This window comes from Heteronotia binoei, chromosome 6 (genome assembly GCF_032191835.1).
Source record: "Heteronotia binoei isolate CCM8104 ecotype False Entrance Well chromosome 6, APGP_CSIRO_Hbin_v1, whole genome shotgun sequence".
NCBI classification, from domain to species: Eukaryota; Metazoa; Chordata; class Lepidosauria; order Squamata; family Gekkonidae; genus Heteronotia; species Heteronotia binoei.
In genome coordinates this window covers 137837065-137978493 of record NC_083228.1, presented here as the reverse complement: position 1 = coordinate 137978493, position 141429 = coordinate 137837065, and the positions used below count along the sequence as shown (strand labels likewise).

The 141429-nt window shown below is 50.2% G+C and overlaps 4 protein-coding genes and 3 non-coding genes across 7 annotated transcripts in view; all 7 read left to right on the top strand.

Annotated features, from left to right (window-relative positions):
- DVL3 (dishevelled segment polarity protein 3) overlaps positions 1 to 6972 on the top strand; it is a 149008-nt gene extending 142036 nt beyond the window's left edge. The window contains 3 exon segments of the mRNA XM_060242820.1: positions 1 to 99; positions 6070 to 6459; positions 6926 to 6972. The exon segment at positions 1 to 99 is cut by the window's left edge and continues 126 nt beyond it. Coding sequence (XP_060098803.1) covers positions 1 to 99; positions 6070 to 6459; positions 6926 to 6957 — 521 coding nt within the window. The 3' untranslated portion in view covers positions 6958 to 6972.
- The window catches only part of LOC132574464 (cytochrome P450 2J2-like), a 585507-nt gene extending 547804 nt beyond the window's left edge, over positions 1 to 37703 (top strand). The window contains exon 9 of the mRNA XM_060242819.1: positions 37689 to 37703. Coding sequence (XP_060098802.1) covers positions 37689 to 37691 — 3 coding nt within the window. The 3' untranslated portion in view covers positions 37692 to 37703. The remainder of the gene's footprint in view (positions 1 to 37688) is intronic.
- Positions 19128 to 19199, top strand: TRNAP-GGG (transfer RNA proline (anticodon GGG)). The gene has a single exon. It is a non-coding gene; the product is annotated as a tRNA-Pro (tRNA).
- Positions 37704 to 53734: 16031 nt separating the features above from the next.
- On the top strand, positions 53735 to 53801 carry TRNAT-CGU (transfer RNA threonine (anticodon CGU)). Its single transcript has one exon. It is a non-coding gene; the product is annotated as a tRNA-Thr (tRNA).
- A 3198-nt stretch (positions 53802 to 56999) lies between these two features.
- Positions 57000 to 102803, top strand: AP2M1 (adaptor related protein complex 2 subunit mu 1). Its single transcript, XM_060242816.1, has 10 exons — positions 57000 to 57141; positions 72937 to 73202; positions 75533 to 75615; positions 85034 to 85169; positions 85277 to 85418; positions 93210 to 93329; positions 95880 to 96015; positions 97886 to 97983; positions 98483 to 98594; positions 101651 to 102803. The coding sequence occupies exons 1-10, from the start codon at positions 57068 to 57070 to the stop codon at positions 101783 to 101785; spliced, it is 1302 nt and encodes a 433-aa protein (XP_060098799.1). The 5' UTR covers positions 57000 to 57067; the 3' UTR covers positions 101786 to 102803.
- A 10635-nt stretch (positions 102804 to 113438) lies between these two features.
- On the top strand, positions 113439 to 113513 carry TRNAH-GUG (transfer RNA histidin (anticodon GUG)). Its single transcript has one exon. It is a non-coding gene; the product is annotated as a tRNA-His (tRNA).
- A 2796-nt stretch (positions 113514 to 116309) lies between these two features.
- On the top strand, positions 116310 to 139017 carry LOC132574372 (matrix metalloproteinase-23-like). The gene is made up of 8 exons (XM_060242734.1): positions 116310 to 116405; positions 119512 to 119642; positions 122698 to 122834; positions 124202 to 124369; positions 129201 to 129365; positions 130271 to 130381; positions 133018 to 133150; positions 138789 to 139017. The coding sequence occupies exons 1-8, from the start codon at positions 116310 to 116312 to the stop codon at positions 139015 to 139017; spliced, it is 1170 nt and encodes a 389-aa protein (XP_060098717.1).
- Positions 139018 to 141429: the final 2412 nt, after the last annotated feature.

Genomic DNA, 141429 nt, shown 5'->3' with positions numbered 1-141429 from the left:
CACCTCATCCGTACAACCCCCACCCAGGATTTCCGGATCCCGGCTACAGCTACGGAGGGGGAAGCGCAGGCAGCCAACACAGTGAAGGGTAAATGTTCAGTGGGGTGGAACAGAAATGTAACTTGGTCTGACCTTTTAAGAATTTGAAGGAAGATGCAGAAGAGGGGTTTTATACCAGGGGTGTCAAACATGCGGCCTAGGGGTTGAATCAGGCCACCAGAGGCTCTTTTCAGGCCCCCGAGCAACCGGCTGTCATCTTCTTCCTTCTCCCTCCCTCTTGCTTCCTTCTGCGTCACAGCTCGCTTTTGCAGGGCTTGCTCAATCACACAGGAGCTACAGAGCAAAGCCTCTCTTTTCTCCATTGGCTGAGGCTCCTCCCTTGGGGAGGAAGGGAGAGGGAAGAGCTCGCTTTGCCAGGCTCTCTCAATTGCACAGCAGAGCTGCAGAGCACAGGAGCTTGGCTGAGGTTCCTCCCTTGAGGAGATAGAGGGGGAGGGAGAGCTTGCTTTGCCAGGCTCTCTCAATCATACAGCAGAGCTACTGAGGCAAGCCTCTCTTTATTGTATTGGCTGAGGTTCCTCCTGGGGAAGGAAGGAAAGAGCCAGAGCTTCCTTGGCCCGATTCCCTGGATCTCCTGGGAGAAATACAAAGAAAGTACCTTTAAGACCAATGAGTGCTATTATTTTAAGCAAGTTTTATTTTGAGCCTTTAAAATAAAATTGTGTTTGTGCCCTATAAAGTTTATATCTGGGCTACCTGGCATTACGTTTTATGATGCCCATGGCCCGGCCCAACAAGATCACCTATGTCAGATCTGGCCCTCGTCACAAATAAGTTTGACACCCCCGTTTTATACCTTTCTCCTGATCCCTGCCCCTTGACCCAGGACCGTTTACACTTTTCCCTGTCGGTCGGGCAAAGGCCAGTCCTGAGTCCTGAATTTCCCCAGGGAGGGCTGGGCAGGAAGAAAAGGAATTGTCCTTCCTCCTCCCCCCAGTAGGGAAGAATTCTCCATTAGACACATGGCCCCCATTCCAAAGCTGTGATGCAAAAGAAGGCACATCAGCGACCTGGGATATTTCAGAGGGCAGCTGGTCTGAGGAGGAGAAGGTGATGATGATGATATTGGATTTACATCCCACCCTCCGCTCTGAATCTCAGAGTCTCAGAGCGGCTCACAATCTCCTTTATCTTCCTCTCCCGCAACAGACACCCTGTGAGGTGGGTGGCGCTGAGAGAGCTCTGACAGAAACTGCCCTTTCAAGGACAGCTCTTACGAAAGCTAGGGCTGACCTAAGGCCATTCCAGCAGGTGCAAGTGGAGGAGAGGGGAATCAAAGCTGGTTCTCCCAGAGAAGAGCCCGCACACTGAACCACTACACCAAACTGGCTCTTTAGAGACCCTCCGGGTTTTCAGGGTATGAGCATTTGAGAATGAAAAGTTCCCTTCTTCGGATACAGGTGGGAGAGGCAATCCCTCAGTCCTTCTATCCCAGTCAGAAGGCAGGAGAGGTCAGGATGCCAAGCCACAATGCAAACATCCCCTCCCACCTGCCGGCCGGAAGATAAGAAATAAGGGCTCAGGGATCTCCATTCTGACTTGCGTCTGACGAAGGGAGCTTTGATTCTCGAAAATTCGCACATCTTGTTAATCTCTGTTCTCCGTGGTTAAGTGTGTGGACTCTTATCTGGGAGAACTGGGTTTGATTCCCCACTCCTTCACTTGCCGCTGCTGGCATGGCCTTGGGTCAGCCTGGAGAGGAAGCGGCTGAGAGGTGATAGGATCACCACCTTCAAGTACTTGAAGGGCTGTCATCTAGAGGACGGGGTGGAATTGTTTTCTGTGGCCCCGGAAGGTAGGAGCAGAACCAGTGGGTTGAAATTAAATCAGAAGCGTTTCCGGCTCAACATTAGGAGGAACTTCCTCTGTATCGTTCCAATTTTAGTATATGTGCTGCCAAAGTGAGCACAACATTAGGAGGAACTTCCTGACCATTAGAGGGATTCCTCAGTGGAACAGGCTTCCTCCTTGGGAGGTAGTGGGCTCTCCTTCCTTGGAGGTTTTTGAAACAGAGGCTAGATGGCCATCTGACAGCAATGAAGATCCTGTGAGTTTAGGGGGAGGGGTTTGTGAGTTTCCTGCAATGTGCAGGGGGTTGGACTAGATGACCCTAGAGGTCCCTTCCAGCTCTATGATTCTGTGATTCTATAGCTCTGGCAGAGGTTGTCCTTGAAAGGGGAGCTGCTGTGAGAGCCCTCTCAGCCCCATCCACCTCACAGGGTGTCTGTAGTGCGGGGAGAAGATCTAGGAGATTGCACGCCGCTCTCAGTCTCTGATTCAGAGAGAAGGGGGGGTATAAAGCTGCAGTCTTCTTCTTCTTCGGCATTAATGGCCTCGAATCTGGCTTTTCAGGGGCCAAGGAAGGATGACACAAGACGAAACATTCCAAGGCACCCCTGGCTTAATTCGCGACAGCTTCATTGCGATCTTCCTGCTCACAGAGCAAGCCGTTAAAAGGGGTCGTTGAGCTTTTCGCCTGCATTGTCGAGGCTATTAAGAACTGCATGGTAGAGACCATTAAGGGGATATTTACAAAAGCAGCCAACGAATATCCCACTTTCCAGCTAGTACAGTTGAGAACACTTCAGGGCTGGTTCTAGGCTGGGCTTCGAGCGGTGGATGCCTCGTCCAGCCTTGCTGTCGGGCTGCCTTTGGGTCTTCCCTATCTTGGGGCAGAGCGACACGCTGAATGAAGCACACAGGAATTTGCTTTTTCTGTACCTGACCAAAGTCTGGTGTTCAGAGCACAACAGTAACTGACCAGACGCCTGCGAGGAGGCAGGAGTCCCCCCCTGTGGTTACCAGCAGGCCTCGGATTCAGCAGGAGCTCACAGAAGCACAGATCCTCAACCTGAGGGTTCCCCCTCTTCCTCCCCACCCACCTTGTCCACTGAATAGGAGGTGCAGCTGCATAACAATCCCTGGATTAGGAGAGCGGGCAGCCAGCCAGCCTCCAGGGGCTTTGCCACACCCCCAGCAGCCCTCATTAACCCCTGGAGAAGCCCATGCCACCCTTTCTCCACTTCTTATGTGATTTTGGGTGGCAGGTAAGAACATAAGAGAAGCCATGTTGGATCAGGCCAATGGCCCATCCAGTCCAACACTCTGTGTCACATAAGAACATAAGAGAAGCCATGTTGGATCAGGCCAGTGGCCCCTCCAGTCCAACACTCTGTGTCACACAGTGGCAAAAAATTTTATATATACACACACACTGTGGCTAATAGCCACTGATGGACCTCTGCTCCATATTTTTATCTAAACCCCTCTTGAAGGTGGCTATGCTTGTGGCCGCCACCACCTCCTGTGGCAGTGAATTCCACATGTTAATCACCCTTTGGGTGAAGAAGTACTTCCTTTTATCCGTTTTAACCTGTCTGCTCAGCAATTTCATCGAATGCCCACGAGTTCTTGTATTGTGAGAAAGGGAGAAAAGTACTTCTTTCTCTACTTTCTCAATACCATGCATTATCTTGTAAACCTCTATCATGTCACCCCGCAGTCGACGTTTCTCCAAGCTAAAGAGTCCCAAGCGTTTCAAGAGTCCCAAGCGTGGCTTATGTGATTTTGAGTGGCTGGTCTTTTGATGGGGAGGGGTAAGGAGAGTCCCAGGACAGCGAGGCCTGCTTGGGCTGGCTGGATCTCTAGCCAGCCCAAGCAGGCCTCGCTTGCCCGGGGCTCACTTTTCTTGCATCGGGTTGCTTTTGGCTGGTGTGGGGGGGTGACATATGCTAATGAGTTATGCTAATGAGCTCCATCACCTTTTTTTCTACAAAACGACCCCTGCTTCCGGCATTGTCGCTGAACAGGCCGAGGGAGGGTCAAAGCTGTGAGGCGTTGCCTGGAGTCTATGGGGAGCTGCCACGGCCGAGTCTGGTCGGGGAGGGGGACTCTGGCTGGAGATTCAAACTGAGGAAAAGGCACACTTTCCTGGAGCAGCAAGCCTATTGACCAGCGTTAGATGCCTTTGAGAAATTGAACCTCCCGTGTCCCAAGGGACAGAGGGGCTGTTGATGATATGCTCTGCTTGTGAGATTCTGGAGGCTTCACTCTGCTTTAGGAAACTTAAATGCTGACCTAGAAGGACCTTTAAGAGCCCCGTGATGCAGAGTGGTAAAGGTGCAGTACTGCAGTCGGAGCCCTCTGCTCGCGACCTGAGTTCGATCCCCGGCGGAAGCTGGTTCAAGTTGACTCAGCCTTCCCTCCTTCCGAGGTCGGTCAAATGAGGACCCAGCTTGCTGGGGGGAAGCGTAGAGGACTGGGGAAGGCAATGGCAAACCACCCTGTAAAAAGCTGGGTTCAGGTAACTGGCTCCAGGTTGACTCAGCCTTCCTTCCTTCTCAGGTCAGTACGCAGCTTGCTGGGTGGGAAGCGTAGAAGACTGGGGAAGGCAATGGCAAACCACCCCATCAAAAGTCTGCCGTGAAAACGTTGCAAAAGCAACGTCACCCCAGAGACGGAAACGACTGGTGCTTGCACAGGGAACTGCCTTGACCTCTTTATCAACTGAAGTGTGCCAGCACACGAAAGCTTATACCCAGAATCAGGGGTCGTTTTGTAGAAAAATAGGTGGTGGGGCTCATCCAGGGATTGTTCTGCAGCCTGCACATACTATTCAATGGACAAGGAGGTGGAACTCTCTGGAGGAGGAGGTGGAACTCTCAGAAAGGTTCAGGAGCTGTGCTTCTGTGAGCTCCCACTGAATTTGAGGCCTTTACCTTTTTAGAGGGACCATTGGCCTGATCCAACAGAGTTATTCTTGCATCTTATGTGATTCTCCATCGCTGCCTTAGTTGGCTTTACCCCTTTCCATGCCCCTCTTTATTTAATCTCAGACTGGGAAGGGACCACCAGGGTCATCTCAGCTATAAAAGCCCTATATGGCCTGGGACCTGCCTACCTGAGGGACCGTCTCTCCCCACACGTTCCCCAGAGAGTACTGAGGTCTGGGACTCAAAATCTTCTCAACATCCCCGGGCCCAAGGAAGTGCGTCTCAAGACAACTAGAGACAGGGCCTTTTCTACAATGGCCCCTATATGGTGGAACCAGCTACCGGTAGAGGTGAGGGCCCTGCGGGATCTTACTCAGTTCCGCAGGGCCTGTAAGACGACCCTCTTCCGGTTAGCCTACGCCTGACTGGATAAATGTAGCTTTCTAGATTTCTGTGATTACTGTATAGTTTTAATGCTAAATAATTTTAAGGTTTTTAGGTTTTTAAATGCTTGATTTTAAATGTAATTACTTTGTTCCGATTTTATTGTTTGTTGTAAGCCGCCCTGAGCCACTCGTGGGAAGCGCGGGATATAAATAAAATAAATAAATAAATAAATAAATAAAATAATATCCTCCCTCCCCTCTAAAAAAACCTAGTTATACAATTGATACTTTAAAGCTTCCAGCGATGAAGAATTTTTTTCAGGATGCAGCCTGGAACGTTCTCTAACTCAAAGGTGTCAAACTCATTTGTTATGAGGGCCAGATCTAACATAAATGAGACCATGTTGGGCCAGGTCACTTGTCATAAAATGTAATGCCAGATAGTGGAGATAAAAACTTTAGAAAGGAAACAGACAAACATTTTGCATCTCTCCCGTGTGATTAAGGGAACTGGGCAAAGGAAGCTTTGGCTCTTTCCCTCCCTCCCCAGGAAATGAGGACGGGGCAGAGCCACAGACAAGAGAAGGAAGGGAGGCTTGGCTCAGTAGCTGTGCGATTGAGAGAGCCTGGCAAAGCAAGCTCTCCCTTTTCCCCTTTCTCCCCAAGGGAGGGGCTTCAGCCAATGGAGAAAGTAGAGGCTTTGCTCTGTAGCTCCTGTGCGGTTGGGCAAGCCTGGCAAAGCGAGCTGTGGTATAGAAGGAAGCAAGAGAGAAGTAGAAGGAGGCAGACTCGCTTGTGGGCCTGATAGGAACCCTCCAGGGGCCTGATTTGGCCCCTGGGCTGCACGTTTGACACCCCTGCTGTGACTCTCCTTTCTTCACTCTCTCCCTACCCCTCCCCCCCAACCATAGGAAGCCGGAGCAGCGGCTCGAACCGCAGCGGGAGCGAGAGAAGGAAGGAGCGAGATCCCAAAGGCGAGTCCAAGTCCGGGGGCAGCGGGAGCGAGTCCGACCACACGAGCCGCAGCAGCATGCGCCGGGAGCGGGCCGCCAGCGAGCGTTCGGTGCCGGCCAGCCAGCGCAGCCACCACTCCCTGGCCCACAGCGTCCGCAGCCACCACAGCCAGCAGTCCTACGGCCCTCCCGGCCTCCCGCCTCTCTACAGCCCTCCCATGCTCTTGATGCCTCCGCCGCCGTCTGCTCTGGGCCCCCCCGGGGCTCCCCCCGGCCGAGACCTGGCCTCAGTGCCCCCTGAACTGACAGCCAGTAGACAGTCATTCCGAATGGCCATGGGCAACCCCAGTGAGTTCTTTGTGGATGTAATGTGAAATACCAGTCCCACCCCCTCCCCCCTGCCCCCGTTTGTCCGCCGTCCCGTCGGTTCGTCTCCTAGGAACAGTCCGGTCGCATTCTTCCTCTGGGGACTTTTCTTAAAAAAAAAAAAAATCATGATAGTTCTGAAAAAGGGAGGAAAAAAAAAATAAACTGGACTAAACTTTTTGATTCTAATCCCTGCCTGCGATTGGACCCAGCCGCCTCTCCCGACTCCCCTCCCCCTAGCCTGGATACGAATGCAGAGGCAAGTCCCCCGTGCTTGCGCCACATCCCTCCCCCAGCCTTCTAACTCTTTCTCTAACCTATTAATCTGCACTTGCCTGCGTCCTCTGCTCGCCCGTGATTTCCTTACCTGCTCACTTCTCCCAGCCCTAAACACGTGCCCTCTTTCTTCTCGCCCCCCTTTTTTGTGTTCTTTTTTTCTGCCGAGCAGCCAAGAATTACGGGGTGTTTGACTTCCTTTGAGCCGGCCGCCCACGGCGGGGAGAGCCACGGCGTGCTCTGGTGGTGGTATGGCTCCCCCACCCCACTCCCACTGCTGATAGAGGAAGACGTGGAACCCCACGGGTGGGCACTGTGGCCCCACACGGGGGCTGAAGATGACTTCTTTCCCTACAGGCGGAGGACGGCCCTGCTTTTACCCATAACCCCCGGAGGGGTGCGCAGTGAAAATCTAGCCGTGTCTGTCTTCAGTTTGATAAATGTAGCGACTTGGTGGCTGCTGTGGGGAGGCCAGGAGAAATGTGAGGACAAGCCCCTTCCCTGGTATGGGGGGGAAACATGACTACCCCTTTGCGTTCTCAACGGTGCCCTCTCTAGGGAGGAGCAGGAAATTGCTAGGGGAGGCATCGGCTCTTCCTCCCTTCTTTGCTTCCCCCCGTCTCGATTGAAGCCAAAAGTGAGCGAGTGCTGACTCCTGTGTCAGTAGCCCGGGTGTGGCCGGTACAGTTCTGGCTATAGCTGCCACACTCCTGAGCGTATCAAAGAAACAGATGCTATCCTCCTGTCTGGAAGAGGCTTCCTGTTAGGCTACGCTGCCGCTAAGGAAACACAACGCAATCCCTTTGCTCCAAACCAGGTTCTCTCCCCGGCCCACAGCACTCGCAGTTAACCGTCGTCCTGCTGTGTTTCAGGGTAGAGGGGCCTAGCAGAGCCTTTTTCACAGCCCCCCCCTCCCCCCCAGAATTGGGCATATAAATGCCCATCTCTTAGTTTGCCTTGTGTCACCTGTGCTGTGGTTTGTTGTTGAAGGCTTTCACAGCTGGGAGTTCATTAGTGGTTGTAGATTTTTCCTGTCTGTACGGCCGTGATCTTGGCACGGTAGTACCCGACGTTTCGCCAGCAGCTGTGACCGGCGTCCTCAGAGATATAACCTCTGAGGATGCCAGTCGTAGCTGCTGACGAAACGTCGGGTACTGCTGTGCCAAGATCACAGCCGTACAGATCGGAAAATCTACAACAACTCGTGTGTTGTGATTTGTTTGAACAGAGTGGTCCATGAGCACCTGTGCTCTTTCTCGTCCTCCCGCTTTTTAAAACGACGTTCCTTCGTTTTCCTCCTTTCTGTTCTCTGAAGTATTCTAAAAACACCTGAGCGGAGAACTTGCTAACAAAAATAGCTAGGAAATATTTGGAGCGAGGGGAATATCGTGGGTACGAGCTTTCTTCTTAGGGGAGGCCATTTTCCAGTTCAGAGCTGCGTAACATGATAAGTGCGCCCCTCCCCTCCCCGCTGTCAATTCTAAAGAAGTTTCTAGGCCTTCAGAGATGTGAGGGCGTGCCGGCGGTGCCTTGTCAAGACACAGGATCCTGGCAAGTCGTTTCCGTGCCAGAGTTGCTGGAAAGAGATCCATGATTAAATAATAGAAGGAAAGTTTGACCAGTTGGCTTGATTTGGCTAAGGCATCCCTTTTACAGCGGGCCCCTTTGGAATTCCGAGAGAGGCATGGTGGGTGCACCTAACAAAATGGCTGCCAATAAAAATAGCTCCCCCCCCCCACCCCGGAAGCAGAGCCGGCCACAAAACGGCTTCCGCTTACCTTCTGACGCACAGGGAAGATCTTTGTGCTATGGTGGCGGCAGTTGCTACCAAAGCAGCGCTTTTAAAAAAAATCTGCACAGCTAATAGAATCTCCGGCGGCCAGTCGGAAAGCCTGCTGGGCAAAGCTCCCCCGGCCCCGCCCACTTTTGACAAAGACACGGGCACCACATCGGAGACCCCCGAAAAGGCAACACCGATCTTTTCTCCTTGCATAATTTGGGGGCGGCCCGTGTTCCTTACGCTGGATGCTTTCAAAACAGTAGGCTACGCTAACCCAGCTCTGCCTTTTCTCGTCCGAAGAATGTACTTTCTTCATCCTGGTGCTAAGCCATTTCTCTGCATCTCTGTTGTTAACCCCGAAGACTGGGGAGGAGAGCCGGCTATTTCGATGTTTCTTTTTCGCTCTGCTCTTTGCAAACGTGCCCAATGCGATCCCCACATTCTTCCCTTTTCGGTTTTGTGCCCGCAAAGCCAAAGAAGGCCACCGCTGTTGGTGTTGGTGAGGCTCAAGAGCTCAAGAAACCCGGTCCGATCGCATTCATCCTGCAAGTTTTAGAGCTGGACCGAAACCAGCCCTTGGCTCAAACCAGTAGGTCCTAGATCAGTCAGTGCTCCTGCATCTACCTCAAGGTTATGCCAAAAAGACCCTCGACCATGAATCCTGGCTGCCTTTGGGATGTGGTAGAGGAGAGAGAGAAAGGCTATGGTTAGGGGAGGGACGGTGGCTCAGTGGTAGAGCATCTGCTTGGGAAGCAGAAGGTCCCAGGTTCAATCCTTGGCATCTCCAAAAAAGGGTCCAGGCAAATAGGCGTGAAAAACCTTAGCTTGAGACCCTGGAGAGCCGCTGCCAATCACGGGAGGGATGGTGGCTCAGTGGTAGAGCATCTGCTTGGTAAGCAGAAGGTCCCAGGTTCCATCCCCAGTACCTCCAACTAAAAAGGGTCCAGGCAAAATAAATGTGAAAAACCTCAGCTCGAGACCCTGGAGAGCTACTGCCAATCACAGGAGGGATAGTGGCTCAGTGGCAGAGCATCTGCTTGGTAAGCAGAAGGTCCCAGGTTCAATCCCCGACACCTCCAACTAAAAAGGGTCCAGGCAAATAGGCGTGAAAAACCTCAACCTGAGACCCTGGAGAGCCGCTGCCAGTCTGAGTAGACAAGACTGACTTTGATGGACCGAGGGTCTGATTCAGTATAAGGCAGCTTCATATGTTCGTGCATAGAACATTAGATTGCTAAGCAGGAGACTTCCAATTCCGTCCTTAACATCTCTAGATAAGAATGTAAGGTCGTAAGCGATGTTGCAAGACCCTCCCCCTGGAGACCGGCTGCCTATCAGAGCAGACAAGACTGACCTCGGTAAACCAGGAGAACAGAACTCGAGAGTCCAGTGGCGCCTCTAAGTCCAACAAGTTTAATTCGGGGTATCAACTGAAGCCCCGTGGCACAGAGTGGTAAAGCAGCAGTCCTGAGCTCTGCTCACAACCTGAGTTCAATCCCGGCGGAAGCTGGGTTCAGGTAGCTAGCTTGAGGTTGACTCAGCCTTCCATCCTTCCGAGGTCGGTCCAACAAGTCCCCGGCTTGCTGGGGGGAAAGCGTAGATGGCTGGGGAAGGCAATGGCAAACCACCCTGTAAAAAAGTCTGCTGTGAAAACGTTGTGAAAGCAACGTCGCCCCAGCGTCGGAAACGACCGGTGCTTGCACCTTTACCTCTTTACCTTTATCAACTGAAGTGTGCCAGCACACGAAAGCTTATACCCAGAATCAGGGGGTTGTTTTGTAGAAAAATAGGTGGTGGAGCTCATCCAGGGATTGTTCTGCAGCTGCACGTAACTATTCAACGGACAAGGAAGCGGAACTCTCAGGAGGAGGAGGAGGAACCCTCAGACAGGTTCAGGAGCTGTGCTCCTGTGAGCTCCCACTGATTCTGAGGCCTGCCCAGAATTAAAATGTGTTGGTCTTAAAGGAGCTCCCGGAGCCAAACTTTGTTCCGTTGCCTCAAACCAACACGGTTCCCCGCTTGAATCTGTCTTGATAGACCAACAACGTTAGGGAGATTCTTGCCTTCAGGGAACGCATAAGTTAAGACATACACTCTTTACACTCTGAGCTTTCGTGTGTTCCCCCAGAGTCTTCTCAGGGGCGGGGTGGGGGGGGGGTGGGTCGTACTTAGAAGGTGAACAGGGCACGTGCTGAAAAAAGCGAGGCTCTCTCCTCCCTGGATTTCCTCAGCCGCTCAAAGGGTAGGAAACATGACTGAGCGGTAGAGCATCTGCTTGCAGAAGGTCCCCGGTTCAATCCCAGGCATCTCCAGCTGAAAGGACCAGGCAGTGGGTGATGAAAGAAACCTCCACCCGAGCCCAGTTTGAGAAGACAGTACCAACCCTGACGGACCACAGGTGAATGATAGCTTCCCCTGGCCCTCGACTGCTGTGGCCTGGGGCTTTGGTGGCTAAACTGGTTTCTGTTGGGACACGGTTGGCTTCGCCTAGGCTTAGGATGTAGGCAGAGGCTCTGGAAATCGGCACGGCCGCAGTCCTGCTCCAGAGCGGTCCCTGTGGCATCCGATGCGCAGTGTGGCCATTGGGCTAGACAGACTCCAAACTGGGGGTTGGACTAGATGACCCCGGAGGTCCCTTCCAGCTCTGATTCCATGATCCCGTGGCACAATTCTCTGCACATCTATCGAGAGCTGAGTCTCACTGTATTCAGTGTGGCCAGCTGGCTCAGGCACGTGCACCTAGAATTGCAGCCTTTGGGTTTTTTTTTTTTCCTGGCTCACTCAGTTGCAGAGTTGGCCGTGCTTTCCGAATCTCAGCGAACTGAAACAACTGGGGGACAGGCCGCCCACGGGCCTGAGCCGTGAGTACGTGCTCTAGCTTCTCGCCTTCGTTGGGGCTCCACCATCTCTCTCAACTTCTTTATAGACTTTTCTTCCCCCCCCCACCAAACCCTCATTTTCCAGTTGCTCATGTATTTCTGTGCACGCAAGTTTCTTAAACCTGGGGCGGGGAACCTGAAACGCATGCTCGAATCCAGCGTGCATCATCGGTCACGTGTAGACTCGTAACCACCAACGCTCCCTCTAAGCCAGGGGTCCTCAACCTTTTTAAATAGGGGGCCAGTTCACTGTCCCTCAGACTGTTGGAGGGCCGGACTGCCGTTACTGTACAAGGCCGCGGGCCGTCAGTTCTCCGTCTTCTGCATCTCTCTCCCTTCCCCACACCACACACCCTGGCCTGGGAACTCACCTCACCTCGATATCACCTCACACTCTGTCTCCGCCGCCTCAGCCCAGTGCTGGAAGTGTGCGTTGCTAACGCAAGTTTAGGTCGAACGTCACTTCCGGTGTGATTTTGCCATAACCCGGCGGGCCGCATAAACGTCCTCAGCGGGCCGCATCTGGCCCGCGGGCCGTAGGTTGAGGACCCCTGCTCTAAGCCGTGGAGCCTCGTGAGGAAAAATTCTACCTCATGAGCTACTGGCATGAGAGTTGTGAGGGAACGATTTGGCTGCAGCGTAAGTTAAGTCTGCTCTGGGGCCACCCTTCCTGAGCTAAGACAAAAATGCGTGAGCCGGAGGCTAAAAAACTGAGCTAGCTCGCACTAGCTCAGCTTGGGGGGAACGTTGCTCGTTACACGTGTCTTGTATACCGCAGGGTACAAACCGAACCCATACAGGAGCGATGACAAGCAAAAAAATCTTTAATGTGTGAAGCGGCCCTTAGCGGGGCCTTTTAAAGCCAAGACTTCCCAGAGGCGTGGGCTGTAGCTCCCGGGGAGCGGCCCCTTCACCAGCAACGACAAGACCGTGGAAGCCCTAAGCAGTCCACATATTTTGCCTCCTCCTCCTCTCCCCCCCACAGCGAGTGCCTCCTCCTCGTCCTGCCAGCTTTTCGTAGCAACTATTAGACGGTACGCTCGACTCAACCGGACTTTGCCCCTTCCGCCAAGGGACACGCTGCCTCAGCCGTGCTACAGCTGTACACGTGTGGCTGTTCCGCCCGTTGACTCAACCGCTTTGGGTTCTCTTTTGTGGGGTTTGTTCTGTTTTGGTTTCTCCCCCACGCCCACCAAGAACGAAGTGTACCTTCCCTCCCTGGCCCAGTCTAGCACCAGCTTGTTCCTTCCTACTTTTGATTTACCAGTGTGCTTCCGTCACACGGCCCGCTCTGGGCGGTCTGAACTTCCAGACCTTGAAGCTGCTGGTCTGCCCCTTTCCTCCTCCCCACCCCCCAGCCTTTCAAAAGCAGTGCCCTCGTTGCCTCCCTTTCCCCGTCCTTCTGGTGCTCTTCTGTCCCTCGTTGGCCAGTCCCTGCCCTCCGGTCCTGTTAGCTTCTCTTCCCTATCCTACTCTGGTGCTATCTTCTCTTGTCACACGTCCTTCTCCCCCCCCCCCCCCCCACTTCCCTCCACTGAGTTTTATATAAATTGAAATTATCCAACTTGTTTTTATTTATAAAATAGTTTTATCGGCCTCCACGTCGTCTGCGTCTGGCTTCATTTCTTCATTGTCTCAAGGAGCTGCCCTCCCTTTAATGGATTGCCGGGGCTAAAAGGGGGTTGGTTTCTGAGAAGGGGCTGTTCAGATTTTTATATTGAGTCCTGCCGCTTTCGGTAAGCTCTTCACGTAAGCGCACGGATCGCTTCACGAAAGCACATGAACTGTGGCAGCTACAAGGAAAAACAGCTTCAAGAGGGGATTGGATAAGAACATAAGAGAAGCCATGTTGGATCAGGCCAATGGCCCATCCAGTCTAACACTCTGTGTCACATAAGAACAGAAGAGAAGCCCTGTTGGATCAGGCCAATGGCCCCTCCAGTCCAACACTCTGTGTCACATAAGAACATAAGAGAAGCCATGTTGGATCAGGCCAATGGCCCCTCCAGTCCAACACTCTGTGTCACATAAGAACATAAGAGAAGCCATGTTGGATCAGGCCAATGGCCCCTCCAGTCCAACACTCTGTGTCACATAAGAACATAAGAGAAGCCATGTTGGATCAGGCCAATGGCCCCTCCAGTCCAACACTCTGTGTCACATAAGAACATAAGAGAAGCCATGTTGGATCAGGCCAATGGCCCCTCCAGTCCAACACTCTGTGTCACATAAGAACATAAGAGAAGCCATGTTGGATCAGGCCAATGGCCCCTCCAGTCCAACACTCTGTGTCACATAAGAACAGAAGAGAAGCCATGTTGGATCAGGCCAATGGCCCCTCCAGTCCAACACTCTGAGTCACATAAGAACATAAGAGGAACCATGTTGGATCAGGCCAATGGCCCATCCAGTCCAACACTCTGTGTCACATAAGAACAGAAGAGAAGCCATGTTGGATCACGCCAATGGCCCATCCAGTCCAATACTCTGTGTCACACAGTGGCCAAAAAAACCAAGGTGCCATCAGGAGGCCCATCAGTGGGGCCAGGACACTAGAGATTCTCCCACTGTTGTCCCTCCCAAGCACCAAGAATACAGAGCATTGCTGAACCAGACATGAGAACATAAAAGAAGCCATCTTGGATCAGGCCAATGGCCCATCCAGTCCAACACTGTGTAACACAGTGGCCAAAAAAAAAACCCAGGTGCCATCAGGAGGTCCATCAATGAAGCCAGGACACTAGAAGCCCTCCCACTGTGGCCCCTCCCAAGCACCAAGAATACAGAGCATTGCTGAACCAGACATAAGAACATAAGAGAAGCCATCTTGGATCAGGCCAATGACCCCTCCAGTCCAACATACAGTGGCCAAAAAACCCCAGGTGCCATCAGGAGGTCCATTAGTGGGGACAGGACACTAGAGGGTCTCCCACTGTTGCCCCTCCCAAGCACCAAGAATACAGAGCATTGCTGAACCAGACATAGGAACATAAGAGACGCCATCTTGGATCAGGCCAATGGTCCCTCCAGTCCAACACTGTGTGTCACACAGTGGCCAAAAAAACCCAGGTGCCATCAGGAGGTCCATCAGTGGGGCCAGGACACTGGAGGTTCTCCCACTATTGCCCCTCCCAAGCACCAAGAATACAAAGCATTGCTGAACCAGACATAAGAACATAAGAGAAGCCATCTTGGATCAGGCCAATGGACCATCCAGTCCCATAGTCCGTGTCACACAGCGGCCCAAAAACCAAGTGCCAGCATGGGTAAGCATGGAGCAGAGGTCTGTCAGTGGCTGTTAGTCACAAAGTAGAGATGAAACACTGAGTCAGTGATGCTCCGTCTTCTTGGTGATTGGAAGGGGGGGGGGCAAGAGTGGGAGGGCTTCTGGAGTTCTGGCCCTGCTGGTGGACCTCTGATGGCACCTGGATTTTGGCCACTGTGTGACACAAAGGGTTGGACTGGATGGGCCACTGGCCTGGTCCAACATGGTTTCTCTTATGGCTGGAGCAGTGATGCTCTGTGTTCATGGTGCCTGGGGGGGGGCACAGTGGGAGGGCTTCTGGAGTTCTGACTCTGCTGGTGGACTTCCTGATGGCCCCTGGGTTCTGGCCACCGTGTGACACAGAGCGTTGGACTGTATGGGTCACTGGCCTGATCCAACATGGCCTCTCATGTCTGGGGCAGTGATTCTCTGTATCCTTTGTGCTTGGGGGGGCAAGAGTGGGAGGGCTTCTGGAGTTTTGGCCCTGCTGGTGGACCTCTTGATGGCCCCTGGGTTTTGGCCACTTTCTGACACACAGTGTTGGACTGGCTGGCCCATTGGCCTGATCCAACATGGCTTCTCTTGTGTTCTTAGACATGGTTCAGGATGGCCTGGCGAGCTGGGGCAAGAAGGAAGGAGAGACAGGGATGGAAGGGCATTCTCAGCAACTGCCCTGTCTGTCTTTTCCAGAAGAAAAAGGTGGGTACAGAAGCAACCAGCTCTCCATCCCAGCTCCTCTCTGGACCTCCCAGAGATGATACCCTCGAGAACCCAGCTTCTTTGGCCAGAATCGCCCTCTTCTTGTCTGGATTCAGTTTTAGGTGGGGACCAAAGTACATGTTATTTAACTAAAGTCTGAAGAGGACTGCAGAGGTGTGATTAAGCTTAGGACCACGATATGTGAGAGGAGAGGATCCAGCCTTCCGCCCCATGCTTTCCCCCCTAACTGAAATGGCCTAGAGCAGGGGTGGCCAAACTGCGGCTGGGGAGCCACATATGGCTCTTTCACACATATCGTGTGGCTCTTGAAGCCCCCACTGCACCATCAACTGGCAGAGAAGGCATTTGTCTCTTTAAATCACTTCGAGTTAAGCCGGCTTGGGGAATGTATTTAAAGTTGCGTCCTTTCTATCTTTCCTTCTCCCCCCATCTATATTAATAGGGCAGGGGTGGCCAATGGTAGCTCACCAGAAGTTTTGTGCCTACAACTCCCATCAGCCCCAGCCATTGGCCATGCTGGCTGGGGCTGATGGGAGTTGTAGGCAAAAAAACATCTGGAGAGCTACCGTTGGCTACCCCTGTAATAGGGAATTTAGAAAAGAATTTTAACAGGGATGAATGTAAAGTTCTGCATTTAGGTAGGAAAAATCCAATGCATGGTTATAGGATGGGGGAGACTTGTCTTAGCAGTAGTCTGTGCGAAAAGGATCTAGGGGTCTTAGTGGATCATACGCTGAACATGAGTCAACAGTGTGATGCGGTGGCTAAAAAGGCAAATGCATTTTTGGGCTGTGTCAACAGAAGTCTAGTGTCCAGATCACATGAACTGATGGTATCGCTTTACTCTGCTCCGGTATTCTGCTGTCTGGAGCTGCCATTTCCTCCTGGGGGATTAATCCCTGGCAGTCTGGAGATCTGGGGGGGATGCCAGGCCCCGGCTGGAAGTTGTCACCTGGAGCATGTGCACACAAACGCTGGAGGAAATGAAATATATCCAAGTGGGAAGGCAAGGGGTTGAAAAAGGAATGTTGTGGGGGGAGGAAGATAGTAGTGATGGCCAGCATCCAGCATAGGGTTGCCAGGTCCAATTCAAGAAAGATCTGGAGACTTTGGGGGTGGAGCCAGGAGATTTTGGGGGTGGAGCAAGGTTGTGACAAGCATCATTGAACTTCAAAGGGATCAGGCCAGTGGCCCCTCCAGTCCAACACTCTGGGTCACATAAGAACATAAGAGAAGCCATGTTGGATCAGGCCAATGGCCCCTCCAGTCCAACACTCTGTGTCACATAAGAACATAAGAGAAGCCACGTTGGATCAGGCCAGTGGCCCCTCCAGTCCAACACTCTGTGTCACATAAGAACATAAGAGAAGCCACGTTGGATCAGGCCAATGGCCCATCCAGTCCAACACTCTGTGTCACATAAGAACATAAGAGAAGCCACGTTGGATCAGGCCAATGGCCCCTCCAGTCCAACACTCTGTGTCACATAAGAACATAAGAGAAGCCACGTTGGATCAGGCCAATGGCCCCTCCAGTCCAACATTCTGTGTCACATAAGAACATAAGAGGAGCCATGTTGGATCAGGCCAGTGGCCCCTCCAGTCCAACACTCTGTGTCACATAAGAGAAGCCATGTTGGATCAGGCCAGTGACCCATACAGTCCAACGCTGTGTCACACGGTAGCCAGAACCCAGGGGCCATCAGGAAGTCCACCAGCAGAGCCAGAACTCCAGAAGCCCTCCCACTGTGCCCCCCCAGGCACCATGAACACAGAGCATCACTGCTCCAGCCATAAGAGAAACCAATGGCCCATCCAGTCCAACACAGTGGCCAAAAACCCCAAGTGCCATTAAGAGGTCCACCCGTGGGGCTAGAAGCCCTTCTAATGTGCCCCTGCCCAAGCACAAGAATACAGAGCATCACTGCCCCAGGCAGAGAGTTCCAACAATAAGCTGTAGCTAAGAGCCACCGATGGACCTCTGCTCCAGATGTTTATCCAATCCCTTGCTAAAGCTGTCTATGCTTGCAGCCGCCACCACCTCCTGTGGCAGGGAATTCCTTCTTTGGGGGCTGATAGAATTGGACCCCCTGGTCCAATCTTTTTGAAACTTGGAGGGTATTTTGGGGAGATGCTATGCTGGATGCTATGCTGACAATTTAGTACCTCCACCTCAAAAAATAGCCCCCCCCGATCAATTCTCCATTATACCCTATGGGAATCAGTCTCCATAGGGAATAATGGAGTGCCCAGCAGACATTTTCTCTCCCCCCACACACTTTCTGATGACCCTGAAGTGGGGGGAGGGCCTCCAAAGTGGGGGGTCCCCTGCCCCCACCTGGGGATTGGCAACCCTAAGCCTGCAACACCCAGGCGGCAGTGCGAACCTGTTTTTCTGCAGAAGCCTTGCAGCAATACTGGCAGAACGACTTCCAAAGCGTTGGCCGTGCTGTAGAGCCTGGAATTTTACACCCCTGAGTGGGAGATGGGACAGGAATGAAGCAAAGAATGCAAAGGACAATGACCTTGAGCAAGCTGTAAGCCACATCATTAGCATTTGGATTTTTATAATACAGTGAAGCAAAGAGTTGGTGATTCTTTTTTCCAGGCTGGTAAAAGCAGTCACTGCCCGCCCCAGTCTGTTCCTGGTTTGGGATCATGCGGATGTTCTTTATGCGATTCAGAAGAGCTGTGGCTAAGTGGTAGAGCAGGGGTAGCCAAACATTGCTGAACCCGAGCCACGTAGAATAAACACCAGATGTTTGAGAGCTGCAAGACATTAACATCAGAGGAAGGAAGGAAGGAAGGAAGGAAGGAAGGAAGGAAGGAAGGAAGGAAGGAAGGAAGGAAGGAAGGAAGGAAGGAAGGAAGGAAGGAAGGAAAATAGAAGGGGGAAGGGAGGGAGAGGTGGAAAGAAAACAACTTTAAATGCATTCTCCAAGCTACCAGCTGGCTTGGCTTGGCGAAGTGCTTTAAATAGCCTGAAGAAGGGAGCCCTTGATTCTCGAAAGCATATGCCTTGAAACTCTCCCTGGTCTTCAAGGTGCTCCTGGATTCGAGTCTAGATCTTCAGGAACATATGAAGCTGCCTTCTACTGAATCAGCCCCTCGGTCCATCAAAGTCAGTATTGTCTACTCAGACTGGCAGCAGCTCTCCAGGGTCTCAAGCTGAGGCTTTCCACGCCTATTTGCCTGGACCCTTTTTTGGAGATGCCAGGGATTGAACCTGGGACCTTCTGCTTCCCAAGCAGATGCTCTACCACTGAGCCACCGTCCCTCCCTTTGACTTGTTCTGCAGCCAAGCTACCCAAGCAGCTGTTCAGTGCTGTCCACGGGTGGCATGGGAGTTGACCGACGTTGCTCCCCGAGTCTGCAATTGGGGCTATGCTGCACCAGCAGTGCAGGTTAAAGTAGTTATGGTCGTAGGTCAAGATGGGTTGCCGTCTGTAGCAGTACAAGAAAGCAAAGAGTCCGGTAGCACCTTAAACGCTAGGAAAATTTGTGGCAGGAGTAGGAGCTTTTGAGAGACACTGCCGACTTCTTCAGCGACCCACGAAAGCCGCAAATTTTGTTCGTCTTTACGGTGCTAGTGGACTCATGCTCTTTTCTCTAGTTACGGTCACACCTTGCATGGTCTGGCAAAATGGCCTGGTTGCGTCCAAGCAGGGCTTTTTCTTTTTCTTTTTTGAGCAGGAATGCACAGGAATGCAGTTTTGGCTGGCTTGGCACCAGGGGGTGTGGCTCAGTGGTAGAGCATCTGCTTGGGAAGCAGAAGGTCCCAGGTTCAATCCCCGGCATCTCCAACTAAAAGGGTCCAGGCAAATAGGCGTGAAAAACCTCAGCTTGAGACCCTGGAGAGCCGCTGCCAGTCTGAGTAGACAAGACTGACTTTGATGGACCTTTGAGGGTCTGATTCAGTAGAAGGCAGCTTCATCTGTTCATATGTTCAATGAAGGAAAGAAGGGAGGGAGGGACGGTGGCTCAGTGGTAGAGCATCTGCTTGGGAAGCAGAAGGTCCCAGGTTCAATCCCCGGCATCTCCAACTAAATAGGCGTGAAAAGCCTCAGCTTGAGACCCTGGAGAGCTGCTGCCAGTCTGAGTAGACAAGACTGACTTTGATGGACCTTTGAGGGTCTGATTCAGTAGAAGGCAGCTTCATATGTTCATATGTTCAAGGAAGGAAAGAAGGAAGGGAGGGAGGGACGGTGGCTCAGTGGTAGAGCATCTGCTTGGGAAGCAGAAGGTCCCAGGTTCAGTCCCTGGCATCTCCAAAAAAGGGTCCAGGCAAATAGGTGTGAAAAACCTCCGCTTGAGACCCTGGAGAGCCGCTGCCAGTCTGAGAAGACAATACTGACTTCGATGGACCCAGGGTCTGATTCAGTAGAAGGCAGCTTCATATGTTCAATATGCCAAGGAGCGCCGGCTGGGTCTTCTCTACAAAAAAGCCCTGTGTGGGACAATGGTGAGGTCAGAGGGTGTGGCCCAATATGCAAATTTGTTCCTGCTGGGCTTTTTCGACAACAAAAAGCCCTGTGTCCGTGCATCTCAAAGCAACCCAGTTGGTTTTGTGCTTTCCCTCTGCGATAATTGCAGAGATGTTCCAAACACGGGAGTGAACACCCGCGCTGCTGACTAGACAGAGGAGATCCCAGAGTCTTCGGAGAGACTCCAGCAAAACTTAGACAGCGTCAGCTGCTGTGCACATTGATGAGGACCCAATTCCAGTATCCTCCACTTCAGTGATTTCAGAGATGGCTCAGCAAGACATGGATGCCCCATTGGTCACCCTGACAAATTTGAGACCCCTATGGAAAGAAGAAGACAGCATTGGATTTATATCCTGCCCTCCACTCCGAGTCTCAGAGCAGTTCCCAATCTCTATCTTCCCTCCCCCACAACAGACACCCTAAGAGGTGGGTGAGGCTGAGTGAGCTCTGACAGAAGCTGCCCTGTCAAGGACAACCCTTAGGAGAGTTATGGCTGACCCAAGGCCATTCCAGCAGCTGCGAGTGGAGGAGTGGGGAATCAGACCTCGTTCTCCCAGATAAGAGTCCGTGCACTTAACCACTACACCAAACCGGCTTAAAGCATCACACCCACATGCATGAGTCTTGCAGATTTCTCTCATCCGCCCTCCACCGCAGCCCCTGGCATTGCATCTGATGTTCCGTTTTTGCCTCCACTCTCAAGGACAAGAGATGGCCTAAAAAATCCCTGGTATGCACGAAGGAAGGCATCCCAGCTGTCGTGTCTGGAGCAAAGTCCCTTCTGCAAAATAGGAAGTGGGGGAGGGGGAGTGTGGGAACCGAACGCCTTTATATACGCCTCTGTCTCGGGTCAAACCATTTTGTGGGGGCATTTTTGTCTGCCGATGACAGGTCAGACCCCGTTCTCTCAGATAAGAGTCCGTGCACTTAACCACTACACCAAACTGGCTCTCAAAGCACTGAGATCTTCTTCGTGGTCTCTGTGCTTCACACTCATGGGATAGAGCGCCTGCGCCAATCCCCGAATCGGTACCTAAAAAGCCCGGGATTTTTCCGCGCTCGGCGCCAACGGGCATGCACAGGCGTCCCAATGGGCATGCCCACCAGCGCCAGAGCGAGGATCTCGCCGGTTCCTTTCTGACCGCTGCGCTGAGAGGATCTCCTTTCTTGTCCCCAGTCAGTAAAGTAATTTTGGATTGCTTTTGCCTATTGCATATAGCCCGTTTGTTGTTTTCTTAGTGTAGTTAGTTAGTTAGTAGTTAAGATAGTGTTGTTGTAAAAAGTTTGTTGGACTTGCCCTTCGGGGCTTAGTTTTTTCCCCTCAGAGACTATCCTGGGTGGGTTTTTTCCTGGGCGGCTATGGAAAGACGCTGGGTTTTTTTTTAAGAGGTGCCGCTCCTGTGGGAAGAAGACTGCCCCCCCCCCCCCCGGACGGCCATTCCCTCTGTCTTCTCTGTCTGGGTGAGGGACACCGTGTGGAATCTTGCACCCACTGTCTGAGTTTCTCTAAACAAACTCAGAAGAATCCAGCGGCGAGGTTTTCAGCAGCACTAGTCGAGTCAGCACTTCATCCTCAGAAGATGGCATCGGGCCCGTCGGTACCGATGGGAGAGGCCTGAATGCTCTGGCAGTGGAGTGGCACATGGAAAGCTTGAGAGCCCTCCTGAATCAGACAGTGGTCCATCTTGTACAGCGTCTCGTCTCAGTGGCCAACCAGTTCCTGTAAAGAACATAAGAGAAGCCATGTTTAATCAAGCCAATAGTTCATCCAGTCCAACACTCTGTGTCACGTAAGAACATAAGAGAAGCCCTGTTGGATCAGGCCAGTAGCCCATCCAGTCCAACACTCTGTGTCACATAAGAACATAAGAGAAGCCATGTTGGATCAGGCCAGTGGCCCCTCCAGTCCAACACTCTGTGTCACATAAGAGGAACCATGTTTGATCAGGCCAGTGGCCCCTCCAGTCCAACACTCTGTGTCACATAAGAGAAGCCCTGTTGGATCAGACCAGTAGCCCATCCAGGCCAACACTCTGTGTCACATAAGAACATAAGAAGAGCCATGTTGGATCAGGCCAGTAGCCCATCCAGTCCAACACTCTGTGTCACATAAGAACATAAGAGAAGCCATGTTGGATCAGGCCAGTGGCCCCTCCAGTCCAACACTCTGTGCCACATAAGAACATAAGAGGAGCCATGTTGGATCAGGCCAGTGCCCCATCCACTCCAACACTCTGTGTCGCATAAGAGGAGCCATGTTGGATCAGGCCAATGGCCCATCCAGTCCAACACTCTGTCACATAAGAACATAAGAGGAGCCATGTTGGATCAGGCCAATGGCCCTTCCAGTCCAACACTCTTTCACATAAGAACATGAGAGAAGCCATGTTGGATCAGGCCAATGGCCCATCCAGTCCAACACTCTGTGTCTCATAAGAACATAAGAGAAGCCATGTTGGATCAGGCCAGTAGCCCTTCCAGTCCAACACTCTGTATGACATAAGAACATAAGAGAAGCCATGTTGGATCAGGCCAGTGGCCCCTGCAGTCCAACACTCTGTGTCACATAAGAACATAAGAGAAGCCAAGTTGGGTCAGGCCAATGGCCCATCCAGTCCAGCACTCTGTGTCACACAGTGGCCAAAGTAACCAGGTGACATCAGGAGGTTCATCAGTAGGGCCAGGACACTAGAAGCCCTCCCGCTGTGCCCCCGAAGCACCAAGAATACAGTGCATCACTTGTCCCAGACAGAGACTACCATCTATGCTTTGTGACTAATAGCCGCTGATGAACCTCTGCTCCATATTTTCATCTAACCCCCTCTTGAAGCTGTCTATGCTTGTAGCCGCCACCACCTCCTGTGGCAGCCAATTCCACGTGTCAATCACCCTTTGGGTGAAGAAGGACTTCCTTTTATCCGTTCTAACCTGACTACTCAGCAATTTTATTGAGTGCCCACTTGCACCTGCTAGCATGGCCTTGGGTCAGCCATAGCTCTGGCAGAGGTTGTCCTTGAAAGGGCAGCTGCTGTGAGAGCCCTCTGAGCCCCACCCACCTCACAGGGTGTCTGTTGTGGGGAAGGAAGGTAATATGAGCTGCTCTGAAACTCTTCAGAGTGGATATCTTCTTCATCTTCTCGTATTGTGAGAAAGGGAGAAAAAGGACTTCTTTCTCTACCTTCTGTATCCCATGAATATCTTGCAAACCTCTTATCATGTCACCCCTCAGTCGACGTTTCTCCAAGCTAAAGAGCCCCAAGCTTTTTAACCTTTCTTCGTAGGGAAAATGTTCTCAATGGAAAAATTTCCCTTCGTAGGGAGAGTAGCCTTGAAGAAATTCCGTCCTTAGGAGCTTGGCGGATAGGACATCTTAGCAGTGGCCTGTAGACCAGGCGTGCCATTCCATCCCTTGTGACTCGCCATACGGAGAGTTGGGTCTTCCCTCGCCTCACATCACTGCAGCTGGTTATCGAGAAGGCACGTCCCATCGTTCTTCAGCACTCTTGTTTAGAGTTGCCAAAATCCAAGCGGCACTTGGAGATCTCCTGCTTTCTCCAGGGGAGCTGATCTCTGCCAGCTGGAGATCAGTTGTAAAAAGCAGGAAACCTCCAGGCCCCAACTGGAGGCTGGCAACCCTAATTTATTAAAGTGCCACAGACTCCACCCTCCAAAGCATTCATTTTCTGCAGGGGAACTGGTCTTTCTAATCTGGAGATGAGCTATAATTTTGAGTCCCCTGGTTCCACCTGGAGTCTGGCATCTTTGCATTACTACACACCCCACATTACTACTACAGGTGGGCAGCCGTGTTGGTCTGAAGCAGTAGAACAGGGGTGGCCAAACCGGCTTAACGTAAGAGCCACATAAAATAAAGGTCAGATGTCTGAGAGCCACAAGACATGAACATTAGATGTCTGAGAGCCACAAGACCTGACCATCAGATGTTTGAGAGCGGCAAGACAGGGAGGGAGGTGGAAAGAAAGCGACTTTAACTTTAAATGCATTCTCCAAGCTGCCAGCTAGCTCGGCGAAGCAATTTAAAGAGACAAATGCCTCCTCTAATCCAGCCAACAGGGCAGAGGTGGCTTCAAGAGCCGCAAAATATGTGTGAAAGAGCCACCTGTGGCTCCTGAGTCAAGTAGCAACTTTAAGACGGACACGGTTTTATTCAGAATGTAAACCTTCGTGTGCTCAAAGCACACTTTGCTGAGCAGACAGGTTAAAACGGATAAAAGGAAGTACTTCTTCACCCAAAGGGTGATTAACATGTGGAATTCACTGCCACAGGAGGTGGTGGCGGCCACAAGCATGGCCACCTTCAAGAGGGGGTTAGATAAAAATATGGAGCAGAGGTCCATCAGTGGCTATTAGCCACAGTGTGTATGTGTGTGTGTGTGTGTGTGTATACTTGTGGGATTTAGAATGCAAAGTGCTATTGGATTTTAGCTTTGTGCCACTTTGCAGCTATATGTGGCTCTGCTCACTGTACCTCATTCCTCGTCTGAAGAAGTGTGCTTTTAGCACACGAAAGTTTACGTTCTGAATAAAACTGCGTTGGTCTTAAGGGTACTCCTTGACTCCTGCTTTGCTCTACTATACTGATGGCTCAGTGTGTGGTCTCAGTGTGCATAGAATCATAAGCCAAGCGCGGTTTTTCTCCACCTCCCTCTTGCTCATGCCAAGAATAACAGGTAATAACGGCAATTATTTAGCCTCGCACGTCTCCCCCCCCCCCCGCATGTGACTCACTCCATCCTAACGAATTACCTAGGAGGGGGGGCCAATCCCGGGAAAAACTACACGACCCAGCATGCACCGCGGGGCCGGCCTCCTTCCACCCAAGAGACCGTTTCTCCCTTAGAACAGGGGTGGGCAACGGTAGCTCTTCAGATTTTTTTTTTTTGCCTACAACTCCCATCAGCCTCAGCCAGCACGGCCAATGGCTGGGGCTGATGGGAGTTGTAGGCAAAAAACAAACAAACTCCGGCGAGCGACCGTTGGCCACCCCTGCCTCAGAAGAACCCCCTGCGCCTCGCGCGCCAGACTTTCCCTCGAATCCAGCTCCGCCTCCGCGCTGCATTCTGGGACGGGCGGTCCCCTCTCCTCTCTCGCCCGCCGACTCCTCGGCACAGAGAGCCTCTCCCTCGCCCCCCGCCCGCGAGACGCGCATGCGTAGGAGAGAGCCGGGCGGCGACCGCGCAGGCGCGATGGCGGCGCTGCGGCAGTGATAGGGGAGGGGCGGCGGGGGGGAGGGGGAGCGGCCGCCATCTTGGGAGGCGGTTTCGGGGGCAGCCGGCGGCGGCTGGAGGCAGTGCCCGGGACAGGTGAGGGCCGAGGCGGGGAGGGCTGCTCGAGCGGCTGCCTTTGTTATCTTTGAATCTGGGGGGTGTCCATTTTTCATCTCCCCCCCCTCCAATTTTAAAATTTCTGAAGGAAAAGAGGGGGGCGGGTTGAGGAGGGGGCGCGGAAGCAGCAGGCCGGGGAGAGACTCGAGCTGGGGCCCGCGAGGGCGGAGTTCGAATCCCGGCGTTGCCGCGGACCAGGGTTGCCAACCTCCCGGCGGGTTAGAAAAAGAACAGCCGCGGGGGAACAAAAGACTCGAATGCCGAACGGCGCTGTGAAGCGAGGCTGGCCGAAGCTTGCTTAACGCAAGGGCCGCGTAGAATAAGATGTTGGAGAGCCGCGAGGCATGGGCGTCGCGTGCTTGAGAGCTTGCGAGGCAGGTTGGAAATCGAATAGAAGGGGGAGAGGGAGAGGAGGAAGGAAAGCAACTTTAACTTTCGAATGTATTCTCCCAAGTTGTCTGGAAGAAGTGATATAAAGAGACGGATGGATGCCCTTCACCGAGCTAACCAGCAGGGCAGTGGGGGCTTCGGGAGTCACACAACCTCCTTCCTTGGAAGTTTTATCAACAGAGCCTAGATGGCCATCTGACAGCAATGAAGGTCCTGTGAATTTAGGGGGAGGTGTTGTAAGTTTCCTGCATTGTGCAGGGGGTTGGTCTAGATGACCCTGGAAGTCCCTTCCAGCTCTATGATTCCAGACCCTTAGAGCGATTCCTCAGTGGAACAGGCTTCCTCGGGAGGTGGTGGGCTCTCCCACCTTGGAGGTTTATCAACAGAGGCTAGATGGCCATCTGACAGCAATGAAGGTCCTGTGAATTTAGGGGGAGGTGTTGTGAGTTTCCTGCATTGTGCAGGGGGTTGGACTAGATGACCCTGGAGGTCCCTTCCAACTCTATGATTCCAGACCCTTAGAGCAATTCCTCAGTGGAACAGGCTTCCTCGGGAGGTGGTGGGCTCTCCCACCTTGGAGGTTTATCTACAGAGGCTAGATGGCCATCTGACAGCAATGAAGGTCCTGTGAATTTAGGGGGAGGTGTTGTAAGTTTCCTGCATTGTGCAGGGGGTTGGTCTAGATGACCCTGGAAGTCCCTTCCAGCTCTATGATTCCAGACCCTTAGAGCGATTCCTCAGTGGAACAGGCTTCCTCGGGAGGTGGTGGGCTCTCCCACCTTGGAGGTTTATCAACAGAGGCTAGATGGCCATCTGACAGCAATGAAGGTCCTGTGAATTTAGGGGGAGGTGTTGTGAGTTTCCTGCATTGTGCAGGGGGTTGGACTAGATGACCCTGGAGGTCCCTTCCAACTCTATGATTCCAGACCCTTAGAGCAATTCCTCAGTGGAACAGGCTTCCTCGGGAGGTGGTGGGCTCTCCCACCTTGGAGGTTTATCTACAGAGGCTAGAGGGCCATCTGACAGCAATGAAGGTCCTGTGAATTTAGGGGGAGGTGTTGTGAGTTTCCTGCATTGTGCAGGGGGTTGGTCTAGATGACCCTGGAGGTCCCTTCCAACTCTATGATTCCAGACCCTTAGAGCAATTCCTCAGTGGAACAGGCTTCCTCGGGAGGTGGTGGGCTCTCCCACCTTGGAGGTTTATCTACAGAGGCTAGATGGCCATCTGACAGCAATGAAGGTCCTGTGAATTTAGGGGGAGGTGTTGTAAGTTTCCTGCATTGTGCAGGGGGTTGGACTAGATGACCCTGGAAGTCCCTTCCAGCTCTATGATTCCAGACCCTTAGAGCAATTCCTCAGTGGAACAGGCTTCCTCGGGAGGTGGTGGGCTCTCCCACCTTGGAGGTTTATCTACAGAGGCTAGAGGGCCATCTGACAGCAATGAAGGTCCTGTGAATTTAGGGGGAGGTGTTTGTGAGTTTCCTGCATTGTGCAGGGGGTTGGTCTAGATTACCCTGGAAGTCCCTTCCAGCTCTATGATTCCAGTGATTCCTCAGTGGAACAGGCTTCCTCGGGAGGTGGTAGGCTCTCCTACCTTGGAGGTTTATCAACAGAGGCTAGATGGCCATCTGATAGCAATGAAGGTCCTGTGAATTTAGGGGGAGGTGTTGTGAGTTTCCTGCATTGTGCAGGGGGTTGGTCTAGATTACCCTGGAAGTCCCTTCCAGCTCTATGATTCCAGACCTTAAGAGCGATTCCTCAGTGGAACAGGCTTCCTCGGGAGGTGGTAGGCTCTCCTACCTTGGAGGTTTATCAACAGAGGCTAGATGGCCATCTGACAACAATGAAGGTCCTGTGAATTTAGGGGGAGGGGTTTGTGAGTTTCCTGCATTGTGCAGGGGGTTGGACTAGATGACCTTGGAGGTCCCTTCCAACTCTATGATTCTATGTGTGTGAAAGAGCCACATGTGGCTTCCGAGCCACAGTTTGGCTACCCTTGCTGTAAAGTATTTGACATCTGTAATTAAGAGCAATAGGTAAAGTAACAAAGCCCATCCTAACAAGCAAAATTCTAACAAGTAATACAATAAGCGCTGTGACACAGTGCAGTAATCGGTACAAATGCAGGGTGCTCTTAACAAATAAATATCAAGCCGGTCCAAAAGTGTGGCTCAACCAACAGTATTCTTCTCTGGCCACTTCAGACGCTGCTATAGGTTTTTGTAAGGCTTAATGTGCTCTAGCGTGTGCAGGTGATTAAGGCCAGGATTGGAAAATACATGGATGATTTTGGAATGCACATGTTTTTCTTTGCCTGTTTTTCAAGCTATGGAAAAAGTTTAAGCACTTTCCACAATAGATAAATGGCAAATGTGTCCATATAAACACAATGTTTTACATTGTTAGGTGGTGATTTCTAGCTTCATTTATGGTCTGCTTTTTTCACTGGGACTCAAGATGAATTGCAACTATAAGAACCGTTTTGCCAGTTAGCAAGCGAATCATGAAGTATGGTGTTAAAAATTAGAAATGAATAGCTAAGATTTCCGGTGAAACAGAATAATAGAGTATGGCTGGGACTGAAGAATTGCAAAAATAGCGCAAGCAAAAAAGGTAACGAAAGAATATGCTCAGTGCAAGTAACAAAGCTAGCCATCTGGAGTCTGTAGATTGGTTGTGTCTGCACTGTGGATTCTCATCTCTCTAACAAAGGTAGCTGAAATCTTAAAGGTAATGCCTATGTTGCCTTTTCTCTGGCTTCTGCTGCTCTTCAAGATGAAGCCAGCTACTAGTACTATTCCATTATGTCATAAATCTCAATGGTGCCTCAAAGAGAGACCGGCATGTAGTTTTGTAGATAAGAACTCACTTCAAATGCTGTGTGCTGGCAACCGCTACGTCACAAAAAAATTATTCTGAAATAAAACGTCAGCCTTTTGAGGCGTCGCTGAGTCTTCCTCCTTATTGTTGCTGTCAAAGAGAATCTCTGGCCTTGGATACTGTGTTGCTGCTCCAGAAATGCCAGTAGAGAATATGTGTTGTTTGCGATAACATAAACACACGAAATTGCCTTATGCTGAATCAGATCCTTGGTTTGTCGAACTCAAACGGGCGGTGGTTCTCCAGGGTCTTAGGCAGAGACCTTTCACACCACCTGCTGCCAGATCTTTTAACAGGACGTGCTGGGGATTGAACCGGAGACCTTCTGCGTGCCAAGTAGATACTGTGGTACCACTGAGCCATAACCTCCTGCTCCTGTCTGACCGGCTTGAGGCTTTGAAGAAGAAGAATTGCAGATTTATACCCTGTCCTTCTCTCTGAATCAGAGACTCAGAGTGGCTTACAATCTCCTCTATCTTCTCCCCCCTCAACAGACACCCTGTGAGGTGGGGGCAGATTTATACCCCACCCTTCTCCCTGAATCAGAGACTCAGAGCGGCTCACAATCTCCTCTATCTTCTCCCCCCTCAACAGACACCCTGTGAGGTGGGGGCAGATTTATACCCCGCCCTTCTCCCTGAATCAGAGACTCAGAGCGGCTCACAATCTCCTCTATCTTCTACCCCCACCACAGACACCCTGTGAGGTGGAGGCAGATTTATACCCCGCCCTTCTCCCTGAATCAGAGACTCAGAGCGGCTCACCATCTCCTCTATCTTCTCCCCCCATAACAGACAACCTGTGAGGTGCGGGCAGATTTATACCCCGCCCTTCTCCCTGAATCAGAGACGCAGAGCGGCTCACAATCTCCTATGTCTTCTCCCCCCACAACAGACACCCTGTGAGGTGGGGGCAGATTTATACCCCACCCTTCTCCCTGAATCAGAGACTCAGAGCGGCTCACAATCTCCTCTATCTTCTCCCCCCACATCAGACACCCTGTGAGGTGGGGGCAGATTTATACCCCGCCCTTCTCCCTGAATCAGAGACTCAGAGCGGCTGACAATCTCCTCTATCTTCTCCCCCCACAACAGACACCCTGTGAGGGGGGGGGCAGATTTATACCCCGCCCTTCTCCCTGAATCAGAGACTCAGAGCGGCTCACAATCTCCTCTATCTTCTCCCCCCACAACAGACACCCTGTGAGGTGGGGGCAGATTTATACCCCGCCCTTCTCCCTGAATCAGAGACTCAGAGCGGCTCACAATCTCCTCTATCTTCTCCCCCCTCAACAGACACCCTGTGAGGTGGAGGCAGATTTATACCCTGCCCTTCTCCCTGAATCAGAGACTCGGAGCGGCTCACAATCTCCTCTATCTTCTCCCCCCACAACAGACACCCTGTGAGGTGGGGGCAGATTTATACCCTGCCCTTCTCCCTGAATCAGAGACTCAGAGCGGCTCACAATCTCCTATGTCTTCTCCCCCCACAACAGACACCCTGTGAGGTGGGGGCAGATTTATACCCCGCCCTTCTCCCTGAATCAGAGACTCAGAGCGGCTCACAATCTCCTCTATCTTCTCCCCCCACAACAGACACCCTGTGAGGTAGGGGCAGATTTATACCTTGCCCTTCTCCCTGAATCAGAGACTCAGAGCGGCTCACAATCTTCTATATCTTCCTCCCCCCACAACAGACACCCTGTGAGGTAGGGGCAGATTTCTACCTTGCCCTTCTCCCTGAATCAGAGACTCAGAGCGGCTCACAATCTCCTATGTCTTCTCCCCCCACAACAGACACCCTGTGAGGTGGGGGCAGATTTATACCCCACCCTTCTCCCTGAATCAGAGACTCAGAGCGGCTCACAATCTCCTATATCTTCTCCCCCCACAACAGACACCCTGTGAGGTAGGGGCAGATTTCTACCTTGCCCTTCTCCCTGAATCAGAGACTCAGAGCGGCTCACAATCTCCTATGTCTTCTCCCCCCACAACAGACACCCTGTGAGGTGGGGGCAGATTTATACCCCGCCCTTCTCCCTGAATCAGAGACTCAGAGCGGCTCACAATCTCCTCTATCTTCTCCCCCCACAACAGACACCCTGTGAGGTGGAGGCAGATTTATACCCTGCCCTTCTCCCTGAATCAGAGACTCAGAGCGGCTCACAATCTCCTCTATCTTCTCCCCCCACAACAGACACCCTGTGAGGTGGGGGCAGATTTATACCCCACCCTTCTCCCTGAATCAGAGACTCAGAGCAGCTCATAATCTCCTATATCTTCTCCCCCCACAACAGACACCCTGTGAAGTGGGTGGGGCTCAGAGGGCTCTTACAGCAGCTGCCCTTTCAAGGACAACATCCTCCAGAGCTATGGCTAACCCAAGGCCATTCCAGCAGGTACAAGTGGAGGAGTGGGGAATCAAACCCGGTTCTTCCAGATAAGAGTCCACACACTTAACCACTACACCAAACTGGCTCTCACATATTGGATTTAAAAGCATGATATTTGCATTTAATTCCCAGCCTAGTCAGGGGAGCTCGAATATTTGCAGTTTTTCTGTCAGCTGATCAGGCTGAGACTGAGACCTTGCGGTGTTGTATAAGTCCAGAAATTGTTGTTTGCTTTGAAGCTGTTTGATACATTCTTGTAACTAGGTGATTTTGATCTCTGTAGCCTGGTTGCATTCTCCCCCTCCCTTGTGTTCCCATGTCTGACACATCTGATTTGTGACAGTTTTGAAGGTGGGATTGTGTTGTTTGGACTGGGTGCAGCAGCAAAAAAGAAAAGAAAAGAGTTTCGTTTAAAGGTATTAGCAAGGTGCCAGAGATAACGGGTTTCAGCCAGAGTTCACATGCTGTTTCCCTTAAAGCAATTTGGCTTGGAGTGGGTGGAAATACGGCTTACTGCCTTGTCATGTGTCTGTAACAGGCCTTGAGTAGCTTAGTGCCAAAGGAAACTGTAGTCATTCCTCAGCAGGCCCTGTGTGTTTGGGATTGCAGCCATGGTTGTTTTGTGTTTGCACTGTAACTGAGGTGGCGTGTAGTCAAATTTGGCCTCTGAATGGCTTGGGCAGGCTGCTGGTCACGTATTTAGGAAAGCAGTCCTTTTCTGCTGCCGTGCAGGGTAGCTGGGCTCAGTTGCAGGTTTTATAACCTTTTATAGGAGATTAGAACATAAGAGAAGCCATGTTGGATCAGGCCAATGGCCTCTCCAGTCCAACATTCTGTGTCACACAGTGGCCAAAAGGTTATATATACACACACATATATACTCACTGTGGCTAATAGCCACTGATGGACCTCTGCTCCATATTTTGATCTAACCCCCTCTTGAAGCTGCCTATGCTTGTAGCCGCCACCACCTCCTGTGGCAGTGAATTCCACATGTTAATCACCCTTTGGGTGAAGAAGGACTTCCTTCTATCCGTTTTAACCCGACTGCTCAGCAATTTCATTGAATGCCCACGAGTTGTTGTATTGTGAGAAAGGGAGAAAAGGACTTCTTTCTCTACTTTCTCCATTCCATGCATAAGCTTGTAAATCTCTCTCATGTCACCCGGCAGTCGACGTTTCTCCAAGCTAAAGAGCCCCAAGTGTTTTAACCTTTCTTCTGAATTAGAACCTTTTATAAGAGATTGCACATCGCAGGACTTCTGCAGCCTGTGTATATCTTCAGAAAGTGCCCATAATCGTGTTTGTCTTACTAGATAGATTACCTTAAGTCTGATTGTCCTGATTTTTTTTTTTCAGGCTGGAAAGAGGCTCTATTTAAGCATCCTTTCTGCTGACATGGTGAAGGCTGTTACTGTGGTATATTAGTCAGCTATGCTCCCCGCCTGTCGCCACAACTATAGCCACGCATGGGTATTAGGGCTGAACATTTCTGGTTGAAGCCTGCAGTTGCAGCTTTAGCAAAAAGAAGATATTGGATTTATATCCTGCCCTCCACTCCGAAGAGTCTCAGAGCGGCTCACAATCTCCTTTACCTTCCTCCCCCACAACAGACACCCTGTGAGGTGGGTGGGGCTGGAGAGGGCTCTCACAGCAGCTGCCCTTTCAAGGACAACCTCTGCCAGAGCTATGGCTGACCCAAGGCCATTCCAGCAGGTGCAAGTGGAGGAGTGGGGGAATCAAACCTGGTTCTCCCAGATAAGAGTCCGCACACTTAACCACGACACCAAACTGGCTCTGTAAATCAGTGAAATAGCTGCCCTTTCGTAGATTGGATGTGTCCAAGTATACTGTGAGAATAGTCTTCTCTCTCGCTTTAAACTCTTACTATCTTTCTAAGTGTAGGTTGTAGAACGGGAGCATCGTACGTAGGCTTCATAGACGGGGCCTGTGTTCAGTGGGGTGGCGCTGCAGAGCCTGTGTGCTTCAGTTCCTACTTGTCATCACAACAGCTGTAATACTTGACTATTTAATTGTGACTTGCTGCGGGTTATCAAACAAGCCACTAAATGTTTTTTTTTTCTTCAAATTATAATACGTGTTTACTCCTTGGGAGAATAGCTATGGTGAACCTAGGCAATATAATCAAAAGTGGAGACATCACCCTGCCAACAAAAGTCCCTGCAGTCAAAGCGATGGTATTCCCAGTAGTAATGTATGGCTGTGAGAGCTGGACCATAAGGAAGGCCTGTCAGCGGTTCATGTGCAGAGTGCTAAACAGAGAACTGCCACCAGGTCGACGCTAGGAAGAAAACTGAGCCTCACACCAGCACCTAGTACAGGGGTCCTCAAACTACGGCCCGCTGAGGACGTTTATGCGGCCTGCAGGGTTATGGCAAAATCAGACCGGAAGTGACGTTCAACCTAAACTCGCGTTAGCAACGCACACTTCCGGCACTGGGCTGAGGCTGCGGAGACAGAGTGTGAGGTGATACCGAGGTGAGGTGAGTTCCCAGGCCGGGGTGTGTGGTGTGGGGAAGGGAGAGAGATGCAGAAGACGGAGAACTGACGGCCTGCGGCCTTGTACAGTAACGGCAGACCGGCCCTCCAACAGTCTGAGGGACAGTGAACTGGCCCCCCTATTTAAAAAGTTGGAGGACCCCGGACCTAGTATAAAAGTAGTGTATTTACAGATATATACAAAACAACTGGTGCGGTGAATAACATACATTAAACTGAGTGACAAAGTGCTACGCCAGGAACCAACTCTCAACAGAGAGAAATACTGTCTGGCACTGTAGTCCGTATATACACAGCTCAGCCAATCACGGCAGTCCACACAATTGCTGACTCCAGCAGGTGCTTTCCCCTGGATACAGTCCAGCCTGAACCGGCTCTCCTCCAAGGTTGATCTGACCTGACCTGTGAGATGCTGTCTCTGAAGATCCACCTGCTGCTCCGTGCTGCATCCATGCTGGTGACGGAGGACTTATACACCAACAAGGCCAAGTGCAGAAGAATAGATGCTTTCAAGCTGTGGTGCTGGAGAAGAATCTTGAGAGTCCCTTGGACTGCAAGAAGATCAAATCAGTCAGTCCTAAGGGAAATCAACTCTGACTGTTCCTTGGAAGATCAGTTGCTGAAGCTCAAATACTTTGGCCACCAAATGAGAAAGGAGCACTCCCTGGAGAAGACCCTGATGCTGGGAAAGGCAGAAGGCAAAAGAAGAAGGGGCAAAAGATGAGATGGCTGGACAGCATTACTGACGTAACTAACACAAATTTGAGCCAACTTTGGAGGATGGTGAAAGACAGGAGGGCCTGACGTGACTTGACTGCGACTGAACAACAAAAATGCATGTTTGGCGAGTTGTTAAATTACAAGGCTGTGGTACCTCTTGTATGTCTGCGGTGCATGTTTTTGCAGCAGTTTTCTATTTCTTACTGCAGAATCTAATATGTTTCTAAAGCTCATGGAGAAACCTGAAGATTTCTGCTATGCCATTGTGATATGTTTAGAATGAATATCAGTAACTATGCTGTCTGGCGCTGTCGTTAAAAGACTTAACAAAGAATCATTCTAAGATCTCTTGCAGAATTTGCTCTCCAATGTAGCTGTTGCTCAAGCAATGCAGCGGAGAATAGTAAGAACAGAAGATCTCTGGAGCTTAGTATCAGACATGATCGTAAGTCCATAATATGAGCAGTCTTCTACTGTTGTAGTTTCTAGAACAGGGGTCCTCAAACTTTTTAAATAGGGGGCCAGTTCACTGTCCCTCAGACTGTTGGAGGGCCGGACTGCCGTTACTGTACAAGGCCGCGGGCCGTCAGTTCTCCGTCTTCTGCATCTCTCTCCCTTCCCCACACCACACACCCCGGCCTGGGAACTCACCTCACCTCGGTATCACCTCACACTCTGTCTCCGCCGCCTCAGCCCACTGCCGGAAGTGTGTGTTGCTAACGCGAGTTTAGGTCGAACGTCACTTCCGGTCTGATTTTGCCATAACCCGGCGGGCCGCATAAACATCCTCAGCGGGCTGCATCTGGCCCACGGGCCGTAGTTTGAGGACCCCTGTTCTAGAACGTCCACAGCTGGTCTAATAGCTGATTCCTTGAAGAGCAGGGCACAGAGCCAATAGCGGAACTTGCATGGTCTTCATATCTCTTTTAAAGAAGCCTTATACAAGGAAGGCTTGCATAAACAGCTTGTTTAGGAATCTGTCTTTGTGTTCAGGAGGACCAGTTTGATGTGGGAAGGAAATATGCAGAATTGGGTAGGAAGGATGTGGGAAGAAAATATGCAGAATTGGGTGGATTGCATAGTAACTCCTGAACTCGGTTCTGCAGACAATGTACTTACTGGTTCCTGTGAGCCCAAAACACATATCCCTAGAAGAGGCTGCCTGCTGCATGGCTCCATGAGTCACAGCTCTCGGTATCAAAACAGGAAGCGTTCTTAGAATAATGACTTGTGCAGAAATGCATGGGTTTAACTTCTGGCATAGCGGGTAATTCCTCAGAGCCAGTTTGGTGTAGTGGTTAAGTGTGCGGACTCTTATCTGGGAGAACCGGGTTTGATTCCCCACTCCTCCACTTGCACCTGCTGGAATGGCCTTGGGTTAGCCATAGCTCTGGCAGAGGTTGTCCTTGAAAGGGCAGCTGCTGGGAGAGCCCTCTCAGCCCCACCCACCTCACAGGGTGTCTGTTGTGGGGGAGGGAGGTAAAGGAGATTGTGAGCCGCTCTGAGACTCTTCGGAGTGGAGGGCGGGATATAAATCCAATATCTTCATCTACCTCACAGGGTGTCTGTTGTGGGGGAGGGAGGTAAAGGAGATTGTGAGCCGCTCTGAGACTCTTCGGACTGGAGGGCGGGATATAAATCCAGTATCTTCATCTACTTCACAGGGTGTCTGTTGTGGGGGAGGAAGGGAAAGGAGATTGTGAGCCGCTCTGAGACTCTTGGGAGTGGAGGGCGGGATATAAATCCAATATCTTCTTCTTCATTAACATTTGAGAATGATCTCCCATTGCAATTCAACAAAGAAACGTTCCTCACCTGTTGGAGGTTTCGGAAGCATTGCTGCAGTTAAACTGGAAACAGCAACCACAACAGTCTCCAAATCTCCTCTCCCCAAACGATGAGGAACTTGCTAGTTTCAGGAGGCCTGGGACTTCTTATACTGCCGGATCTTCCGAAGTGGATTATTGTGACAGTGAACATGTCTAAATAATAGCAACTGTCTTGCTTCCTATGGGTCCAGTAGACAGTTTCCTGGATTGAAGCAAAGTGTGAGTTCTGAACACAGACGCTGTTCCTGCACGTATGCTGAGGCACAGTGTTCCTGTGTGCCAAATTGTCGGCAGTTGGCACTGTCTTTGCGTGTTGAAGCTCGGCTTATGTAGTTCTTGCCAAGGCAACTGGGTTCTCCAGCACGGTGTTACGCGTATATGGATCACTCCTGTAACTTTGAACGGGTGGTGAAATGACCTCTTCTTCAGTAAGGGGGCCTGGCTGTCCTGGGAAGATGAAATCCCCCAGTCAATATCTGGATTGGGCTTTCGACGGCTTCCGCTAGAAAAGGAATCCTGAAGCAGAACTGATGCTTATAGTTACGTTTGGAGTTGGTAGCAGTGGGACATCGTATGGGGTGTTAGAACAGAGCGAGTGTCCAGTGGCATGTTAAAGACTAAGAACTCAAAAAAGGTCATACCTTGCCACAAGTTTAGTTAGCCTTTAAGAGGCTGCTGGAGTCTTGGTGTTTTTTGCTGCTGCAAACAAATGATTATCCTTCTTGATCCATCATACGGGGTAGTGTTTTTTTCTTGAATCCTTGATAAGCCATTTTTTGACCTTTTTTCCCCTTGCTTTCCCCGCATGCCACATACTAAGCTGTCCTAAATTCTAAAAGTTTCATCCTTAACCTCTGATCTGTGAAATGCTTGAACGATAGATCTTGCTCAGATGTGTCAGCCCTGGGAGCCTTTTTCTGCGTCAGTGCACTAGGGGAACAGTGTGACAAAGTGGTTGAAGAGTGTCTGACTGGTTATTTAGATTCTAGATAATCTAGAACAAGAGCGGTCAAACTTGCTGAATCTAAGAGCCACATAGAATAAACAGACATTTGAGAGCCACAAGACATGAATATCAGGTGTTTGAGAGCCACAAGACAGGAAAGAAAGCATCTTAAACCTATTCCAGTATAAACGTAGAGTGCCAAACAGCATCCAACGATATCACCGTATGTAGCGCTAAATAATAACTAGTAACGTCGATGCCATCTTAGATTTTAGGGATTGTAACTGTATGCAATTACTTTATTGTGATTCTCTTTTTGTTTCTTTGTTGTTTTAATTGTTGTTAGCTGCCCTGAGCCCACTAGGGGAGGGTGGGATATAAATATAATAAGGTAAATAGATGAGGGAGGAAGAGGTGGAAAGAAAGCAAGTTTAACTTTAATCGCATTTTCCAAGCTGCCAGCTGGCTTGGCTGGGAGAAGTGATTTCAAGAGAGAAATGCCTTCTCCATGCCTGCTGACAGGGCAGTGGGGGCTTCGAGAGCCACGGAATATGTGTGAAAGAGCCACAGTTTGACTCTTGCTCGTTTCTACAAATGCAGCCTGCAACTTACCATTATATCTGAACCAAGGAACAGTTAGTTGTTTGCACTTGTCCTCCAAGTCAGGATTATGAGTTTGAACTTCTTCAGGGATGGCTCGCAGATCGGTTACTTTGTATGCTTGGATTATTTGTATCTTTGTAGTTTCAGGACATTAGCTGTGTCGGTCTGCTGTAGAAGAACTAGATTCGAATCCCCTAGCACCTTAAGAGTTCAGCCTGATTTTTCAGGACATAAGCTTTCAAAAGTCAAAGTCCCCTCCCAGCAAACTGCAACAATTAAAATTGCAACGTGATATTGAAGCTACAATGGTTGCATTCTCTTGTTAATCGTTGGGCAGCAATAAATGTGGGCATTGTTGGGCCAAAGAAGTTGAAAAGCACAATCCTGAAGAGAATAGAAGCAGAGAGTGCCATATTTGTAGCAGTGGCTGGAAAGTCCCTGTCCTGCACTTCATTTCTGTTAATACAGGCTCAGGGTATCCAATCTGCTAATCATTTCAGTTCCAGTGACTTCTTTTTGGGCTGTATTCTTTATGTAGCACCTTTGATCTCTAAACCCTTAGCAGTTTGGCACCGCAGTGCCCAGGAAGACTAGCTCCACTCCTAAATCATATCCAAATCTGCAGATTAGCAGTAAGGGACCTGGCTGGAACAAGATCAGCTGGTGAAACAGCTTAAGCTGATAAAAAGCATTTCTGGCTTTCTCAGCAAACGGTTTATTCAGGTACCTGTTAGGGGTCCAGAAGCCCCTCCAGGCTGTGAACCTAATTCAAGAGAACATTAGGCTGGTCTGCACAGGTCATTTCCGGAATGTTCTAGGGGAATCTGAAAAGTTCAGTGGTGACTTAATAGAAGCCCTGGTGTTGCCCTGAATCCAGCTTTGCGGCCCATCAGGCAACGTTCTCCACTTTTCTCTTGTCTCCCTGTAGAAGAACCACAGCCATTTTCATTACGGGAAGTTAAGAAATCCAAAGAAAGTTAACAGCGTGACCACTGTCAGCAGGTAGGAAAGGCCATAGAGCTCATCTATGATGGTCCTGCAAAGGAGGGTTTTTTCTCTGCTGGCCACTGCACAAACTGAATCTCATCTGGCACAGTTAATAGTGTGACCTGATGAGCCAAAAGGAATTTGGTTTAATTTGGGGGCTCTTGCTTATTTGATTTAACCCTCTGATTTAAGTTCCTGTTTAAGTGTAAATCATGCATTATTGGCATTGTAAGCAGTCAAGAACCGGTCAGGGTCAGCTTGGGAGGGTGACTGCTAAGAATTTTTCCCTGTCACCTTCCCTCAGTACCTCAGGCCACCCACACAGAAATCCTGTCAGAAGTATAAAAAATAGCCACCAGACATTTTTAAATTTCAAAACCCGCAAAAGGCAAGAGAGAGGGATAAAATAATATTAATTGGTATTAAAAACAAATCAGTTGGCAGGCAGGTGGTTGGCAAAATAATCACTGAACACTAGAGCAGGGGTGTCAAACATGCGGCCTGGGGGCTGTATCAGGCCCCCGAGCAGCTGTCTGTCACTTAAGAACATAAGAACATAAGAGAAGCCATGTTGGATCAGGCCAGTGGCCCATCCAGTCCAACACTCTGTGTCACACAGTGGCCACTTGCTTCCTTCTCCCTCACTCTTAGTTCCTTCTGCATCTCAGCTTGCTTTGCAAGGCTTGCTCGAGAGCTACAGAGCAAAACCTCTATTTTCTCCATTGGCTGATGCTCCTCCCTTGGGGAGGCAGGGGGGAAGGCAGAGCTTGTTTTTCCAGGCTCTCGGTCACACAGCAGAGCTACCGAATCTAGCCTGTCTTCCTTCCCCCTCCTGGTCCCCTGGGGAAGGAAAGAAGGGAAGAGCCAGAGCTTCCTATGCCCAGGTCCCTGGATCCCATGGGAGAGATACAAAGAAAGCATCTTTACTATCGACAAGTGCGAAGGGTTTAAGGTTTTCTTTAAAAATATTTAATTGTGTTTGTGTCCTTTCTAAAGTTTATCTGTGCTACCTAATCTTAAATAGGTACACACGTGGCCCGGCCCGACATGGCCCAGCCCAGCAAGGTCTCATTTATATCAGATCCGGCTCTCATAACAAATGAGTTTGATACCCCTGCACTAGAGGTTTGTCAGGCTGAGATATTGATATAATTATAAACAGGCAGGCTTTAAAACTATACAAAAACTTTGGGCAGGCAGTGCCTTCTTGGCAGTAGGAACACTTTGCAGAGTTGATGGTCTAGCCCTGTTCTCAGGCTTCACAAATCATAAAAATAATCAACTGACATTCACTGTTTTCCACACACGGAGGACTCCTGACTTGTGCCAGATAACTTTTCTCTCACAGACATACACACTAGCATTCAGGATTCACACCTCTGAGAGATAATAACCAGCCCCTCACTCCTGTGTGACCCACCCAGCTAGATTCCTAGTCTGAATCTTGGGATTCCCTTCTAGCTACCAGAATCCAGTCATCATTTCAAAGTGTTTGCGTGTTCTCAGTTTAAACTAGGAGTCTGCCCTGTTGTGCTGACAGAACCCCACAGAGAGTTTTGCCTCACTGAAGGTGCCTGGCTTAGATCCCGTTCTGACCAGACCAGAAACTCTCTCACTGACACTAGATTTTATTTACTTCTGTCTCTCAAGGAACTCAGCCCCACTGGCTGTTCTCAGCTTGTCCAGTTGCTTCACACAACAGCTTTTCAGCTTCAGTACCCAGACTCTAGTCCAGGGGTGTCAAACATGCAGTTCGGGGGCTGAATCAGGCCCCTGGAGGGCTCCTATCAGCCCCCCGGGCAACTGGCTGTCTTCTGCTTCCTTCTCCCTCCTTGCTTCTTTCTGCATAACAGCTTGCTTTGCAAGGCTTGCTCAATTGCTCAGGAGCTACAAAGCAAAACCTCTATTTTCTCCATTGGCTGAGGCTCCTCCCTCCCAGTCCTCTGAGGAAGGGAGAAAAGAGCCACAGCTTCCTTTGCCCAGTTCCCTGGATCCCATGGGAGAAATACAAAGAAAGCATCCCTAAGACCATTGAGTGCTAACGTTTTAAGCATGTTTTTTCAAAAAATATATTTGTGTTTGTCTGTGTCATCTCTGCTACCTAATCTTAAATAAGTAAACACATGGCTACATGGCTCGGCCCAACCCGATATGGCCCAGCCCCTCAAGGTCTCATTTATATCAGATCTGGCCCTCATAGCAAATGAGTTCGACACCCCTGCTCTAGTCCACTGTTCAGAACTCCCTGCTCTACACCCAGTTTGACACCCCTGCTCTAGTCCACTGTTCAGCCTTGCAGTGACTGGCTGGGATGCAGCCATGGTAACTGAAATGTAACTGAAATGTAGTGAACTGAAGAGGCTTGCAGAAGAGAAAACGCCTCAGAGAAAACTGAGAACCTCAGAGAAAACATGGTACATTTCAGTTACCATGGCTGCATCCCAGCCAGTCATTGCAAGGCTGTTGCCAGCTTCCAGGTTAAGCGTCTGAGTCCATTACATAAGCGTTAACTTGTCAAACCTTTCGGGTAGTTTTGACTTCATATCCTTGATGCTTGTTGTTTTTAATATCCCGCCCTTCCTCCACAGAACTCAGGGTGGCACACGGCTCTTCAGTCTGTTCTGCATTTACAGCCTAAGAGGTAGCTTATGATAAGAACATGACTGGCCCAGTGGCTTCCAGCAAGCTTCATGGCAAGCTGTGATTTGAACTTAACATGTTCCTGGGCCTAGTCTGGCAGTGTCGCCGTTACACTGCCCTAGCTCTCATGATGTAGGTAGAATCCTTAGAAATGTGCACCAGCACCCATGAATTAGATACTTATCTTTAATGACTTTTTTTAATTATTCATTTACGTTATGTATAGCCTGACTTTTCATGGGGACTCAGGGCAGGTTACTGTCAAGCATGGGATTTCAAAATAGCCAGTCCTTGGATTTTGAAACAAAGTTTGGTTTATTGAAAATCCATGTGGCTCAGCTGAGCAAGGTATTGGAACTGATACCTTGTAACATTAGGAGACATGCTTTAAAATGGCACATCAAAGGTTCTATAAACAATTCTACATTCACGTGTAAAATTCACACTCTAAATCTCTTAGCTATATTGCGGCTAGCGCATCCTGTGTTCAGGCCTGGCCTGGGAACAGGTCTCAGGAGGTCTTATCTTCAAAGAGGACATTCCTGCATTTGTTAGTAAAAGCGAAAGTACGGGAAGGATTTTTCTACTTTGATGTGCCAGAGCTTAATTCAGGGTTAGTAACAATTCTCCAATCTGGCAGTTACAATATAGAAGGAATATACAATGCTTGACAGTTACACAGGGTGAGACAATACAGTTGACAAGATGGGATATTCATTGATCAATGAAAATAGGATTTGGATTGTAGAACCAACTGGAAATAATCTGAAAAATAGAAGCCAAGTGAATGTGACATATTAAATGAAGCAAGATTCAACTTAAAGCAGCCTGTGTATGGTAGTATAGACCAAGGGTGGCCAACGGTAGCTCTCCAAATGTTTTTTTTGCCTACAACTCCCATCAGCCCCAGGCAGCATGGCCAATGGCTGGGGCTGATGGGAGTTGTAGGCAGAAAAATCATCTGGAGCGCTACCGTTGGCCACCTCTGGGATAGAGCACAGTCCCTAATCATTTGTCCATATTTTGAATCATTTTATACAGTGCTGCCCCATTGCCTGCACAGTAAAGCTCTCTTGAATAACTAACTTTTGTGTAGTTTATGGAAAGCCAGGAGGATGAGACCCTTTCTGACCTAGTTGGGCAGACCATTCAACAAGGTGGGGGGGGGGCCACAATGGAGAAAGTACACGTAAAGCCCCCGTATAAATCGATGGTGCTGCCTCATTTGGAGTACTGTGTACAGTTCTGGTCACCACACCTCAAAAAAGATAGCATTGGAAAAAGTGAAGAAAAGGGCAAGTAGAGGAGAGGGTTGGAACGCTTAAAGGGTTGGAACGCTTTCCCTATGAAGAACGGTTACAACGGTTACAACGCTTGGGGCACTTCAGCTTGGAGAAACGTCGACTGCGGGGTGACACGATAGAGGTTTACAAGATTATGCATGGGATAGAAAAGGTAGAGAGAAGTGCTTTTCTCCCTTTCTCACAATACGAGAACTCGTGGACACTCAATGAAATTGCTGAGCAGTCGGGTTAGAATGGATAAAGGGAAGTCCTCCTTCACCCAAAGGGTGATTAACACATGGCATTCACTGGCACAGGAGGTGGTGACAGTTGCCAGCATAGCCAGTTTCAAGAGGAGATTGGCTAAACATATGGAGGAGAGGTCTGTCAGTGGCTGTTAGCCACAGAGTACTGATGGAACTCTCCATCTGTGGCCATGATACTTTGTATTCTTGGTTCTTGTGGAGGGGGGCAACAGTGGGAGGGTTTCTAGTGTCCTGGCCCCACTGATGGCGCCTGTTTTTTTGGCCACTGTGTGATACAGAGCGTTGGACTGGATGGACTATTGGTCTGATCCAACATTGCTTCTCTTATGTTCTTAAGGGCAGTTGTTGGTTTTGCCTATTTTCAGGTTGGTACCTCAGCCTTCCATCCTTCCGAGGTCGAGAAAATGAGTCCCCAGCTTGCTGGGGGGAAAGCGTAGATGACTGGGGAAGGCAGTGGCAAACCACCCCGTAAAAAGTCTGCCGTGAAAACGTTGTGAAAGCAACGTCACCCCAGAGTCAGAAGTGACTGGTGCTTGCACCGGGGACTACCTTTACCTTTTTTTTTCCCCTGCCAAAGGTGCTGTTCAGATGAGCATAGCCATTGTGGTGGAGCATAGGGGTTTTAAAGTGTTTTAAACTGTTTCGATCGTTTTATTATGTTGGAAGCCGCCCTGAGCCCACTATGGGAAAGGGCGGCCTATAAATCTATGGAAATAAATAAATAAATATTTGGATAAGGAAGGAAGGCAAAAGCACAATATAAGGCTGCTTTGTAAATAATCTGGCTAAATTTGGATTAATGTGTTTGGGTGAAGCAAGTTGCTAAATAGTTCTTCTGTTCCGAGTACTTTATAGGTGCTGTGCAGCTGCTGAGCATTAAATTTATGCTGTTCTTATGCCTCTGAGGGTTTTGTTAGGTTTTTAATGTCCTGATCCGACTTTGTGAGCTGGTTCAAACAGTTCTCTGGAAAGGAAGCATATATGGTTTCTAAATAAAATAAGCTTGGCAACCCTGATGCAGAGTATCAGTTAAGACAGCTGTTGCTTTATCTGCGGCACAGCTATTCAGGCTTGTGAAAGCTGCATGCAGATAACTGCAAAATTTGTGCTGTCACTTAGCGATAATTGGTTAATTGTGTTCTGAGAAAAGTATCCAGGGAGGTTCTGTGGAAATCCTTTTAAGCGCCTTTTCTGAGGCAGCTGTGGTTTTTTTGTATTCCACCATTCTAGGATCGTTTTTCACATTGGCTTCTATCTACCTTGGGGTTTTTTTTTGTGCATTTGTGTTTGTGCCTGCTGGTGTTTTTAACTATACGCCACCTTGAACAGGACTCTGATGAGGCTGCATAGAAGTACCGTCAGTTATAAATTAAAGCTCAACTGTCGTGGCAATTCTAAGGATTTTCATTCGTTGGATGCAGCCTGCACAGGATTGGCTCACACTGTCTCTGCCGTGCCATTGGCTGACTCTGCTCTCCCCTGCCCACCGCTGGCCCCATCAGGCAAGAACCCCAGCATAAAGCCACTGACCTTCGAGGGAAACAGTTCTCTTGACAGGGAGCTTACTGATCAGTAGTGCTTCTCCTCAGGGCCTGTTGTAGGAAGGCGGGGGGGGGGGGGTGGTGGTGGTGGTGGAGTGAATACCTTCATTTGGCTGGGTAGGGTGACAGCAAGGCTGGGAGACACTCCCTCAGTTACATCTTTCCAGGTTGGTCGGAAATTCCTAAGGTACTACAGGCCTTTCCTCCTGGGGAACCACTGTTGCCAATCTCCAGGTGAGGGCTGTAGAAGCTGACTGGGTGATTTCAAATCAGCCTAACCTGCCTCACAGGGTTGTTGGTCAGATCAAAGTGGGGGAGAGGAGAATGCTGTGTAAGCTGATGTCACGGCTGATGCCTCCTCCCTATTAAACAGTCTGTCAGACTGTTGGCCTGAAATGTCTCACTACAGGCCTCTGAGGCAGAACTCATTGGGGCCACTCCTGACTACGGCTGCCAGTTCCAGGTTGGTAAGAAATTCCGGGAGATTCTGTGGTGGAGTTTGAGGAGGGCATAGGGCTTCAGAGTGGGGTCTGCCAGACCCAGGTCCTTGCTGTGGAACCTGATTGAGTGATTTTGGATGACTCGTAGACTTCCAGCCTAACCCACCTCACTGGGTTGTGAGAGGAGAATAATGCAAGCTGCTTTGGTTCTCTCCCCTCCCCCCCTGCACCCCGTGGAGTAAGACAGCCTATGTAGAGGCTGCAGGGAGGGGGAAGGAGTTGGAAAGCTGAAGTCAGAGGAGCAGATAAAGGGACGGAGATAGGGTTGCCAACTCCAGGTTAGGAAATTCGTGGATATTTAAGGGGTGGGGCCTGTGGACTCAAACAAGTAAAATGCAATTTCCTCCTAGGGAACCACTGAAGCTCACTCAGATTTACAACTGCTGTCTAGATAGCAGAGATAAGCTCCCCTTGAGGTGTGTGTGGGGGGAGTTAATGCCTTCATTTGGGTGGGTGGGAAGACACTTGCAGGGGTGGCGGGCACTTGCCCAGAGCCTCCTTTTAGAGCCCATTGTATTTTTTTCTTCACAATGGGCCTTACTCCTAGTTCTAGATAAAATCCTGTTCCTTCATTCTGCTGAAGGGAGAAACACTTAGTTTTTCTTCCCAAAGTTTCTCTTTCCTCCCCATTTAAAAGAAAACTAGGCTCCTTCAAAACAAGTCCCAGAAATAGATGACAAAGGAACCAGTACATGCTTATATTTAATTCAAGATTGCTCCTTAATGTATAAAGTATGAAGATGCCTTGTTTGTATTAATCAGAAGATGTAAACTCTGCAGTTTGAAATCAGTACTTCATGTTCCTTAGAAGTGACTTCTAGAATATTCAGTTTGAAATATCATGGCTGTGAGCACCTTATTTGGGACTTACGAGATGAAACTGCACTGGCTCATCCATGTTTCCAGGCTTTGTTTTGACAACACTTGAGTCTGGCAGGATTTTTCACTTCTTTTCTGGGTGCTGAACTCTAGTGATGCATTTTTCTGCTTGGGACAATTTTAAAAAAATGTGTGGATTCAGACTGACTTCTGAATCCTGTTACACTTCGTCCTTCCTGTATGTGTTGGGTTTGGATTTTAAGAACATAAGAGAAGCCATGTTGGATCAGGCCAATGGCCCATCCAGTCCAACACCCTGTGTCACACAGTGGCCCAACAAACCAGGTGCCATCAGGAGGTCCATCAGTGGGGCCAGGACACTAGAAGCCCTCCCACTGTTGCCCACCCCAAGCACCAAGAATACAGAGCATCACTGCCCCAGACATAAGAAGCTAAGAGAAGCCATGTTGGATCAGGCCAGTGGCCCATCCAGTCCAACACTTTGTGTCACACAGTGGCCAAAAAACCCAAGTGCCATCAGGAGGTCCATCAGTGGGGCCAGGACACTAGAAGCCCTCCCACTGTGCCGCTTCCCCAAGACAGAGTATCTTTGCCCCAGACAGAGTTCCAACAATATGCTGTGGATAATAGCCACTGATGGACTTCTGCTCCAGATGTTTATCCAATCCCCTCTTGAAGCTGAAGCACCACCACCAGTGTTTCCTGAGAAAGGAACTCTGTAGGGAAGGAGGAAGTTTGTATGCTTTTAGTGTGCGTCAGTTGTTTGAGACAGAGATGTAGAGGCAGCATTTCCTTTGATATGTGCAGTTTTTGTCGCCATATCTCAAAAAGGACATTGCAGAGCTGGGAGAAGTGCAGAGGGAGCAACCAAGATGATTAAAAGGCTGGAGCATCTTCCCTGTGAGTAAAGGCTGAAGCGTCTTGGACTTTTCAGTTTAGAAAAGAGACTAAGTGTGTGTGTGTGGGGGGGGGGGTTGGGAGGAAATAGAGGTTTATAAAGTTATGCGTGGGATTTGGAGAGCTGACAAAGAGAAATTTTTCTCCATCTCCCAACATATTAGAACCCGAGGGCACCCAGTGAAACTGATGGGTAATAGGCTTGGGATGGACAAAAGGAAATACTACTTTGCACCGTGTAGTGCCCATGTTCTTTAATGGATTTCAGGCCAGGGTAGTTTGCAAACCGAAAGCGGTTTTATTCACTAACTCAAAAGTTAACTATCCTAAAGGTTACAACATGAAATCAAAGTTTCAGTTACAAAGATACTTCCCGAGAAGGCTTGTCACTGTGGCTGGGGACTCTTGTCTTCACCGCAACCGTCTGTTCATCAAGCAGCAGCTTCTTCGGCTATTCTGCAGAGCAGCTCTATCCAGCCCGCTCAGGCTTCATTTAACATATCCCTACCCTGTTCAGTTATCAGTCTCAGCTGGGGCTGGTTTGCAGGGCTCCGCAGCCCTTCTAGCTGAGGCAAACGTGATTCACCTGTTCAGGGCAACCAACCCTTTTGCAGCTTAGTGCTGCCACACACAGGTTTGGAATGTGTAGCTCACCACCCCTGTCTCCTCGAGATACAAAGGTCTTCCACATTTTTGCATTACATTAAAACGTGGGATTTGCTGCCCCAAGATGTAGTGATGATCACAGGAATAAAAAGGGATTGGATAGATGCATAGAGGATAAGTCCATCAGTGGCTACTAGCCATGGTGACTGAGGGGAGCCTCAATGAATCTCAGAGCCAGGAAGCAACATCAGGGAAAGACCTCAGCCTCTATGACCTGTTGTTGGCCCTCCGGAAGAACTGCTTGGCCACTGTGAGACAGGAGGCTGGACCAGGTCTGATCCATCAGGGCTCTACTTATGTCCTTATATTTTGGTGCCTGTCAAAGTATCCCCTTTCTGGTTTGAGAACCACTGCCATCTTAATGGCGCAGATATCTTACAGAAGTTTAGATTTCTGAAAAGAGGCAAGAGCAGTTTTCCTTGTCTCCTAGTTCCATTCCTCAAGAAGATTTGCCCTTAAGAACGTAAGAGAAGCCATGTTGGATCAGGCCAGTGGCCCATCCAGTCCAACACTCTGTGTCACTTAAGAACATAAGAGAAGCCATGTTGGATCAGGCCAGTGGCCCATCCAGTCCAACACTCTGTCACACAGTGGCCAATATATATGTGTGTGTGTGTGTGTGTGTGTGTGTGTATATATATACACATACACACACATGCACATATATATATATGTGGGAGATTGAGGAAGGAGATTGAGGAAGAATCGCACTGCTACAGGACCAACCCTAAATCAGACTTTTCCCTGCAGCCACTGTGGCCGGACCTGCCTGTCCCACATTGGTCTTGTCAGCCACCAGCGAGCCTGCAGCAAACGTGGACTATTGCACCCTTCTTAAATCTTCGTTCGCGAAGCCAAGCCGAGAGATATATATATACACACACACACACACACACATACTGCGGCTAAGCCACTGATGGACCTCTGCTCCATATTTTTATCTAACCCCCTCTTGAAGGTGGCTATGCTTGTGGCCGCCACCACCTCCTGTGGCAGTGAATTCCACATGTTAATCACCCTTTGGGTGAAGAAGGACTTCCTTTTATCCGTTTTAACCTGGCTGCTCAGCAATTTCATCGAATGCCCACGAGTTCTTGTATTGTGAGAAAGGGAGAAAAGTACTTCTTTCTCTACTTTCTCCATCCCATGCATTATCTTGTAAACTGCTATCATGTCACCTTTTGGTGGAAGACTTCCTGAAACAGCAATCGACAATTACTGTTGTCTGATCTTCATTCAGAACCTGCGGCTGCACTGGGTCAGCACTATAGCTTTATAACGATGTGAGCTAGAAGTTATGTTAATCCTGTACTCCAGGAGTGGCCAACGGTAGCTCTCCAGATGTTTTTGCCTACAACTCCCATCAACCCCAGCCAGCATGGCCAATGGCTGGGGCTGATGGGAGTTGTAGGCAAAAAACATCTGGAGAGCTACCATTGGCCACCCTGCCTCTACTGCAGCTTGAAGAGATAGTGTTGCACAGCTCTGCAGTTCAGAGGCTGCTGGTGTGGCAAGAAAGCGCAAGAGACTTGGATTTAATTGTGCAATGCAGTTTCCACAGAAGGTCCAGGCTGAGTCACAGTTCCTTCTGGAGTGACTTTAGGCTCACCGTATTCTCAGAAGGATGAATCATGAATTCAACTTTTCAGTTATCAAGCTGCTGCTTTAGTTTTTAAGAATTACTCTGAAGCAAAAATAAGTTGCATCTCAGGCACAGCTGCAAAGGGAAAAAACAAAACTTCTGAGGTCTTTTGGGAAAATGCGGCTTTGGTCACGGAACCTGTCTATATCAGGTGTTGGGCGTGCTGTTGGAGGAATGAAACCCAATAGAATCCGTTAATGCTCATCCTCACTTGCGTTAGTGCCCTGTTGTAAATGGTGCTTAAGGTAGTGGTTTGTAGTCTTCATTGTGACTGGATCACTTCCCAGGCTTAATATAGAAAGCAGCCAAGGCCTTGTAGCGAACCATTGGCTGTGGTGCTGCAATAACTCATTAGCCTGTGATCTGCTGACTTCAACTGCTTAATGGGTTTGTATCTGCAGTCAGAGCTCACAATGTGTAATGGGAAAGATGCTCAAAAGCTATTTCACTCCTTTGGCCAGAGCTCCAAACTCTGCTCCAACTGCCTTGCCCTCAGATGGCATATCCTGGTTTGGTTCCTCGAATAATGAACACTAGTAAGCTAACCTAACCTCTTTCAGTCTTGAAGTAACATTAGCCATGAGCATTTGTACAAAGTGGCAGTTTGTTGTTGCTCAGCCGCACAGTCGAGTCTGACTCTTTGCGACCCCATGGACAAAGTCACGCCAGGCCCTCCTGTCTTCCACCATCCTCTGTACAAAAAGCAAAATAGATTTAGAGAATCCATTGAAATAATTTTCAACGCTTTGATTTTTAAAATATACTAGTTTGATGTTCTGTTTATACTTAACACTGTAGGAGGCACTCTAAATGTAGTCAGACTTGAATCCAAGACAATAAAATGTAAATTGAGGATGCGGTGCTTCTAAGTAAACTCATCTGCTGCTTTTAAGGGAAGACATGATAAATATTGGAGACAGCATTAGCTTGCTAAGTATATCATAAGTTTGATACACTGGCAGCACCCTCCTCAACAAGGTTACATCATCTTAATGAACTTAGAAGGTTTGGGATGGCACTGTGGGTAACAGATTACTGGCCGGTCGTCTCCATTATTGGTAGCCAGGTCCTAGCTCCGGGAGACACAATCCTGTACTCACCAGAGTTGGCAACTGACCTCATTTAGGCAATCCAGAGTTCCCATTTATACCCTCTGCTTCAGTTCTACAACTTGTTCAGTTTCCAAAGTAGAGTATCATCCAAAGTCATATTTAAATATAAGAAGATTGTCACCTTCTCAGGGTGCAGGCAGGCAGGAGTCCAAAGCCAGTCCAAGGTCAAAGTCCAGGAAGTCAAGCAGGAGCCAAGTCACCAATGCAGAATCACAAACCAGAATCAGAAGTCAGTGTCCAAAAGCCAAAAGGTCAGGGTGCCGAGGAAATCAAGCAGGTCAGGATCAGGAAGGAGCATGGATGCAAGCCAGAGAATAGACTTGTGGCTTCCACAAGGTTACTAGGTCCTGGGTGGGAGCTATATGGGAGTCTCAATCAGCCTGCTCTCTGGGTGGCAGTGACTGTGCTAGAACTCAGGGCTGAGACCTGAAGCATCGGCGTGCCTCATGTCTTCACTCTGAAAGTTCTTTCCGGATCCTGCTTCGAACTCTTGAGATGGGAGGAGGAGAGCTTGGAGGAGATTGATGTCAACATCTGACACTGGTGCCTGGAGGGTGATTGATGGGCCAGCTGCTGTTTGTTCAGCTGAGGAACTGGCTGGCAACTCTTCCAGGTCTGTTAACCCTTCCAGCTCCTCCCCCTCAGGGCTCACGACACTGATATCGGATCATCTAGAAAGAAGGTTAAATTGTTGAAAGTATTTATTTACCATGAGTCAACATATACTCCATCCCATCTCAGAAAAACATCTGTATCCCAGTGGAATATTCTGGGTATGTAATCAGGGCTGGCGAGTGGGAGTCGGCGAACTAGGGCGCCAACTCCCGGCAGGGGCAAGGGGCAGGTGACCTCTCTACCTTTGGCGTTTCCCTTCCCCAGCATTCTCCGAGGGCGCTGGGGAAGGGAAGGGCCAAGTATCTGTCACCACTCGGCTTTCCCAGATGAGAGGGCTCAAGATGAGAGGGCTCCTGCTCGTTTTTCCTGCACTGCAGGAAGGTCGGGGTGGGGGGGGCGGGTTTGCACGGAGGAGGAGCCCTCTGTGCAAACAGGGCCCGATTTGGGCTGGCGCTGAGGGCCCTCCCCCACTGGAGGGTGGGGGGGGGGGGTGGAGCCTTGCCTGGGGCAGCAAAAACCCCAGCGCAAGCCCTGCATGTAATCTACACATCATGATGCTGATTGTTCTTTCCGGTGTGTGCATGTGGAGAAAAGGGCAACAGTTTGCCCCTCCCTTCTCTGAATTCCCGATGCCCGTTAGCGTCAAAATTTTCGGTTGCCAGAGGAGTCCTTCTCTTCTCCCTTTGCTCAGCAGTGCTGGTTTTAAGCAGCATCGAACATGGCTAATTCAGAATTGAATTCTTTTTGACAGAGTGCTGGGCAAAAGTAGGAATCCCCAGCCTTGTACTTGTATTAAAATAAAGTTGGAGTCCAGTAACGCCTTTAAGGACAACGAGGTTTTATTGAAGATGCAAGCTTTTGCGTGCTTAAAGCACACTTCATCAGAAGCGCTTGTATTGTAACGTAAAAGATTCTAGTGCTTGTCGAGATGCATGGGAGGTTGCGTAGGGACATGGTTAGAGGCACTCTGCGTAGTGCAACGTGACTGAAATAGATGGCTGTTTGTTCCCATTGCTTGAGTATTTCGTGTGGAGAGCAGTACGTGAGAGTTGAATCTGAAATGGCCATCCTGTGACCCGGTGCAATTGAAATGGGCAAAGTAGTCATATGGGTTTATGGCAATGTGTAAGGACGTTATTTTTTTTTTAATCTCTCGTCTTGCAGCCCTATACGGAGGCTAAGATAAGTATAGCTTTGGGGATGGCGATAGTGAACCAAAGGGTAACTGTCCATTAGCAGCCCTGTAGCGCAGAGCGGTAAAGCTGCAGTCGAAGGTCTCTGCTCACGGCCTGAGTTCGAGCCCGGTGGAAGCTGGGTTTAGGTAGCCAGCTCCAGGTTGACTCAGCCTTCCGTCCTTTCGAGGTGGGGAAAATGAGTCCCCAGCTTGCTGGGGGGAAAGTGTAAATGACTGGGGAAGGCAATGGCAAACCACCCTGTAAAAAGTCTGCAGTGAAAACGTCATGATGCGGCGTCACCCCAGAGTTGGAAACGACTGGTGCTTGCGCAGGGGACGACCTTTACCTTTTTAACCGTCCATTAGTATATACAACGGGAGTTGCCTTTTCCAAAGTCTGTCTTTGGAGCAGCCCCTTCCATTTAACCAAGCATGTAGGTTTTCATTTTTGTGCATCTGAGAAAGTGAGCTGTGCTTCTCATGCTGAAATAAAAGAAGCTCCCTGCCTTTTCTATAATTTGTTTGTGTGCAGGAAAGATCGGTTAATCCTCTGCGCAGCACACTTGCACCTCGTTTTGGCTCAAAACTAGTACAGATAGGGTTCTGCAGGGAATCCTGAAATGGTACAAAAATCGCTAGGTTCTTGTGGCTTTTAGTGTGGCTAGCTGCTCCCTGCAAACCCAGAACAATTGCTGAGAAGAATCTCTGTATCTGTTTCTCAAATGTAGGTGGATCTGAATGTATCTAAATCTGAACCAGGTCCACAGTGAGAGAATGGAGACTTTTCTCCTCATGGTCCTTTTATGGTCCTTTTTTGACCCTGGAAGTCCCTTCCAACTCTATGATCCTGTCACCTCCTTGTAACGTTCTCAACGGCTATAGATGCGATTTATTTCAGATCTAGTTCAAAGTCTCCTCTTCGGGCTATTGGGGATTTGAGGATTTTGAACAGAAATGATACAAACGAATCGAACGCTGTTATAATAACCGCAGAAAAGAACGCAGCAACGGAGTTAAGCTTATCGGAAAGCGTAAGTGTAACGAATGTTGCATCAGGGCTAAATGTGAAGAGTTGGTTCAGCAATCGTTCTTTGGCTCTTTTCCTGGAATGCCAGGGTCAGCCTGCAGGCTTGGAAGTAACAACCTGTCTGTACTCTTTAAGGGCAGTTGTGCTGATTGACAGGGGACCAGTTCTTCAGCAGCGTTGCCCAGTCCCTCATGGAAACGATTCCGAGTACATGGCCAGATCTCACAGAAGGCGATCTCCGCTGACCTTGCGGCAAGCGCAGTGGGGTCACGGCGCTCCTTGGCAGTGCCTTTTGGTGCCGACTGCTGGTCGTTCCTGGTGTTTAAAGACGCCTGGTGTTGCAGCAGGTGGCATGCCACCATGAACTGGTTTCTGTGGAGAAGCAGTGGATTTTGTAAATAAAAATAAAGTAGGGACGATTACAGCAGAGCCCCATGGCGCAGAGCGGTAGAACTGCAGTCTGAGCTCTCTGCTCACGACCTGAGTTCGATCTCAGTGGAAGCTGAGTTCAGGTAGCTGGCTCAAGGTTGACTCCGCTTTCCGTCCTTCCGAGGTCGGTGAAATGAGGACCCAGCTTGCTGGGGTGGGGGAAGCGTAGATGACTGGGGAAGGCAACGGCAAACCACCCCGTCAAAAGTCTGCCGTGAAAACGTTGCGATGCAGCGTCACCCCAGAATCAGAAACGACTGGTGCTTGCGCAGGGGACTACCTTGACCTTTAGGGAAGATTTGCTATGCTGCTAGGTTTTTCCTGACTGCTGTCTTGCTAGTAGGCACATAATCCCATTCATGCAGCTGGCAACCGATGGCAGTATAATGATAAAATATCAGTTGCCACCTACACAGGTGGCATTCATGGAGTATTTGGTGAGTGTGACTGGTGGTGCAAGTCTGGGAAGCCTAGTGAGGTTAGCGCTCCTGGCCTTTGGAAGGATCTGATTCTTTTCAGGATGCCTGGAGAAATTTAGCTAGTTACCTTTATTGTTAAGAGGGGATCTGTCAAGAGGGGATTGGATACGCGTATGGAGCAGAGGGACGGTGGCTCAGTGGTAGAGCATCTGCTTCGTAAGCAGAAGGTCCCAGGTTCAATCCCCAGCATCTCCAAAAAAGGGTCCAGGCAAAAAGGTGTGAAAAACCTCAGCTTGAGACCCTGGAGAGCCGCTGCCAGTCTGAGTAGACAATACTGACTTTGATGGACCAAGGGTCTGATTCAGTATAAGGCAGCTTCATATGTTCAGAGGTCCATCAGTGGCTCTTAGCCACAGGGTGTTGTAGGAACTCTCTGTCTGGGGCAGTGATGCTCTGTATTCTGGGTGCCTGGGGAGGGCACAGTGGGAGGGCTTCTAGCCCCACTGGTGGACCTCCTGATGGCACTTGGTTTTTATGGCCACTGTATGAAACAGCAGCGACAACTGATTATACTGTGCGTCTGAACAGCCCCAGAGTGTTGGACTGGATGGGCCATTGGCCTGATCCAGCATGACTTCTCTGATGTTCTTATGTGACTCGAGAGTGTTGGACTGGATGGGCCATTGGCCTGATCCAATATGGCTTCTCTTATGTTCTTATGTGACACAGAGTGTTGGACTGGATGAGCCATTGGCCTGATCCAACATGGCTTCTCTTATGTTCTTATGTGACACAGAGTGTTGGACTGGATGGGCATTGGCCTGATCCAACATGACTTCTCTTATGTTCTTATGTGACACAAAGTGTTGGACTGGATGGTCCATTGGCCTGATCCAACATGGCTTCTCTTATGTTCTTATATTCTTAAGGTTTGGTTGTATTGATTGGATATTCTTAGTTATGAGACGAGGAGTTGCAGAAATGGGGACCTTCCAAATTTGTTAAGTGTAGCTGGACTCTGTTGTACGGAAAGCTTCCTAATGGACTAGCATGTGATTTTTATCCCACAAATCAATGCAACACCTGTAGTGTTTAATTGGGCGTATTGGCTTAAATGTAACAGGAAACTCTGTCCAAGCCTGTTGGCTTGTGTCCGCTTTAGATGGTTTTGATCTAAGTATTCTCTGTTCGTCTGTTTTTACTGTTAGAGAATTAGCTCCACAGATACGTTCAAAACAGTTACTTAGAACTGTACATCTGATGTCTTCAAGGGAAATCTTGGCAATCCATGAGTTATTCTGCCTCATAATATTTTGCAGCCATAACTAATGTAGCCACTACACAGGGTTTTCACTCTCACGCCGGTAGCTCATACTCTGTTAGAAACCTCTGCACAGCATTACAGTATTACTGCAGTTTGAATAAGCATCCTGATTCCAGAAGCGTGGTATTTGGCCTTGTTGCCATCATTAATATGACAAAGTCTCTGTGAGCACTTAAACCTGGAGTCTGGAGCCATAACCAGACAACTCAGATTTTTAAAGCAAACCTGAGGAAAGGCTTGGTGTGCAGAAAAAAAATCTGAAATGTAATAAATTCAGGGGTTGGCAACCACAACAATATTTATAGCCTTTAAGCCTTGGTTTATGTCAGTAAGAGGCGTGTGGGCTCTTGCCAGGGCTGTTTTGGCCTTTGAGGGAGGACTTACCAAGGCAAGCCCACCAGCAGCCACTGGGCAACTTGCTACGGTGCAGCTGCCATGACTTATATCTGGGCCCAACTGCTTGCTGGTGTTCAACAGCATCCACCCAATGCTAGCCAATGTGGAACAGTGGTGAAGGCGTCATACTGGGATCTGAGAGACCCAGGTTCAAATTCTTACTCTTGTTACAGAAGTTCAATAGCTCAGGGGTGGCCACTGGTAGCTCTCCAGATGTTTTTTGCCTACAACTTCCATCAGCCCCAGCCAGCATGGCCATTGTTGTAGGCAAAAACATCTGGAGAGCTACTGTTGGCCACCCCTGCAATAGGTGACCTTGGGCCAGGGAGGGGAAGGAGCAGAAAATGGAATGCTACTGCAAGTTCTTGTGGATCTCCCACTTTTAATGGATTAGTGGCAAGCAGAGTCATTCCATACTTCCTTTCTTGTTCAGGCTAAGTAAAACATTGCTTTAATACATAGACCCTTTTCACACTTACCAGTGGAAACCGGAAGGGAGTCGGTATTGTGCCGCTTGCAGTAATCCGAGACAGGGATGGGAGTTTTCAGACACATGTTTTTTTTTCCGGTAGAGTTCCGTGATTGAAGCGAGCCATTTCACACTGTTCCGCTCTTATCTCGCTTCCACCAGCGCCAGCCGTTTTTGCCTGCCAGCTCGCGATCTCCAGCTTTTTTTTTTTTTTGGAACGTCGGGCTAAGATTGCTATAGCGATGTATCACAACAGCAGCACCATAGAGATGGCTAGGCTCTATTGAGATAAGTTACCAGGTTTCAGCGGTGGCGATATCTGGCATCTTAATGGAGCCCAGGCATCCCTATGGTGATGCTGTTGTGATACATCGCTATAGCGATCTTAGCCCAACGTTAAAAAAAAAAAGCCGGAGATCGCGCGCGCCGGCGGGCGAAAAAGGGCGCGAAAACTGCTCCCGGGTTAGATACTGGACATTTCACACAGCACCCCATAGCGATTTCAACCCGGAAGGAGGGGTTGAAAAGTGGAAGAAGCTGCTCTTTGTTTGTGATGACTCAGGCACGCCTCACTACCGGGACAGCCGCGGGAGTGTGTGAAAAGGTGAGAGTATTCCGGTAGCAGCCAGTTACTGAATCGGGTCTGTCTGAAATGCCAGCAGAAACCCGTTACTGTTCAGTAACTGACCAGCTTCCATACCGGAATACATAGACTGTGTGAAAAAGCCCATAGTGACTGCTCTTAATTTTTTCTTTTAAAATAGATTTTATTTTATTGAATCTAATCCAGGCCATTGGCCTGATCCAACATGGCTTCTCTTATGTTCTTATGATGTAGTGCATTCTGGGCAGATAAGAATGATGCAAGTGCAGAAGTAGTTTTTACGAGTGATTCTTTTCCATGTATCAGCTTAGAAAGCTGCACTCTGCAGAACAGAGAGCGTTGGTCAGATCTCTTCAAGGCCTGTGTATGATGAACCAGTCTTTCTACAGATTATGTTGGAGAAGAGAATAATCTGCTAAAATGGTGGTGGGCCTACTAATATTAGCATCCTTCTGTGTTTTTCTCCAGAACAATGCTGCTGTTGTGTACATGGATAAAACTGGACTGTTGTAACAAAAATGTGAAGGTGTAGATGGGAAGAGGCCGGGGTTTAGGAAATGATGTAGTTTTAACTTGCTGAATCAGGCTGTTGCCAAAACAATTTATCTTTCAAACAAAACAATTCGATTGTCTTGAGTTCATGTTCTGTACCGTAGGTCTGATTTTGTTTTCTGTATCCATAGATCTGATCTAAACACCATGGAAAAAGAACACTAAGATTTTTCACCATGATTGGAGGCCTGTTCATTTATAATCACAAGGGAGAGGTTTTAATCTCTCGAGTCTACAGAGATGACATTGGGTGAGTTCCTTTGACGCTGTACTCCCCCTGCTTTCCTTCTGCACCCCGATTCAGCTTCTTGCAATTCCGGAGCTGTTGGTACTGCTTTCGCTGTGTGTGCATGTAGATTACGTGTGCCGTGTTGCATCCAGGCTGTGTCCATTTTGCTATATCTTTGGATATGAAATGTCTTGGCTCATTCCCAGGCAAATATCCATGAGAACAGCTCTCCTCAGATGCTGTCTTGGTTTCCTGTATTCCAGGCAAATCAGTTTCAGTAGAAAACTTGCAGCGACACCGATCAAAAGCCGATTAGTGTGACCTTGAGGCCAAAAAAGCTAGATGGCCATCTGACAGCAATGAAGATCTTGTGAATTTAGGGGGAGGGATTTGTGAGTTTCCTGCATTGTGCAGGGGGTTGATGACCTTAGAGGACCCTTCCAACTCTATGATTCTGTGATTCTAAGTGGGATTTGTGAGAAGTTCATTGTCTTACCCAAGGGCTCCTTGATATGGCTCTTCTGTATGAGAGCTCCTTCCCATTTTTCACATCTGCATATGCCTGATGCTTTGAAGAAGAAGAAGAATTGCAGATTTATACCCCACCCTTCTCCCTGAATCAGAGACTCAGAGTGGCTTACAATCTCCTATATCTTCTCCCCCCACAACAGACACCCTGTGGGGTGGATGGGGCCGAGAGGGCTCTCACAGCAGCTGCCCTTTCAAGGACAACTCTGTGAGAGCTATGGCTGACCCAAGGCCTTTCCAGCAGGTGCAAGTGGAGGAGTGGGGTATCAAACCCGGTTCTCCCAGATAAGAGTCCACACACTTAACCACTACACCAAACTGGCTACTGGCTTTGATAGAAGTGCAGCCAGTAGCTTTAAATGCAGTCCTAAAAAACAAGATGCACGTCTGGAGGACAGATGCCTATGGGAAAGAAAAAACTTCCAGAGGTTGAGTGTTTTCCCCTTGTCATTTTGCACATACCAAGAGAAATGAGGCCCATTGTGAAGGTGGTTCTGGTATGAAAGGATACCATGGTCACGGGTGGCTTGGAGAAAAGGGGGCCATGCCAAGGCAGAACAATATTGAAGGGATGCAAGGGGAAATAGAATATTTAATTTCTGTCCAACCCCTATGTGTTTCGTGTACAGGTTCATCAGGGGGAGTCTTCCAGATTCTTTTTGGTTTTGTTCACTCTGTTTGAGTGTGTGTATGGAAACAGAACCAAAAAGAATCTGAAAAATTCCCCTTGATAAAGCTGTGTGCGAAACGCACAGAGGTTGTACAGTACTTAAATATTTTATTTCTCTCTGCACCAGTTCTAAAGATTTTTTTACAAAATAAAACATACTTAAAGTATTAGCGCTGATTGGTCTTAAAGGTGTTTTCTTTGTGTTTCTTCCATGGGATCCAGGGAACTGGGCAAAGGGAGCTCTGGCTCTTTCCTTCCTCTGGGGACCAGGAGGGGAAGGAGCCTCAGCCAGTAGAAATAAGAGGGCTCAGTAGCTCTGCTGTGCTATTGAGAGAGCTTGGCAAAGCAAGTGATTTCTCCCCCCCCCTTCCTCCCCAAGGGAGGAGTCTCAGCCAATGGAGAAAATAGAGGCTTTTCTCTGTAGCTCCTGTGCAGTTGAGCAAGCCTGGCAAAGGAAGCTGTGATGCAGAAGGAAGCAAGAGAGAGGGAGAAGGAAACAGGTGACAGCCAGTTGTTCGGGGGCCTGATAGGAAGCGGTGATGCAGAAGGAAGCAAGAGAGAGGGAGAAGGAAACAGGTGACAGCCAGCTGTTCAGGGGCCTGATAGGAGCCATCTGGGGGCCTGATTTGGCCCCTGGGCCTCATGTTTGACACCCCTGGGCTAGGATATACTCAACAAACAAAGCAACAGAACTGGATTGCAAGATTAGAGAACAGTGCAATAAACAACACAAGTAGAAAAGTCTGCCTAAACTAAAGCAACAACACGGAAATTGTATTTGTGAAAATCGCCCCCTGAACAATAACATTTTACAGAACATAGATTCAAGCCGGTAGCCATGTTGGTCTGAAGCAGCAGAAGAAAGCTTGAGTCCAGTGGTGTCTTTAAAGACCAGCAGAAGTTTTATTCAAGAGACAAGCTTTTGTGTGCATGCACACTTCTTCAGATACAGTTCTATACAATGTAAAATGACTGTAAGAGGGCAAGCTGCCTTGACCTTTATTGGGCATGTTGGAAGCTGCCAACAGGAATTGCTGGAATACGTTACCCTCTGTTACCCTGTCAGCATATTAATGACACTCGACTACAAAAAAAATACAGATCTTTTCCAAGGGTTTTACATGAACATTAGACTTCATTGGACCCCAGAGGGCAAGCCCCACACTATGGACAACCAGACGCTTATAGCAATCCTTCCTCTGGAAGAAAGGATTTAACACATCCCAAGGCACCTCCCTTGATACCTGCTTCTGTGTCCATAGTACACTGTATCCCAAGGGTGCTTGATAAACCCAACAGCATCAGCACAACTCTTGCCCGCATTCAAATGGAGACTGCCCTCTAAAGCTATCGAAAATCCCATCGAAAAGGGTCTGGAGCTGATGTATCATCCAGGAGGACTTGGAGATCCTTCACCAGTCTTTCAGTTATCTTATCCAGATAGGAGAGACTAGAGACTGAACAATAATTGGCCACATAGTTCTTCTCAAGTCATTTTTTTTATGGGTGAGGACTTGCTGTTCAGCTTCTTGTGGTGGTGGTGATAACGACGATATTGGATTTGTATCCCACCCTCCACTCTGAATCTCAGAGCAATCACAATCTCCTTTACCTCCCTCTCCCACAACAGACCCCCTGTGAGGTGGGTGGGGCTGGAGAGGGCTCTCACAGCAGCTGCCCTTTCAAGGACAACCTCTGCCAGAGCTATGGCTGACCCAAGGCCATTCCAGCAGCTGCAAGTGGAGGAGTGGGGAATCAAACCCGGCTCTCCCAGATAAGAGTCCGCACACTTCACCACTACACCAAACTGGCTCTTTAAACCACCCTTTCAAGGACAACCTCTTCCAGAGCTATGGCTGACCCAAGGCCATTCCAGCAGCTGCAAGTGGAGGAGTGGGGAATCAAACCCAGCTCTCCCAGATTAGAATCTGCACACTTAACCACTACACCAAACTGGCTCTGCCAGAGCTATGGTAAACCCAAGGCCATTCCAGCAGCTGCAAGTGGAGGAGGGGGGAATCAAACCCGGTTCTCCCAGATTAGAGTCTGCACACTTAACCACTACACCAAACTGGCTCTGCCAGTGCTATGGCTGACCCAAGGCCATTCCAGCAGGTGCAAGTGGAGGAGTGGGGAATCAAACCCAGCTCTCCCAGATTAGAGTCTGCACACTTAACCACTACACCAAACTGGCTCTGCCAGAGCTATGGCTGACCCAAGGCCATTCCAGCAGCTGCAAGTGGAGGAGGGGGGAATCAAACCCGGTTCTCCCAGATTAGAGTCTGCACACTTAACCACTACACCAAACTGGCTCTGCCAGAGCTATGGCTGACCCAAGGCCATTCCAGCAGGTGCAAGTGGGGGAATCAAACCCAGCTCTCCCAGATTAGAGTCCGCGCACTTCACCACTACACCAAACAGGTGCATTTGTTCAAGTTCCCTGAAACGAAGGCATTATGGCATAGTTTAGTTTTCATCTCCATAGGAACGCCCTGCCCAGGCTAGCTCAACTTCATCATTTCTCAGAAGCTGAGCAGGGTCAGCCCTGATCAGTAATTTGATGGGAGACCGCCAAGGAAATCCAGGGTTGCTTCGCAGAGGCAGAGAATGGTTCATCTTGCCGGGGTAGCCCTACACGGTTGCCGTCCGCTGGCTGCAGCTTTTATGGCAAAAAAATAAAGGAGCAGTAGGAGCCTTCGGGATCAGTTTCAGAATGTCGGTTTTATTTCTCATCACATTCTTAGAAGGTTTCTTTAAAAGCAGGCTCAGCTTGCTGATAACTGCTGGGGCGTGAGGGTGACGGGTCTCCGTTCCGCTCACCGGGACTGTTGCTTCCACCACTTTTTTTTTTTGGTCTTAGATGCCTGTTAAGCCCTAAGTCCTGCAGTGGGGTTGGAGACCAAGAAGCAGCCTCTGTATTTCAGTGGTATTGCAGGGCAACGTTATGACAGCCATGCGCATGTCTCTTCCTAGCCGTGAGGCTATGCCCCAGGAAATATTAAAGAAGGCTGACCCAAAGCACTCTTAAAAGATCGCTGTCGAGCCTTCCCATCAAGTAAAAAGTCAGTAGTCCCTTGCCTTTTCCCTTGCCTGATCATCTGGCAAGTCCAGTCTCGACAAGCAGAATGTGTCCATGGGATAGCTTGGGCAAGAATATCCTGTCGTCTCCCTGACTGTTGCAGTTGATCTTTGGCATGCTAAGTGTTCAACGATCATATTTGGCAACGATTAAATAGATTTAGAAGGAGATTAGACAGACTTGTCTTCCATGGATCTATCAATGGCTACAAGCCATGGTGGCTGAAAGGAACCTCCACATATGGAGGCGCTAAACATCTGAAACCCAAAGCCAGGAAGCAACATCAGGGAAGGCCTTGGCCTCTGTGCCCTTTTGTTGCCTTTCCAGAAGAACCAGTTGGCAACTGTGTGAGACGGGATGCTGGAAGGCCTTGGCCTCTATGCCCTGTTTTTGGCCCTGCAGAGGAGCTGGTTAGCCACTGGGTGAGGCAGGATGCTGGACTAGATGGACCACTGGTCTGATTCAGCAGGGCTCTTCTGATCCAGCAGGGTTGGTCTTAGTCCCATAAAGGAGACAGGATGCTGGAAGGCCTTGGCCTCTATGCCCTGTTTTTGGCCCTGCAGAGGAGCTGGTTAGCGACTGGGTATGGCAGGATGCTGGACTAGATGGACCACTGGTCTGATTCAGCAGGGCTCTTCTGATCCAGCAGAGTTGGTCTTAGTCCAATAAAGAAGACAGGATGCTGGAAGGCCTTGGCCTCTATGCCCTGTTTTTGGCCCTGCAGAGGAGCTGGTTAGCCACTGGGTGAGGCAGGATGCTGGACTAGATGGACCACTGGTCTGATTCAGCAGGGCTCTTCTGATCCAGCAGGGTTGGTCTTAGTCCCATAAAGGAGACGGGATGCTGGAAGGCCTTGGCCTCTATGCCCTGTTTTTGGCCCTGCAGAGGAGCTGGTTAGCCACTGGGTGAGGCAGGATGCTGGACTAGATGGACCACTGGTCTGATTCAGCAGGGCTCTTCTGATCCAGCAGGGTTGGGCTTAGTCCCATAAACAATATTGCCCCAAGTTAAGCACTGGTCAGATAGAACCTGAAGTCTTAATTGTAGTGTTCTGATGGTCATAAAATCCATTTTGGTAGCTTTTGAGCAGGGTCACTTAGAAAATGTTAGCTTCATAGGAACTCAGAAGAAATATTTATTCTCCGCTATTGGTTCATGGATGAGCCCCATGGCGCAGAGTGTTAAAGCTGCAGTACTGCAGTCCTAAGCTCTGCTCACAACCTGAGTTCAGTCCCCAGCGGAAGCTGGTTTCAGGTAGCTGGTTCAGGTTGACTCAGCCTTCCATCCTTCTGAGGTCGGTAAAATGGGTACCCAGCTTGCTGGGGGGAAAGTGTAGATGACTGGGGAAGGTAATGGCAAACCACCCCGTAAAAAGGTCTGCCATGAAAATGCTGAGAAAGCAACGTCACCCCGGTGTCAGAAACGGCTGGTGCTTGCACAGGGGACCTTTCCTTTCCTTGGTTTATGGTGGCTTTCAGCTGATGTTAATATCCTAAAGCAATGTAACTCCATCCAGTTTAGAGGCTTTGATCCTATGTCTTCATACCATGTGCACTTCTACCTCAGAGTGCATTCCCTTAGGGGAGGGGTGTCAAATGTGTGGCCCAAGGGCTGAATCAGGCCCCCGGAGGGCTCCTATCAGGCCCGTGAGCAGCTCACTGTCACCTGCTTCCTAGTCCCTCTCTCTTGCGTCCACATCACAGCTTGCTTTGCCAGATTTGCTCAATTGCACAGGAGCTACAGAGCAAAACCTCTGTTTTCTCCATTGGCTGACCAGCACACGAAGCGACTTACGTACAAAAGCTCGCCATTCCCAGCCATTTCATGTTTTCCTCTGGGTCTTAGGCTCAAAGCATTGACCACGAGATTTCTGTAATGAATGTCAGTAAATCAGAAGTAGGTTTGTGATTTACAGATGCAACACCTGAACAGCATACTCAAGATTGCTACACCACAGACGTTGTCTACAGATTGATGCAATAAGTCAGAGCTGGACATGTCAGTTATCAGAAGCTAATTGAGATGCTAATCTTTTGAGCATATATTTTTTAAAATCTTTAATTGTGTGTGTCTTTGTCCTTTATAAAGTGCTACCCGGCATTACATTTTTACGACACACATGGCCCAACCCAACAAGGTCTCATTTTTGTTAGATCCGGCCCTCATTGAGTTCAGCACACCTGCTTTAGGTACTCTGGGGCTTCTTGAAAAACATTGGTCTTTCTAGGTAAACCAAAATGTTGGTGGGAAAAACGAAAAAAATCCTGATGTATGGGAATATAAATGTCAGTTGCAAAGAAGCTAAAATTATATTCCAATAACTGTAATCAATTTTTGATTACATATATGAACACATATGATTACATATATGAACCAGGATTTTTTAAATAGTAAAATTGCACTTACGATGATGATATTGGATTTATATCCTACCCTATACTCTGACTCTCAAGAGTCTCAGAGCGGTCACAAGCTCCTTTACCTCCCCTCCGCAACAGTCACCTTGTGAGGTAGGTGGGGCTGAGAGAGCTCTTACAGCAGCTACCCTTTCAAGGACAACTTCTACGAAAACTATGGCTAACCCAAGGCCATTCCAGCAGCTGCAAGTGGAGGAGTGGGGAATCTTTTATATATACGGTATATATAAATAGTCTTTATTTGTTATTCTATTTAGTCCATTGCAACAAATATTTGTATTTCCAACATGCCCTTCCTCCCCCCCCCCCCCACCGTTTACTCCTAGTCTCTTCCCCCCAGCCATGGGCACAAAGTCTTAGTCTTCCACTGAATTCCATCCTTCCTTTTATCGCTGTCCATTCTAGGTAGGTCTTCCATCTGGCCGTAATTTCCTTGGTTTTCATATCCCATGTTGTCTCCTTGTTAAGTACCGCCACGGAGGAGTGGGGAATCAAACCTGGCTCTCCCAGATAAGAGTCCATGCACTTAACCACTACAGCAGGGGTGGCCAGCGGTAACTCTCCAGATTTTTTTTTTTTTGCCTACAACTTCCATCAGCCCCAGCCATTGGCCATGCTGACTAGGGCTGATGGGAGTTGTAGGCAAAAAAACATCTGGAGAGCTGCCGTTGGCCACCCCTGCACTACACCAAGCTTATACAGATGGGGGTGTCACACCCTTACACTCTTTCCCACGAGACATTGGTTTTGCACCAGAGGAAGCGTGCATCCAATAACAGCCGAAGAGGAGCGACTGTGGAATGAAGGCATGGGATCGAAGCCATAACGTAGTAGTTAATCAGTAAGCACCTTGTCAAATAGTAGTCTTGTGTACCCTGTAAAACATGAAAGAAGCGGCAACTCAAAACTTTTGTTGTTTAGACTTTGGCCTAGCGCATAATGTATTTGTGTGTGTCTTTAAAGGACTCTGGTTAGGCAGTGAGTTGCATCACTTACATTGGACGTGTTACTCTACCCCAGGTCTGCTGGAAGGTTGTAACACTTTTTCTTAAAGCTGAATTAACCCCGTTGGCCGTACATTGCCGTTCCCTGCGGTGTGTATTCCTACTTGCTAAATTTGAGAGTTACAGGTGAGAGAAGACCCTCTGGCAGCAAAACCTCTTTCCTGGTAACCTGTTAGTCAGATGTATTGTTACCCTGCAGCAGCTGGGCGACAAGGGGGAAAAGCACTGTACATAGGGATAAGAAGACCAGGTTAGGGAAGTTGTAACTGCTGCCTCACTGGCCGTTTCCTACCTTGCTAAGAGCACATGTCAGTTCTTCCTCAAAAATCTCATCTGTCCGAGGGCTGCTGTGCACGTTCAGCAAACATGCTTGTCCAGTCCTGCTCTAAATCTCCTTCCTTTAACCTTTGCGGGATGAGACTTGTGGTCCTCCAGAGGAGAGTTTGCAGGGGCGCCTCGTAATGACCTACCATGACCAGCGTTCCCTCTAAGCGGCAAGGTCTTGTGAGCGAAAATTCCACTTTGAGCCGCTGGCGTTAAAGGTGTGAGCTTCTGCTTAAATTATTGTGCTGTGGGGTCATCCTTCCTGAGCTAAGACAAAAAAATGCGTGAGCCAGAGGCTAAAAATCTGTGAGCTAGCTCACGCTGACTCAGCTTAGAGGGAGCACTGGCCGTGACTTGTGCCAGTTGGAACTGTGACGTATGCACAGTCCATGGTTCAGTTTTTTGGAAGGTTGCAAGTCTCGCTGCCAATAGCATGCCTAGTTTTTTGCATGGTCTGAGTACTTCGGCACAGCTTATTCTGCTGTTGTATGCACATTTCACCATACATGAGCTTCACATCTAGGTAGTCATTGCTGAGAATTCTCATAAAGTGGAATTTCTGACTCATGTAGAGATTTCTTATTGGACAAAGCATGAGCCCTTCTAAGTTAAAACAAAAGAGCTGATGAAACTACTCTAGAGTGCACAAGCGAACATAAATCATAATATTGCTGCATATGCAGCAGGAAAAATGGGGGAGTGGACAAAATCCACAAGAATAAGATGATGATATTGGCTTTATATCCCGCCCTCCACTCCGAAGAGTCTCAGAGCGGCTCACAATCTCCTTTCCCTTCCTCCCTCACAACAGACACCCTGTGAGGTAGATGAAGATATTGGTTTTATATCCCGCCCTCCACTCCGAAGAGTCTGAGCAGCTCACAATCTCCTTTCCCTTCCTCCCCCACAACAGACACCCTGTGAGGAAGATGAAGATATTGGATTTATATCCCGCCCTGCACTCCGAAGAGTCTCAGAGTGGCTCACAATCTCCTTTCCCTTCCTCCCCCACAACAGACACCCTGTGAGGTAGATGAAGATATTGGATTTATATCCCACCTTCCACTCCAAAGAGTCTCAGAGCGGCTCACAATCTCCTTTCCCTTCCTCCGCCACAACAGACACCCTGTGAGGAAGATGAAGATATTGGATTTATATCCCGCCCTCCACTCCGAAGAGTCTCAGAGCGGCTCACAATCTCCTTTTCCTTCCTCCCCCACAACAGACACCCTGTGAGGTGGGTGGGGCTGGAGAGGGCTCTCACAGCAGCTGCCCTTTCAAGGACAACTCCTACGAGAGCTATGGCTGACCCAAGGCCATTCCAGCAGGTGCAAGCAGAGGAGTGGGGAATCAAACCTGGTTCTCCCGGGTAAGAGTCCACACGCTTAACCACTACACCAAACTGGTGTTTTGTGTAGAATGGGAAACACGGCATTGGTTATGATCTGCTTTAGGTGTGTCTGCCCTGGTCTTGTTCCATAATATTGCTTAAAGCATTCTAACTGCAGAGGACCAAGGCATCATAGAACCCATAACTGTCTGTGTCAAACAGAGCTTCTTGCTCTCGCAGAACAACAGTCTAAAACAGGGGTGGCCGAACTATAGCTTGGGAGCAGCATGTGGCTTTTCCTTGCATATTGTATGGCGCTTGAAGCCTCCGCTGCCCCATCAGTTCCCTTGGGGAAGGCATTTCTCTCTCTAAATCGCCAAGCCAGCCAGCAGCTTGCAGAGTGGATTTAAACTTAAAGTTCTCCTTTCCACCTTTCCCTTCCTCCCTCCTTTCAGACATCTGGCATTCTTTCTGTGTGGTTCGTACACTAAGCGAGTTTGGCCACCCCTGGTCTAAAAAGTAAATGGTAGCTTAAGAATTATTGGCATCGACTTGCCAAATTCTGAAGTCTCCTTATCTCACTAAAGTAAGATTATTAACCAAGATTTTATCCCATAGGGTTGAGGATGTTATTAATGAACAATAAAAGCTTTTAACTGGGATCCATGGTGAACAGAGGTTGCCAATGAACTGAATATGCCGTCTTCACAAAGCTTTTACTTGGTGCTGGAGTAGCCCTGCAAGTCCTGGGCATAGCTGTTGCTTGCTTTGTGTTGCTGCTGGAGCAGTCAGCAGTACCGATGAGGAGGTGGGAGAGTGGGCTGCGGGTCCCGGGCGTTTCTCTGGGCTGGGCAGAGCAGGCTGTGCGTTCCTGCATGCCAGTTAACGGAGTCTTCAGGTTAGCCGTGCTTCCACCATGTTTCCTTGCAGCCAGAGCTCAAGCTGGCGCATAGGATCATAACTAATGCTGGCTTAAAATTCACAGAAGAATCTTGAGTCGAATAAGGATTTCTTTCACAACAGCGTCATGTGGATCGGTTCACCAAGAGTTCCAAAAATGGTTCTGTACTGGCGCTTTGTCCTTGTTTGTGCCTTCCTTTGCTAGCGTGGTGAGAGCCGGTGTGGTGTAGTGGTTAAGAGCAGTGGACTCTAATCTGGAGAACTGGGTTTGACTCCCCACTCCTCATCAACATGAAGCCTGCGGGGTGACCTTGGGCCAGTCACAGTTCTCTCGGGACGCTCTCAGCCCCTCCTCCCTGTTGCAGGGAGATGAAGGGAAGGCGATTGTTAGCCACTTTGTGACTCTTTAAGAAGAAGGTATTGGATTTATATCCCGCCCTCCACTCCGAAAAGTCTCAGAGCAGCTCACAATCTTCTTTACCTTCCTCCCCCACAACAGACACCCTGTGAGGTAGATGAAGATATTGGATTTATATCCCGCCCTCCACTCCGAAGAGTCTCAGAGCGGCTCACAATCTCCTTTACCTTCCTCCCCCACAACAGACACCCTGTGAGGTAGATGAAGATATTGGATTTATATCCCGCCCTCTGCTCCGAAGAGACTCAGAGCAGCTCACAATCTCCTTTCCCTTCCTCCCCCACAACAGACACCCTGTGAGGTGGGTGGGGCTGGAGAGGGCTCTCACAGCAGCTGCCCTTTCAAGGACAACCTCTGCCAGAGCTATGGCTGACCCAAGGCCATTCCAGCAGGTGCAAGTGGAGGAGTGGGGAATCAAACCCGGTTCTCCCAGATAAGAGTCCGCACACTTAACCACTTCACCAAACTGGCTCTCCCGTTAAGGTAGAGAAAAGTGGAATATAAAACCAACTCTTCTTCTTCCCCTCATACTTCATGCGCTCTGATTCAGTTACTTTCTTGCTGTTTGGTGTAAACATACATCTGATTTGGCATAGCTATAAATTGCACACGCACCCATCTTTGTGCATCTCAGCGTAAAATTTATTTCCCCTTTTCAAACTAACTATGGCTTGTACCAAGTAGGAAGTAATTTTATTGGGGAGTATGTGAACAGTGTTCATGCCTCTAATGCTAAGCCATCATTTTGCCTTACTTTACAGGCTGATCGATATATCTGCATCTAATCTGCCTGTCTGTTAAAAAATCTGTTAATCACTTTGTCTTTTGGTAGTATATAAACCAGGGGTGGCCAAGTTGCTTAACAAAAGAGCCACATAGAATAAAAGTCAGATGTTTGAGAGCTGCAGAACATGAACATCGGACGTTTGAAGAAAAGAAGGAAGGAAGGCAAATAGAGGGATGAGGGAGGTAGTGCTGGAAAGAAAGCAACTTTAATTATCATTAGGGTTTGTAGAGTCTTTCGGGATCAAGTGCCGTGTTCTACTTGATCCCGAAAGACTCTACAAACCCTAATGATGTTACCAGCCGTGAAAACCTGAAATCTTTGACAACTTTAAATACATTCTCCAAGCAAGCTTACAAGGCAGTGGAGGCTTCAAGAGCCACACAATATGAGTGAAAGAGCCACATGTGGCTCCTGAGCCACAGTTTGGCCTCCCCTGGTATAAACGAAGAGATGCTTCCTAGAAACAATATTAGAGGGAGCATGTATCTTCAGTTAAAAGAAAGATTTTCACTTGCAGTCTGGGCCCGCTTGTGGACCTCCTGATGGCACCTGGTTTTTGACCACTGTGTGAAACAGCGTTGGTTGGATGGACGGATCCGGCATGACTTCTCTTACGTTCTTAGAATGAAGGCAAATTCTAAAGGCTGCTGTGCTCTTATTACAGTGACCCAGTAGCCAAAAAAAGAGTGCAAAATTGAACGAATGCTATCTAATCTCTGTCTTGCTGCTTAGTCAGCTAATTGATGTGACAATTTAGCCTGTGGGGGTGAAGGGGCAGGGATGCTAGGGGGCAGTTCTACAGTGAGAGAGGAGACGTAACCTTATGAACATGTGGTAGACTTTGACAGTGGAAATGTTTGCTCATAGCTGTCAGTAGTATATCAAAGCGAAGATCAACCTGTTTGGGGTGTTAATCTCTCTGTCCCAGAAGTAGGTTGGTTCTCTTGATGGTCCTGTGTCTCCATGCCTTTTCGGAACTAGCCAACTGAGTTGCTCTTTTCTTAAGGAAGAGCCTGTTGTTTGTTAAGGAAGCCAACTTTGTGTACCGTGGTGTGCATTTCACTGCCCTAGGGGATTTGGCCTTGGCTTCACTTGCTGGGCCGGCAGACCAAACAGTTGCTGATTCTAAGCCTTTGGAGCAGACTCGGCCTCAGAAGTCACGAGACGAACTTGGAAGCGGATAACACATCTGAAAACATCCTGTCCCGTTTGGCTTTAGCCGTTCAGCGTCTTTTAGGCTGGAACTGCATTTCAGCTTTTTTTTTTTTTTGGCACGCTATACAAGAAGCGCTTTGGTCCTGCAGGTTCTTTGCATCTTGAGCGTGACCAAAGGATAACGCAGTCCTCGGTGCTGGGTGCGTAACTTGCAACTGCTATTCGACAGCATAGACAAAGCCTGGCTTCTCCACTGTCGCTGTGTGTGGCTCCCCCCCCCCCGCCCCGTCAGAGCTGCTTCTCCGCTAGATTTAAAAGCCTCGTTGGACCTTGGTGTGGGAGGAGGGTCACTGTCTTGTCTCCCTTTTGTTTCAGTTCATTGTGCTTTTGTGTGTACGTGTGTGTTCTAACCTCTCTCTTGTTGCTGTCACTCCTCCTCTTTCTTCGCTGGCGCCATTTCTGTTCATCCCATCTCATTGGCTGCTGTAGCAATAGGTAAGAAGAATGGCAGGAACATAACGGGCACTGCGACACGGGGGAATCTGGTCTGTCGAGCTGAGTGTTCTATCCTGGCCGCCTTGGCCGTAGAGCGGCAGTCAAGAGCGCATTACAGAATAGGAGTAACAGTCTGGCTCATGGCTAAATCAGCTTGGGAAAAACACACAGATTATCTATTTACAAAATAATAGGAATGTATAATTGGAAGATGAAGAAGATATTGGATTTATATCCCGCCCTGCACTCCGAAGAGTCTCAGAGCGGCTCACAATCTCCTTTCCCTCCCTCCCCCACAACAGACACCCTGTGAGGTAGATGAAGATATTGGATTTATATCCCGCCCTCCACTCCGAAGAGTCTCAGAGCGGCTCACAATCTCCTTTCCCTTCCTCCCCCACAACAGACACCCTGTGAGGTGGGTGGGGCTGGAGAGGGCTCTCACAGCAGCTGCCCTTTCAAGGACAACCTCTGCCAGAGCTATGGCTGACCCAAGGCCATGCTAGCAGGTGCAAGTGAAGGAGTGGGGAATCAAACCCGGTTCTTCCAGATAAGAGTCCGCGCACTTAACCACTACACCAAACTTTACACCAAACACTTTACAAAACGCCTTAACTTTACAATGCACTAACGCGATTCAAAAACTATTCGGTGCACAACATAGCTACTGTCCAGAATTCATAATAATTTTATGATAAGTCCAACGATGGAAAAGAAGCAGTCCAGTATCGTTTTGGCTGTGCGATCCTTCTTCAAGGGACCATCTTGCCATATTCATTGGTTCAGTAGACTTGGAAGTGCCAAAATTTCCCGACTTCCTTAAGTTTTTTATTTGTGTTTGTGTATTTATGGAACGCCTCTACCAATTTCTGGCAGCGTTCAATAGCGTTTGATTGCTGACAGATAGAAATTGGCAGAGGCGTTCCATAAATATATAAAAACAAATTAAAAACGTAAGGAAGCCGGGAAATTTTGGCACTTTCAAGTCTACTGAACCTATGAATACGGCAAGACGGCCCCCCTGAAGAAGGATAGCATATCCGAAACGAAATTGGACCGGTTCTTTTTTATTACTGGACTTATCAAATTATTATGAATTTTGGACAGTAGCTATGTTGTGCGCCAGATGGTTTTAAAACTGCTTTAGTGCATTGTAAAGTTAAGGTGTTTTGTAAAGCATTATACATTCCTATTACTTTGTAAGCGGAGAGACTGTGTGTTTTTTCCAAGCCACTTGACCTCCGTGGTCCCGTCGATTTCTGACGTCATGGCTAAATCAAAGCAGCTTGTCACAGCTTTGTTTTGGTCATTTCTTCGGAAGGCCTAAAAGAGGCTCTACCTGGTGGTGTTCATTAGCGGACGTGGCAAAGGGAGGTGGAGGGGTGAAGTTATAATCTATAGGTATACAGTCTCCACCGGGAACGAAGGAAAGCCATGTCCCCCGCCAGTCTCTTCCTATGGGAGAGCTGAAATAATCAGACAAGGTGATTCTGTTGTCTGTAGCGCAGACAAGATGACAGAAATCTGAAATCGAGGCTTTGAACTGAGTGTTCAGTCTTTGGTTGGCTTAATTTTTCAGGCCCTGTGTTACTTAGCAGTATTGGGACCATGGAGGAAGAAAAAGCTGTGAAAATGCACAACCAACACTCCGTGTATCAAAACTCAATGAAAATATATTTAAATGCCACTGAGTTCCCTGATGAAGCACCGCAAATCACCATATATCACCATGAAACATAATAATAGAAGAAATACACAAAATGAATAATAATAATACACAAAAGGAAAGCCATGTCAGTATCACATCGCAGCTACTGTCCATGTCCAAAATTGCCAAAGTCAAGTTTATATCCTTGCGGGTAGTCCAATGGCAGGGCGGTCCAATTTTCAAAACCGTTTTGGATGGGAAATCCTTGGGACCATTTAAATTATTCACAGAATTTCTGTTGGTCCAGTAGGGTCAAAATACATAACAACGATCCTTTTCATCGCTGTAGGCTTCCTCCGGTTTATACACACTCTACAAGACGCTGCCGTTAATTACCGTCCATCTCAACGTTGAAAGCATCCCAAGACGCTGCTATTACCTTCCGTCTCAATGTTGAAAGCATGGGATGCTTTCAACGTTGACATGGAAGGTGTTTCATCAGGGAATTCAGTGGCATTTAAATACGTTTTTATTGAGTTTCGGTACATGGAGAGTTAGTTGTGCATTTTTACAACCTGTGCTACTTAGAACATCAGGCCAGGGGGACAGGCTGTGGCTCAGTGGAAGAGCATCTGCTTTGCATGCAGAAAGTCCTAGGTTCCATCCCCGGCATCTCCAGCGGAAAGGACCAGGTAACAGATGATGTGAAAGACCTCAGCCTGAGACCCTAGAGAGCCGCTGCCAGTCTGAGCAGACGCTGCTGATCTCGATGGACCCATGGTCTGATTCAGCATGAGGCAGCTTCGTGGGTGTTCGTGTTCAAGTAGGACCGAGGTTCACACAACTTAGTACGTAGCCCATTCTGTTGGCCGTAATATGTAGCCACTACTGAGTCCAGCAGGGGACGTATTTTTGAAGCGCTGACTACGTCAGCACGCCTAACAACCGAAATTTAGTTCAGCCTACAAATCTTCAGCTAGACTACTTGATAGATAAACGTGCAGCCTGGTTTGCTCGGTGGCTTCTGATCTCTCGCCCCTGTCTTCCTCCCGATTCTCCAGGCGGAACGCGGTGGACGCCTTCCGGGTCAATGTCATCCACGCGCGGCAGCAGGTGCGCTCTCCCGTCACCAACATCGCCCGCACCAGCTTCTTCCACGTCAAGCGGTCCAACATCTGGCTGGCTGCCGTCACCAAGCAGAATGTCAACGCCGCCATGGTGTTTGAGTTCCTCTACAAGATGTGCGATGTGATGACTGCCTATTTCGGCAAGATCAGCGAAGAGAACATCAAGAACAATTTTGTGCTGATCTACGAGCTTCTGGACGGTGAGGATGGAGCCGTTCTAATTCTGGGGGCGGGGGGGTGGGTGGGGAACCTGCTTTATCACGGGCGCTCAGAACAGGCATGATGCGCCCAGCTCTCTGCGTGGTGTGGGATGCACAGGCTCTGTTCAAGCCCTTTTAACACAAGGCCGTTACTGACCACTGTACATATACTGAAAATATATTGAATATATACTGAATATATTGAAAACAAAATTTTAAACCACAGTATTTTTCACAAGGGGCCCTTTCTAGAGAAGCGAAGGACAAACGGAAGCGTGGAGCCGTGCTTGATCCTTGGAGATAGACAGAGCAGGGCCAAATTGAAGTTGTATCCCTCGGTGAGCTACCCGAAGAAGGATTCGCTCTGAAAGCGGACGGAAGCAGCAGTCCGGTTGCAGCCGCACCAGTTTGGGAACTGCAATCACACCTGCATTAGACTTCAGGAAGTTCTACCAATGAAGAAAAAACATTGCATGTTGTAAAACGGACTGTAAAATAATTCCAAATTAATATGTGAAAAAATACTGTGGCTTAAATTTTTGTTTTCAATATATGTCTTAGTTAAAGCTCTCAGGGAGTATTCTTACTCATACCCGTGAGCCATATGGACATATGAAGCTGCCTTATACTGAATCAGACCCTCGGTCCATCAAAGTCAGTCTTGTCTACTCAGACTGGCAGCGGCTCTCCAGGGTCTCAAGCTGAGGTTTTTAACGGCTATTTGCCTGGGCCCTTTTTTGGAGATGCCGGGGATTGAACCTGGGACCTTCTGCTTACCAAGCAGATGCTCTACCACTGAGCCACCATCCCTCCCCAATGAGGTAGCAGGTGAACATATGAACACATGAAGCTGCCTTCTACTGAATCAGACCCTTGGTCCATCAAAGTCAGTATTGTCTTCTCAGACTGGCAGTGGCTCTCCAGGGTCTCAAGCTGAGGTTTTTCACACCTATTTGCCTGGACTCTTTTTTGGAGATGCCAGGGATTGAACCTGGGACCTTCTGCTTCCCAAGCAGATGCTCTACCACAAGTTCATGGGGGAATAGGCGGTCCTTGGAGGTATGCTTGGTGCAAGCCTCACGGAGCTTTAAAGATCAATTATCAAACTGTACAAGGTCATTTTACCTTGCCACAGGGAATCCTAACTCTCCTGTAAAAAGCCAGCATGCTCCCACCCTGTGCTGCTATCTGTGTTCCTGACTATTCTCACCTTCCCTCCTTCAACCTGCCCAGTCTCTGTGAATATACACAGAATACCTGCCCTTGGAAGCGCAGTCAGAACAATGCCTGGAACGGAAACATTGGGGGGGGGGGGCGTGTTGGTTCATCCTCTAAAAACTAACTCTTAAAGAGAAAAGTATGGTGCCATTTTAGTAAAGAAAAAAAACCATAACGGCTGTTGAAAGTTTGGAAGAGGTCACTCCCGACGCTTGAAAGCAGCCGCCGCCGAAATGTTTCCGTTCAGAGTCCTTCCAAACCGCGCTCCGTAGTTTGATTGACTTCGGCGTGGCGAAGGTCCCTTTTGACTTTCAGGCCAGCCTTTCTGTGCTTCCTAAGGAACGCGGTTAATATTCTCGGTGCTCTGAGGCGCCGACGGTGGCTGCTTAAGTGCCTTGCGGAGCATTGCCAGCAGACGGTGGGGATTCATCAATGCTGAAATTGGCAGCCCCTGCCTTTAAGGTGCTTGGAGCGCTTCGTGCAGAGGCTTCTGGGGGAGGGGAGGGGAGGGGGAAGGCCCAAGGGTCCGTCATTTGTCACAGGCTTAAAAGCAGCTGGAAGCTGCAACGCGAGGGCAGCGTCATTGTGTATTCGTGTTGCAGGTGTGTCCCCTCTGGATCCCGAGCGGCCAGCTCTGTCCTCTCGTGGTGGGGCTGGGGTGGGGCGGGGGTGGGGCAGCTAATGGCAATTTCCTTTTCTCCCAAGCTTGGCTCAGCTTGTCCTGCGACTCCTGCTACTCTGCTGTTATTTTTTTAGGTTTTGATTTTTCTGGCGTGCTCATGCGAAAATCAAAACCTAAAGAAAATGCGGCAAAGATAGATTATTCTCCTGCAGTTGGCTAACCCTGCTTCAGGGCAGGTTTCCTTGGCTGGACCGGATTCTACCCTCTCTTAAGTGTTCCCGTCTCTTCGCCGCCGCTGCCGGCTCTCGGACGGCCGTGATCGCCTCTGGCGGGATCTTTCTCACATCTGACAGCCGCTGGTGTGAGCTCCCGTTAGCCGTTTCCTTAATCACATTGCGCGTTTGCCCGTTTTGAGTCGGAAGTTTGCAGCTGGTGCATCGAACCTCCTGGATGTCGCCTTTCTCTGATAACGCTTTACCCCCTCCTGTAGAAATCCTGGACTTTGGTTACCCACAGAATTCTGAGACCGGGGCCCTGAAAACGTTCATCACTCAGCAAGGAATCAAGAGCCAGGTAAAGTTTGGAGAAGGCGGGGGTTGTGTCGTGTGCCGCTTGAACTGGGGTGTGCTGCGGTAGGGGAATAGTCCTCTACAGCATGCCCTGCTGTGTCTCCCTCTGAAGAAATGTTTTATTTATTTAATCAAATGTATATCCCGCCTCCTCCCCTAACGGGCTCAGGGCGGCTAACGGCAGTTAAAAACCACACCGAATGTTAAAAACAATATGCAATGAAATCAATCCACACGTTTGAACCGTAAAAGCCAAGATGCGTGTCGATGTTTCTGAATGTCTGCATTTGTCCAGTGGGATTGTCAGTGCTGTGGGACATTTGCCACCTCCCCTTAACTTTTGAAGGCAAGCTTAAAAATAGTTCGGTTTTACAGGCCCGGCGGAAATTTGGCAGGTCCCGCAGGGCCCTGATGTTTTCCGGGAGGGCGTTCCGCAGAGCGGGGGCTATTGTTGAAAATGCTCTGGCTCTAGCGGTGGACGATCGAACTTCTTTCAGTCCAGGAATCTGAAGGAGATTTTGGGACCCTGAACGTTGTGCTCTCCGGGGCACATAGGAGGAGAGGCGGTCCCGAAGGTAGACGGGTCCCAGGCCATAGAGGGCTTTAAAAGTTATGACCAGCACCTTGAAATGAATCTGGAATGTCACAGGCAACCTGCGTAACGTTTCCAGCGCAGGTTGGATGTGCTTTCGTACAGATAGTTCCGTTGCATTTTCACGACACAGAGTGATTTAAATCGGGAGTTCTTCGTCTAATCGAGCAGTTCTGACATAAAGCCATATCCAGGGCTTTTTTTTTTTTTGTAGCAGGAACTCCTTTGCATATTAGGCCACACACCCCTGATGTAGCCAATCCTCCAAGAGCTCGCAGGGCTCTTAGTTCAGGACCTACTGTAAACTCCGGGAGGGTTGGCTACATCAGGGGTGTGTGGCCTAATAGGCAAAGGAGCTCTTTCTAGAATCCCACCCCTGTAGCCAATCCTCCAAGAGCTTACAGGGCTCTGAGTATAGGGCCTACTGTAAGCTCCAGGAGGGTTAGCTACATCAGGGTGTGCGTGACATAACATGCAAAGGAGTTCCTGAAAGGGCAGTTTCTGTGAGAGCTCTCTCAGCCTCACCCACCGTACAGGGAGGAAGGTAATAGAGGAAGTGGGGGAGGAAGGTAAAGGAGATCGTAAGCCACTCAGAGATTCAGAGCGAGGGGCAGGGTGTGAATCCAATATCATCATCTTCTAATCTTTATCTTCCTCTTCCTGCTTGGGCGGGCCAGGCTCTCATTTAACCTACTACACAAGGCGATTAGTAAGAGAAAATGTTGGGATGGAAAGCTGCGTATTAAGCATACCCAGAAACAGTGCAGGCTGTAGCAACGCTCACGTGCAGCCGTCATGTCTGATATGTCATGTGCCATCTTTGCTCTTGGTTGTGCGTGCCCTCGAGGCTGTTCTAGCGCTCGGAAAGAGGAGGGGTACAGTCAGAAGTTTGGGTAATGGGAGTACACAGGCCTCGGATTCAGCGAGAGCTCACAGGAGCACAGCTCCTGAACCTCTCTGATAGTTCTGCCTCCTCCTCCCCACCTTGTCCGTTGAATAGTAGGTGCAGCTGCATAACAATCCCTGGATGAGCTCCACCACCTTTTTTTTTTATACAAAATGACCCCTGGGAGTACATATAATATATATCAGGGGTGGTCAACAGTAGCTCTCCAGATGTTTTTTGCCTACAACTCCCATCAGCCCCAGCCATTGGCCACCCCTGATATATATGAACATATACGAAGCTGCCTTCTACTGAATCAGACCCTCGGTCCATCAAAGTCAGTCTTGTCTACTCAGACTGGCAGCGGCTCTCCAGGGTCTCAGGTTGAGGTTTTTCACGCCTATTTGCCTGGACCCTTTTTAGTTGGAGGTGTCGGGGATTGAACCTGGGACCTTCTGCTTACCAAGCAGATGCTCTGCCACTGAGCCACTATCCCTCCCGTGATTGGCAGCGGCTCTCCAGGGTCTCGAGCTGAGGTTTTTCACATTTATTTTGCCTGGACCCTTTTTAGTTGGAGGTACTGGGGATGGAACCTGGGACCTTCTGCTTCCCAAGCAGATGCTCTACCACTGAGCCACCATCCCTCCCGTGATTGGCAGCGGCTCTCCAGGGTCTCGAGCTGAGGTTTTTCACGTGTATTTTGCCTGCACCCTTTTTTAGTTGGAGGTGCCGGGGATTGAACCCGGGACCTTCTGCTTACCAAGCAGATGCTCTACCACTGAGCCACCGTCCCTCCCCAGTTTCAAGTGGGAAGCTGGAAGACAGCTACCGTGCATAGTCCATCCTGTGGGTGAGGTTCTGGGGCTCTGTCTCAAGTCAGCTGCGTGAGGCAAAGCAGCCAGAGATTCGAGAAGCGGCTTGGGAGTCAGCTCAGCGGCTCCGTCTGCCTCTGGCTACTGCAGAAAACCATCTTCCTGATTCTTCCCGTGCACGTTGTCCAGTTTCCGTTCCAAAACCTTTTAATGGCATAACGGTAGTTTACGGAAAGGAGTGAGCATACAATTTGCCCGTATGTCTAGATAAAACAATATAGATGTAACGGATTGCAGCACCAATAGATAATTAACAATAATAGGGGTTGTGATGGAACCGGCCCGATTCTGCCTTCAGACCCGGTCCCGTCAACTCCCTATTGAGTTGCCAACTCCTGGAGGGAGCTATTTCTCCTTCAGCCCCTTGGGCTCGCTGCCACCACCTGCTCAGTCTAGGGGTTCAGATTGAGAGGAACAGGACTCCCAATCCCCCTCTCCAGCTCTGAGGCCAGGCCTGCCACCCTGTACTTGGGTATCACAGAGACCACAGCACTTCTTCGGGGAACCCCTGGAGGATTGGCACCTTATCCAACTGCATGCCTTCCCCCTTCCCCGGGGCCCCCTTCACGAAGCGTGGTCTAAAGCGGTTGGGGATCTATGTGGTACAGAGTTTGACTGCCAGCATTCAAAACAGAAAAAAAAATGTTTAATAAGAAGAGAAAGAAAATAAAAAAAACAAAAACAAAACCAGTTACATGTAAAAGTTTAGCACAGCACCTGAATAGCAACCAGAGGACAAATAAAGGTGGATTTAAACGCATCTGCTCATCCCTGGTGTAAACTGGCCCTACCTTGTGAATGACTGCCTTGGGGCCACCCCCACAGGCAGGAGCCCAGGCTACCAACCTTTCTCCCTCAGCGCCAGCTGCGGACTGCCTTTTCCCGCCTAACTCAACTAAATAAAACAAAAGAACTTCCTGCCCCTCTAGGAGGCTTTCCCCCTAGAGTTGCTGGTTTAACTCCAGAAGGGAGGAGGGAATGAGGGGAAGGCTAAAGAACTTCCTGCCCCTCTAGGAGGCTTTCCCCCTAGAGTTGCTGGTTTAACTCTGAAAGGGAGGGGGTGGAGTGAATGGAAGGCTAGGCCGCCCAGCCTGCCTAGTAGTTTCATGTTCCCCTCCAACCAAGCACCAACATTAATCAAGATGGCGTTTCTCCACAGGGGTTAAAAAGGACAATCATCTTAACCTTGGGTATCACAGGCAACAAAAAGAAGCATAACATTTTACAGTGAAAGGGCTTAACAGGGACATGATCAAACATGGAAAAAAAAAACCCCTTTAATGGCAAAAAATAATGAAACAAAAAACATAGGATCCAAAATGGGCGAAACCGAGTAAAAAATTACGCTGGCCGTGCACTTTGTCATTGTGTTTCGGTACGGTATTGTAGGTTGGATGGTTAAGCTGTCCCAGCACAGTTAAATGCTGCCTTCTTCAAACAGAGGCCGTAACCTGGACGAATACATAACACCAGGCCTTGGATTCAGCAGGAGCTCGCAGGGGTGCAGCTCCTGAACCTTTCTGAGGGTTCCGCCTCTTCCTCCCCACCTACCTTGTCCATTGAATAGGAGGTGCAGCTGCATAACAACCCCTGGATTAGGAGAGCGGGCAGCCAGCCAGCCAGCCACCAGGAGCTTTGCCACGCCCCCAGCAGCCCTCATTAACCCCTGGAGAAGACCACGCCACCCTTTCTCCACTTCTTATGTAACTTTGGGTGGCTTGCTGGCCTTTTGACTGTGGGGGGGTGGGTGGCCCAGGAGAGCCCCAGGTGAGCGAGGCCTGCTTGGGCTGACTGGATCTCTAGCCAGCCCAAGCAGGCTTCACTCGCCCAGGGCTCTCCTTTCTTGCATCAGGTTGCTTTTGGCTGGGGGGGGGGAGCATATGCTAATGAGCTCCAGCACCTACTTTTCTGCAAAACGGCCCCCGGAGAACACGTTTGTAGGACCGCTGCTAAGCGTTGCACAGTTGTAATTGGCACGTAGGGCTGCCGCTGTTCGAAGTGCAGACGGCCGCTGACTCGGGCTGCTTTTGTTCCGAATAACTTTTACGTTAGCAGCCGAGAATGATTTCAAAAAGGATCGAGGGGAGAGAGCCTTACATCAGAGGGGCTGGGTGGTCTGGCGAAATGCATCCGGAAGTGTCTTCCGCCTCTCTTCTTAAGACAGTGCCTCAGTCCGTAGATGCTCTTGTGAAACTGCACAAGCTGGGCAGGCGAACCTTCGTTCAGTCACCCCAGGATGCATGACTGGCGGGAGAGGGAAGAGTAGGTTCCCGCGGTGGGATTCAGACTTCGAGGGACTGTTGCGAAGCCATCGAGGCAGTCTCCCCCACCCACCGCATTCCAGCGCCGCAGTCTTAACGCGTCACAGATGCCGCAGACCACTCCATAAGCAGATGTTTCTGCTAGTCACGAGAGCTTCGGCTCTACTTCCTCGGACAGCTTTGCTTCCGCCAGGAAGTGGTGGAGGCCAGATGTGAAGGCCTCTTCCTGCTTTTAATAAGCCTACAGGGGAAGGGTGGGGTCACTTCTACAACAGGAGGGAAGTAACCATGTCCGAAGCAGAGAATCTGAGCATCCACTTCCTTTCCTGCCCTTCTGTTAGGCTGCCTGTTAGTATTGGTGTGTGTGGGAGGGGGGGGAGGGTGTTTGTAAAGACGCTGAACAGACAGGCAGAAAGTCCTGTAGCCAGCTGCAGTGTCGGGTCGTGCGTGAGTGGTCTTAACATCCAACTGGTATAAAACAAAAGTCCGGCGGCTAGCCCAAATGATGCACAGACTTCCATTTTCACTGCTGTACTTACGAGACTAAAAAAAACAAAGTAAAGGTAGTCCCCTGTGCAAGCACCAGTCGTTTTCAACTCTGGGGCAACCTCGCATCACGACGTTTTCACAGCGGACTTTTTACCGGGTGGTTTGCCATTGCCTCCCCCAGTCATCTACACTTTCCCCCCAGCAAGCTGGGGACTCGTTTTATCAACCTGAGAAGGATGGAAGGCTGAGTCAACCTCGAGCCAGCTACCTGAACCCTTCTGTCAGGATCGAACTCAGGTCGTGAGCAGAGCTTAGGACTGCAGTACTGCAGCTTTCCCACTCTGCACCATGGGGCTCTTTTTACGAGATGCGCACGTGCATTTGGTTGGTTGAGTTAGTAGCGTGTCACCTTAGGGATTCCACAGCATTCGACACTCATGGCATTTTAAGTTACATTCACGGACAGGAGGGCTTATGATAACCTTTGGCCACGACGTTCTGATTCCCGACTATCAGAGAAAGACTGATTCCCGACTATCAGAGAAAGACTATCCAGCCATCTGTATCTATGGCTCTCCTACAGTCTCCTTTAAAAACAGTACAAATTACTTCTGGGATAATTCTGGCGTGTGCGTGGGGAAGCCGTTTCGAGCAGTCTCTTCGCTGCACAGTACTGACTTAACATTTGCAACAGTCAGCACATGTCTGGTGCGAGGACTTTCCGTATCGCTTTGCGATCAGCAGCATGGTCAATAATAATAACAATAATAAGTTTTTATTTATACCCCACCCTCCCCGCCAAGGCAGGCTCAGGGCAGCTTACAGAGCATAATACAGTAGCATGGTATGACAATAACAGATAAAATCAATCAATAGCATAAATACAATATATAAATTAATATTAAAAATAAGCTGAAACAATACAATGGTGCTACAGTCTGTTTATCCAAGATAGCGTAATATTAGTTCTGATTCCATCTTAAAAGGCTACTTGGAAGAGGGCAGTTTTGCAGGCCCTACGGAACTGATTGAGATCCCATAGGGCCCCGCACCTCTTCCGGCAGCTGATTCCACCGTTGGGGCGCTTTTATAGAGAAGGCCTGCTCCCTGGTTGTTTTAAGTTTGGCCTCCTTAGGCCCAGGGATTTCCAAAAGATTTTGTGAGCTGGAATGCAGCGCTTTCTGGGGAACATATGGAGAGAGGCGGTCCCTGAGGTAGGCAGGTCCTCGGCCATATAGGGCTTTAAAGGCGATAACCAGCACCTTGTAACGAACCCGGTATACGATTGGCAGCCAGTGCCGTTCCCGCAACCTAGGCCGCACATGTTCCCACCGAGGTAGTCCCACTAGTAGCCTAGCTGCTGCGTTCTGCACTAGCTGCAGTTTCCGCGTTCGGTACAGGGGCAGCCCCATGTAGAGGGTGTTACAGTAGTCCAAATAAATGGGTACCGCTTCGGGTGACCTTCATTTATCCTGCGCTGAGACATCTCCGAGGTGGAAAGGCCTGCCTTTGTCTAGCGCTTTGTCTCTGGTTTGCCTGGGTTGCAAAGGTTGACCAGCTCTCCCAATCCTTCTCCAGCAGTAGAACCTATCAGTCCGTCCCCTTGCTGATGCCCGCTGCTCCTGAGCTGAGATGGAAATGCGGCCCTCCCCCGGCTTATTAACTGTGTAGAGAACGAGAAGTGTGGTGACAGTCACAATCCTAACGCGCTCTTCTCTCTCCCTCCTTGTCCCCTCTGCTGACCTGCTTCCGTCTTAACCCTGTGTGTGCCGCGCTTGCTGTTGTGCATCTGTTTTTTTTCGCTCCCTGCGTGTGGTTGGACCTGCCCATAGCATCAGGTAGGACAAACTCGGCATCGTGCCCGATCGGTTCTAGTTGATCTCCTAACCCCTGGCCTGTGGGCCGTGGGCCTCGCCGCTCCTTTTTGCCTGGGATCTGGGCAGATGAAAGAGGCAGCGCAGCCTAGCTCCAAAGCACCGCTTCTTCCATCTGCTCGGGTCCCGGGTGGGTGGCAGGGGCATTGCAGCAGTGACCTTCACCCAGCCGGGTGGGCAGGGATGGGGCAGGAGGGGAAACCTGGGGTGGCAAAACCCCCAGCATACCTTCCCCCACCGGCTTGTGGAAAAATGATCTTTCACAAGACCAGTCCCTGGTGCCAAAAAGGTTGGGAGCCACTGTCCTAAGTATTTGCTTGGCACAAACCTTTTCTGAAGCACGGCCCAGCTGGGTGCCTCTTAGCAGCGGCGGTGCGGCTCTGGCCTTGCAGGGCATGAATGATTGGAAATGCCCAACAGGGTGGTATTGACACGAGCAGTTTTTCTGCTGTGCCCCTAAACTCGGTTGCAATAAGATTTCAGGTTTTCACGGCTGGTAACATCATTAGGGTTTGTAGAATCTTTCAGGATCAAGTGCCGTGTTCTACTGGAGAAAGTTTTCCTTCCAGACGTTTCGTTCTCAGCTGCGGAGAACATCCTCAGTGGCGTTGCAGCCGGAGCACAGCAGCCAAGAAGTGCACAGCAGCCAAGAAGGTCTGAGCGCCTGCTCCGGCTGCGACGCCCCTGAGGATGTTCTCCGCAGCTGAGAACGAAACGTCTGGAAGGAAAACTTTCTCCAGTAGAACACGGCACTTGATCTCGAAAGATTCTACAAACCCTAATCGGTTGCAATAATTTGTCTTTCAACCCGAGAAGACAGGACTTCAAAGTCTTGAACTCCAGATGGTCGCACCATACAAGCAGGCTTTGTTGGTAGCTCACGAGGACCAGTTATCTGTATTGAAAAATCCTTGTTATAAACGGATTGTGACCAATGTTCCCTCTAAGCTGTGGAGTCTTGTGAGCGAGAATTCTACTTTGTGAGCTCCTGGCATTAAAGTGGTGAGCTCCTGCATCGATTAGTTTGCCCCGGGGCCATTTTTCCTCCGCTCAGGCAAAAATGTGTGAGCCGAAAGCTAAAAAACGGTGCACTAGCTCACACTAACTTTTCCTGCATTGGGCAGGGGGTTGGACTAGATGACTCTGGAGGTCCCTTCCAACTCTATGATTCTATGATTCCGCTTAGAGGGGACACTGATTGTGATGACAGAAGAGATAAGAATACCTGGGGGGGGGGAATATTTCAGGAAAAGTTTATTATCTGAGGAATTCTTTCCGTTTTTTTCCAATGGAAAAATAGGGAGCTTGGTGGAGCACTGACGCTGTGAAAACATTTTATTTGAAACGAGTAAAATGCGCTCATATGGCCTCAGGCTGTAGCAATTCACAGTTGTCGCTTGCTTAAGTCCCGGGAGTGTTTGCAATTTGACTTGTAGGAAACACAGACCCTCATTCCACAAAAACGCCGAATAGTGTATTTTATCTTCAAGCCAGTTTAGGGTTTTTTGTTGTTGTTGCTGTTTTAACTTTAAAACAAGTTGAGAGCCGGTTTGGTGTAGTGGTTAAGTGTGCGGACTCTTATCTGGGAGAACCGGGTTTGATTCCCCACTTGCACCTGCTGGGATGGCCTTGGGTCAGCCATAGCCCTGGCAGAGGTTGTCCTTGAAAGGGCAGCTGCTGTAGAGCCCTCTCCAGCCCCACCCACCTCACAGGGTGTCTGTCTCCTGAGAGCCAGTTTGGTGTAGTGGTTAAGCGGTGTGGACTCTTATCTGGGAGAACCGGGTTTGATTCCCCACTCCTCCACTTGCACCTGCTGGAATGGCCTTGGGTCAGCCATAGCTCTGGCAGAGGTTGTCCTTGAAAGGGCAGCTGCTGGGAGAGCCCTCTCCAGCCCCACCCACCTCACAGGGTGTCTGTCTCCTGAGAGCCAGTTTGGTGTAGTGGTGAAGTGTGCGGACTCTTATCTGGGAGAACTGGGTTTGATTCCCCACTCCTCCACTTGCACCTGCTAGCGTGGCCTTGGGTCAGCCATAGCTCTGGCAGAGGCTGTCCTTGAAAGGGCAGCTGCTGGGAGAGCCCTCTCCAGCCCCACCCACCTCACAGGGTGACTGTTGTGGGGGAGGAAGGGAAAGGAGATTGTGAGCCGCTCTGAGACTCTTCGGAGTGGAGGGCGGGATATAAATCCAATATCTTCTTCAATATCTTCTTCTAAAAACTTTTATTGACGATTTGAAGCCAGTTTAGGTTTGATAGGACAATAAACACCACACATTGGAATCCCCCCCCCCGCCACCAAATAAGATCTGCCCCTATGGCATCAAAAACGTCCAAAAATTTACATCCTCCGGCAGCGACTGCTTGTACCGGTGTTCCGTCTTGTGCTCGGCGTGAGGCTGCCTGCGGCCCCTTCGTTTCCCGAGCGACCGTGCCCTTCCTTTTGCCTTCCAGACTAAAGAAGAACAGTCTCAGATAACCAGCCAGGTGACCGGACAGATCGGCTGGAGGCGCGAAGGGATCAAATACCGTCGCAACGAACTCTTCTTGGACGTGCTGGAAAGCGTGAACTTGCTGATGTCGCCGCAAGGTGAGCAGGAGCGTGGCAGGACGCAGCGTCACCGAGCACACCTCCTCCTCCTCCCCCCCACTCTCCCTGTTGTTCGGCCGCGCTGCAGTGTCCCCTCTGCCTTCCAGGTCAGGTCCTGAGCGCCCACGTCTCGGGCAGGGTGGTGATGAAGAGCTATCTCAGCGGGATGCCGGAATGCAAGTTCGGCATGAACGACAAGATTGTCATTGAGAAACAGGGCAAAGGGACTGCGGATGAAACAGGGAAGAGGTGAGAGCAGGCGGAGAATGGGGGGCGGGGGGGGGGTGGAGAATGCCAAGAAACCGAGGTCTGCAGCCCCTGAGCTGGTGGTATGAAGCTGTGTTGCAGCCGTCAAGTGATTTCTTCCTCTGCCTCTTCCTTATTGAAAGGCCAGGTCTAGCTCTCCTGGGGTTGATTGTGTCCGAACGCGATACATTAGGGGTTAAAACGGAATGCGCTCGGCGTTGCCGCCGTCCTCCGATAAAGAACCAAAAACGACGAAGCCGTGCGCTCATGTGAAAAGCGAGGCAGGGAAATTACACAACTGCAATCACTTTCACAGCAACGCGTATAAAGATCAGTTTTATCAATACAGTTCATAGGATGCGAGCCTTGTGTGTTCCAAACGTGCAGAACTGCACTTTGTATCAGTCATTGACCCGTCGGGAGGCCGCTAAGAGCGGAAACCGCAGTCCATTCTTGAATGTTTAAAGTCCACTGTTCCCTTGAAGATTTCAAATGGGGAAAAAATCCCTTCACTTTGCACCAGTGGAAAACAAGGTAAGAACCCCACCAATTCAAAATCCGATAACAGGGCTGCACGTTGGAACCGGCCGTTTCACTGTGGAGCTTCCAGGCATTTAAATCAGGGTATTATTCAGTACTGTGCATTTTAAAGTTCTCCTCTAAACCTGACAAGTCAAAGAGCTGGCTCCTCCCAAGATGTCACATAAGAACATAAGAGAAGCCATGTTGGATCAGGCCAATGGCCCATCTAGTCCAACACTCTGTGTCACAAAAGAACATAAGAGAAGCCATGTTGGATCAGGCCAATGGCCCATCCAGTCCAACACTCTGTGTCACATAAGAACATAAGAGAAGCCATGTTGGATCAGGCCAATGGCCCATCCAGTCCAACACTCTGTGCCACATAAGAATATAAGAGAAGCCATGTTGGATCAGGCCAATGGCCCATCCAGTCCCACACTCTGTGTCACAAAAGAACATAAGGGAAGCCATGTTGGATCAGGCCAATGGCCCATCCAGTCCCACACTGTCACATAAGAGAAGCCATGTTGGATCAGGCCAGTGGCCCATCCAGTCCCACACTCTGTGTCACAAAAGAACATAAGGGAAGCCATGTTGGATCAGGCCAATGGCCCATCCAGTCCCACACTCTGTGTCACATAAGAACATAAGAGAAGCCATGTTGGATCAGACCAATGGCCCATCCAGTCCCACACTCTGTGTCACAAAAGAACATAAGGGAAGCCATGTTGGATCAGGCCAATGGCCCATCCAGTCCCACACTCTGTGTCACATAAGAACATAAGAGAAGCCATGTTGGATCAGGCCAATGGCCCATCCAGTCCCACACTCTGTGTCACATAAGAACATAAGGGAAGCCATGTTGGATCAGGCCAATGGCCCATCCAGTTCAACACTCTGAGTCACACAGTGGCCAATATATGTGTGCATGTATATATATATTTATACACACACACACATGTACATACATACATATACACACACGTACACACACACACAAACATATATATATATGTGTGTATATATATATATACACACACACTCACACTGTGGCTAATAGCCACTGATGGACCTCTGCTCCATATTTTTATCCAATCCCCTCTTAAAGCTGGCTATGCTTGTAGTCGCCGCCACCTCCTGTGGCAGTGAATTCAGTGAGTCCAGAAGCTCTTTTCCGCTTTTAGCAGCTTCCCAACGGGTCAGTGATTGATGTAAAGTGCAGTTCTGCAAGTTGGGAATGTATGAGACTCGTATCCTATGAGCTGTATTTATAAATTGATCTTTATACATGCTACTACGCCAGTAATTGCAGCTGTATAATTTTCTTGTATTGTCTCTTCCCAGTAAGCAAGAGCCATGTCTCTTGGCCATCCCAAGACAGTGGGTGGGAATGACCCGTAGAAGGTGTCATTGAATGACCAGGGTTCAGTGGGGCTGTTTGTGTGTTTATTGAGCACAGCCTTTTTTATGGGCTGTGAGCAGGGGGGTGGAATTCTAGCAGAAACTCCTTTGCAGGCCACACACCCCTAATGTAGCCAATCCTCCCGGAGCTTACAAGGCTCTTTTTTGTAAGCTCTTGAAGGACTGGCTACATCAGGGGTGTGTGCCCTAATATGCAAAGGAGCTCCTGTTAGAATGCCACCCCTGGCTGTGAGCAGCTCTCTCTCCAAGCTGTGGAGCTTTGGGGAACAAAAAATTCTACTTTGTGAGCTACTGGCATTAAAGTTGCGAGCTGCCGCATAAATCGCTTTGCCCTGAGGCCGTCCCTCCTGAGCTAAGACAAAAATGCGTGAGCCGGATGCTAAAACCCCCCTCTGCAAGCTAGCTCACACTTAGAGGGAACAGTCAGACCCCTTCCTCCTCTCTCCTGTTAGCCTCACTGCCAGCAAAATGGAAGCTGGATTGTGAGCTGGATTCAGAAGCCCCAGGATCCCACAGTGGGGTGGGGTGCGTCTGTTTGCTCTCTTCCCAGGGGAGAGGGAGGCAGAGCTGCACATTCAGGGCTTTTTCTTTTTTCGTAGCAGGAGCTCCTTTGCATGTTAGGCCACACCACCCTGATGTAGCCAATCCTCCAAGAATTTACAGGAGGCCCTGTGCTAAGAGCCAGTTTGGTGGTAGTGGTCAAGTGCGCGGACTCTTCTCTGGGAGAACCGAGTTGGATTCCCCACGCCTCCACTTGCACCTGCTGGAATGGCCTTGGGTCAACCATAGCTCTGGCAGAGGTTGTCCTTCAAAGGGCAGCTTCTGTCAGAGCTCTCTGTCCCACCCACCTCACGGGGTGTCTGTTGTGGGGGAGGAAGGTAAAGGAGATTGTGAACCTCTGAGATTCGGAGTGGAGGGCGGGATATAAATCCAGTATCTTCATCTACCTCACAGGGTGTCTGTTGTGGGGGAGGAAGGGAAAGGAGATTGTGAGCCGCTCTGAGACTCTTCGGAGTGGAGGGCGGGATATAAATCCAATATCTTCATCTACCTCACAGGGTGTCTGTTGTGGGGGGGAGGAAGGTAAAGGAGATTGTGAGCCGCTCTGAGACTCTTCAGAGTGGAGGGCGGGATATAAATCCAATATCTTCATCTACCTCACAGGGTGTATGTTGTGGGGGAGGAAGGGAAAGGAGATTGTGAGCCGCTCTGAGACTCTTTGGAGTGGAGGGCGGGATATAAATCCAATATCTTCATCTACCTCACAGGGTGTGTGTTGTGGGGGAGGAAGGGAAAGGAGATTGTGAGCCGCTCTGAGACTCTTCGGAGTGGAGGGAGGGATATAAATCCAATATCTTCATCTACCTCACAGGGTGTCTGTTGTGGAGGAGGAAGGGAAATGAGATTGTGAACCTCTGAGATTTGGAGTGGAGGGCGGGATATAAATCCAATATCTTCTTCTCCTCTTGGAGGATTGGCTATATCAGGGGTGTGTGGCCTGATATGCAAAGGAGCACCTGCTACAAAAGCAGCCCTGTGCACTTCCCAACTCATTCACACGGTAGCTTGGCTAGGGGTATCATCGCCCCCCGATCTCCCCACAAGTCCTTCCTTGGAGAGAGGCAGCACTTGCTGGCTCTCAGGCCCTCCTTTCTCCTTTAACGTTACTGAATTCTTTTTCTCTCTTGTGTTCTGCTGACTCCAGTGAAACAGGAAGGTAGATAACAACCCGCTTACTGCTGTGTGCACGCACTCCTCACCCCTTCCCCATCTTTTTGCTTTGTGTGACTTGTGCATGTGCCACCATTTTCCCCCCTGCGACACTTCCACACAGGGGGTCCGCCCCTCTCAGCTAAGCCCAGTGCCACTGTCCCTTCCGGCTGCACAGCGACAGTGCCTGAGTGAGACGGGCGAGGTTCGGAAGGCTTCCAGCAGGGGGCTTGTAGTCCGGGCAAATGGCTCTTGTCAGGCTCTGACGTCAGCTGAGTAGCAGAACGGCACAGGACTCTCCCACCAGAGTACAGAAGCCAGAGGGGGGAACCACCTTGAAAACTATAAAAGGGGGAGATGAATTGAAATGGTGGTTGCTGGTGGGCACAGCAAGCGTGGTAGCCTTAGACCTGGGGTGGCCAAACTTGCTTAAGAAGAAGAACTGCAGATTTTTACCCTGCCCGTCTCTCTGAATCGGAGACTTAGAGCGGCTTGCAATCTCCTATATCTTCTCCTCCCACAACAGACACCCTGTGAGGTGGGTGTGCTGAGAGGACTCTCAAAGCAGCTGCCCTTTCAAGGACAACCTCTGCCAGAGCTATGGCTGACCCAAGGCCATTCCAGCAGCTGCAAGTGGAGGAGTGGGGAATCAAACCCGGTTCTCCCAAATAAGAGTCTGCCCTTTCAAGGACAACCTCTGCCAGAGCTATGCTGACCCACGCCCATTCCAGCAGCTGCAAGTGGAGGAGTGGGGAATCAAACCTGGTTCTCCCAGATAAGAGTCCGCACAATTAACCACTATACCAAACTGGCTCTCTCTATTGGATTTATACCCTGCCATTCACTCTGAATCTCAGAGTGGCTTACAATCTCCATTATCTTCTTCCTCTACAACAGACACCCTGAGAGGTGGGTGGGGCTGAGAGAGCTCTCAGAGAAGCTGCCCTTTCTAGGACAACTCGTATGAGAGCTATGGCTGACCCAAGGCCATTCCAGCAGCTGCAAGTGGAGGAGTGGGGAATCAAGCCCGGTTCTCCCAGATAAGAGAGCTATGGCTGACCCAAGGCCATTTCAGCAGCTGCAAGTGGAGGAGTGGGGAATCAAACCCGGTTCTCCCAGATAAGAGTCCACACACTTCACCACTACACCAGACTGGCTTTCTTAATGTCAGAGTCACGTAGAATAAACATCTGATGTTAGAGGAATACAAGGCATGAATGTCAGTTGTTTGAGAGCCACAAGCCAAGGAAGGAGGGAAGAAGAAAGAAAGAAGGCAAATAGACGGGGGAGGGAGAAGTGGAAAGAAATCAACTTTAAATGAATTCTCCAAGCTGGCTTGGCTTGGAGAAGTGATTTAAAGAGACATATGCCTTCTCCAAGCTGGCCAAAGGGGTGGGTGGGGGGGCTTCAAGAGCCACACAATATGCGTGAAAGAGCCACATGTGGATCCTGAGCCACTGGTTGGCCACCCCTGCCTTAGACCTCTCCTCAAGCCTCAGTCCTAAGAACCCACAGGGCTTTGCATTGGGATCTACCAGTGGTCTTTGCTTCTTTCTGAAAACCTTTGAAGGAGAACGCGTTGCACTGCAAGCTGAGTCTAAGTTAGAGCGGTGGCGGCTAAGGCCAAGCTGCCTCCCACATACCTCTGGGAAAGAGTTTCCCAGTAGAGCAGAAATACACAGCAGGGTGTTCAAAGCAGATGACCAAATCCAGTGTCAGTAAAAGTTATTTTTATGGGGGGGGAGAGGCCAAGCTGGCGACACAGGCTGCCAATCCAGTCCTTCAGCATCCCTTTGAATACAACCCTAGCCACATGCCTACAAAGCGAATGGTCTTGGGCGCATAGGTCATCCAGCCACCCTTTTATACTCTGAAACCAGAGAGCTCACGGGTATGAGCAAGGTATATCACTTAGAACACTCCATGAGAGCTTTCACTAAAACGTACATTGAAAACAAAGTTGTAAACCACAGTATCTTTCGCATATTAATTTAGAATTACTTTACAGTCCGTTTTGCAATACACAATGTTTTTTCTTCGTTTGCGGGGCTTCCTGAGGTCCAACGCGGGTGTGATTGCGGTTCCCAAACTGGTGCGGCCGCAAAGGATCAAGCGCGGCTCCATACTTCTGTTTGTCCTTAGCTTCTCTCAGAAGGGCCGACGGAGCAGTGCCAAACTGAAATTGCATCCCTTGCCGAGCTGCCTGAGGAAGGAGTCGCTCTGAAAGTGGACGGAAGCAGCAGTCCCGTTGCAGCCATACTAGTTTGGGAACCTCAGTCACGCCTGCGTCGGACTTCAGGCAGTCCTGCAAATGAAGAAAAAATATTGCCTGTTGCAAAATGGACTGTAAAATAACTCCAAATTAATATGTGAAAAGGAAGGATGGAAGGCTGAGTTGACCTTGAGCCGGCTACCTGAAAACCCAGCTTCTGCTGGGGAACGAACTCAGGTCGTGAGCAGAGCTTAGGACTGCAGTACTGCAGCTTTAACACTCTGCGCCACGGGGCTCTTTTCAGAGTATAAAAAAGGTAAAGGGTAATCCCCTGTGCAAGCACCAGTCATTTCCAACTCTGGGGTGTTGTTGCTTTCACAACGTTTTCACGGCAGACTTTTGACGGGGTGGTTTGCCCTTGCCTTCCCCAGTCCTCTACGCTTTCCCCCCAGCAAGCTGGGGACTCATTTGACCGACCTCGGAAGGATGGAAGGCTGAGTCAACCTCGAGCTAGCTACTTGAACCCAGCTTCCGCCGGGATCGAACTCAGGTTGTGAGCAGAGCTTAGGACTGCAGTGCTGCAGCTTTACCACTCTGCGTCACGGGGCTCTTACTGTGGTTTAAAACTTTGTTTTCAATCTATGTCTTAGTTAAAGCTCTCACGGAGTGTTTTGTCAAATACCTTCCCCTTTTGTTCTCCGGCACAGCCTCCAGGAATGACTTGTGAGCCTGGTGTCGATTGCTTTTCAACTCCTGCCATAGACCAGAAGTTGCAGTGACACTTTGGCAGCGATTGGATTGTTTCTTCTATCGGAGGCTGCAGGGAAACCCGCCCCCCCCCGGGGTCTCTCAAGCTGAGGAGCCGTAGCATATGAATATATGAAGCTGCCTTATATTGAATCAGACCCCCTCGGTCCATCAAATCAGTACTGTCGACTGGCAGTGGCTCTCCAGGGTCTCAAGCTGAGGTTTTTAACGTTTATTTTGCCTGGACCCTTTTTAGTTGGAGATGCCGGGGATTGAACCTGGGACCTTCTGCTTACCAAGCAGATGCTCTGCCACTGAGCTACCATCCCTCCCCTGCTCTCCAGGGTTTCGAGCTGAGGTTTTTCACGCTTACTTCCCTGGACCCTTTTTAGTTGGAGATGCCGGGGATTGAACTTGGGACCTTCTGCTTACCAAGCAGATGCTCTGCCACTGAGCTACCATCCCCCCCCCCCCCCCCCACCCCCCCCCCGCTCTCCAGGGTTTCGAGCTGAGGTTTTTCACGCTTACTTCCCTGGACCCTTTTTAGTTGGAGATGCTGGGGATTGAACTTGGGACCTTCTGCTTACCAAGCAGATGCTCTGCCACTGAGTTACCATCCCTCCCCTGCTCTGCAGGGTTTTGAGCTGAGGTTTTTCACGTTTACTTTGCCTGGATCCTTTTTAGTTGGAGATGCAGGGCACTGAACCTGGGACCTTCTGCTTACCAAGCCGATGCTCTGCCACTGAGCCACCGTCCCTCCCTTTATGTGGCTTGCCAGATACAGAAAGAGTGCTGATGATAGAAGGAGGTGCCCACCGAGCATCCCCATCAGGACTAGCCCACTAAATGAACTGCTGTAGGCAAAGCAGGGGCAAACCTCTGCCTGGTGAACGCGGAAATGAAGTCTTTCCTCGGGCTTGCTGGGTGGCCGACCATCCCCGCTGGCAGCGAGGGGAATGGTTGATGTGACATGGACCAGATGCTTCCCTCCCCCCCCCTAAAGCTTGCTGGCTTTCCTTTGCCTTTGTCACGTCACAATTCAGCCTGAGGTAGCAAACTGCTCTCGGGAGAGTGGCGTCACCTCCTCCGATAGCCCAAGCGCACCCTCCTCGCCCCTCCCCCCCGGCTTGTGGGGAGACGGCGACTCCTTTTGACCCTGCTTATGCTTCCTTGTGCCCTAGCGGGAAGCAGTCTATCGCCATCGACGACTGCACTTTCCACCAGTGCGTGAGGCTCAGCAAGTTCGACTCGGAGAGGAGCATCAGCTTCATCCCCCCAGATGGAGAGTTTGAGCTCATGAGGTATGGCCGGCGGGGACAGGTGGTGCGGGTTCCGGGGGAGCGATTTCCTGGGGCCCGCTGGACACCCACAGATTCAGGCACGGAGTCGGTTTGTTAAGGCACGGCGCATCTGAGCGGTCGGGTTAGAACGGATCAACGGAAGTCCTTCACCCAATGGGTGACCCCCCATGTGGAATTCACTGCCACGGAAGGTGGCGGCGGCTACAAGCATAGCCAGCTTCAAGAGGGGTTTGGATAAACATCTGGAGTCGAGATCCATCAGTGGCTATTAGCCTCAGTGTATTGTTGGAACTCTCTGCCCGGGGCAGTGATGCTCTGTATGCTTGGTGCTTGTGGGCGGGGGGCACAGTGGGAGGGCTTCTAGCCTGGTTTTTTTGGCCACTGTGTGACACAGAGTGTTGGACTGGATAGGCCATTGGCCTGACCCAACAGGGCTTCTCTTATGTTCTTATGTGACACAGAGTGTTGGACTGGATGGGCCATTGGCCTGACCCAACAGGGCTTCTCTTATGTGACACAGAGTGTTGGACTGGAGGGGCCATTGGCCTGACCCAACAGGGCTTCTCTTATGTGACACAGAGTGTTGGACTGGATGGGCCATTGGCCTGATCCAGCATGGCTCCTCTTACGTTCTTATATGACACAGAGTGTTGGACTGGAGGGGCTATTGGCCTGACCCAACAGGGCTTCCCTTATGTTCTTATGTGACACAGAGTATTGGACTGGATGGGCCATTGGTCTGATGCAACATGGCTTCTCTTATGCGACACAGAGTGTTGGACTGGATGGGTCATTGGCCTGATCCAACATGGCTCCTCTTATGTTCTTATGTGACACAGAGTGTTGGACTGGAGGGGCCGTTGGCCTGACCCAACAGGGCTTCCCTTATGTGCTTATGTGACACAGAGTGTTGGACTGGAGGGGCCGTTGGCCTGACCCAACAGGGCTTCCCTTATGTGCTTATGTGACACAGAGTGTTGGACTGGAGGGGCCGTTGGCCTGACCCAACAGGGCTTCCCTTATGTTCTTATGTGACACGGAGTGTTGGACTGGAGGGGCCGTTGGCCTGATCCAACAGGGCTTCCCTTATGTTCTTATGTGACACGGAGTGTTGGACTGGAGGGGCCGTTGGCCTGACCCAACAGGGCTTCCCTTATGTGCTTATGTGACACAGAGTGTTGGACTGGAGGGGCCGTTGGCCTGACCCAACAGGGCTTCCCTTATGTGCTTATGTGACACAGAGTGTTGGACTGGAGGGGCCGTTGGCCTGACCCAACAGGGCTTCCCTTATGTTCTTATGTGACACGGAGTGTTGGACTGGAGGGGCCGTTGGCCTGACCCAACAGGGCTTCCCTTATGTTCTTATGTGACACGGAGTGTTGGACTGGAGGGGCCGTTGGCCTGACCCAACAGGGCTTCCCTTATGTGCTTATGTGACACGGAGTGTTGGACTGGAGGGGCCGTTGGCCTGATCCAACAGGGCTTCCCTTATGTTCTTATGTGACACAGAGTGTTGGACTGGAGGGGCCGTTGGCCTGATCCAACAGGGCTTCCCTTATGTTCTTATGTGACACGGAGTGTTGGACTGGAGGGGCCGTTGGCCTGATCCAACAGGGCTTCCCTTATGTTCTTATGTGACACGGAGTGTTGGACTGGAGGGGCCGTTGGCCTGACCCAACAGGGCTTCCCTTATGTTCTTATGTGACACAGAGTGTTGGACTGGAGGGACCGTTGGCCTGATGCAACAGGGCTTCTCTTCTGTTCTTATGTGACACAGAGTGTTGGACTGGAGGGGCCGTTGGCCTGACCCAACAGGGCTTCCCTTATGTGCTTATGTGACACAGAGTGTTGGACTGGAGGGGCCGTTGGCCTGACCCAACAGGGCTTCCCTTATGTTCTTATGTGACACAGAGTGTTGGACTGGAGGGGCCGTTGGCCTGATGCAACAGGGCTTCCCTTATGTTCTTATGTGACACAGAGTGTTGGACTGGAGGGGCCGTTGGCCTGACCCAACAGGGCTTCCCTTATGTTCTTATGTGACACGGAGTGTTGGACTGGAGGGGCCGTTGGCCTGACCCAACAGGGCTTCCCTTATGTTCTTATGTGACACAGAGTGTTGGACTGGAGGGGCCGTTGGCCTGATCCAACAGGGCTTCCCTTATGTTCTTATGTGACACAGAGTGTTGGACTGGAGGGGCCGTTGGCCTGACCCAACAGGGCTTCCCTTATGTTCTTATGTGACACAGAGTGTTGGACTGGAGGGGCCGTTGGCCTGACCCAACAGGGCTTCTCTTATGTTCTTATGTGACACAGAGTGTTGGACTGGAGGGGCCATTGGCCTGACCCAACAGGGCTTCCCTTATGTTTTTATGTGACACAGAGTGTTGGACTGGAGGGGCCGTTGGCCTGACCCAACAGGGCTCCTCTTACGTTCTTATATGATACAGAGTGTTGGACTGGAGGGGCCATTGGCCTGATGCAACATGGCTTCTCTTCTGTTCTTATCTGCCCTCCTCTTCCAACTGAATCATGTTCTCTCTCCTTCCACAGATACCGAACCACTAAAGACATTATCCTTCCTTTCCGGGTGATCCCCCTGGTGCGGGAGGTCGGCCGGACCAAGCTGGAGGTGAAGGTTGTGATCAAATCCAACTTCAAGCCTTCCCTCCTGGCTCAGAAGATAGAGGTGAGAGCGGCAAGGGTATAAGCCTTTTCGGAGCGTAGCCTTGTGTACTGGCAGGGGAGGACGCAGCGTTCCTCCGTTCTAGAAACGGGCGCAGCGCGTCTGTCTGCAGAGGCCAGGAAAGGTGGCTGCATGCTCTTTGGTGTTGGATGACGGCGGCCACAGTGGAATGTGAAGTCCTTTTTTGAACATAAAGTGCTTTTTTCCCTTCCAAGAACGCCCACGGCTGCAGAGAGTTGACGATTTGTTTTTCTCCCTCTCCCAAAACACTAGAACTCGAGGGCATCGATTGAAACCGATGGGCTGTAGGTCATCTAGGATGGGCAAAAAGAAATACTTTTTACCAGGGTTGGAATTCTAGCAGGAGCCTCCTTTGCATATTAGGCCACACACCCGCAACGGAGCCAATCCTCCGAGAGTTTACAAGGCTCTTTTTTTGTAAGCTCTTGGAAGATTGACTACATCAGGGGCGTGTGGCCTCATATGCAGAGGAACTCCTGCTAGAATTCCACCCCTGCTTTTTTACACAGGGAGTGGTTAAAAGGTGGAATTCCCTGCTAGGGGATGTTGTGATGGCCACAGGGAATGGATAAAGGGGGTTAGGTAGATTCATTGGTCTCTCGGTGGCTGCTAGCTATGGTGATGGTTATAGAGTTCAGAAGTAGTAAAACTGTGAATCCCAGAACAGGAGGCAACATCAGGGGAAGGTCTCGGTCTTTGAGGCCTGTTGTGAGCCGTCCAGAGGAACCGGTTGGCCACTGTGTGAGACAGGAGGCTGGACTAGGTGGACCTTCCCTGGTCTGATCCAGCAGGGCTCTTCTGATGTTCTTATGAAGGCCTTGGCCTCTATGCCCTCTTGTTGGCCCTCCAGAGGAACTGTTTGGCCACTGTGTGACACAGGAGGCTGGACTAGGTGGACTCTCACTGGTCTGATTCGGCAGGGCTTTTCTGATGTTCCTATGAAGGCCTTGGCCTCTCTGCCCTGCTGTGGGCCCTCCAGAAGAACTGGTTGGCCCCTGTGTGAGACAGGATGCTGGACTAGATGGACCCTCACTGGTCTGATCCGGCAGGGCTCTTCTGATGTTCTTATGTCCTTCATTTCTGGTGGTCTTGCTTAACGGCTCCGAATCATGGGTTTTATACCGTCATCACCTGCGACTCCTCGAGCGCTTTCATCAGCGCTGCCTTCGCACCATCCTCAACATCCACTGGAGTGACTTTGTGACCAACACTGAAGTCCTCAAGCGGGCGGAGGTTACCAGTATCGAGGCACTGCTGCTGAAGACGCAGCTGCGCTGGGCAGGGCATATTTCTAGGATGGAAAACCACCGCCTTCCCAAGATTGCCCTGTATGGCGAACTCTCCACCGGCCATCGAAATAGAGGGGCACCAAAGAAGAGGTACAAGGACTCCTTGAAGAAATCCCTTGGCACCTGTCGCATCAACCATCACCAGTGGTCTGACCTAGCCTCAGATCTCAAAGCATGGAGACACACCATCCACCAGGCTGTCTCTTCCTTTGAGAACGCACGCATAGCTGGTCTTGAGGACAAAAGGAGATTGAGGAAGAATCGCACTGCTACAGCACCAACCCTAAATCAGACTTTTCCTTGCAGCCACTGTGGCCGGACCTGCCTGTCCCGCATTGGTCTTGTCAGCCACCAGCGAGCCTGCAGCAGACGTGGACTATTGCACCCTTCTTAAATCTTCGTTCGCGAAGCCAAGCCGAGAGAGAGAGAGCTTAAGTAACTTGTGGTGTAATAGCACTCGACTGAGTTTTCCCATTCAGGCCTCACAGCGAATACATAAACATTCTACTTGTGTATTTGGAGAAAGCTGGAGCCAAGTAAGAATCCACTGTTTTGTCTTCTAGGTGCGAATCCCTACACCCCTGAACACTAGTGGCGTACAAGTCATCTGCATGAAAGGGAAGGCGAAATACAAGGCCAGTGAGAATGCCATTGTGTGGAAGTAAGTGAGCTCCTGGCATATTTTTGATGTGGATTGCTTGGCGTATCTTTGATATGGTTTGAAAGCCAGTTTGGTGCTGAGAGCCAGTTTGGTGTAGTGGTTAAGAGTGTGGACTCTTATCTGAGAGAACAGGGTTTGATTCCCCACTCCTCCACTTGCACCTGCTGGAATGGCCTTGGGTCAGCCATAGCTCTGGCAGAGGTTGTTCTTGTAAGGGCAGCTTTTGTCAGAGCTCTCTCAGCCCTACCCACTTCACAGGGTGTCTGTTGTGGGGGAGGAAGGGAAAGGAGAGTGTGAGCTGCTCTGAAAATCTGAGATTCGGAGTGGAGGGCGGAATATAGATCCAATATCTTCTTTTTGGTGGACTCTGTCATGGCCTCCCATGATCACCGATAGGCTTCGTGCCCTCCTTCCGTCTGAGCTGAGCAACAGAGGAATGTGCTATTGCTTCACGAGTCCGGCTTTCTCTGTCTCTCTTTCTCCCCCTCTCCCCTTTTAGGATTAAGCGTATGGCAGGAATGAAGGAATCCCAGATCAGCGCGGAAATAGAACTGCTTCCAACCAATGACAAGAAGAAATGGGCTCGGCCCCCCATCTCCATGAACTTTGAGGTGAGGCGGCCTTGTGGTTAGCCCAGGCAGCTGGGCCTAGGGCTGCCGCAACTGAGGCATGACGTCTGTCTCTGGGAGGGGCAAAAGCAAGCGGGTGGCAGTATTCCTTTGGAAACTGCAGAGCAGTGAGCAATACTCCCTCGAAGCTGTAGAGTTTGGTGAGCAGAAATTCTACTTTGTGAACTACCGGCGTTAATGTTGTGAGCTACTTGCATAAATTAGGAGGCGGTGGAGGCTACAAGCACAGATGGCTTCAAGAGGGGATTGGATAAACATACGGAGGGGGGGGTCCATCAGTGGCTATTAGCCACAGCATATTATTGGAACTCTCTGTCTGGGGCAGTGACGCTCTGTATTCTTGGTGCTTGGGGAGGGGGCACAGTGGGAAAGTTTCTAGTGTCCTGGCCCCACTGATGGACCTCCTGATGGCACGTGGGGGTTTTGGCCACTGTGTGACACAGAGTGTTGGACTGGATGGGCCACTGGCCTGATCCAACATGGCTTCTCTTCTGTTCTTATGTGTTGGACTGGATGGGCCACTGGCCTGATCCAGCATGGCTTCTCTTATGTTCTCATGTGACACAGAGTGTTGGACTGGATGGGCCATTGGCCTGATCCAACATGGCTTCTCTTATGTTCTCATGTGACACAGAGTGTTGGACTGGATGGGCCATTGGCCTGATCCAACATGGCTTCTCTTATGTTCTCATGTGACACAGAGTGTTGGACTGGATGGGCCACTGGCCTGATCCAGCATGGCTTCTCTTCTGTTCTTATGTGACACAGAGTGTTGGAGTGGATGGGCCATTGGCCTGATCCAACATGGCTTCTCTTATGTTCTCATGTGACACAGAGTGTTGGACTGGATGGGCTATTGGCCTAATCCAACACGGCTTCTCTTCTGTTCTTATGTGACACAGAGTGTTGGACTGGATGGGCCATTGGCCTGATCCAACATGGCTTCTCTTATGTTAGTTTGCTCTGGGGCCATCCTTCCTGGGCTAAGGCAATAATGTGTGAGGTGGAGGCTAAAAACCTGTGAGCTAGCTCATACTCACTCAGCTTAGAGGGAACGCTGGCAGTGAGTAGAGGCATTGTTACTCCCTGCCCTGTGTGTTTTTAATTGATGTCTGTGTCTGTGCAGCTGGTGCGTGAGCACATTAGTCCTGGTTTTTGGTTTGCGATGTGTTTTTATACCATTTTGTTCTTAGTTGCTGGCAACCTCGATTGGTCCAGAAGGCTGGATAGAAGCCTTTTAAATAAAATAAAATGCTTCACGCGCCAAAGAGCAGGAAAAATAATCAAGGCAGCCTTTCCTTCCGTCTTACGTGATGCTCGTTTCCCTCTGGAATGGCCTTGGGTTAGCCAGAGCTTTCTCAGGAGTTGTCCTTGAAAGGGCAGCTGCTGGGAGAGCCCTCTCAGCCCCACCCACCTCACAGGGTGTCTGTTGTGGGGGAGGGAGGGAAAGGAGATTGTGAGCCGCTCTGAGACTCTGATTCAGAGAGAAGGGCGGGGTATAAATCTGCATTTCTTCTTCTTCTATTACTGACTGGATGATGCAGCCAATTCGGGTGAGATTACCAATCAGTACTGGGTGTTCTGCAGTTACATCAGGGCCAGTTAACAAGGTCGCAGGAACCCTTGTGTTAACTCGAGGGAATGTGGAGGTCCACCAAGGGTGGTCTTGAAATGGTTGGGGCCGATGAGTCGCCCTTGCACCTGTGGAAACTGCCTCCCATCTTCCCTTATCTCTCCCTCTGCGTCACTGTCAGCTTGGCTTTGGTGCTCCAGAAAGCCAGTTTGGTATAGTGGTTAAGTGTGCGGACTCTTATCTGGGAGAACTGGGTTTGATTCCCCCACTCCTCCACTTGCAGCTGCTGGAATGGCCTTGGGTCAGCCACAGCTCTTGCTAAGTTGTTAAGTGCATGGACTCTTATCTGGGAGAACCGGGTTTGATTCCCCGCTCCTCCACTTGCAGCTGCTGGAATGGCCTTGGGTCAGCCATAGCTCTCTTATCTGGGAGAACCGGGTTTGATTCCCCACTCCTCCACTTGCAGCTGCTGGAATGGCCTTGGGTCAGCCAGAGCTCTCTTATCTGGGAGAACCGGGTTTGATTCCCCACTCCTCCACTTGCAGCTGCTGGAATGGCCTTGGGTCAGCCATAGCTCTCTTATCTGGGAGAACCGGGTTTGATTCCCCGCTCCTCCACTTGCAGCTGCTGGAATGGCCTTGGGTCAGCCAGAGCTCTTGCTAAGTTGTTAAGTGCATGGACTCTTATCTGGGAGAACCGGGTTTGATTCCCCACTCCTCCACTTGCAGCTGCTGGAATGGCCTTGGGTCAGCCATAGCTCTCTTATCTGGGAGAACCAGGTTTGATTCCCCGCTCCTCCACTTGCAGCTGCTGGAATGGCCTTGGGTCAGCCAGAGCTCTTGCTAAGTTGTTAAGTGCATGGACTCTTATCTGGGAGAACCGGGTTTGATTCCCCACTCCTCCACTTGCAGCTGCTGGAATGGCCTTGGGTCAGCCATAGCTCTCTTATCTGGGAGAACCGGGTTTGATTCCCCGCTCCTCCACTTGCAGCTGCTGGAATGGTCTTGGGTCAGCCAGAGCTCTTGCTAAGTTGTTAAGTGCATGGACTCTTATCTGGGAGAACTGGGTTTGATTCCCCGCTCCTCCACTTGCACCTGCTGGAATGGCCTTGGGTCACCATAGCTATCTCAGGAGGTTGTCCTTGAAAGAGCAGCTGCTGGGGGAGCCCTCTCATCCCCACCCACCTCCCAGGGTGTCTGTTGAGGGGGAGGAAGATATAGGAGATGTAAGCTGCTCTGAGGCTCTGATTCTGAGAGAAGGGCGGGAGGTCTAAATCTGCAGTCTCCTCCTCCTCCCCCTCCCCTGGGTCGTAATGTCTGTTTTTACGATCTTATTTTAACTCTGTTTTATTGTTGTAAGCCGCCCTGAGCCCACTTGCGAGACAGGCCGGGATAGAAACCCCCCAAATTAAATTAAAAGAGGCAGGATTTTAACATCCCCTGTCCTTGTTTCCTGTTGTACCCAGGTTCCGTTTGCACCTTCTGGGCTGAAGGTGCGTTACCTGAAAGTGTTCGAGCCAAAGCTGAACTACAGTGACCACGACGTGATCAAATGGGTGAGGTACATCGGGCGGAGCGGGATCTACGAGACGAGATGCTAGCCCTGCGCGACCCGCCCGGCTCCCTCTTTTTCCCCAGCCGGCCTCCCTCGGTCTCAAAACTACAATTGAAGAGCATCTCTCTGGCCTCTCCTCCTCCGTCCAGAGGCCGAAAGCTAGACTCCCACAGTTTCCTCCTGGGGGGGAGGGGTGGAAAAGGACAGTGTTGCCTGCTCCGGTTTTTGGTTCCGATCCATCACGGCTGAAGCCAGACAGCTCGGAAAGAGCCCGGCCAGCGTTTTGTTCCAGGGTCTAACTACCCCCTCTCTTGTGGTCCTTCTAGGGAACGTCCGCCGCGTAACGAGCCCTCTTCCGTTGGTGTCATTACTTGCATCATAGCCCTAGTATTTTTTGGAAGTTCTTGTGCATAATGTACTTGTAGGATAGGTCTGTAAACCATAGACTGGACAAACCTTGAGTTGGTTTCCCGCTGCTGTCCCTGCTTTATTGGCTGTTGTGGTGGTTTGTTGCTGTGCGGCAGGAGCGGGGTGTGCTGTCCCTTCCGCTCCACTGCCCTTCTTACTCTCCCCTCCCCTCCTCGCACAGCATCCTTAGCACAGAGTCCTACTTTTGGGGAAGCTTTGTGACCAAAAAAGGCTGAGGGTTGGAGGTTTGCGGGGGGCGTGGGGCAAAGCACAGCATTTAGAATCCTTTGGAGGGCACAGGTCCTTGGAGCACGGACAGCTGACGAAGCCAGCGCCTTCCTCCTCCACCAATTTAGAACTTTCATCCAAATCTTTAAAAAAAAGAATTTAAAAACTAGCAAGCTGACTTTGGGTCAGGGCAGCACGTGGGGGATCTATTCCCTGCAATCCAATCAGTCCGTTAAGTTGTGTATCTTCTCCTCCCCCCCCTCCCTCGCCCTGCCCAATCGGCTTACACTTTTTCTCTTGCTGAACGCTTTTTGGTCAATAGACGCGCCGCCGCAACCCGCAATCCTCTGCTTCGATAGCGTGAGTCTCCCATTTTGTACACTTGTGATTTGTCCAGTTCTAAACCGAATAAAAGTATGTAGAACCAGCTGGTCGGAGTGCTGCTGTTAATTGAAATGGGGGGGGGGGGCGGGGAGGGGGCTAGGGGCAGAGGCCTCAGCTAGATCTGGCTGCCCCCTAACCACTTTGAGAGGTGTCAAACGTTTGTTACGAGGGCCAGATCTGTCATAACGGTCACTTTGTTGGGCCAGGCCTCATGGGCCGTAAAAGGTTGACAAGGTTATGCCTGGGACGGAGAAGGTAGAGAAAGAAGTCCTTTTCTCCCTTTCTCACAATACAAGAACTCGTGGGCATTCGATGGAATTGCTGAGCGGTGGGGTTAGAACGGATAAAAGGAAGTTCTTCTTCACCCAAAGGGTGATTGACAGGTGGAATTCACTGCCACAGGAGGTGGTGGCGGCTACAAGCATAGCCAGCTTCAAGAGGGGTGTCATGACCCAGATGGGTTGCTTCCTAACACTCCCACCGCTCTGGATTTATGGTCCCTTTGGAAGGCCCAGAGTACCCTCCCAAGCCCAATCAAAAATGCCCCTTTTAGCCGAGAAACACAGGTGTGATGACCAGGCAGAGAACATTAAAAAAAGATAAAGGTGTATTAATGCAGGGATGGGTATTTAAACAAGGCAAGGTGCTTAAAAAAGGCAACTAGAATGATTCAAGGTTTGGAACACTTTCGCTATGAAGAAAGGTTAAAACGCTTGGGGCTCTTTAGCTTTCGACTGCGGGGTGACACGATGGAGGTTTACAAGTTTATGCATGGGATGGAGAAGGTAGAGAAAGAAGTACGTACTTTTTTCCCTTTCTCACAATACAAGAACTCGTGGGCATTCAATGAAATTGCGGAGCAGTCGGGTTAGAACGGATAAAAGGAAGTCTTTCTTCACCCAAAGGGTGATTAACACGTGGAATTCACTGCCACAGGAGGTGGCGGCGGCTACAAGCATAACCAGCTTCAAGAGGGGGTTAGATAAAAATATGGAGCAGAGGTCCATCAATGGCTATTAGCCACAGTGTGTGTGTGTGTATTTTGGCCACTGTGTGACACAGAGTGTTGGACTGGAGGGGCCACTGGCCTGATCCAACATGGCTTCTCTTATGTTCTTATGTGACGCAGAGTGTTGGACTGGATGGGCCACTGGCCTGATCCAACATGGCTTCTCTTATGTTCTTATGTGACACAGAGTGTTGGACTGGAGGGGCCATTGGCCTGATCCAACATGGCTTCTCTTATGTTCTTATGTGACACAGAGTGCTGGACTGGAGGGGCATTGGCCTGATCCAACAGGGCTTCTCTTATGTTCTTATGTGACACAGAGTGTTGGACTGGAGGGGCCATTGGCCTGAACCAACAGGGCTTCTCTTATGTTCTTATGTGACACAGAGTGTTGGACTGGAGGGGCCATTGGCCTGATCCAACATGGCTTCTCTTATGTTCTTATGTGACACAGAGTGCTGGACTGGAGGGGCCATTGGCCTAATCCAACGTGGCTTCTCTTATGTTCTTATGTGACACAGAGTGCTGGACTGGAGGGGCCATTGGCCTAATCCAACGTGGCTTCTCTTATGTTCTTATGTGACACAGAGTGTTGGACTGGAGGGGCCATTGGCCTGATCCAACGTGGCTTCTTTTATGTTCTTAATAGATATAGCAGTGTATAAAGGAAAATGAAAATAAACCCTAACACGGCTACCTGTCCTTCCCCTAGCCTCTTAGTCGCCAGGGCCCACAGCCCTTTTCCCCAGGCCGACTGCCTGTGCCTCACTCTGCCTTCTGAGTGAGGGATCCTTCTCTCAGCCACAGACTGTCCTCCCAGCCTGACTCTGTGAGAGAAAAGAACTCAGTTCCACAGCCCACAAAGTTTATGTATCAATCTCCTCATACAATCCCTGGACACTGATTGGTTACCGCGGGCGCCAAGCATTGCGGGGATTGTAGGCTGTGTCTGCTTTCTACTCCCACTCTGCTCTCTAGGCCTCCCTAGGCCTTGTCTCCCAGTCCTGCGCAGATCATGACAAGGGGATGGGATAAACATATGGAGCAGAGGTCCATCAGTGGCTATTAGGCTCAGCCAATGGAGAAAAGAGAGGTTTCGCTCTGTAGCTCTGCTGTGCGATTGAGCAAGCCTTGCAAAGCGAGCTGTGATGCAGAAGCAAGCAAGATATAGCGAGAAGGAAGCAGATGACAGCTAGTTGCTCGGGGGCCTGATTCGGCCCCCGAACTGCATGTTTGACACCCTTGCAACATTTTGCACACGCTCAAGGTTTGCAAATTGAGTAGAGCTTATTTGCTTTCTCCCCGGAAAGGAAGAACAGAAGACGAGCAATTGCAATCCTAAGGCAGACTTAACTCTGCCAAAGCCCACTTCCAAGTGTCACCACCGGTGGACCCATCTTCCACAAATGTGGCCATTCCATTCTAAAGCTGTGCATGCTGTGTGGCCATTGTTCCCTCCTCCGATAGCGAGTGCTGCATTTTAATTGCTCGTTGAGGAAATGAGAGCTTTCACAAACTTATCGTTTTCGACAAATCTACTGTGTTCTATATTTTGTTTTGATGGTTATTTATTTTTTAAAAAAGAATATTGTTTATGCCCTTCGGTGTTTTTTCAATTCTTAAACACACAAACAAAAGTTTATTAAAAAAAACCCAAAACACCTTTGTTCTATTGCTTCAGGGCAACACAGCTGCCCGCCTGAGGGCAATCTTAGGCAGCGTTATTCCGGTTGAAGCGTTATTCCAATGGTTTCAACTGAGCCTGCGGTTCTGATAATGGATAACTTGTTTATCAGCTATTTTTAATTTGCTGAGGTAAGAATGATAGTTAAAAATGAGAGTATGAGAAAATATTTTGTTCTTTCTTAAAATATTATGATAAGATAGATAATATGACTTCATTTAGTAATATATTGGATCATTAATCGAATGAGGTAATAGCCATAAAGAAGTATTAATTCCTTTTTTCTTTTTAGTTTTTTTTTTTAAATGTTAATTACCTTTATTGCTTTTATATTGTAAGTAACACTGGGGAAGTCTTGAAAGGGAGGAGGGGAGGTGGAAATGTGATGCAACGTATTGACTTTTATTTAAGAGAAGTAAATGAAATAGTGATATAATACGTTGTAGAATAATAAAAAAAAATTGTTTTTACACTGAACTGAGCCTGCAGTTCTGAAGAAGAAGACTGCAGATTTATACCCCACCCTTCTCTCTGAATCAGAGCCGCTCACAATCTCTTCTATCTTCTCTCTCCACAACAGACACCCTGTGAGGTGGGGGCAGATTTATACCCCGCCCTTCTCTCTGAATCAGAGACTCAGAGCCGCTCACAATCTCCTCTATCTTCTCTCTCCACAACAGACACCCTGTGAGGTGGGGGCAGATTTATACCCCGCCCTTCTCCCTGAATCAGAGACTCAGAGCCGCTCACAATCTCCTCTATCTTCTCTCTCCACAACAGACACCCTGTGAGGTGGGGGCAGATTTATACCCCGCCCTTCTTTCTGAATCAGAGACTCAGAGCCGCTCACAATCTCCTCTATCTTCTCCCCCCACAACAGACACCCTGTGAGGTGGGGGCAGATTTATATCCCGCCCTTCTCCCTGAATCAGAGACTCAGAGCGGCTCACAATCTCCTATGTCTTCTCCCCCCACAACAGACACCCTGTGCGGTGGGTGGTGCTGAGAGAGCTCTCCCAAAAGCTGCCCTTTCAAGAACAGCTCTGCGAGCGAGCTGTGGCTGACCCAAGGCCATTCCAGCAGGTGCAAGTGGAGGAGTGGGGAATCAGACCCGGTTCTCCCAGATAAGAGTCCGCACACTTAACCACTGCACCAGACTGGCTCTTCTGTGTCTAGTTTCTGTGGACTAAGCCCCACTCAATAAAACGGGACTGACTTTTGAGCGAACATCTGTAGACTGCGCTCCTACATAGACTGGAGTCAGCTCTGCCTAGGACTGCAGTATTTGTCTTCTGTTCTTAATTCATCGTTCTTTGATGTAAGGCATTTCTGGCACTGCATCTGGGGAGACAGCAAATCTAAATATACTCAGAGGAGGCGATGACAATTTGCATTGCCTTCACTGCGGCAAGGAAGTCTCTTCAGCGCCTGGCTTGTGAGAACTTCCAAGGGATTCTTTTTAGCTCTGTCGATGATAAAGTTTCTGCTGAGGAGGAGATGGCACCTCGCCTTTGGCCAGTTTGGTGTAGTGGTTAAGTGTGCCAAAGCCAGTAACCTAAGCCAGTTTGGTGTCGTGGTTAAGTGCGCAGACTCTTACCTGGGAGAACTGGGTTTGATTCCCCACTCCTCCACTTGCACCTGCTGGAATGGCCTTGGGTCAGTCATAGCTCTCGCAGAGCTGTCCTTGAAAGGGCAGCTGCTGTGAGAACCCTCTCCAGCCCCACCCACCTCACAGGGTGTCTGTTGTGGGGGGAGAAGATAGAGGAGATTGTAAGCCATTCTGAGTCTCTGATTCAGAGAGAAGGACAGGGTATAAATCTGCAGTCGTTTTCTATACTTCCTCCTCCTCCTCTTTCTTCTCCTCCTCTCCCTCTTCATCCTCCTCTTCTTCCTCCTTTTCTTCTTCCTCTTCTTCTTCCTCCTCCTCTTCTTCCTTTTCTTCTTCCTCCTCTTCCTCCTGTTCTTCCTCCTCTTCTTCCTCCTCTTTTTCCTCTTCCTCTTCAGATTTTGTAAGGGTTGATCCACAGAATAGAGTTGTGTTGCTTCCATTTGTTGCCTCCATAGTCAACTCCCCTCAGCTCATATTAGATGCCTCCCCCCTCCCATTTAGTTCGGGTCCAATTGACTTGCCTGCCAGAACTGTGTGTTGGATCCACTGGTGCCAACAGACCCAGCCAGCTATTTTTCAGGGCACAAGTCGGGTTGCCAGGTCCAATTCAAGAAATATCTGGGGACTTTGGGAGTGGAGCCAGGAGACATTGGGGGTGGAGCCAGGAACAAGGGTGTGACAAGGAGAATTGAACTCCAAGGGAGTTCTGGCCACTACATTTAATGGGACGGCACATCTTTTAAATGCCTTCCCCTGCACTGGAAATAATGCAGGATAGGGGCACTTTCTTCTGGGGCTCATAGAATTGGACCCACTGGTCCAGTGCAAGCATCAAAAAGATATTTTGGGGAGAGGCACTGGATGCTATGGAGAAAATTTGGGGCCTCTGCCTCTAAACTGGAGAGCCAGTTTGGTGTAGTGGTTAAGTACGCAGACTCTTATCTGGCAGAACCGGGTTTGATTCCCCACTCCTCCACTTGCAGCTGGTGGAATGGCCTTGGGTCAGCCATAGCTCTGGCAGTGGTTGTCCTTGAAAGGGCAGCTGCTGTGAGAGCCCTCTCAGCCACACCCACCTCACAGGGTGTCTGTTGCGGGGGAGGAAGGGAAAGGAGATTGCGAGCCGCTCTGAGACTCTTCGGAGTGGAGGGCGGGATATAAATCTAATATCTTCATCTACCTCACAGGGTGTCTGTTGTGGGGAAGGAAGGGAAAGGAGATTGTGAGCCGCTCTGAGACTCTTCGGAGTGGAGGGCGGGATATAAATCCAATATCTTCATCTACCTCAAAGGGTGTCTGTTGTGGGGGAGGAAGGGAAAGGAGATTGTGAGTCGCTCTGAGACTCTTCGGAGTGGAGGGCGGGATATAAATCCAATATCTTCATCTACCTCACAGGGTGTCTGTTGTGGGGGAGGAAGGTAAAGGAGATTGTGAGCCGCTCTGAGACTCTTTGGAGTGGATGGCGGGATATAAATCCAATATCTTCATCTACCTCACAGGGTGTCTGTTGTGGGAGAGGAAGGGAAAGGAGATTGTGAGCCGCTCTGAGACTCTTCGGAGTGGAGGGCGGGATATAAATCCAATATCTTCATCTACCTCACAGGGTGTCTGTTGTGGGGGAGGAAGGTAAAGGAGATTGTGAGCCGCTCTGAGACTCTTCGGAGTGGAGGGCGGGATATAAATCCAATATCTTCATCTACCTCACAGGGTGTCTGTTGTGGGGGAAGGAGGTAAAGGAGATTGTGAGCCGCTCTGAGACTCTTCGGAGTGGAGGGCGGGATATAAATCCAATATCTTCATCTACCTCACAGGGTGTCTGTTGTGGGGGAAGGAGGTAAAGGAGATTGTGAGCCGCTCTGAGACTCTTCGGAGTGGAGGGCGGGATATAAATCCAATATCTTCATCTACCTCACAGGGTGTCTGTTGTGGGGGAGGAAGGTAAAGGAGATTGTGAGCCGCTCTGAGACTCTTTGGAGTGGATGGCGGGATATAAATCCAATATCTTCATCTACCTCACAGGGTGTCTGTTGTGGGAGAGGAAGGGAAAGGAGATTGTGAGCCGCTCTGAGACTCTTCAGAGTGGAGGGCGGGATATAAATCCAATATCTTCATCTACCTCACAGGGTGTCTGTTGTGGGGGAAGGAGGTAAAGGAGATTGTGAGCCGCTCTGAGACTCTTCGGAGTGGAGGGCGGGATATAAATCCAATATCTTCATCTACCTCACAGGGTGTCTGTTGTGGGGGGGGGGAGGGAAAGGAGATTGTGAGCCGCTCTGAGACTCTTCGGAGTGGAGGGCGGGATATAAATCCAATATCTTCATCTACCTCACAGGGTGTCTGTTGTGGGGGAGGAAGGTAAAGGAGATGGTGAGCCGCTCTGAGACTCTTTGGAGTGGAGGGCGGGATATAAATCCAATATCATCTTCTTCTAAAAACAGCTTCCCCAGAGCCCCAGCCACCCGTGGATCAATTCTCCATTATGCCCTAGGGCAGGGATGGCCATATTGTGTGGCTCTCAAAGCCTCCCCTGCCCCATTAGTGAACTTGGAGAAGGCATTTAAATCATTTCTCCCAGCCAAGTCAGCTGACAGCTTGGCGAATGCATTTAAAAGTTGCTTTCTTTTCACCTCCCTCCCACCTCTATTTTCCTTCCTCCTTTTGTCTCATGGCTCTCAAACACCTGATGTTCGTGTCTTGGGGCTAGGGGTGCCAATCCCCAGGTGGGGGCAGGGGATCCCCTGGTTTGGAGGTCCTCCCCTCGCTTCAGGGTCATCAGAAAGCGGGGGGAGGGGAGGGAAATGTCTGCTGGACACTTCATGATTCCCTATGAAGATCGGTTCCCATAGGGTAGAATGGAGAATTGATTCACGGGTATCTGGGGCTCTAGGGAGGCTGTTTTTTGAGGTAGAGGCACCAAATTTTCAGCATAGCATCCAGTGCCTCTCCCCAAAATACCCACCAAGTTTCAAAAGGATTGGATAAGGGGGTCCAATTCTATGAGCCCCTTGCGGCTCTCCGTCATCTGATGTTTATTCCATGTGGCTCTTACCTGAAGCAAGTGTGGCCCCCCTGCCCTAGGGGAATCGGTCTCCATAGGGAATAACAGAGTGCCCAGCAGACATTTCCCTCCCCTCCTGAGTTCGATCCCAGCGGAAACTGGTTCAGGTAGCCGGCTCCAGGTTGACTCAGCCTTCCATCCTGCCGAGGTCGGTCAAATGAGTCCCCAGCTTGCTTGGGGGGGAAAGCGTAGAGGACTGGGGAAGGCAATGGCAAACCACCCCGTCAAAAGTCTGCCGTGAAAACGCTGTGAAAGCAACGTCACCCCAGAGTCGGAAGCGACTGCTGCTTGCACATGGGACTGCCTTTACCTTTTTTTGTTAGAAAGAAAGAGCCCCGTGGCGCAGAGTGGTAAAGCTGCAGTACTGCAGTCCTAAGCTCTGCTCAGGACCTGAGTTCAATCCCGGCGGAAGCTGGTTCAGGTAGCCGGCTCGAGGTTGACTCAGCCTTCCATCCTTCCGAGGTGGGTCAAATGAGCACCCAGCTTGCTGGGGGGAAAGCGTAGATGACTGGGGAAGGCAATGGCAAACCACCCCGTCAAAAGTCTGCCGTGAAAACGCTGTGAAAGCAACGTCACCCCAGAGTCGGAAGCGACTGCTGCTTGCACAGGGGACTACCTTTACCTTTTTTGTTAGAAAGAAAGAGCCCCGTGGCGCAGAGTGGTAAAGCTGCAGTACTGCAGTCCTAAGCTCTGCTCACGACCTGAGTTCGATCCCGGCGGAAGCTGGTTCAGGTAGCCGGCTCGAGGTTGACTCAGCCTTCCATCCTGCCGAGGTCGGTAAAATGAGTCCCCAGCTTGCTGGGGGGAAAGCGTAGAGGACTGGGGAAGGCAAGGGCAAACCACCCCGTCAGAAGTCTGCCGTGAAAACAACAGGGGCTTTCCCTGAAGCGGGGGGAGGGCCTCCAAATTGGGGGATCCTTAGTCCCCACCTGGGGATTTGTGTTCTACGGAAAAGTCAACTTCAGTGGAATTTTCAAGAATATGCCGCAGTTGCTCAGCACAAAGAACTTTTTAAAGACTCGCTATTGAAGGAATATCTCGTTCTGTTTTATGACATGCAATGTACATAACCGACATTAGAAGTCAAACTTACAATAAAGCGTTTGCCCTTTTTCATCACGAAAGAGTCCATGTCGAGGGAGAACTCCCAAGGAGTGCGGTCACCTCTCCTGGTGGATGACGAGGTTGCCTGCCGTGTCAAAAGCTGCTTTGCGGTACATTGAAGACTCAGCACGTGAGGCGATGTCTTTATAAAAGGGATGGTGGGGATGGCGATGGCGATGGGGAGGGAGGGTGGCTCCCTATAGAATGGTTTTAAAGTTGATGTAAATTATGGTTTTATATGTTTTATTGGATTAATTGTTTTATAATGTTGTAAGCCGCCCTGAGTCCGCTTGCGGAGAGGGCGGGATATAAATGAAAAGTAATAAATAAATAATAAATAAATCAGTGGTAGAGCGTCTGCTTGGTAAGCAGAAGGTCCCAGGTTCAATCCCCGGCATCTCCAACTCAAAAGGATCCAAGCAGATAGGCGTGAAAAACCTCAGCTTGAGACCCAGAAGAGCCGCTGCCAGTCTGAGTAGACAAGACTGATTCTGATGGACCGAGGGTCTGATTCAGTATAAGGCAGCTTCATATGTTCAAGGTCAAGGTAGTCCCCTGTGCAAGCAGCAGTCGCTTCCAACTCTGGGGTGACGTTGCTTTCACAGCGTTTTCACGGCAGACTTGATGGGGTGGTTTGCCATTGCCTTCCCCAGTCATCTACACTTTCCCCCCAGCAAGCTGGGTATTCATTTTACCTACCTCGGAAGGATGGAAGGCTGAGTCAACCTGGAGCCGGCTACCTGAACCAGCTTCTGCTGGGATCGAACTCAGGTCGTGAGCAGAGCTTAGGACTGCAGTACTGCAGCTTTACCACTCTCCGCCACAGGGCTCTTTCTTTCTAACAAAAAAAGGTAAAGGTAGTCTCCTGTGCAAGCCCCAGTCGCTTCCAACTCTGGGGTGACGTTGCTTTCACAGCGTTTTCACGGCAGACTTTTGATGGGGTGGTTTTCCATTGCCTTTCCCAGTCATCTACACTTTCCCGCCCTCCACTCCGAAGAGTCTCAGAGCGGCTCACAATCTCCTTTACCTTCCTCCCCCACAACAGACACCCTGTGAGGTGGGTGGGGCTGGAGAGGGCTCTCACAGCGGCTGCCCTTTCAAGGACAACCTCTGCCAGAGCTATGGCTGACCCAAGGCCATGCCAGCAGGTGCAAGTGGAGGGGTGGGGAATCAAACCTGGTTCTCCCAGATAAGAGTCCAGACACTTAACCACTACACCAAACTGAGTAACTAAAAGAGTCATGTGGAAAAGTGAAGCAGGAACAAGGCCCGAAGGCATCCGCGAAAAACCAGCCTCGATGATGGAAAAATTAACAAATTTATACAAGTTACTTCCTACATAAACAAATGACGCTTCTTATAGATGCGCATGCAATATATATACAATACAATATATCCCGAACCCAAAGTCCTTTCGTTCAATGCCAAAGTTCATTTCTTTGTGGTGGAAGTCCGGGGAAGACCTTAAACAAGCTGTGAAGTAGCAGTACGTTGCTTAGATGGTCCTTTCAGCAAAGACAGGCGTAAAGACGATAAGCAGCGCAATTGCGCAAAGGGGAAGCGCGTATCGCCCGGCTCACACGAGGCTTTAACACGCTGCGCGAAAGATAATGTCGAGAAATCACCGGCAAGCTTCACCAATCTTGAATCATTTATACATGGCAATAGCTCAACTTTTTTCCCTGCAGATTAGAACGGCCTTTGTTCCTGCTTAAACCGTGGATTGGCTGCCCTAGATACCACCCCCCAAGTTTCCAGGAACTTCTCGGATCAGAGTGGGCATCCAGGCGGGGGGATTTAGCAAGAGACCCCACAAAAAATGCTGTCGCGTTGTGTTCGAAGTTAGAGGCAAGCACCAAATCGGGGGGGGGGGGGGGAGGACGTAAACCTGTGAAGCCTGGACTCTAGAACAGGCATGGCCAAACTTGCTTACCATGAGTAGAGAAAGAAGTCCTTTTCTCCCTTTCTCACAATACGAGAACTCGTGGGCATTCGATGAAATTGCTGAGCAGTCGAGTTAGATTGGATAAAAGGAAGTCCTTCTTCACCCAAAGGATGATTAACATGTGGAATTCACTGCCACAGGAGGTGGTGGTGGCCACAAGTATAGCCAGCTTTAAGAGGGGATTGGATAAAAATATGGAGCAGAGGTCCATCAGTGGCTATTAGCCACAGTGTATATTTGTGTATGTGTGTGTGTGTGTACACACTCATGAGGGGAGGGATGGTGGCTCAGTGGTAGAGCATCGGCTTGTGAAGCAGAAGGTCCCAGGTTCAATCTCTGGCATCTCCAAAAAAGGGTCCAGGCAAATAGGTGTGAAAAACCTCAGCTTGAGACCCTGGAGAGCCGCTGCCAGTCTGAGAAGACAATACTGACTTTGATGGACCTAGTGTCTGATTCAGTATAAGGCAGCTTCATATGTTCACACACACACACACATATTGGCCACTGTGTGACACAGAGTGTTGGACTGGATGGGCCATTGGCCTGATCCAACATGGCTTCTCTTGTATTCTTATAAGAGCCACATAGAATAAATCTCCGATGTCCAAGAGCCACAAGACATGAAGGTCAGTTGTTTGAGAGCTGCAAGGGAAGGAAGGAAGATCAGGGAGGAAGGAGGGAGAGAGAGGTGGGAAGAAAGCCACTTTAACTGCATTCTCCAAGCCACTAGCTGTCTTGGCTTGGAGCAGTGATTTAAAGAGACCAGTGCCTCCTCCAAGCCAACCAATGGGTGGCAGGGACTTCACGAGTCTTACGATATGTGTGAAAGAGCCACATGGGGCTCCCGAGCTGCAGTTCGGCCACCCCTGCTCTAGAAGACCTAAGCTGCGCTAGAGCTTGGCTCGGGGAGGAGGGGCGGGTTTCCTCTTTGCTCCGGGAAAAGCAACGCAAGAGGCAATGGGGGCCCTCTGCTCGTGCCAAGAACAGCAGGAGGCCTCCTGGGCAGGCCTCTCCACTCGGTGTGGGTTTGGACCAGGCGCTTGGGCCTGGCAGCCAGTAGAGCACAGACCGGGGCTTGTAGAGTTGTTGATTCTGGCTGGGCAGCTTGTTTCTACAGGGGTGGTGTGGAAGTCTGGAGCAGGAAACCAGGAGGGAGGAGGGGAGCTCGGTGGGTTGCGGGGAAGGGGAAGGCCGACTCTCCTAAAGAGCTTGGCGCTCAGCCTTTCAGGCCCTGCATCACATTAGGGTTGCCAGGTCCAATTCAAGAAATATCTGGGGGCTTTGGGGGGTGTAGCCAGGATACATTGGGGGTGGAGCCAGGAGACATTGGGGGTGGAGCCAGGAGCAAGGCTGTGACGAGGATAATTCAACTCCAAAGGGAGTTCTAGCCGTTTCAAGGGACCGCATTCCTTTTAAATTCGGGGATGGGATGGGGTGGCTCAGTGGTAGAGCATCTGCTTGGGAAGCAGAAGGTCCCAGGTTCAATCCCTGGCATCTCCAAAAAAGGGTCCAGGCAAATAGGTGTGAAAAACCTCAGCTTCAGACCCTGGAGAGCCGCTGCCAGTCTGAGAAGACAAGACTGACTTTGATGGACCGAGGGTCTGCTTCAGTATAAGGCAGCTTCATATGTTCATATATGTAAATGCCTTCCCTCCTTTGGAAATAATGAAGGATAGGGGCACCTAAGTACATAAGAGAAACCATGTTGGATCAGGCCAATGGCCCGTCCAGTCTGGGGGCTCACAGAATTGGACCCCCTGGTTTTCTGATGTAATTTCAACCCATTGGTCGTGGTCCAACCTTCTGGGGCCGCTGTGTGCCCCTATCCTTCATTATTTCCAGTGGAGGGAAGGCATTTCAAAGGAATGCGGTCCCTTGAAACGTGACGGGTTGAAATTACATCAGAAGACCAGGGGGTCCGATTCTATGAGCCTCCCGAGGATGCCTGTGCCACTGAGGAATCGCTCTAACGATAAGGAAGTTCTTCCTAATGTTGAGCTGGAAACTCTTTTGATTTAATTTCAACCCCTTGGTTCTGGTCGTCCTCCTGGGGCCACAGAAAGCAATTCCACACCATCCTCTAGATGACCGCCGTTAAAGGACTTGAAGATGGTGATCCTATCACCTCTCAGCCATCTCCGCTCCAGGCTAAACAGGTCCAACTCCTTCAACTTTTCTGCACAGGACTATCTTTGTTGCCCTCCTCAAAGCCCCTGCCAATCGCCTTTCCCTTCCTCTCCCTACAACAAACACCAAGTGCAGGGGTGGCCAAACTGTGGCTCGGGAGCCACACGTGGCTCGTTCACACCTATTGTGAGGCTCTCAAAACTCCCAACACCCCGCTGGCTGGCTTGCAGAATGCATTTAAAGTTGCTTTCTTTCCATCTCTCCTTCCCTCCTCCATGTAATTGGCCTCCCTCCTCCTTTCAGCTCTCAAACATCTGATGTTTGCTCTTTGTGGCTCTTACAGTAAGCAAGTTTGGCCACCCCTGACGTAGTGAGATAGGTGGGGTGGAGAGAACTGCGACTGGCCCATGGTTGCCCAGCAGGCTTCCTACGGGGAGGAGCGGAGGAACCAAACCCAGCTCTCCAGATCCCAGCCCACCGTTCTTCACCACCACACCTCCCCTCTTGTTCTCCCTCCCCAGGAGGACTCAACAAGCGTGCCGCTTCAGAGCACAGAAGTTTCGTTCTGCTGTCGTAGCCGAGAAGGCCTGTCGCTGGCTACCATCCACGAACGCGTCTAATATAGAGATGTTTTTTAAAAGTCGTTTCAGGTAGTGGTTTTTGCCGCGTCTCGGGGCAGGGACGGCTGTCAACCCAGCGACGCGCTGAGGTTGCGGCGTTCTTCGGCGGGACGCCTGCGATCCCCTGGATGGCAGGGAAGAGATGGGGGTCTGCGTCTGGAAGCTGTAGCGGAGGCCCGCTTTGTTCCTGTATATCTTGGACAGATGGATCCAATCTGGCAAGGCCGGGGGGCCGTCTGCTGAGCAAAGGCAGGCAGCCTCCTTCGCAAAAACGTTTCGCCTTCGCGGGGTAGCAGCGGCGGATGAAATTGAGAGACGAGGGAAGGATCCTTTTGCTTGTACCGTTTTGTCCCTGGTGGGGAAAGGCTCTGCCATGGGGCCCTTTCTATGCCCCCAGATGCCCAGGTGGCACCTGGGAACGATTGCCGTCCTCCTGCTCGCAGCCCTGCCGGCGGTTCCTTGGATTCTGCAAAACCCCGACTCTGCTTATAAGGTGAGCCGTGACCTGGTTTTCTTTGCAGGGCGGATTCGAGTAGCTGCTTTGGAACAAAGCAAGAGTCAAGTGACACCTTTAAGACCAACCGAGTTTTATTGAGAATGTCAGCTTTCGTGTGCTCTCTAAGCGCAGACGGGGGGGAGGGAGGAATCAGATATTGAGCTGCTTTTGTGATTCTTGCGGTTGAGGTTTCGGGGTGAATTAGGGGTCTTTTGGTTACTGGGGGGGGGGGGGTAGAAGCACGCCACAAAGAAGAAACGTTGTTGTTTTACTCGAAAGGATGACAGCCAACCGGAGATAAGAGCTGAAGTCCAGTTGCACCTTAAAGGTAAAGGTCAGGGCTTTTTCGGTAGCAGGAACTCCTTTGCATATTAGGCCACACACCCCTGATGGAGCCAATCCTCTAAGAGCTCACAGGGCTCTTAGTACAGGGTCTACTGTAAGCTCCAGGAGGATTGGCTACAACAGGGAGGTGTGGCCTAATATGCAAAGGCAGGGGCGGAATTCTAGCAGGAGCTCCTTTACGTATTAGGCCACACCCTCCTGATGCAGCCAATCCTCCAAGAGCTTACAGGGCTCTTCGTCCAGGGCCTACTGTAAGCTCCAGGAGGATTGGCTACACCAGGGGTGTGTGGCCTAATATGCAAAGGAGTTCCTGCTACAAAAAAAGAAACCCTGATAAAGGTAGTCCCACCTGTGCAAGAAGAAGAAGAAGATGATATTGGATTTATATCCCGCCCTCCACTCCGAAGAGTCTCAGAGCGGCTCACAATCTCCTTCACCTTCCTCCCCCACAACAGACACCCTGTGAGGTAGATGAAGATATTGGATTTATATCCCACCCTCCACTCCGAAGAGTCGCAGAGCTGCTCACAATCTCCTTTCCCTTCCCCACCCCCCACAACAGACACCCTGTGAGGTAGATGAAGATATTGGATTTATATCCCTCCCTCCACTCCGAAGAGTCGCAGAGCTGCTCACAATCTCCTTTCCCTTCCCCACCCCCCACAACAGACACCCTGTGAGGTGGGTGGGGCTGAGAGGGCTCTCCCAGCAGCTGCCCTTTCAAGGACAACCTCTGCCAGAGCTATGGCTAACCCAAGGCCATTCCAGCAGCTGTAAGTGGAGGAGTGGGGAATCAAACCTGGTTCTCCCAGATAAGAGTCTGCACACTTAACCACTACACCAAGTCGTTACTAACCCATGGGGTGCTGTCACATCATGACGTTTTCTTGGCAGACTTTCTCACAGGGTGGTTTGCCGTGGCCTTCCCCAGTCATTTACACTCCCCACCCCAGCAAGCTGGGTACTCATCTGACCGACCTCGGAAGGATGGAAGGCTGAGTCAACCTGGAGCCGGTGGCCTGAACCCAGTTTCCGCCGGGATCGAACTCGGGTCGTGAGCAGAGGGCTGCGACTGCAGTACCGCAGCTGACCGCTGTGCGCTATGGGGGCTCCTCCAGTAGCATCTTGCAGACCGACAAAGTTTTCAGGATGTAAGCTTTCGAGAGGCCAAGCGCCCTTTGCCCCTTGACGAAGCTTCGACTCGGAAAGTTCGGCCGGGAACCCTGGAAGAGTTGGGGTTCGGGTTTTTTGGGTGTGGAGCAGAGGTCACTGGAGGTGTGTGTGGGGGCAAAAGGTATTCCTGATTTTCCTGCATTGTGCAGGGGGCTGGACTAGATGACCCTGGAGGTCCCTTCCAGCCAGGGCCGGCCCTCTGACACCCTAGGCAAGGCTAATTTCTGTTGCCCCCCACCCTGCACTGATAACATCACTGAATCACATGGGGGGGGGGCATTCAGTGCCCAAAAGAGGCGGGCGCCCTAGGCAATCATCTAGTTTGTCTAGTGACAGGATCGGCTCTTCCAGCTCTATGATTCTAAAAGTCAGGGCTTTCTTTTGTAGCAGGAGTTCCTTCGCAGATTAGGCCACACCCCTCTGACGTAGCCAGTCCTCCTGGAGCTTACAGTCGGCCCTGGAAGAAGAGCCCTGGAAGCTTTTGACGGATTGGCTACATCAGGGGTGTGTGGCCTAATATGCAGAGGAGCTCCTGCTGTGAAAAAGCCCTGCTAAAAGTGTATTCCCCCTCCCCCCCCCCAGCAATCTGGTTGGTATCGAAGGAGCAACGGGACTCGAATCTAGTTGCTCTCCCGAAGACAAACGCGACCGCCCTCTGAAATCCTAAGAGGGCCGCTGCGTTCACCGCTCAAACAGGATGCTCAGCAGCTTTCTCCCTCTCCAGTGCTTCTCGATTCCTTGACAGCACGATCGGCCTGGATGTGTTTGGACTCGTGGGGGACGGCTTGACTCGGGGATTTTCTCCACCGTCACAGCAGGCAGGAAGGTGCAGCCAAGCTTGCTTAACGTAAGAGCCGCATAGAATAAAAGGTGCAGCCGAGCTTGCTTAACATAGGAGCCGCATAGAATAAAAATCAGATGTCTGAGAGCCGCAAGACATGAGCATCAGGTGTCTGAGAACTGAGCGAGAAAGGAAGGAAGGCAAATAGATTGGGGGGGGAGGGGGAAAGAAAGCAACTTTAACTTTAAACGCGCCGTCCAAGCCACCAGCTGGCTTGGCTCGGAGAAGTGATTTCAAGCGAGAAATGCCTTCTCCAAGCTGGCTGACAGGGCGGTGGGGGCTTGGAGAGCCACACGATAGGTGTGAAAGAGGGGGGGTTCCCGAGCCACAGTTTGGCTACCCCTGTTCTATGCCTTGGGGTTAAGGCGAGGGTGGCCGCACGGGGCTCTTTCACACCTATTGTGTGGCCCTCAAAGCCCGCCCCCCGCCACCTCTTTAAATCACTTCTCCAAGCCGGTGGATTGGAAAGTGTCTTTAAAGTTGCTTTCTTTCCACCTCTCTCCTCCCCCTTTCCCCCATCGATTTGCTTGCCTGCTTGCCTTCCTTCCTGCCCTCCTTCCCTGTCCTGCAGCTCTCAAACATCTCACATTTATTCGACGCGGCCTTTCCGTTAAGCAAGTTTGGCCACCCCTGGGTTAAGGGAAGGGTCCCTGCACAAAGCTGAACATGGGACTTTCCAACAAAAAGGAGCTGAATCAGGCACAAGCGGCAAACCGCCTTGCATGATGACAGATTTCTTTGCAGGGAGAGGAAGCAGCCCGGTCTGCAGCAGTGGCCTCTGGGATCCAGGAATTTCACACAGCCTTGTCCAGGAGGAGGCGCTATGCGATCAGCCCTGAGGGCTATAAGTGGGACCATGTCAATCTGACATACAAGTGAGTGTTCTGCTGTGCCGTAATAGGCCTAGGTTAGGGATAAAAATAAGGAGCCTGCCTGCCAAATGGATGCTTCTGTGAAGCTGCCTTCTACGGAGTGAGACCCTCAGTCCATCCAAGGCAGTTTTGTCTACTCAGACTGGCAACAGCTTTTCAAGGTCTCAGGCTGAGGTCTTTCACATCCCCTGCTGCCCGGTCCTTTTAACTGGAGATGCTGGGGATTGAACCTGGGACCTTCTGGGTGTCAAACAGATATTCTACCACTTTGCTACAGCCACAGTTCATGGCTCTCTGGGGTCTCAGGATGAGGTCTTTCCCATCACCTCCTGCCTGGTCCTTTTAACTGGAGATGTCGGGGATTGAACCGGGGACCTTCTGCATGCCAAGCAGATGCTCCACCACTGAGCTATAGCCCCACTTTGTAGCTCTCCAGGGTCTCAGGCTGAGGTCTTTCACATCCCCTGCTGCCCGGTCCTTTTAACTGGAGATGCTGGGGATTGAACCTGGGACCTTCTGGGTGTCAAAGAGATACTCTACCACTGAGCTACAGCCCCACTTCATGGCTCTCCAGGGTCTCAGGCTGAGGTCTTTTCCATCACCTCCTGCCTTGTCCTTTTATCTGGAGATGCTGAGGATTGAACCTGGGACCTTCTGCGTGCCAAGCAGACACTCTACCACTGAGCTACAGCCCCACTTCATGGCCCTCCAGGGTCTCAGGCTGAGGTCTTTCCCATCACCTCCTGCCTGGTCCTTTTAACTGGAGATGCTGGGGACTGAACCGGGGACCTTCTGCGTGCCAAGCAGACACTCTACCACTGAGCTACAGCCCCACTTCATGGCCTTCCAGGGTCTCAGGCTGAGGTCTTTCCCATCACCTCCTGCCTGGTCCTTTTAACTGGAGATGCTGGGGACTGAACCGGGGACCTTCTGCATGCCAAGCAGACACTCTGCCACTGAGCTACAGCCCCACTTCATGGCTCTCCAGGGTCTCAGGCTGAGGTCTTTTCCATCACCTCCTGCCTTGTCCTTTTATCTGGAGATGCTGAGGATTGAACCTGGGACCTTCTGCGTGCCAAGCAGACACTCTACCACTGAGCTACAGCCCCACTTCATGGCCCTCCAGGGTCTCAGGCTGAGGTCTTTCCCATCACCTCCTGCCTGATCCTTTTAACGGGAAATGCTGGGGGTTGAACCTGGGACCTTCAGCATGCCACACACAAAGCTACTTTATACCAAATCAAACCCTCGGTCCATCCAAGTCAGTACTGCCTACTCAGACTGGCAGTGGCTCTCCAGGGTATCAGGCAGAGGGCTTTCCCATCACTCTCCTGCCTGGTCCTTTGAGCTGGGGATGCCAGAAATAGAACCTGGGACCACCTGCATGCCAAGCAGATGCTCTACCACTGAACCACAGCCTCTTCTCATGGCTCTCCAGGGTCTCAGGCTGAGGTCTTTCCCATCATCTCCTGCCTGCTCCTTTGAACTGGGAATGCTAGGGATTGAACCTGGGACCTTCTGCATGCCAAGCAGATGCTCTACCGCTGAGCCACAGCACCTCCACAGCATCATGGTGTGCTTTATTGGATTATACTTTATTGGATTATACTAGGGGAGGGACGGTGGCTCAATGGTAGAGCATCTGTTGGTAAGCAGAAGGTCCCAGGTCCAATCCCCGGCATCTCCAACTAAAAAAGGGTCCAGCCAAATAGGCGTGAAAAACCTCAGTTTGAGACCCGGGAGAGCCGCTGCCAGTCTGAGAAGACAAGACTGATTTTGATGGACTTTTCAGGGTCTGATTCAGTAGAAGGTAGCTTCATATGTTCATATGTACCTGGATTGGCACAGCCTGCCCCAATCTTTTTGAAACTTGGGGGTGTTTTGAGGAGAGGCGCCAAAGGCTTTGCTGAAAATTCAGTGCCTCTAACTCAAAAAACAGCCCCCACCCCAGAGCCCCAGATACCCACGGGTCAATTATCCATTGTACTCTATGGGAACCGGTCTCCATAGGGAATAATGGAATGCCCAGCAGACATTTCCCTCCTCCTCCCTTTCTGCTTTCTGCTAACCCTGAAGCGGGGGAAAGGCCTCCGTACCAGGAGATCCCCTGCTCTCAACTGGGGATTGAAAACCCTAGCTCTACCCCATATCTCCAGGAGGGTGTGGGTGTGGCTTAAAGGGAGTCTTTATCTGAATGTAGGGTTGCCAAGTCCAATTCAAGAAATATCTGGGGACTTTGGGGTGGAGCCATAAGCAAAGTTGTGACAAGCACAATTGAACTCCAAAGGGAGTTCTGACCATCATAATTTAAAGGAACCGCACACCTTTTAAATGCCTTCCCTACATTAGAAATAATGAAGGATAGGGGCACCTTCTTTCAGGGCTTATAGCATTGGACCCCCTGTTCCAATCTTTTTGACACATGGAAAGCATTTTGCGGAGAGCCATCAGATGCTATGCTGAAAATGTGGTGCCTCTACCTAAAACAACAGCCCCTCCAGAGCCCCAGATACCCCCAGATCAATTCTCCGTTATACCCTATGAGAATCGATCTCCATAGGGAATAATGAAGTGCCCAGCAGACATTTCCCCCCTCCCCCACCATTTCTGACGACTCTGAAGCGGGGGATCCCGTGCTCCCACCTGGGGATTGGCATCTCTACTCACGAGTTGCTGAACTTCCAACTTCCTCAAAGTAACACAGAGCAACCAAAGGTTCAAGTTTACCTTCCCTATGCAAACGACCTCTGCAAAGATTGCGCAACCAACGGAGGGTCTGGGAGCAGCCATGTTCTTCTGCCTGCTCCCCCCGCCCCCATTCAGCCTTAAAGAGACACACACACCATCCCAAGAGGAAGCCTTTCCAAGCCTCCGGAGGTGGAAAGGCACATGGTGACTGTGGAGGCGGGGCTTCCCCCCGCCAGCTAGCTGACTGGGAGCGGGAAGGAGCCTGGGAAAGCGGGAGAACCCCCGTTGGGACCTGGGGATTGGCAAGCCTATCTGAGTGACTTGTCTCTGGTACCCTTGTGACCGGATGGTTCTCTGCAATATGATGCAGGATCGTGCAGTTCCCCAGCACTCTCAACAGGGGGGACACCGAAACCGCCATCGCCAAGGCCTTCCGTATGTGGAGCGACGTTTCGCCCCTCACCTTCCGGCGCCTGCCTCCTACCCAGCAGGCAGACATCAGCATCGGTGAGAGCTGTGCGGGCAGGTGATCGGGGAGGTGGGTGGGCGGGCCGAGGGAGTAGGGATGCCAGGTCTAATTCAAGAAATATCTGGGGACTTTGGGGGTGGAGCCAGGAGACTTTGGGGGGGGTGGAGCCAGGAGCAAGGTTGTGACAAGTACCATTGAACTCCAAAGGGAATTCCGGCCGTCACATTTCAAGGGACCGCTCACCTTTTAAATGCCTTCCCTCCATTGGAAAGAATGAAGGATAGGGGCGCCTTCTTTGGGGGCTCATAGAATTGGACACCCTGTTCCAATCTTTTGGCAACCTGGAGGGGGTTTTGAGGATTTGGTGCATCTAACTCAAAACACCCCCCCTCCCCTGAGTCCCAGACAGATCTCCTTCCGCATGCCAAACGGGCTCTCTGTCAGAAAGGCCAACGCCATGCCGGGAATTATCAGGAAGGGAATTGAAAACAAAACAGCCAGTATCATAATGCCCCTGTATAAATCAATGGTGCGGCCTTATTTGAAGTACTGTGTACAATTCTGGTCACCGCACCTCAAAAAAGGATATTATAGCATTGGAGAAAGTGCATAAAGGGCAACTAGAATGATTAAAGGGCTGGAAAACTTTCCCCATGAAGAAAGGTTGAAACGCTTGGGGCTCTTTAGCTTGGAGAAACGTCGACTGCGGGGTGACATGATAGAGGTTTACAAGATTATGATGGAGAAGGCAGAGAAAGAAGTACTTTTCTCCCTTTCTCACAATACGAGAACTCTTGGGGACTCCATGACATTGCTGAGCAATCGGGTCAGAATGGATAAAAGGAAGTCCTTCACTCAAAGGGTGATTAACACATGGAATTCACTGCCGCAGAAGGTGGTGGTGGCTGCCAGCATAGCCAGCTTCAAGGAATTGGATCAACATCTGGAGCATAGGTCCATCAGTGGCTATTAGCCACAGCGTGTTGTTGAAACTCTCTGTCTGGGGAAGTGATGCTCTGTATTCTTGGTGCTTGGGAGGGGCAGCAGTGGGAGGAGGGCTTTTAGTGTCCTGGCCTCACTGGTGGACCTCCTGATGGCACCTGGGTTTTCTGGCCACTGTGTGACACAGAGTGTTGGACTGGAAGGGCCATTGACCTGATCCAACATGGCTTCTATTATGTTGTTATTTCTGGGGCAGAGATGCTCTGTATTCTTGGTGCTTAGGAGCGGGGGGCGGGGCAACCATGGGAGGCTTCTGGAGTTCTGGCCCTGCTGGTGGACCTCCTGACTGCACCTGGGTTTCGGCCACTGTGACACAGAGTGTTGGACTGGATGGGCCACTGGCCTGATCCAACATGGCTTCTCTTATGTCCTTACGTTCTTCTTCTTGGCTGCCCTGGAATAGGATTCTACACTTTCAACCACACCGACTGCTGGTTCTCATCTCTTCACCCCTGCTTTGACGGGCTCAACGGAGAGCTGGCTCACGCCTTCCTCCCACCCCGTGGTGAGATCCACTTCGATAACCATGAGTTTTGGATTCTGGGCCGCTCGCGCTTCAGTTGGAAGCAAGGTACCCGGGAAGGTTTAAGCAGCCAGGGTGGGTGTTTGTTTTTTTTTGTAGGAAAACCCCCAGCAGGAACTCATTTGCGTATTAGGCCACACCCCCTGACATCGCCATTGTTTCACACAGGGCTTTTCTGTACACAAAGCCCAGCAGGCTCTCATTTGTATATTAGGCCACACCCCCTGGTGCCTAGCCAGCTGGAACGGTGTCCCTGCTCAAAAGCAGTCCTGGAAGCAGCTATTGTCATTGCTGGCAAAGGGCAAGTTAATTTTGCAATTGCATTTGTGAAAAAACGTTACTGAGGCATCAATACAGCTCTGTGTACCATTCTGGTCCCCGCACCTCAAAGAAGATACTATAACATTGGGGAAATTGCAGAAAAGAGCAACTAAAACAATTAAAGGGGATGGAATATCTTTCCTATGAAGCATGGTTAAAGAGGTTAGGGCTCTTGAGCTTGGAGAAATGACGACCGAAGGGTGACATGATAGAGGCTGCATGGGATCATGCATCATGCATGGGATAGAGAAGGCAGAGAAAGAAGAAACAAATAGCTGTGCCAGATTTCTATTGACCATTTACTTTTATCTTTCCACCCCAAAGCGATGACCGCCTTCCCCGCTAGTATCATTGCCTTGACAAGGTTTTGCATGGGTCTACTTAGTGCCGGACTTCCTATTATACTTAACAACATCATATTAAAGCCAATGGTTAATGGTACATTAGAAAAAATGGTACAGTAGAAAAAGCCCAGCAGGAACTCATTAGTATGTGAGGCCACACCTCTGACATCACCATCATTTGCACACTAGGCCACACCTCTGGCATCACCATCATTTGCATGCTAGGCCACACCTCTGGCATCACCATCATTTGCATACTAGGCCACACCTCTGACATCACCAAAAGTGCTATAATATCTTTTTTGAGGTCACCACACCTCAAAAAAGATATTCTAGCATATATATATATATATATATAGCCATACATATATAGCCATCCCAGGAAAAAAAAAATCCAACACACTACTCAATCACAAGAGCCAGCATGGTGTAGAAGAAGAAGATATTGGATTTATATCCCGCCCTCCACTCCGAAGAGTCTCAGAGTGGCTCACAATCTCCCCCACAACAGACACCCTGTGAACTAGGTGAAGATATTGGATTTATAATAATAATAATAATAAATTTATTCTTATATCCCGCCCTCCCCCGCCAAAGCGGGCTCCTTTACCTTCCTCCCCCACAACAGACACCCCGTGAGGTGGGTGGGGCTGAGAGAGTTTTCACAGCAGCTGCCCTTTCAATGACAACCTCTTCCAGAGCTATGGCTGACCCAAGGCCATTCCAGCAGGTGCAAGCGGAGGAGTGGGGAATCAAACCCGGTTCTCCCAGATAAGAGTCCGCACACTTAACCACTACACCAAACTGGCTCTCCAGACTAGTGCAGAAAGAAAGAAAGAAAGAAAGAAAGAAAGAAAGAAAGAAAGAAAGAAAGAAAGAAAGAAAGAAAGAAAGAAAGAAAGAAAGAAAGAAAGAAAGAGAAGGAGGGGGAGGGAGGAAGGAAGGAGAGGGGGGCGGGAAATAAAGCAATAGGGAAGAAAATAGAGGCTTTCCTCTGTAGCTCCTGTGCGATTGAGCAAACCTGGCAAAGAAAGCTGTGATGCAGAAGGAAGCAGGCAACAGGGAGTTGCAGGAAACAGGGAGGCCTGATAGGAGCCCTTTGGGAGCCTGACCCGGCCCACCGTCTGCAAGTTTGACACCCATGGGGATGGAACACTCTGTCTGGGGCAGAGATGCTCTGTATTCTTGTTTGGGGGCCGCAATGGGAGGGCTGCTGGAGTTCAGACCCCGCTGGTGGACCTCCCAGTGATCTCCTGTAACTGGATGGGCTGTTGGCCTGATCCAGCAGGGTTTCTCTCATGCCACAAGACTTCTTTGCTCGTGTTTACTAAAACAGGCTAAATTTGCATCTTTGATTTTTTATTGATACTGAAACCTTTACGAGGCATTCTTTCATCAGTAACAAGAAGTAGGAGGCAATACGATTTTTTATTTTATTTTATCGCTCTCTTGCTGCTTCTGAACTGGAGAGGGCACTCAAGCCCTTTCACATGTTCGTGCTTGGGCACAGAGAGGCGAAAGGACCCAGGATTGTCGTTTCGATGAAACGACGTCGCCCGTCTTACGTCTGTTCTGTGTGCAGGCGGGAGTCTGAACAGGAACCCTTTCCGTTTCCAGGATGTAAGGAATAGGGTTGCCAGCCTCCAGCTGGGGCCCGGAGATCTCCCGTTTTTACAACCGATCTCCAGCTGGCAGAGATCAGCTCCCCTGGAGGAAATGGCTGCTTGGAAGGGTGGACTCTGTGGCATTGGATCATGCTGAGGCCCCTCCCCTCCCCAAACCCCGCCCTCTTCCGGATCCACCCCCAAAGCCTCCAGGTATATTCCAACCCAGATTTGGCAACCCTAGTAAGGAAGGTGGGTCAGGAGGTAGGACAGCAATGAATTTTAAAAATGCATCTCCAAGAGAACAGCGCATATTTTAGAGAAACAGGTACTCTTTTTTTTTTTTGAGGCTGTGGCAGGAAACCTATAAAGAAGACGACGATGACATTGGATTTATATCCCGCCTTCCACTCAAGAGTTTCAGAGCGGCTCACAATCTCCTTTATCTCCCTCCCCCACAACAGACACCCTGTGAGGTAGATGAAGATATTGGATTTATATCCCGCCCTCCACTCAAGAGTCTCAGAGTGGCTCACAATCTCCTTTAACTCCCTCCCCCCCAACAGACACCCTGTGAGGTGGGTGGGGCTGAGAGGACTCTCACAGCAGCTGCCCTTTCAAGGACAACCCCTGCCAGAGCTTTGGCTGACCCAAGGCCAGTGGGAATGAATACGCTACTCCTAGAGGGATTTAAAAGCTGGAACTTTCTCTGCAGGATTGCCTTTCGAGAGTTATGATACAGTTTTCCCTCCCAAATTGCTAGAGCAGCCGGGAAAACCATAGAGTTTTCCTGGAAACTCCTAGAGTGGCGGTGTGTGACGTCACCGGCATGATAACAGTCCCCCGCTGGCAGTGCTAGTCTGGAAGTCTGTCACAAGACCAGGAGATTGCCTGGCCTCACCTAGAGGTTACAACAATACAAACTGGGAGAATCACCGAAAAAGTAGCAACTTATATAAATGAACCGTGAATGCTATTACAAATAGTCTTTCCAAAATATTCAATAAATTCTTTTGAAAATTACAAAAAAAAATGTTTTTTTACGGCGCATATGCGCAATCGCAATAATAGGCGCGATACGCCAACCATAAATCCGCTCCGATATTTCACACAAATGCTCCTACAACCAGATCAGTATCATGCAATGCGAATGCAATACTCCAATAGTTTCACAGTACAATTTGAAAAAAAATATGCAGTCACAGACTATGGAACTGAAGTGTTTGAATGCAAAAAGCACTTGTAAAAGTTCATACAAAATGGGTTCTTGTCGCCACCTCTGAAGGAGCCAGTTGCTGGCATTCCTTTGATGTGCTGTTTCCAGTGTTTTCTCAAAGAATGGCCTTGGAAGTCTTTCACACCTTCTTCTTCTTCTTCTTCTTCTTCTTCTTCTCTTCTTCTTCTTCTTCTTCTTCTTCTTCTTCTTCTTCTTCTTCTTCTTCTTCTTCTTCTTCTTCTTCTTCTTCTTCTTCTTCTTCTTCTTCTTCTTCTTCTTCTTCTTCTTCTTCTTCTTCTTCTTCTTCTTCTTCTTCTTCTTCTTCTTCTTCTTCTTCTTCTTCTTCTTCTTCTTCTTCTTCTTCTTCTTCTTCTTCTTCTTCTCCTTCTCCTTCTCCTTCTCCTTCTCCTTCTCCTTCTCCTTCTCCTTCTCCTCCTCCTCCTCCTCCTCCTCCTCCTCCTCCTCCTCCTCCTCCTCCTCCTCCTCCTCCTCCTCCTCCTCCTCCTCCTCCTCCTCCTCCTCCTCCTCCTCCTCCTCCTCCTCCTCCTCCTCCTCCTCCTCCTCCTCCTTCTCCTCCTTCTCTGTTTATTCACAGCCTAAGCCAGCATTTAAAACAGTAAAATCATACAAAATTAAACTGAATGAGCATAAAATTGTACATAAAAAAGCATAAAATACTGCTGAAAAACTACAATATAATAGAACATGGCAGTTACAGCAAACAGACTGGCAAAGGTGTTTAGCCATTTTCTGACTGAATTATTAGTTTTCCTTATTCTTGTGGCTAGCCAGCCAAATGTTGCTAATTTGTATGTAACCTCAGGCAGTCCCGTAGCCGGAAATTTTTGGGTGGGGAGGCGTAGAGGCTGCTTCTTCCAGCAGCCAGCTGCCGAGCCCCAGGTCCCTCTCTCTCACGCTGTTGAGGGTGGGAAGAAGAGCCTGGGGAGAGCGGTGGCAGCAAAAACGGGGCTGTGCGGAGAGCATGGGAGGCAGGGAAGAGCCCAGAGAGAGCAGCGGCGGTGAAAACGGGGCTGTGGGGAAGGCTGGGGAGAGCCTGGGGGAGGGGCGGCGGCAAAAACGGGGCTGTGGGGAGACCGGGGAAGAGCTGGTGTGGCGAAAACAGGGAGACCGGGGGAGGCAGGAACGGGGTGGGAAGAGCCCAGGGAGAGTGGCGACGGTGGCGAAAATGGGGCCGCAGAGAGAGTGGCGGGGAAAGGAGGGACCACACAGGTGGAAAAGGGGGTTGGGTGGAGGGGCCATGCCCCCCTCCCCGGACCCCTCGTGGCTACGGGCCTGACCTCAGGGTTCTTATCAACCTTACTTGATGGATGAAGGCGTCAGGGAGAAGAAGGCTCTCTAACATTTCTTCTTCCTGCTTTCCTTCTGTCCCACAGGCGTCTGGCTGAATGACTTGGTGCAGGTAGCCGCTCACGAGATCGGCCACGCGCTGGGCCTGTGGCACTCCCGGGACATCCGAGCCCTCATGCACCCCAATGCCACGTACAGCCGGACGTGGCGCATCGGCCAGGATGACGTCTGGGCCATCCAGCGGCTCTACGGTGAGGAGCCCACCCGGCAGGGAGTTTCAAAAGCAGTCAGCAGCTGACAGGTGGGGCCGACGGCCGGAGGTGGTTGCTCTAGGAATGACCCAAGGCCATTCCAGCAGCTGCAAGTGGAGGAATGGGTCAGCCATAGCTCTTGCAGGAGTTGTCCTTGAAAGGGCAGCTTCTGGGAGAGCTCTCTCGGCCCCACACACCTCACAGGGTGTCCGCTGTGGGGGGAGAAGATACAGGAGATTTTTAGCTGCTCTGAGTCTCTGATTCAGGGAGAAGGGAGGGGTATAAATCTGCCTCCACCTCACAGGGTGTCTGTTGTGGGGGGAGAAGATATAGGAGATTGTGAGCCGCTCTGAGTCTCTGATTCAGGGAGAAGGGCGGGGTATAAATCTGCCCCCCCACCTCACAGGGTGTCTGTTGTGGGGGGAGAAGATAGAGGAGATTGTGAGCCACTCTGAGTCTCTGATTCAGGGAGAATTGCGGGGTATAAATCTGCCCCCCCACCTCACAGGGTGTCTGTTGTGGGGGGAGAAGATCAAGATTGTGAGCCGCTCTGAGTCTCTGATTCAGGGAAAAGGGCGGGGTATAAATCTGCCCCCCCACTTCACAGGGTGTCTGTTGTGGGGGGAGAAGATAGAGGAGATGGTGAGGCGCTCTGAGTCTCTGATTCAGGGAGAAGGGTGGGGTATAAATCTGCCCCCACCTCACAGGGTGTCTGTTGTGGGGGGAGAAGATAGAGGAGATTGTGAGCCGCTCCGAGTCTCTGATTCAGGGGGAAGGGCGGGGTATAAATCTGCAGCCTCCTCCTTCTTCTTTGTTCCCTGCAGTCACATCATAACCAGCTGGGGAGAAGACGCCATGGCTCCTGCTTTCACCCTCCTGCTTTCTCCCCTCTCTCCCTCTCGCAGGCTGCGTGGATGAGAAGCGACAGTGCCCATCGTGGGCCCAGCAGGGGTTCTGCACGCGCCAGCGGAAGTTCATGAAGCGGCACTGCCCGAGGATCTGCAACGCCTGCTTCGGTGAGAGTCTGGCAGTCCCACAGCAGGCTCACCAAGCGATGAAGGAGCACCCAGATGGGGGCAGTCTGAAGACTGTAACGGGCACACGAGCGATATACGGGGAAAGGTGGTCCTTTCGAGATGTGGCTCCTGGGCCATGAAGAGCTTTAACCATCATAACCAGGCCCTAAGCTGGGTAGTCCGGCCAAGCCCGATCCTGGGAAGCTAAGCATGGCCGACCCTGGCAACTACTTGGAGGGAAGACCTCCTTGGAATACCAGGAGTGGGAGGCAGAGGCAGGCTCCTCTGAATATCCTCCATGCCCCACTAGGGGTCACCAGAAGTCGCCATGACTTCCAGGCATGTTGTCTCTCATTCTCTTTCTCTTTCTCTGTCTCTCTCTCTCCATGTCTGTCTTAGGGTTGCCAATCTCCAGGTAGGGGCAGGGGGTCCCCTGCTTTGGAGGCCCTCCCCCTGCTTCAGGGTCATTAGAAAGCGGGATGGGGGGGAGGCAAATTGTCTGCTGGGTGCTCCATCCTTCCCTACGGAGACCGATTCCCATAAGGTACAATAGAAAATTGATCACTGGGTATCTGGGGCTCTGGGGGGGCTGTTGTTTGAGGAAGAGGCACCAAAGTTGCAGCATAGCATCCAGTGCCTCTCCCCAAAATACCCTCCAAGTTTCAAAAGGATTGGACCAGGGGGTCCAATTCTATGAGACCCCCAAAGAAGGTGTTCCTGTCCATTATTTCCAATGGAGGGAAGAAGATGATATTGGATTTATATCCCGCCCTCCACTCCGAAGAGTCTCAGAGCGGCTCACAATCTCCTTTACCTTCCTCCCCCACAACAGACACCCTGTGAGGTGGGTGAAGCTGAGAGGGCTCTCACAGCAGCTGCCCTTTCAAGGACAACCTCTGCCAGAGCTATGGCTGACCCAAGGCCATGCTAGCAGGTGCAAGTGGAGGAGTGAGGAATCAAACCCGGTTCTCCCAGATAAGTGTCCGCACACTTAACCACGACACCAAACTGGCTCTCACAGTTAAAAGGCATTACAAGGCAGTTAAAAGGCATGTGGTCCCTTAAAATGTGATGGCCAGAACTCCCTTTGGAGTTCAATTGTGCTTGTCACACCCTCGCTCCTGGCTCCACCCCCAATGTCTCCTGGCTCCACCCCCAAAGTCCCCAGATATTTCTTGAATTGGACTTGGCAACTCTAGTCTGTCTGTCTGTCTCTCTCACACACACACACTCACACACATGCCCATAACCAGCACTTTGAATTGAACTCAGAAAGAAAACAGAGCCAATAAAGCGGTTTTAAAATTGAGAGGACATCTTCTCAGCGGGCAGCCCCTGGTATCAACAGCATGACGGGAGAATCAGGGGAAACCTTGGAGGGGAAACCCCATTAGCATATATATAAATTCAGAATTGTTTGTGCTGGCATCTCTCACCTTACATTTACCTGTATTCAGATTCATAGGCCTTGTCGATGCCCCACTCCCCCAATTTAGAGAGACCTTCTCGGAGCTCTCCTCCGTCTGCCTTGGCTTCACTGTTCCAAATAATTTCGTATACTCTGCAAACTCGGTCGCTACGAGAGTAACAGATCCACCCCTATCCCTCTGAGACGTATAGGAATTCCACCAGGGCCTTTTTTTTGTAGCAGGAGCTCCTTTGCGTATCAGGCCATGCCCCCTGACGGAGCCAATCCTCCAAAAGCTTACAGAGTTCTTCTTACGGGGCCGACTGTAAGCTCCGAGAAGATTGGCTACATCAGGGGGTGTGGCCTAATATCAGGGCTTTTCTTGTAGCAGGAACTCCTTTGCCTATCAGGCCACGCCCCCTGACGGAGCCAATCCTCCAAAAACTTACAGAGCAATTCTTACAGGGCCGACTGTAAGCTCCGAGAAGATTGGCTACATCAGGGGGTGTGGCCTAATATCAGGGCTTTTCTTGTAGCAGGAGCTCCTTTGCATATCAGGCCACGCCCCCTGATGGAGCCAATCCTCCAAAAACTTACAGAGCAATTCTTACAGGGCCGACTGTAAGCTCCAAGAAGATTGGCTGCATCAGGGGGTGTGGCCTAATATCAGGGCTTTTCTTGTAGCAGGAACTCCTTTGCCTATCAGGCCACGCCCCCTGACGGAGCCAATCCTCCAAAAACTTACAGAGCTCTTCTTACAGGGCCGACTGTAAGCGCCGAGAAGATTGGCTACATCAGGGGGTGTGGCCTAATATGCAAAGGCGTTCCCACTACAAAAAAAAAAAAAAAAGCACTGAAATTCTCTAAGAAGTTCAGTACTAGCTGGGGGGAGAGGGTTTGCTTCCTTGAAATTCCTGGCATCTTCTAGCCCAAGCAGAAACCTCTAGACTTTTGCTTTGATATGAACATATGAAGCTTCTTTGTACTGAATCAGACCCTCAAAGGTGCATCCAAGTCAGTATTGTCTACTCAGACTGGCAGTGGCTCTCCAGGGTCTCGAGCTGAGGTTTTTCACGCTTACTTCCCTGGCCCCTTTTTAGTTGGAGATGCCAGGAATTGAACCTGGGACCTTCTGCTTACCAAGCAGATGCTCTGCCACTGAGCCACCGTCCCTTCATGCTGTTCTGCCTGCTACCAACTGCGTTTCATTTGTCTCCTCTTCTTACAGAGCACCCTGCTATGTACGGGTCCTCTTCTCCGCCTGCCCGGCCTCCTCTCATTCGGTTAAGATTCGTCTCTAAGGGCAGAGTCATCACCTTCCGTTGTGGGTTGAACTCCTCTGTGCCCGATGCGCGAGTCAGGTGAGAAACTTTGCCTCTCGTAGGCTTGCAGTCTTTGCAGACTCATTGCCTGGAACCCCAAAGCTGGAACCGGTTTATGCCCTGATCTGCAGAGTAAGGTTTCTGGTGAGGAAACCCGGTGCCTTTCTGCTGTACAAGCCTTCTGGTCTCTGTACTACGTGGGAATCGTTGGGAGGACATCTCTACACCCACACCCATGCCCTGTCGGACTTGTTTAGTTTCTGCAGGGCATACAAAGGTGAATTCTTTAGGTTGGCCTTTGGAGGATAATCATGCCACTGTGTACCTAAATAAATAAAATTTAACTGCAATTATTGTGTCTTTTCCTTTATATCTATTGGATAACATTCTAGTCCATTTCAGGGACCAGGGCTTTTTTTGTAGCAGGAACTCCTTTGCATATTTAGGCCACACCCTCTGACGTAGCCAATCCTCCTGGAGTTTATAGTAGGCCCTGCACTAAGAGCCCTGTAAGCTGTTGGAGGATTGGCTACATCAGGGGGGTGCGGCCTAATATGCAAAGGAGCTCCTGCTACCAAAAAAAAAGCCCTGTCAGGAACAAATACACAAAGTACAAAGCGCTGAAAGTTCACAACGGTACCCAAATCTCACAGGATGAGAGTTCCAAACCAGCGTGGAAGGGCTCCAAATCTCACTCTTTAAGGTAGCAGCCGGATCCAGAGAAGATTTACTCACAAAGAATTTGAGAAGTCAGCTCCTGGGGAAAAAACCCAATGAAATGAGAAACGTGTCTCGCCAGCTAAGCAAACATAAAGAAAGACTTATTCTTTTTAGCCTGACATCCTTTGGATGTGGTCTCCACTTACACCTGTTGGAAGAAAATTAAGAAGAAGAAGATGATATTGGATTTATATCGTGCCCCATACTCTGAATCTCCTCTCCCTCCACATCTTCTCCTCCTCCTCATCGCAGTATAACTTCTAATTAGGTGGTGCCTGATAAGAAGAAGAAGATGATATTGGATTTATATCCCGCCCTTTGCTCTGAATCTCAGAGTGGTCACAATCTCCTTTACCCCACCCCCCAAAAGGCAAACAGGGGCTTCCATCCTAATTAAAATAGATATTGGATTTATATCCCACCCTATACTCTGGATCTCAGAGCGGTCACAATCTCCTTTACCTTCCTCCCCCACAACAGTCACCCTGTGAGGTGGGTGGGGCTGAGAGAGCTCTCACAGCAGCTGCCCTTTCAAGGACAACCTCTGCCAGAGCTATGGCTGACCCAAGGCCATTCCAGCTGGTGCAAGTGGAGGAGTGGGGAATCAAAGCCGGTTCTCCCAGATAAAAGAGCTATGGCTGACCCAAGGCCATTCCAGCAGGTGCAAGTGGAGGAGTGGGGAATCAAACCCGGTTCTCCCAGATAAAAGAGCTATGGCTGACCCAAGGCCATTCCAGCTGGTGCAAGTGGAGGAGTGGGGAATCAAACCCAGTTCTCCCAGATAAGAGAGCTATGGCTGACCCAAGGCCATTCCAGCAGCTGCAAGTGGAGGAGTGGGGAATCCAACCTGGTTCTCCCAGATAAGAGAGCTCTGGCTGACCCAAGGCCATTCCAGCAGCTGCAAGTGGAGGAGTGGGGAATCCAACCTGGTTCTCCCAGATAAGAGAGCTCTGGCTGACCCAAGGCCATTCCAGCAGGTGCAAGTGGAGGAGTGGGGAATCAAACCCGGTTCTCCCAGATAAGAGAGCTCTGGCTGACCCAAGGCCATTCCAGCAGGTGCAAGTGGAGGAGTGGGGAATCAAACCCAGTTCTCCCAGATAAGAGAGCTCTGGCTGACCCAAGGCCATTCCAGCTGGTGCAAGTGGAGGAGTGGGGAATCAAACCCAGTTCTCCCAGATAAGAGAGCTCTGGCTGACCCAAGGCCATTCCAGCTGGTGCAAGTGGAGGAGTGGGGAATCAAACCTGGTTCTCCCAGATAAGAGAGCTCTGGCTGACCCAAGGCCATTCCAGCTGGTGCAAGTGGAGGAGTGGGGAATCAAACCTGGTTCTCCCAGATAAAAGAGCTCTGGCTGACCCAAGGCCATTCCAGCTGGTGCAAGTGGAGGAGTGGAGAATCAAACCCGGTTCTCCCAGATAAAAGAGCTATGGCTGACCCAAGGCCATTCCAGCAGGTGCAAGTGGAGGAGTGGGGAATCAAACCCGGTTCTCCCAGATAAGAGTCCTCAGACTTAACCACTACACCAAACAGGCTCTCAAGCAAGGCGTGCCTTTATAAAGACTGGTTATTTTATCGAGCACATTCTGCTGCCTTGAAGAATGAGATTGGAGCCGCTCCTTGATTGTTTGGACCTTTCGTTCTGTCATCTTCGGGTAGTGTTGTGAACGTTCATTGCTTTGAACTTTGTGCTTAGTGCTTGGTGCTGGGGGGAGGGGGCAACCGCGGGAGGGCTTCTAATGTCTTGGCCACACTGATGGATTTCCTGATGGCACCTGGATGTTTGGTGGGGGGGGGGGGGGCGGGATTTTGGCCACTGTGTGACAGAGACCGATTTCCCACTAGCCTTACGCCGCTCTCACGCTCCTCTTCTCCGCGGAGCTTCGATTGGATTTCACACTCCCTGCCCAGGGACTGCGACCAGCTTCACTTTTTTTCGCGTGGCAAATGGAAACTGGCTTTTAGAGGATCCTGCTTGCTGCGCGAAAAAGGCGGAGGGAGTTGCACCCCCGGGGACAGATGGTGTGAAATCCGACGGAAGCCCCACAGAGAAGAGGCGAGTGAGAGCGGCGTAAGGTGAGTGGGAATTTGGTCACAGTGTTGGACTGGATGGGCCATTGGCCTGATCCAACATGGCTTCTCTTATGTTCTTATGTGACACAGAGTGTTGGACTGGAGGGGCCACTGGCCTGATCCAACATGGCTTCTCTTATGTTCTTATGTGACACAGAGTGTTGGACTGGAGGGGCCATTGGCCTGATCCAACATGGCTTCTCTTATGTTCTTATGTGACACAGAGTGTTGGACTGGAGGGGCCACTGGCCTGATCCAACATGGCTTCTCTTATGTTCTTATGTGACACAGAGTGTTGGACTGGAGGGGCCATTGGCCTGATCCAACATGGCTTCTCTTATGTTCTTATGTGACGCAGAGTGTTGGACTGGAGGGGCCATTGGCCTGATCCAACATGGCTTCTCTTATGTTCTTATGTGACACAGAGTGTTGGACTGGAGGGGCCACTGGCCTGATCCAACATGGCTTCTCTTATGTTCTTATGTGACACAGAGTGTTGGACTGGAGGGGCCACTGGCCTGATCCAACATGGCTTCTCTTATGTTCTTATGTGACGCAGTGTTGGACTGGAGGGGCCACTGGCCTGATCCAACATGGCTTCTCTTATGTTCTTATGTGACACAGAGTGTTGGACTGGAGGGGCCATTGGCCTGATCCAACATGGCTTCTCTTATGTTCTAATGTGACACAGAGTGTTGGACTGGAGGGGCCATTGGCCTGATCCAACATGGCTTCTCTTATGTTCTTATGTGACACAGAGTGTTGGACTGGAGGGGCCACTGGCCTGATCCAACATGGCTTCTCTTATGTTCTTATGTGACACAGAGTTTTGGACTGGAGGGGCCATTGGCCTGATCCAACATGGCTTCTCTTATGTTCTTATGTGACACAGAGTGTTGGACTGGAGGGGCCATTGGCCTGATCCAACATGGCTTCTCTTATGTTCTTATGTGACGCAGAGTGTTGGACTGGAGGGGCCATTGGCCTGATCCAACATGGCTTCTCTTATGTTCTTATGTGACACAGAGTGTTGGACTGGAGGGGCCACTGGCCTGATCCAACATGGCTTCTCTTATGTTCTTATGTGACACAGAGTGTTGGACTGGAGGGGCCACTGGCCTGATCCAACATGGCTTCTCTTATGTTCTTATGTGACACAGAGTGTTGGACTGGATGGGCCACTGGCCTGATCCAACATGGCTTCTCTTATGTTCTTATGTGACGCAGAGTGTTGGACTGGAGGGGCCACTGGCCTGATCCAACATGGCTTCTCTTATGTTCTTATGTGACACAGAGTGTTGGACTGGATGGGCCATTGGCCTGATCCAACATGGCTTCTCTTATGTTCTAATGTGACACAGAGTGTTGGACTGGAGGGGCCATTGGCCTGATCCAACATGGCTTCTCTTATGTTCTTATGTGACACAGAGTGTTGGACTGGAGGGGCCACTGGCCTGATCCAACATGGCTTCTCTTATGTTCTTATGTGACACAGAGTGTTGGACTGGAGGGGCCACTGGCCTGATCCAACATGGCTTCTCTTATGTTCTTATGTGACACAGAGTGTTGGACTGGATGGGCCACTGGCCTGATCCAACATGGCTTCTCTTATGTTCTTATGTGACGCAGAGTGTTGGACTGGAGGGGCCACTGGCCTGATCCAACATGGCTTCTCTTATGTTCTTATGTGACACAGAGTGTTGGACTGGATGGGCCATTGGCCTGATCCAACATGGCTTCTCTTATGTTCTAATGTGACACAGAGTGTTGGACTGGAGGGGCCATTGGCCTGATCCAACATGGCTTCTCTTATGTTCTAATGTGACACAGAGTGTTGGACTGGAGGGGCCATTGGCCTGATCCAACATGGCTTCTCTTAGGTTCTTATCTTCTTATGTATATTTGTTCCTGAAATTGACTAGAATGTTATCTAGGGTTGCCACGTCCAATTCAAGAAATATTTGGGGACTTTGAGGGTGGAGCCAGGAGACTTTGGGGGTGGAGCCAGGAGACATTGGGGCGGAGCCAGGAACAAGGGTGTGACAAGCATAATTGAACTCCAAGGGAGTTCTGGCCATCACTTTTAAAGGGACAGCACACCTTTTTAAATGCCTTCCTTGCATAGGAAATGAAGGATAGGGGCACCTTCTTTTGGGGCTCATAGAATTGGACCCCGTGGTCCAATCGTTTTTGAGACTTGGGGGGTACTTTGGGGAGAGGCCCTAGATACTATACTGAAAATTTGGTGCTTCTACCTCAAAAAACAGCTCCCCCAGAGCCCCCGAAACCTCCAGATCAATTCCCCATTATACCCTATGAGAATCCATCTCCACATAGGGAATAATGAAGTGCTCAGCAGACGTTTCCTTCCCCCCTTTCCCCCCGTTTCTGGCGACTCTGAAGCGAGGGATTGGCCTCTCTACTCACGAGTTGCAGCCAACTTCTTCCAAGTAACACAGACACCCCATCCCACGAGGAAGCCTTTCCAATCGGAGACTGGAGCCTCCGGAGGGGAAAAGTCACATGGTGGCTTTGGGGGCGGGGCTTCCCCCCACCGGCCAGCTGACTGGGGGCGGGAAGGAGCCTGGGAAAGCGGAAGAACCCTCACTGGGACCTGGGGATTGGCAAGCCTAATGTTATCCAATAGATATAAAGGAAAAGACACAATAACTGCAGTTCAATTTTTGTTTAAGTACACAGGGGTTTGTTTTGTTTACCCCTGGAGAAAATGGCCGCTTTGGAGGGTGGACTCTGCGGCATTGTACTTTGTGGAGGTTCCTCCCCCAACATCTCCAGGGATTTCTCAACCAGGAGTTGGCAAGCAGAGCAGTGCTGAGACCTCTCAGTCTCCTCCTCCTCCTGATCCCTTCGCTCTTCCCTTCTTTGCAGCTGGTATAAAGACGGGGAGCCGCTCTACCGCTCCCTCCCGGGCTTCGAACTCCTTCCCAACCAGGACCTGCACATCATCGCGACCGAGCTCAGCGAAGGACGCTATGCTTGCTTGATCCGCCACGCCGGCAGGACTCTGAGGGTTAATTCCTGGCAGGTCAAGTTGAAAGCCAAGGCCTCCTTGCGCCCCAAGCCGGGACTGCGCAAGGACCCAAAGCACGCACATTGACCGAAGCTACCATCCCAGCTGGCTGGCTGTTTGGACCTGTCGTGGTGCGAGTGATCAGCTGTTGAGTCCTCCGTGGCTGACTGTTCTGCGGCCGGAAAAATCTCAATTCACAAGGCCCAGCGGGGGACCTGTGAGATTAGCCGCCTGTAAGGTGGAGCTGAAAGTTCTCCCGGAATTTGCAACTGATTTTACAACTACAGAGTTCCGTTCCTCTGCAGGAAATGGAGGGTGGAGTCTATTGTGGCATCGCAGCCCTGCCAAATGCCCTCCCCTCCCTGGGCATTGTCCCCTGGCATCCAGGAATTTGCCAGAGTTGTAAATCTGAAGTGGCCAATGTGTACAGATTTTGGGTCAGTACTAGCTGGATTTTGTGTGGCTTGTCTTCTGGCCTCCCTGGACACACATTGTGTCCCAGGCAGGGGCCATGTCCCTGGAGTGTTGATTATCCCACTAATGCCACCCTTATCCGGTGCCACAGATAATCATCGAATCGTAGAGTTGGAAGGGACCTCCAGGGTCATCTAGTCCAACCCCATACACAATGCAGGAAAATCACAAATACCACCCCACACACACCTAATGACCCCTAGAATCATAGAGTTGAAAGGGACCTCCAGGGCCATCCAGTCCAACCCCCTGCGCAATGCAGGAAAATCACAAATACCGCCCCACACACACCTAATGACCCCTAGAATCATAGAGTTGAAAGGGACCTCCAGGGCCATCCAGTCCAACCCCCTGCGCAATGCAAGAAAATCACAAATACCGCCCCCCACACACCTAATGACCCCTAGAATCATAGAGTTGAAAGGGACCTCCAGGGCCATCCAGTCCAACCCCCTGCGCAATGCAGGAAAATCACAAATACCGCCCCACACACACCTAATGACCCCTAGAATCATAGAGTTGAAAAGGACCTCCAAGGCCATCCAGTCCAACCCCCTGCACAATGCAGGAAAATCACAAATACCGCCCCACACACACCTAATGACCCCTAGAATCATAGAGTTGAAAGGGACCTCCAGGGCCATCTAGTCCAACCCCCTACACAATGCAAGAAAATCACAAATACCGCCCCACACACACCTAATGACCCCTAGAATCATAGAGTTGAAAGGGACCTCCAGGGCCATCTAGTCCAACTCCCTGCACAATGCAGGAAAATCACAAATACCGCCCCACACACGCCTAATGACCCCTAGAATCATAGAGTTGAAAAGGACCTCCAGGGCCATCCAGTCCAACCCCCTGCACAATGCAGGAAAATCACAAATACCGCCCCACACACACTTAATGACCCCTAGAATCATAGAGTTGAAAGGGACCTCCAGGGCCATCCAGTCCAACCCCCTGCACAATGCAGGAAAATCACAAATACCGCCCCACACACACCTAATGACCCCTAGAATCATAGAGTTGAAAGGGACCTCCAGGGCCATCCAGTCCAACCCCCTGCGCAATGCAAGAAAATCACAAATACCGCCCCACACACACCTAATGACCCCTAGAATCATAGAGTTGAAAGGGACCTCCAGGGCCATCCAGTCCAACCCCCTGCACAATGCAGGAAAATCACAAATACCGCCCCACACACACCTAATGACCCCTAGAATCATAGAGTTGAAAGGGACCTCCAGGGCCATCTAGTCCAACCCCCTACACAATGCAAGAAAATCACAAATACCGCCCCACATACACCTAATGACCCCTAGAATCATAGAGTTGAAAGGGACTTCCAGGGCCATCTAGTCCAACCCCCTACACAATGCAAGAAAATCACAAATACCGCCCCACATACACCTAATGACCCCTAGAATCATAGAGTTGAAAGGGACTTCCAGGGCCATCTAGTCCAACCCCCTGCGCAATGCAGGAAACTCACAAATGCCTCCCCCTAAATTCACAGGATCTTCATTGTTGTCAGATGGCTATTTAGCCTCTGTTGAAAAACCTCCAAGGAAGGAGAGCCCACTACCTCCTGAGGAAGCCTGTTCCACTGACGAACTGCTCTAATTGCCAGGAAGTTCTTCCCAATGTTGAGCCGGAAACTCTTTTGATTTAATTGCAACTTGTTGGTTCTGGTCCTACCTTCCGGGGCCACAGAAAACAATTCCACACCATCCTCTAAATGACAGCCCTTCAAGGACTTGAAGATGCTGATCCTATCACCTCTCAGCCGCCTCCTCTGCAGGCTAAACATGCCCAGCTCCTTCAACCTTTCCTCATAGGACTTGGTCTCCAGACCCCTCACCATCATTGTCGCCCTCCTCTGGACCTGTTCCAGCTTGTCTATATCCTTCTTAAAATGTGGCGCCCCAAACTGATCACAATACTCCAGGTGAGGTCCTACCATCCTGCTCCATGCCCAGAAGATGTTCCAAAAAAATCTATCCTCCAGAGTCCCTGGCCAAA

Coding starts and splice junctions, on each gene's coding strand:
- AP2M1 (XM_060242816.1), top strand. CDS start 57,068: ATGATTGGAGGCCTGTTCATTTATAATCACAAGGGAGAGGTTTTAATC. Junction 96,016..97,885: donor TCCTGGCTCAGAAGATAGAG/GTGAGAGCGGCA, acceptor TTTGTCTTCTAG/GTGCGAATCCCTACACCCCT. Junction 97,984..98,482: donor GAGAATGCCATTGTGTGGAA/GTAAGTGAGCTC, acceptor CTCCCCTTTTAG/GATTAAGCGTATGGCAGGAA.
- LOC132574372 (XM_060242734.1), top strand. CDS start 116,310: ATGCCCAGGTGGCACCTGGGAACGATTGCCGTCCTCCTGCTCGCAGCC. Junction 130,382..133,017: donor GATCTGCAACGCCTGCTTCG/GTGAGAGTCTGG, acceptor CTCTTCTTACAG/AGCACCCTGCTATGTACGGG. Junction 133,151..138,788: donor GTGCCCGATGCGCGAGTCAG/GTGAGAAACTTT, acceptor CCTTCTTTGCAG/CTGGTATAAAGACGGGGAGC.